A 144179-nucleotide genomic window follows, 5' to 3' on the forward strand; every position below is an offset into this window, starting at 1 on the left:
TTAATCTATTTTGCTCTACTCAAACTCAGACTCTTAATTTTTGATTTCAACCCATGTCTTCAAAATAACTCAGAATTATTTTGTCAAAATAAATCAAAACTATAACCATGGGGAAACAGGGTAATGTAGTGGTTAGCACAATGCTTTACAGCGCCAGCTGTAAGAATAGGGTCCGATACCTGCCCCTGTGGGTAAGGAGTTTGTACGTTCTCCCTGTGACTGTGTGGGTTTCTCCTGGGTGCTCTGGTTTCCTCCAACATCTCAAAGTTGTACGATTAGGGTTGGTGAGTTGTAAGCATACTCTGTTGGTACCAGAAGCTCCAACATAGCATGCCCATTCAAACCAAGACTGTCATAAAATGCTCCTTAATATGAAAGAATAAACGTGGTAATTATTAGGAAGATTAAACACATCACCAGTTGATAAAGATTAGTCTACAATCTGCCTTTTATTACAGCTTTAATTGTTGGTGCGATGTATTCCAATTTCATTTGTAGATCATAGCAACAATTGCTAGGATTCTTGCTGATTTTATTTGATACAGACAGTGCATTTTACTCTATGTTTCAACATACATGTACAAATAAAATTAATACAACTAATCAATTATCCAACGTGCTGCTCTTGTGACTTTGTGATTGAAGATTAGGAGCAAATAGGAAGTTGCTCTTTAAGTGAAAATTAAAATTAAAATTGCAGATGCTGCAAATGTAAAACAAAATGAAGAAAATCTGCATTTGCGGATTGATAAATGTCCATCAATGTACAATGTTAAATCTGTTTCTTTTCCCACAGGTGGAGCATACTGAGTATTCCTAGGACTTTCTATTGTTGTTTAAGCTTCCATTTATTATCTGTAAATATCCCCAACCATTGAATCAAATTATATCCTTAATATGGGGCAGAGTTCCATCATGAGCACAGGACACCAGTCCCCAACCCCATAATGTGTGTTTCTTAAAGCATTCAGAAGAATTTCAGTGGCAAAATGTTAAAGAAATATTTAAGAATAAAGTATCTTAAAAGTTACTCTAAAAATTTTCATGACCCGTTGCATGTGGTGAAAGAATATGGATAACCAACTGGAAACATGCTCATCTACTCTAATTGACATTGCTGTCTTTGTAAAGTTAATTAGCAATACTTAAAATTGGAAGCATAGTTCTTCCCATGAATGTTAACTAGATTTTTGTTCAAAATTACTCCAGCCTTGAGCATGTCTGTTCTTTGTGAAGAGTTCACTCTTCGCTTAAAACTTCATTTTCCTTTGGCAGATAAATCCTCTTCCAATGGAAAACATCTGCATTCAGGGATTAAGTAATTTGACTTCACCTGTAATTGAATCATATGGTTCATTTCCAAAATAAATTGTAAACATAGATCAGTTTAACAGTTTCCAAAGCAAAAGATGTTTCTCATATCTCATTGTGAATTAGAAGAAAGCTCTTTGCACCATTTGGTCTTTCCAGCTTACAGAGCACTGTCATCCATCTTGTGCCCACACATTTCCCTGTAACCTGTTCTTTCACACGTGTACATTAATACCCACTGGTTCATCCACCAGCTGCCCTTCAAGTCTAACCTACCAATTGAACTCCCCCCATAATTTTCATGCCTGGCTTGCGCTGATGTGGAAGAAGGACCGCAAAGTACTATAGGGCCTCTTCACAGTGATTCAAAATAGGATCTATCTGAGAAGGTCCCAATCTACCTCTCTTAAGCCTCCTTTAATGTAACGTATTTAAGTGTAACTCCACTTCCTATTAGTAAACATCCTTCCTACACTTTTTACCATACCTGGCTATTTACCCCACCCCACTGCAGCGACAAAGCCGACCTGCATGAGCACCATCCCCACCCTTTCCCACTCTGGCTACTTATCAACCCACCGACTACCATTCAGCCTTCACATACCCCTCCACACACTTAGCTACTAATCCACCCAACCTTCCAATCTCTCTTTCCCCTACACCTTTTGCTTTCTCAGCTGTGCCTATAATCCACTCAACTGATCAGCAGTCTACTGCCCTGAAACCTTTCTGTGAACCATACCGCCCTCACTCCTGACTACAGATAATGCGGCAGCCTGACAATTCAGGTCTCTACGTGTTGGAATTCATATTCCATAGTAATATGGAGAAAGTGGCTGAAGGCATTTTACATGAAGCTGCAGGCAACCAGGCTAGATATGGTATAGAATAGGTAAATGATGCAAAATTGGAACATCTGGAACAACCAGTGGATATGTATGCCTTTGAATACAATATTTATTTGGTTGCCTAAATTTCAAAATCTTCACCTTCATATCATCCACTATTCCCAATTCCTTTAAACTGCCCACAATTATTTCTCTTATCTCTGGTTATCACTGAAGTATCAACCCTCCCACTCCTTAATTTTCCATTTTGACTGACCCACCAGTCATCAACTTCCCCTCCCCAACTCTCCAACCAACACCTGGCAGCCGTGAAAAAAGCTGGCATCAGACAAGATTACCTGCAGTAAATATTTAGCTAATTTTTGACCCTTGACAACGCTCACAAAGGATCATTAATATGCTTTTTAAATGCTAATTTATCTCAGTCGGTCGCAGTCTTCTTGCTAAGTCTCATATTGCTCTGTGATTTGAGCACCTAATCCATTCTGACACATCAATGTAGCATCAAGGGATTTGCCCAGATGAAATGAATTGCAGCCTGTTTGTTAAAAGTCAACATAAAAAGACCATGATGCTACATGAACATATGTAAGGAGTTTTCGTTGGTATCCTAGGCCAATATTTATTGCTGAACAATGATCTCTAGAAAGAGATTAGTTGACCATTCATTGCATTTTCTGCTTGAAAGGCTTTGACAGTTCTGGCTACTTTACAACAATAAATTTATGTTGGGGGAGTAATTTACTAGCTTTAAAGCACTTGAGGTAGCCTAGGGTTCTGAAATGCACTATCTAAGTACAATCTCTCTCTTTTATTTTATGTTATTACTGAAGCCTATTTGGGAGATATATTAAAGCCAAACTCGTGATTTGAGGAACTGGTCTGCAGAGAGTAAAAGGACCATTTAATGGAGATTTATTACTCAGATTAGTCAAGAACTCTGTTCCCATTATGCCATACAACTATTGGGATGGAAGTAAATAGAGTCAGTGGCCAACAGTTCTGGGAAAATGCCGAATTTTAGCTTCTTGTACCAGACCAGACCCCTCACTGTCTTCAAAGCCAAGCAATTCTACATTCCTGCATGTTGTCCCTGGCAGTACATGTGGATGAGAGTGGGAAACCACCTTTACAGGCTCATAAAATTTAAACAGAAAGGGGCTAAATCTGATCTTTTTAATTTCAAAAATAAACATTATTTTTAATAAAAATACAGTGGATTCCAGTTAATTGGGCCACTGGTTAATCAAGGTAGGCACTTATTTGGGACAACTTTTAAACAACAAAAGCAAATTGAGAAAAAAATCAGGGATTCTTGCCGAACATTGTAACTTGCGTCAATTGCGTATACTTGTGGGACTTAGACATGATACCATGCTTAGATTGATCAGTTTTTAAATAGCATGAAGTGAGTGTGTTTGTATTCAAAAAGTAGTGAGTTTTGTCGCTGCTAGTTGGCAAAAAATAAGCAGTAAGAATTTTGCTCACTGAAGTTTCAAGCCTTTAGACTTGGAGATGCCAGAAATGGCAGAGATTGAAAATGAAACGATTTTCACTCCTTAGCAAAATAGGAATGACTAAGAATTTGAAGGCATCAACAATAATCATGAATGTTATGATGAAAATGAAGACATCTTCTGGTCAAGAAGGTGCTTGCATACAATGCTCCTTTGGTTGATGTCTTTTGGATAGATCATGAAACCATCTTTTTCACTTCTTTTATGTCTTTTACATTTGTTTCTCATCTTGAAAGTGATTCTGGAACTGTTGGAGCCTGTGCTTTACTGATTGGAGATTGTTTGTGCGCTTAGCACTCTGTAGTCTCCAAGAGGATTCCGGGAGGCAGAGGCAGCATGTGGGAACCCCGTGATGAGAAGGCTGCAGGATGGTGAGCGAGCTGATGTTTGACCCCATTTTGCCAATTAAAGCTGATTAAAGTAATGAGGGTAATTGAAACATCAAGGTGAGTGCGGAAGTTTGGAGATCGTTTGGGTGCTTCATTGCTCTGCAGTCTCCAAGAGGATTACAAGAGGCGGAGGCAGTGTGTATGAGCCTCAAGGTGGGTAGGCTGCAGGACAGAGCGCAAGCCAATGTTCAAAGGTTCAAATCCTCAAAGGTATAAGTTAATGTCAGAGAAACATATACAATATACATGCTTTCTCTTCGCAAACATCCATGAAAACAGAGGAGTGCTCCAAAGAATAAACAACAGTTAAATATTAGAACCCCAAAGCACCCCACTTCTCCCACCGGCAAAAAAAAGCAAGTATTGGTACCACCACCGAGCACTCAGTGTGAGCAAAGCAATGGAAAAGACACAGACTTGCAGTTACCCCAAAGGCTTTGCGTTTCACCCGGTATTCAACATTCTGCAGGTTCTCTCTCTCCCTAGTAAGGGAGAAAGCGGTGTCCCCATTTTCCCAGCGAGTGGGGAGACATAACAAAATGGCTGCAGGTTTACGATGTTAAAAGTCTGTTATGTCGCTTTTTCCGAGCTCTGTACCTGAAGATCGCAAAGATACCGGGTCTCCAGGCATATAGCAGATATTCCATCTCCCTCGACGACAAACAAGTCTCCTGCCGTGACACTGCCCCTTGATCCGCCTGTTTCCAGAGCCCCGAGATCCTATGCTTCCGAATTTGAGCCAGACTCCAGGTCAGGGTCTTCAAAAGAACCCTGAAAGGGAAAAATAGAGATATTAAAGATGGAAATAAGCTGTTTCCGAAGATGCAAGCAAAGGGGTCACCGTTAGGCACCATTAACCCTCCTACGCTCTGTTTGGCTCCATTTCGCCGATTAAAGCGACGAGGGAGATTGAAGCATTGAAGCGAGTACAGAACGTAAGTGCAGATGACTGCATGTCTTTTGATTGGTTGCTTTGTGCCGGGGAGGGCAGAGCCTGCTGCTGTGGAGAGTGTTGTCCAAGTTTTTATCTGCATTTTGGATTTGGACTTTGGCCTCTTGACTCTTTTTTTCAGTCTTATAACTTTTATATTCTGTGTTTTTTTCACTTGATCTTCTCAGTTTTTTTTTGTGCATGAAGAGGGATTGAAGGTCGATGTGCCTGATCCAGTTTGTTTCTTTTTTGTGTGGGAGGAGGTTATTTGGGGGTTGATGTGCCTGATCTGTTTTGTTCATGTTTTGTGCGAGAGAATGAAAATTCAAGTGTAAGAGGCAGAAGTGAGTGTAATCACTAATATGAAGAAAAACGTCTTGGGAAGCTGAAATCTAGATATCTACTTTCAGACTACACCCCAAAAATCTGAAAGCGGTATCTGAAGAGTTTGTGGAGGCATTAGTAGTGATTTTTCAAGAATCATTACATTCTGGAATGGTCCCAGAACCCTGGAAACTTGCAAATGTCAGTCTAGACTTTAAGAAGCGAGGGAGGCAGAAGAAAGGAAATTAAAGGCCAATTAGCCCGACTTTACTGGTTGGGAAGATGTTGGTCTCTATTATTAAGGATGAGTTCTCAGGGTACTTGGAAGCACGTGATAAATACGTCAAATTCAGCAGCGTTTCCTTAAGGGAAATCTTGCCTCACAAAATCTGTTGGAATTCTTTGAGGAAATAAAAAAGCAGAATAGACAAAGGAGAATCAGTGGATGTTGTTTACTTGGATTTTCAGTAGGTTTTGATAAGGTGCCATACATGAGACTCCTAAGCAAGTTAAGAGCCCATGGTATTACAGGAAGGATTCTAGTATGGATAAAGCAGTAGCTGATTGGCAGGAGGCAAAGACTGAGAATAAAAGGGTCTTGAAGTGTGTGCAGTTACAATAACTAAAGAGAAAGTTCTTGGAAAACTGAAAGGTCTGAAGGTAGGTAAGTCACCTGGACCAGATGATCTACAGGGTACTGAAAGAGATGGCTGAAGAGTTTCTGGAGGCATCAGAAATGAATTTTCAAGAGTCATTAGATACTAGAATGGTTCTAGAAGACTGGACAATTGCAAATGTCACGCCACTCTTCAAGAAGGGAGAGAGGCCGAGGAAAGGAAATTCTAGGCCAGTTAGTCTGACCTCAGTGTTTGAGAAGATGTTGGAGTCAATTGTTAAGGATGTGGTTTCGGGTACTTGGAGACACATGATAAAATAAGCTTTAGGCAGCATGTTTTCCTCAAGGGTAAATCTTGCCTGGCATATCTGTTGGAATTCTTTGAAGAAATAACAAATGGGATAGGCAAAGGAGAATTGGTGGATGTTGTGTACTTGGATTTTTAGAAGGCCTTTAACAAGGTGCCACACATGAGGCTGCTTAAAAAGTTAAGATCCCATGGTATTATAGGAAAGATATTAGCAATGGATAGAAAACTGACTGACTGGCAAGAGGCAGACTGGGAATAAAGGGGGTTATACTGGTTGGCGGCCAGTGAGTAGTGGTGTTCCACACGGTTGAGTATTGAGACCACATTTTCACATTATATCTCAACAATTCTGATGGAACTGATGGCTTTGTGGCCAAGTTTGCGGAAGATACAAAGATACAAAAATAGGTGCAGGGGTAGGTAGTGTAGAGGGAGCAGAGAGTCTGCAGAAGGACTTAGGCAGATTGGGAGAATGGCCAAAGAAGAGGCAGATGGAATACAGAGTAGGGAAGTGGACTGTCATGCACTTTGGTAGAAGGAATAAAGACATAGACTATTTTCTAAACAAGGAGAAAATTCGAAAAAACAGAGCTGCAAAGAGACCTGGGAATCATTGTGTAGGATTTTCTGAAGGTTAACTTGCAGGTTCATTCACTGGTAAGGAAGGCAAATGCAATTAATTTTGAGAAGACTAGAATATAAGAGCAAAGTTGTAATGTTGAGGCTTTATAAAGCATTGGTAGACTGTACTTTAATTATTGTGAGCAGGGCCCCTTATCTCAGAAAGATGTGCTGACATTGGAGAGGGTCCAGAGACGTTCATGAGAATGACTCTGGGAATGTAAAGGTTAAGGTTTGAGGAGTGTTTGATGGCTCTGGGCCTGTACTCACCATTGTTCAGAATAATGAGGAGACATCTCATTGAACCTGTTGGATATTGAAAGCCCTACATGAAGTGGATGTGGAGAGGATGTGTCCTATAGTGGGTTAACCTAAGACAATAGGGCACAGCCTCAGAATAGGTGGAAGTCCATTTAGAACAGGGATGAGGATGAATTTCTTTAGCTAGATAGAGATGAATCTGTGAAATTCATTGCCACAGATGGTTGTGGAGGCCAAGTCATTCAGTATATTTAAAGCGGAAATTAAAAGTTTCTTGATTAGTCAGGATGTTGAAGGTTATGGGCAGAAAGCAGGAGAATTGGATTGAGAGGGATAATAAATCAGCTATGATTTATTATGGGCTAAATGGCCTAATTCTTCTCCTGTGCTTTATGGTCTTTTAGTCTTATGGTCTTATAAACCAAATTCCAGCAATGAGCTGAGAGTGATGGCCCTTAACATCAAGGCATCAGTTGGCAAATTGTGGCACTCACACTGGAGTTCATCATCCCAGCCTCAATATATCACTTCTGAAGCTCCTCGTGCTCACCCATCTTCGAGTGTCCTTTCTTACATCACAAGGTCAGAGCTGGGCATGTTCATTGATGAATGCACAAAGTTCAATTCCATTCACACCTCCTCAGCACATGAAGCAACACACGCTTGTGGGCAGCGAGAGCTGGACAATATTCAGGAATGAGCTGACAAATGGCAGATACCCAGATCTTGAGGGCACAGAAACTTGATAAGAGCAAAGAGATTTAAAAGAGGCTTGAAGGATAACTTCTTTATTCAGTGAGTTCCTGAAGTGTGCTTCCAAATGAAGTAGTGAAAGCAGGTACATTTAGTGGTCATTTAGATAAGTACACCCTATCCTCGTTATATGCGTCTTCAGACAGTGTGGATTCACAGTTATGCGAGGAACCTATTTCTACCAAAGTCTCCCTATATGCGTCCAAAACTCACAGTTATGCGAGGAGCACTGCTTTCCCGCCAATACAAGTTACGTGCGCACGCCTCACAGAATCACTGTTGGGACAAGAAGCACCGCCTTCCTGCCAATACAAGTCAGGTGCGCGTGCCTCACAATCTCAATCCCGCCAGTCTCGCATTGGTTTTGGCAAGGTGTGGATGTGTGATCTTCTACTCTTATACTCTTGTTGGTTTTACCTACGATGCAGTAATTTTGTGCTTGAAATATTTAACTATGCCTCCTAAGCATCCGATGTCATGTCCTGGGCCATCAGCTGAGTGGCAGGGAACCACTTTAACACTTGAAAAAAAGTTGGAAATTATAAACAGCACAGCTCTGGGACACTACTGCCGGGAAAAGAATCTTGCCTTTAAAGTTTTTTTGTTGCTCGACAATGCGCCAGCCCATCCTAAACATTTGGACAGCATTCATCCTAACATAACAGTGCGATTCCTGCCGCCTAACACAACATCGCTGATTCAGCCACTCGACTGAACGTGTTATCCACATTCAAGGCGTATTTTTTTAACAGCAAACTATCTCTCAGATGCTGCAAGCAACGGACGATTTTGAAAATCCCAGAAGTTTATCAACGGTGTAGGAATGGTGGAAATCGGAACACTTGGCACAAATGGCGATGGACATAGACCCAAGTTTAGAACAGAGTCAGCATTTCAGTTGTTCCCTACCATCAACCCTTCTTCCCTACAAGCAAATTTATGCTGAAAAACAAAATGCTGCCAAGCAAACAACCCTCACCACTTTCTTCAAAGCGGTGTCATCTCCTGCTGCCGGGAGTCCTAAGAGTTCTGTGAGTCTTCCTTCATGCCTTCCTGTGCTTGATATGATCCTGATGACCCACAACCGTCCACATTATCCATGTAAAGCTGCCCAACACAAACAACCACTCATCTCCCGGAGCGAACACACCAGCCACTGTTGGTGAGTACTGTACACCCTAGTATGTTAACTTTCTATGATTTATTATATTGAATATTACCTTAAATTGATGAAATATGATACAAATGTTGCCTTGTGGTACTGTTTTTGTGTCGTATTGGTGTGAAAATGTGAATAAATTACTGATAAAACATATTTAGGAAGCCCTCTGGAACTCATCCCTATTTTCTCCATTTAAATATTTATTCACATTATATGATTTCACATTATGCGTCGACAGCAAGGAACATATCCCCCGCATATAACGACGATAGGGTGTACATGAATGGGAAGGGCTTGAAGGGTTATAGACTGAAGGTGGGCAAATGGGACTATCAGGGAAGATGCTGTAATCAGCATTAACCAATTGGGCTGAAGGGCCTTTTTCTGTGCTATATTACCCAATGATAATTCAAAGGTTCGACGGTATAATTTAATATCAGAGAAATGTATACAATATAAATCCTGAAATGCTTTTTCTTCGCAACCATCCATGAAAACAGAGGAGTGCCCCAAAGAATAAATGACAGTTAAATTTTAGAACCCCAAAGTCCCCCCCTCCTATGCGTAAGCGGCAGCGAGCAACAAACCCCTCTCTCCCCACTGGCAAAAAAAAGTATCGGCGCTGCCACCATCAAAGCAATAGCAAACACACAGACTTGCAGTACTCCAAAGACTTCGCATTTCATCCGGTATTCGACATACCTCAGGTTCACAATGAAAATGACAGGCAACGGCCATCTAAAATGAAAGATTCTAATAACATTTCCTTGATAATCAATGGAATAGTCATTGCTGATTCCTCCACCAGACTTAGATAAGGAATCAAAGAGACTAAGTACTTAATGACTTACAAGAGCAGGTCAGAGACTGGGTATAAAACCATAAAACCACTAGATCTGGGGAGCACAATCAGGCCATTCAGCCCATCGATCCTGTTCCACAATTTCATCAAGGCCGATCCATTTCCCTCTCAACCCAATTCTCCGGCCTTCTTCCTGTAACCTTTTAAACACTAATAATCAAGAACTTATCAACCTATGCCTTAATTACTCCCAATTACCTGGCCTCCATAGCCATCCATGGCAATGAATTTCACAGAACCACCACACGCTGTCTATTGAAATTCCTTCTCATCTCCATTCTAAATGTATGTCCCTCTATTCTGAGGTTGTGCCCTCTAGTCCTAGACTCCCCCAATATAGGGAACATCTTCTTGACGTCCATTCTATCTAGGACTTCAACATTTGTATTTCGTCATGAGTCACAAATTTTTGGACACCCCAAGACCTATCCGTCTACAAGGCACAATCAGGGGTATGATGGAATATCTTCCATGAGCCTCAATGTGTGCAACTCTATCAGTTGTGAAGAAACTGACAGGACAAGTGAGTCCCTTGAGGTGCTCCACCGATCACTCTGAACATTCCCTGAGTCCATCACAGGCACAGAGCTCCTGCAGTGCATAAACTCTAAACACTACACTGCAGTATCACCCGGTTATTCCAGCAGCACCCTCTGGTCAGGAAGGACAAGGACTTTAGTTGTTTGGAAACACTGCCACCTGCTGGTCACCCTCCAAGTTGCATACCATCCACACTTTATTGCCAGTCCTTTATTTTACAGGCATAGATCCTGGAATTCCCTCCCCAACGTCACAAGAAGGTGACTCACCATTACTTTTTCAAGGGCAATAGGAATAAGTTATGGACGCTGGCTTCATCCGTGATGAGTGGATGCTAAAAAGTCACTGAGTTAAAAAGGGGAGTCTTGAAAAATGTGACACTCCAATATACAGAAGTGCGATAGATGGACTGGTTGAAGAGTGTCACAGCAACAACTTTGCATTCACCATCAGCAAGACCAATGAACTGACTGCGGGCTTAAAGAATGTGAAATCAGAAGGACACACAGTAGTCGTCATTGAACTTTTCACTGATGAGCAGCTTACCAAAGGCTCTTACAAATTTCTAAATATGTGCAGTGGATAACATTTTAACTGATTGCATCCCAGCCTGGTATGAAAGCTTCAACGTATAAGAGTCTTGGAAATAAACTCAGCCAGCTCCATCACTAGCACAGCCTTCCCTACCATCGATGACATCTTCAAGAAGCAGTGACTCAAGAAGACAGCATGCACCACTAAGGACCCTCACCACCAAGATGTGCTCTCTTCTCATTACTACCATCAGAGAGAAGCTACAGGAATCTGAAGACCCGCACTCAATGATTTGGGAACAGCTTCTTCCTCTCAGCCATCAGATTTCTGAATAGTCCATGAACCCATGACACTACCTCATTATTCCTTCCCCTCCCCCACCATTTATTTAGTTTTCTAATTTATATTATGTTTATATCTTTGCATTGCATTTCTACTGCCAACCAAAAAACTTTATGCCATCTTAAGTCAGTGATAATATATGAGATTCTGATTATGGTTCTACACTACAGTGTCAGCTGGTTAATATGTTTAGAATCAAACTTATAAATTGTTGACCCAGTGAAGCAAGTTCTGACAGCTGACTTTAGACCAACACAGCCATCTGTGCATCGTAGGGCTGCCACCTAGAAGGTCATGGAAAGGAAATTTAAACTGCAAGAACAAAAGGTAAAGAAAATGTAAATAAACTTTGGAAGGAATTTTGTCTGCAGGAGATGGGAGCAGTCTCTTTCCTGATGATAAATGAAGAGCGAGGTGGCCATCAGCCCAACAGGCAGACATAAAGAAAGCAGCTGAAGCTGTCACATTCATCTTGTTACAGCTCACCTCACTTTCTGCCAATTAACCAATGACACAGTCATTATTTTTCTAACTAATTGGAGTGGCTCATAGAAGCAAGATTTTACACCCTTGGCAAGGCCAGAGGGAGAAGCATATTTGAAGAACGTAAGCTTTCCACCTCACTACCCCACTACTATCTGCCACTGTAAAATAGCCATATGAATCTAAGCCAAACAGAGCTGTGAACAGGTTGGTAAATACCTTCCTCATCAGAACCCTGATATACAATGTCATAGGCCAGCTTTAAGCAGGAGAATTCATTGATGAAACTTACACTATGAACGCATTGACCACTTTGTACTAATATGGACTTTATTTGTTGCAATTATATTTTCTTGCAAAACCTGGGTAGGATTTATGTTTAATTTACTTATCTGATTCTATGTGTCTGCGATGCTGCTGGGAATAGGTTTTCCATTACATCAGAGCATACATGTGCTTGAACTTGTAACAATACACTTGACTTTGACTGAAGCTTCCCCTGATAATGATTTCTTTAAAGGAAATGTGTGAGTAGATTCAACAGCTGTTTCCAATATTAGATTTTGCATTTCCTGGGCAATTCTATTTCATTTATAGTGTATATCTATATTGTAACAAACAACAGCCTTCAGTGTTTTTTTTCCAAATAATTTTGAGAGCAACCTGGACACCCAGCAGGAGCTGTGAGGGAAGTCTTTTATCCAAAGCCAACAAAGCTGGTGAAGCAGCAGCTCATGCTGGCATGGGTCAGCACAGCCTTTGAGGATCATTTCTCTTTATGCTGCTTCTCCAATACTGCTGTTGGAAGAGTCCATAAATCCACACTGGGAAGATGGCCAGTTACCAGCAGAAGCTGCCAAATTTCTACTGAGGTGACCTGTTTTACAATGTGAATTAGTGCGCAAATTGAAAAGCAAATGTCAGTTATAGATTTGCATGTTCACACTGAGTCTCAGAGGTTTGTGAATCCACCTGCCACCTACACCATGCCAGCATCCAATCTAGGTCAAGGTGCCAGTGAAATCTCAGTTGTATTCTTTCTGAAATTAGATTTCTCAAAGGGGCGACGGAAGTGAGTGAGCCTTGCATCATTCTAGCTAATGTTCGTTACTCAGTCAACATCCGAAGATCAATGGATCGCACGTCGAAATTCCATTTGTGCAAAATCCTGCAGTCTTCTTTCCCACAATACAGCAGCAAAAATGTAAGATGGGATGATCTTTGGGAAGTGCTGCTGTATTGAAGGCTGTTGTGCACGTGTGGGTTGCTTTTTGCTTTCGGCGATCAATAATAACAAGGCAGCAAAAGATAACTTTGAGACCCAGAGACATGGGTGGAGTATGTAAATAGATAAGAGATAGAATTTTAAAACAACAGGATGTTTTTGCAGAGCTCTTCAGAGGTCACATATTTTGAAGAGACTTTGCAGTGGAGTAGCAAAATGCAGATGTCAGAGACAGCAGATGTTGTAATCTGGAGCAAATGCACAAGATACTGGAGGAACTCAGCATTTGTAGAGGGAACCTCTACTGTGCATTTCCCTGTGTACATACAACTTGACCCATTGCATTCTTTCACCATCTCAGCTAGCTTTTTTATTTTTCATCTATTCTCCAAAGGTAAAGCTATTGGCAGGTTCTCTATCCAAAAATGGCCATGTACCTGATGCCATTACACTAACAGAAATCACACGAGTGTGCATTAGACTTAAGATTTTCTCAAAAGAAACTGAAGTAATCGGTGAAGAGAACTATTCATGCATTAGAAATTCCAGTAATATATGAATGAAATATCATTTTCACTTCAGTGTAATGAGCATACAGAATAGTCTTCCTTCAGAAGTAATTAAGAAAAATGTTGCATCTTTGAGAATGACGGATGAACAGTGAGGATTATTAATTCTGATTTAAAATTTTACTGTAATCTGTAACTGATTAAACTTAATTTTGTTATTATTTAAGATAAGTTTACATAGACCAGCATTCATTAATTCAGTCCCTGGTAACGGCTCCTAGTCTAATATACCTAAAAGTGATGGTTTAATTGATAGATTGCTTGCTACTGTTTGGTGCGGAAACTCAGATAGAAACGTGGATGCTTGCTCAGGGAAATGAGATTGACGAAATGTGATAAATATGGATGAGCACTCATGGAAAACTCCCCTGTTACACCAGAACAGCTAATGAATATTTACTCTTATGCTTACAGTTAGAATCCCATGATAGTTCTCTCTATTTCCTAGCTGAGAAGGATAATAAATCAGTCATGATCGAATGGCAGAACAAATTCAATGGGTTGAATGGCCTAATTCTGCTCAGATGTCTTTGGGTCTGAAAGAAGTACTTTTGAATGTTGTAGAAATGCAGTAGCAATGTGTGCACAGCAAGACCTTACCAAGCCAGCAAAGCAGAGTTTATATGCACAACTTGTCAGGTGATGTCCAGAAGGCTCAACCAAGACGCAGAGCAGTGGAGTCAATATACAGTGAGTGATCACTTTAATAATAAACTGCAAAATAACAAGCCACAAAGGGGCCACAAAACTATAGAGAACGGATACTTAGCACAGCAAGGGAACAATGTAATTGAGATCTAGGAGCAACTGGTTAAGGCTGGTTGGTTCAATGCGTGATCAAGGACTATGAGAGCAGGGTTTAAATAGGCTTCAAGTGAAGAGTTGTGAACAAGTGGCAGGTGATTCCTGTTAGCTGCACAGAGATTGGGAGGTGCCTGCCTGTGCAGCCTTGACAGGCCCCTTCCCCACCCCACAGCTGGCACCTAACGGCCCAGGACAATCCGGATGGGTGCAGTGCAACTTCTTGATGATCCAAGAGAAAGCTTGATGGCTCCAGGCTGTTACCTTGCCAGCCCATCAGGTACCACATAACCAATGCACGATGTCAGGAATCCACCAACAGCCAAACCGCGTACACTGGACCACCCTTCGGGCTTGAGGCAGGACACGTGTGTGAAGCTGAGCAATGGTAGCAGCAGGAGATAGTAAGCAACTGGATTGATGCAATGGCTAATCTTGAAGGAACCAGTGAACCCGGGCGAGAGCTTGCAGGTGTAGGTGCGCAGGGGCAGATCTCAACTGAACGGCCAGACGCTGTTCCCAAGTGGCAGTAATCTAGCTGGGTGCTGCTGGTGGGCGGCCTGACAGCAGTAGGCATGGTTAGCAGCCAGGATTGCCCTCCGTGCCCTCTTCCAAGCATTCCGGCTCTAATGATCCAAGGTGCTGGTGGACGGTTCCTCCACCATTGGCTCCTCTGTGGTGAACAACGGGGGTTGGTAACCATGAAGTACTTCAAGGGGCGACATACCCACAGCTGAGAAGGTGTGTAGATTGTGGGACAGCTCGGCCGAGAGTAGATACCTCTTCCACGAGGAAAGATTAAATGTGGCGAAGCATCACAAAAACTTCACTTGCTGTTTGACTGAACATTGTTCTGCAGATGATAGGCAGATGACAAACTAACTGAGGTGGGGAGGAGGGAGCAGAAGGATTGCCAGAAGCGGGAGACAAATTGTGGACCCCAAGTCTGATAAGGTCCTGACAGAAACTGTGGAGGTGAAGTAGCTGTTGGAGAATCAGATCTATTGTCTCAGTAGCTGACAGAAGTTTTTGGAAGGCAATGAAGTGTGCCACTTTGGAGAATGGGTCCATCACTGTCATAATCACTATGGAGTAATAAGAAGGTGGCAAACCCACGATGAGGTCATGGTGATGTGGGACCATGGGCTTTGAGGGACCAGTCGGGAACCCAGAAGGCTGCAGGTGAAGGAATTGGACTGGTCACATTGAGGGCAGCAAGTGATATATTGACATACATCCGCAATCATGGTGGGCCACCAGAACAAGAGTAGCAGAAAATCCTGGGTCCATTATGGCCAGAGAAGGGTGAGGAGGAAGTCCACTGGAATGCCTCAAAGTACACAGCCGCTGGCACATACATGAGATTGCCAGGTGCGTCAAACGGAGAAGGCTTGTGTTGTAGGGCCTGGTGGATCTGGCTTTCAAGATCCCAGACAATTGGGGTGAGGATCTGAGAGGGTGGAATGGTGGGTTTGGGGCTCAGTCTCTGTTTTGGCTGAGGCAAACTGTTGTGCCAGGGCATCCACCTTCGTGTTTTTGGAGCTGGGTCAGGAGGAGATGGTGAAGTTGAATTGCTCAAAGATGGGGGCTCAGAGAAACTGAAGTGGACTAAGTTGATGGGTCTGCTAAATGGATGTGAAGTTCTGGTGGACAGACAAGATCAGGAAGGGCTTGGTGACCCCCATCAGCAAATATCTCCATTCCTCCAAGGCCCATTTAACAGCGAGTAGCTCTGTCTCCTACTCCATAACAGCACTGTGTAGAGTTGAATTTGTGCCAGATGAAGGCTCAAGGGTGTGTCTTCCCATTCAGTTCTTGCTGCAAACGCATGGCCCATTGCACACTTCAAATACGTCCACCTCAATCACAAACGGTCCAGAGGGATTCAAAGGGTGGAGGATGAGAAAAATGATGAAGCATCTCTTGAGCTCTTCATGAGGTAGGTGATTTGGTGAGACAGGTGAGAGGAACAGTGACTTGGCTGTACTTCCTGCTGACTGAACTGGCGGTAGAATTTGGAGAAGCCCAAGAAGCAGTGTAGTTGTTTAAGGGAGTGCGGCCGGGACCATTCAGCACACACTTTCTCTGGGTCCATGGTTAACCTTTGGGGTGAAAGGATGTAACCCAGTAGGGAAATGACTGGGGTGTGGAACTACCATTTCCCTAACTTGCAATATAGTTGGTTTTCGAGGAGATGTTGAGGGACTAAACAGATGTGACAGATGTAGTCTTGGCGGTCCTTGGAGAAGATAAGGATGTCTTCTGCAAGGTGGATGAGCACATACCTATGTAACATGTGACTGAGGATCTCGTTGATGAAGGCTTGGAAAATGCCTGGACAGTTGGGAAGTCTGAAAGGTGTCACTAAGCATTCGTAGTGCTCAGAAGGTGTTATGAATGCTGTCTTCCACTCATCCCCTTGGAAAGTACAGATTAGGTTGTACCTATTCCATAGATCCAGTTTGGTGAAGATCCAGGCCGTGCGGTGTGCTTCAAATGCACTCTGCATCAAGGGAAAAGAGTAGCAGTTCTGAATGACGATTTTGCTGAGTACATGGTAAACAATTCAAGGTTGGAGAGCCCACCTTTCTGTTGGACAACAATCCTGCACCAGCTGGGGATGAATGAAGGTATGCTGAAGAGCTTTGGCAATGTTCTCATTCATGATTTGGGTCTCAGGAGGGTAGAGGCAAACCTATGACCTCGGGGAATAGTGGAGCCAGGGAGGAGGTCAATCACACAGCCATATGTTCCATGAGGTGTGAGGATCTGGCTTCCCTTTTATTGAAGGCAATTGCTAAGTCATGGTATTCCTGCAGGAGTTTGGAGAGGTTGAAGTTATCCTCCTTCTCCATGGATTTACAGGCTGAAGTTAGCTAAGGTTGTAGAGATGTAATCCAGCAGGTGGGACCCCAACACAACAGTAAACTGGATGGCCAGGCAACGTGAAGGTTGTGAGTAGAGCGCCAGGAGTAACCCAAGAAGAGAGGAGCGTTGGGTGAGTCGATAAGGAGGAATCGGATGGACTTGTGCTGCTCATGTGCACATTCTGATCATCCTAGAACCAAAAGGATGTCCATCAATGGCCGTGATGCTATAGTGTTGAGATATAGGCTCAGTAGGGAGTTCAAGCACATAGAGTCAGTCCAAAAAGTAGCCTGTTGCACCAGAACCCACCAGAAGCTCCTGTGCACGTGGAGCCATCGGGGTGTGGAGGAGAACAGAGAGTGAGTCAGGCTATGGTGCTGGAACAAGGGGCCACGGGGACCTGACCTGATAGAAGGACACTTGTCTTTACTTGGTGGTGTGCTGTCTTCCCGGACACAGTGGGCATTTAATACTTGGGTGATCAGCTGTTTCACAGTAAGTGCATGAGTCATTTCCCCACTGACACTCACACTCCTAGGGATTAAGGGAGTTATCCCTAACTACAAGGGTTCTGGATGCATTGCTGATGAGGGTCCTGCAGCCTGAAGTTGTTTTTGGAACAGTACTGGGCTTCTGGGTGGCGATCTGGAGGGTTGTCCCATAAGACCGCTGTCAATTCAAAGGGCCAGAGTGATATAGCTTTCAAGATTGATGGGCATCTCCAGAAAAGATAGCACATTTTCAAGCCCTCCATGATAGTATTAGGGCAGCAGCACTTCTGCATTCCATCTGCACTCGACCAGGACTGTCCTGAATTCCATGGTGTAATCTTGCACCAAGTGTAAGACTTGACAGACAAAGTATCCAATCTGCTGCCTCCATTCCTTTCCGGGCTGGTCGAAATCCCAGCACATCTTAGCAGTACAGAGCTCACCCTGTCAGGAGAGAGATGATGAAGGCAATCTTGGCTCAGTCGTAGAATACAGGTTGAAGTGAAGATGCCCTGGGACAGGAAGTTGTGGCATTGATTTGGTGTCCAGAGGCAAGGTTGGTTGAAAGGGGTGAGCAGATGATCAGTGGTTTTCTGCAGCTTCTTGATCATGTGCTCATGTCAGTGGATGACTTCCTGTAGGTGAGCACACTCTTCTGTGTCAATCGCTGGTTCACACATCCTGTCAAGAAATGTAGAGGAGGCTCGACACAAATACAGAACAGATGATTTAGCAGTGATCATCAGTTTAATAATAAACTGCAAAATTACAAGCCACAAGGGGCCACAAAACAAGAGAAAACAGATTCTTAACAAAGCAAGGTAACTGAAGGCCAGGAGCAGCTAGTTGATGCTGGCTGGTTTGATGGGTGAACAAGGACTGTGGATGAGAGCTGGGTTTAAATAGGCTGCCAGTGATGAGTTGGAAGTGAGTGGCAGGTGACTCCTGTTAGCTGGGTGGAGACTGGGAGGTGCCTGTCTGTGCAGGCCTGACACAGCTACATCTTGCAAAGATGCAAAATGAAACACCAAATGCAATGTGATAAGGACCAGGTAATCTTACTTTGGCCAGAGGTTTGAGATTGATAACTGTGAATTCTTCCACAGTTCACAGTTGTTTAATTGAACTCTAGAGAATAAAAATTCAATGTGTGAGGGGTAATTTGAAAGCAGATGTGCAGGACAAGTTTTATTAAACAGAGAGTACTGGGTGCCTGGAATGGACTGCCAAAGATGGTAATGGAAGCAGATATGATGATATCATTTAAAATGCTTTTAGGTGGACACATGAATATGCAGGGAATGGAGGGATATGGATCACATGTAGGCAGAAGAGATTTATTTTAATTTAGCATTGTGTGTGGCACAGATGTCGTGGGCCAAAGGGCTTGTTACTGTGCTGTATTGTTCTATGTTCTTATTTATGGCTGGTTATCACAGAGGACATTAAATAAATGTTCACAGCTGTTTTTATGGTTTTTGAAATTAATCTGTTTACAGGAGGCAATCAGCAAATAAATCTTGAAATATGTATCAACTGAACTCCAGGGAATCCTGTAATTATGTATCCATAGCTGGGATGGCATTGGGTTTGCTGAGCATAAAGTTCAAAACTCAAATGAAAACTTTAAGCCATATCAGATATAGATAGCCATGAGTACTCTTGTTACAGGAAGATTATAGTGTAATTACCCAGCCTTCAAAGTTCACTTCCCTGTTTATTCTCCATGGTGAGTTTAGCTGGCAATACTCACTATTTGAGCAGTAGGTCCCCTCTCCCTACCAAGAAGATACTTCCAGCTAACAAAGTAGTTTAAAACAGTCATTTATTTTCAGTGATACACGTTTAAATCTAAACAACATTTTAAAGCACAGTTTAAACTTACAGAGGATTTCTATCTTCAACATTTCCAAATTACAAACCATTTCCAAAATACAAAGCACAATGCATGAAGGATTTCCAAAACACAGGTACAATTCCTATAAACTAAAAATACATGCCAACGATGTAGACAAATGAATATCCATCACAGAAATAAAAGCAAAGGGAATAGATTCTAGTTCACCCCATCTTTATTCCATAATTCTTGATGTTTGGTACCACCACATTCCCAATAAGCCTGAACTGCTCTCTACGTTTATAATTATTTTCCTGCACTTGTGCGAATTCAGATACCTTTTTTACACAAACAGTCTAAAATCATCTTGGAGACACAGTTCCACTAATAATGCTGTGAAGCTAACTTCCTTCAGTATATAAAATTTCCAACAATAATAGACTATTTATTGATATGCTAAATGTTATTATTCATCTGTCCTGCAAACTTCCTTGAACTAAGCAACTTAGTCAGCTTTTCTGTCTCAAATAAGCCAAACTGGATAATCCATTGTCTTATATTATGCCCTTAAGCAGTAATAAAGCAGGTGTTATGAACTACTTCTTACTTCTCCCAGAGTGCTATAAATATAGCTTGCTTTCAAAGCTGCTCTATAGAGAGCACTTACTTTAACTTCAAACTGATTACTGCTTGCCATTTATGTTTTAAGAGCTGAAGACTGGCACTCAATATGACCAGAAACTAAATAAAGAGTGTTAGTTGGAGGTTTACTTACTATGGTTTGTGATCTTACAAGTGGTAGTTGCTGTGTCTAGAAAGCAAGCTTTGCAAAAAAATGAAGAAGTGAATATTCATCATATGACACAACTTGCACATGATGGTGTGTAAGTATCTCCAGCTCTACAACTACACAGCTGAGAATTCACTACTCTCAGAAATAGCCAGGAAAACTAAATTATAATACTATTTCAGATAGCAACCTTTGATGCTTTAAAATGAAGAGATGTTACAGCGATGATGGCAGTACAGGGTTGAAGAGAGTGGTGAGACAGCTCTGGGTGACAGTGAAGATAATTAAGTTCACTGTCATAGGCACAAACACATATATGCACAGGTGCACTGTATATGTATGTTCAACAACATAGAGGTGGTTGTGGGAGGCTGAGGAGCGTCTACGGGATTGCTTCCAGTTGGTAGACTGGACAGTGTTCAAGGACTCATTAGAGGATCTGAACGAATACACCACAGTTGTCATGGATTATATAAATCAGTTGTGTCCCCAAAAAAGTCATTCAGAGTCATCTCTAACCAGAAGCCATGTATGAACCATGAGATCCACCATCTGCTGAGGGCCACATCGGTGGCATTCAGGTCTGGTAAACTATCTCATGTGCAAAGTGACAATTCCAGAACAAGCTTGAATCACTGATCACAAAGAAGAGAAAATCTGTAGATACTGTAAACCAAAGCAACACACACACAAATGCTGGAGGAATCAGCAGGCCAGGAAGCATCAATGGAGGAGAGTATACAATCAGCATTTCAGCCCTAGACTCTTCATCATTAGTCCTTCCTGCCTAGCCTGCCGAGGTCCTCCAGTATTTTGTGTGTGTTGCTTGAATCACTGATGGATGCTCAAGAGCTATGATGGGCCCTACAAAGTGAAATCAAGTGCCACAGGTGAAAACAATGCTTCACTCCCAGATGACATCAATGCCACTTCTGCTCACTTTGACTATCAAAATATGGAGGTACTTTCACAAGTACCCTCAGGCCTTGATGACACTGTGATTTCCGTATTTGAGAGCATCTTTCAGGAGGGAAAAGCCACGGAAAGCATTCGGCCCACATGGCGTACCTGGTCAAATGCATTGAGAGGTTGGTGATGAAGCATATCAACTCCTACCTGAGAATCAACTTGAAACCACTCCGATTTGCCTTCTGTCTCCACAGGTCAACAGCAGATGGCATTTCATTGGCTCTTGACTCAATCCTGGAACATCTGAACAGTGAAGATGTATACATCAAGATGCTTTTTATTGACAACAGCTCAGCATTCAATGCTATAATCCCTTCAAAACAAATTAATAATATATAATTTAACTATGTGTTCAATGACATCTTTACATTTGCCAGTGACACCGCTGTCATTGGCCAAATCAAAGGTGGTGATGAATCAGCATTTAAGAGAGAGATTGAAAATCTTGCTGAATGGTACCACATCGACCTCTCACTCAATGTCAGCAAGACCAAGGAGATGATTATTGACTTCAGGAGGAGGTAACCGAAGATCCAAGAGTCAGTCCTCATTGGGGGAATCAGAGGTGGAGAGGGCTGGCAATTTTAAATTCCTTGGTATTATCATTTCAGAAGATATGTCGTGGGTCCAGTACAAAAGAACAGGAGCTCCTCTTTGTTCTTAGAATTTTCCAAAGACTTGGCATGTCATCTAAAACTTTGACAAACTTCTATAGATATGTGGTGGAGAGTATATTAACTGTTTGCATCCATGGCCTAGTATGGGAACACCGATGCCATTGAACAGAAAAGCCTACAAACATTAGTGAATACAATGGCATGACAAGCTGGATTGCATATGGGTTCATCTGCAGATAGATGAGAACTGCTTGTTCTTGCCATTAACACCCCTGGACCATCAATTTAGAATACATGAAGCTCCAAGATTTGGACTATATTGTTACGAATGCAGCAGCAATGAATAATGACACTGAGACAGGGTTTAAAACAAATCCTGAGATTTATTAACCTCTGCTCAAAACTTAGAAAAGTAAACAAATGACTAACTTAACCAGAAGTTAACAGTTGTTCTGGAATTGTCACTTTGCACATGAGATAGTTTACCAGACCTGAATGCTTAATCCTAACTTAAATCCTTCTCCAAAGACAGTGTTTCTCTTCTTCCACCATTGACTCTGCCCACAGCCACATCTCCTCCATTTTGCGGACACCCACAATCATGATCCTGCTGCTTGAACAGGGATAGAGTTCCACCACCTACCATCCCATGAGCCTCTGCATCCAGCGCATCATTCTGCACAAATTCTTTCATATCCAATGGGACCCTACCATCAAACCCATCTTTACCTTCCACTTCTCCTCCACTTGCTGCAGGGATCACTCCCTCTGTAATTCTCTTGTCCATTTGACCCTCTCGAATAATCTCTTTCCTGGCACTTATCCTTGCAAGTAGCAGAAGTGCTACACCTGCCTACTTACTTCCTCCATCACCTCCATTTAGAGCCTCAAACAGTCATTCCATATGAGGCAACAGTTTACCTGTGAATCTGTTGGGATCATCTATTGCATCCAATACACCTGATGCAGCCTCTTCTACATTGGTGAGACCCAATGTAGACTGGGGGATCACTTTGTTGAGCAACACTGCTCCATCTGCAAAAGCAGAATTTCCTGGTTGCTATTTCAATTCCTATCTCCATTCCTGTTCTGACATGGTGGTCCAGCGTCTTCCCTCTACAAAAATGAGGCCACTCTTAGACTGGAGGAGCAACACCTCATATTCCATATAGGTAGCTACCAACCTAATGGTATGAACAATGATTTCTCCAACTTCCAGTACTTTTTTATGCCTCCCCCTTCCCTCTTTTTCATTTCCTCACTCTGGCCTCTGACCTCTACTCATCACCTGCCTATGAACTCCCCCTGGTGTCCCTCCACCATCCTTCTTTTCCCATGGTCCACTCTCCTGTCCTATCTGATTCCTTCTTCCCCAGCCCTTTGCCATTCCACCTAACACCTCCCAGCTACTTACTTTATCACACCTCCCTCAATTGCCCGGCTTCACTCATCACCTTGTAGCTTGAACTTCACCCATCACCTCATCTTCCTATTCTGGCACCTTTTCCCTTCCTCTCCAGTCCTGATGAAGGGTCTCAGTCCGAAACATCGTCTGTTTATTCACTTTCACGGATGTTGCCTGACCTACTCAGTTCCTCCTCCATTTTGTATGTGTCATGAAATTTGTTGTTTTGTGGCAGCAGTATATTAAAAATATATACAGTTACTGTAGTTTTGATGAAAGGTGTCAGCGTGAAATATCAACTGTTTATTCATCATAGACGCTGCCTGATATGCAGACTGCCTCTAAAATTTTGTGTGTGTTGCTCAAAATTTCCAGATCTGCAGAATCTCTTGTATTTATAAAAAACTATGGTAAGTTACAATAAAAAGTAAACAAGTAAATAATGGAAAAAAGGAGTAGTGAAGTAATGTTCATGGTTCAGGATCCATAAACAGAATAGACCCACAAGAAGGAAGACAGTAGGTCTGGCTGTCTTCAATATTTATTCACAAAGTAATAGATTAAAAATGGACAAAGAAACAACTTCTTGATTGCCACTTTGATTCCCACTGAATATTGAACAACACCGTAACCTGTTCCTCCATCTTTCTAACAGCTCCCCATACATTCTCCCACTCACCTACAAAAAAGGGGCAATTGATAGAAGTTAATTAGCCCAGAAATTTGCCTGTCTTTCAGAAGTGTGAGGAAGCCTACACCATTGCAAGGAGAACATGCAAGTTCTACAGAGACAGCACACAAGACCAGGCTGGAACCCTGATCACGGGAGCTAAGAAACAGCAGTTCAAAGCCTGAACATGTACTAAAAGCTTAGCCAAGAACAGCCACGTGGCTGATTTGCCTCCTCGGATCTGCACTGTTACATGATAGAGAAGATCATTTTCAACCAATTTAAATCACCCTGCATGTTAAGTAGAGATAGCTGAAGCACTGGATGCAGCAAAAGCAATGGATTAGACAAATGAAGTACAATAGGCCTATGGTCCAGAACTAGCCAGTGCTGTTCTGGTATAGTTACGTTGCTGTCTACCAACAATAAGGAAAATTGCCAGGAAAATTGTCAAAAAAGCAGGATCTATCCAGTATTGCTAACACTGATCAAATATTCTGCTCAGAGTCATCAGAAATTGATACAAGATGTTGCCCACATTGCTATTGAACCAACTTTACTCCCCAGTAACCTGCTGACTGATGCCCAGTCTGGTTTCCACCAGGACTATTTAATTCAATGCATCATCACAACCTTGGTTCAAACATCGAACAAAGCCTTGAATTCCAGAGTGAACCCACATTTGCATGTAGCAAGACATAAAGTACAAAGAGAAATATAACACTTGTGCTACAAACTTGCTGGTCTCTGTCCATCTCCAACAAGATGGCGTCTAGCTACCTACCCTTGATATTCAATAGCATTTTTATTACTGAATGTCATACTAGTAACACCTTAGAGGCCAGCACTGACTAGAAAATCATTTGGACAGCCACATAATACCATTACTGCATGAGTAGTCAGGGGGTGAGTATCCTCAGTTTAACTACTGATACCCATGACTTTTCCACCACTTTAAGGCATTGCAAGAGTATGAACACTTAGAGCCAACAGTGCTTGCCTGGATGAACACAGCACCAAACCATACTCAAGTATCTCATCCTGCCACTTGAATGTTGCCCTCTCTGCTAGCCTAAACATTCAGTCTGTCCAGCAGTGGTGTACTTTATCTGCAGTTCCTGCCATCTAGAAAATACACTGCAGCTACACACCAAGCCTCCATTGCCTAGGTGTTAAGGACTGAGTCGTGGGTTAATCAAGAATTATGTGGAGACCAAACAGTGAAGCAAATGAGAACCAGCATTCAAAAAATCTGTTCATTTGTTGCTCTTTTTTTCTTAATAAAGACAAACTTGGCATGGGTAAATGCTAGAACATTGTATTACTCGACACTGTTCAGCACTAAGTGCATGCAACTCAGTCACCATCGAATCTTCCAGTTCTGGGTGAACTGTTCACGTTGCCAACTGAAACAGAAGTTCTTTGTTATGCACAAAAATAATAATACATCTTCCCCCTTTAAAGAAAAAAAACCTCCATACTATGTCCTCATGAACCTTCAAAGAACAATAATCCTTTCCAACAAAGATATCTACATTAACCTCAACTGTAATAAGCAAATACAGCCTCTAATATACTCATCAACTTTCAGTCAGTCTCTGAAATGGTTTAATGATGCTTTTTGCATTAGTATTTGTTTCCACAGGTGAATTGTTTGTATTTCGTACTTAATATTTATGACTTTCTGAGAACTCTGATTAATATGTTCACTTTTTCCATCTGTTGGCACTGTTGGTGTCACAGCCATGGGTTGGAGCTTGTGGTCATAGATCCACACAGTTCTTTCTCAGATGTGTTCCTTGCTCCATCTGGATCTGGTAAAAATATGGAACTACTTCCTCTTGCTCATATCCTGCATAATACATGTATCAGAATCATGATCCCAAATTTGCACTTGATCCCCAGGCTTCAGGGCTGATGGGCTTTCTACAGACTTGTGATTCTGTTTCCATTTTCCTTTCCTTTTCACTTTAGCCAATTTGATCATGTGTACTCCTTTAGGTGTCAACAGATTTTCGTGCATTAGATGATAACGATAAACATAATACTTCCTTCAAAGTGCATCTACTAAATGTTTAACAATACCAAGAAAGCTTAAGACTCACAGATATTGCTGCTTCAAGGGTAAATAAAAAGTGGATGGAGGTGGATGTCTTTTCACTATGTTTGCTCCATGTCGAGATCCAAATTGACCCACTCAGGAAATTATGTAAAAAAATTGCTTATGTGCACAAAGTGATGTTTGCACAAGATGAATAGTGCCTCTAGCTGCCGGACAGTCCCCATGCTGTCAAACTTTAACTACTGAAACTAAAAGTCAAATGATCATTTCATTAAGTCTTTGGCAAAAGAATGGACTGTCTCAGAGACTGGTCTTCAAAACAGTCTTACTGCACAGCCTTTAACCATTCTCACCTCAAAAATGTCATACTGGATGACATACTTGTTCCTGGTAATGACTGACGAGCAGACCAGTAACACAGTGCTCACCTGGAATGATGACTCTGGAGTGAGTTGTGCTCTTTTAATACATCCTCCAACTTGCTGTAGCCCTTCAGATTCAAGAAAGGGATAGAGTTCACTAAGGCAACTTTGGATTGAGAGAGAGTCCTGCTTTGTAATGCACTGCACATCCTCCTGCATATACTGTACCTGTCTTTGAACAACAAGAAGTATTCAAAAATTCGCCCAATTGATTTGCTCTGCACTGAGAGATTGCTTCCAAATGTGTCCTCTGTCTTTGACTACTCCTACAGATACTACTCTCACAGGGTCTGAAATGACTTGGGTGCCCATTCTACAGGACATTAGCCTTAAATGTGTTGTAACTGGGCTGATGAGCACCATCAAGACAGACTTCACCCACTATGACCCAACCCAGGTCCAGTCATTGGACATAAGGTGCATCGTGCTGACCATTGCACTGTTCATGCACCTCATGGATATGGATGGTGTCTCTGCCAAGCAACAAGAGAATTTCAACAGTAGAGTCCTCTGGGTGCATTTTGTCAGCTATGTCCTTAAGATGTAAATGATCATGTGCAGTTTCAGGAGTTGGGATTTCATTGCTGTGGTTGCGAATATAGTTGCAGTTATTAAACATTGGTAGGGCTAAGCAGACCTCCTGTCCTATTGATTCCGCAAGAAATCTACCAGCGCTGCTTTCAGTAACTTCTGATTTTCCAGAGCATGTTTTTAGAAGGTGCTCGGAAATAGTTACATCTGATGGAATCTCAGCTGGCTCGCTGCCGTGCTCTGCTGTGGGTGTGCTAGAACCGGTAGCAGCCCAAGATTTTGGCCTGAATTTGCAGCTGTATCTAGGTCTAACTCCTCTACAGTGTCAATAGGTTCTTGGCTCAGTTTCCTGGAGTCCACTAGTGTTTGCTGCATTGCGTGTCCATTCCTGTTCAGCAATATATTGTTACTGCTTCGCCAGTTCACCTTTCTACCCTCTCCAGATTCACCACTGCTCTCCAGAAGACAGTTGTGTCCACATTCAAAATAACTCTGCCTTGGGGCTTCTCTGGCCAGAGTCAGCATCATACTCAAACTGTTTTCCAATGGTGGCTTAGCACCAAGGCTGGGTGCAATGAGTGAGGGCTGTATAGTTGGTTCTGAAGTAGCTTCTGTTTAAAGGTGAGCCACTGATACACTTGTTGCACTGCTTATTTCTTCTCTGCTCTGAACACGCATGTGTTTCCAAGTAGGCTGTCCTTGGGCACTTAACAATTTCTACCTTAAATGAGGGTTCATCATTCTTTGGTTTTGAATCTGAAGCAGGTTCAGAAGGAGGACTGGGTAAACATTTGGTGTGAAGCATGAGAGGAAGCTGGTTCCTATCTTGGTCTGCTGCTTAGGTTTCATCCTCTGTAATGAGAGGACTTGCACCAATGGTTGGTTCTTCAGAGAGACAACCACCAGAGAGAACACAAAGATGTTGATCAGTCTCCAGAAATCTCTTCTCTTGTCTCTTTCAATAACTTGGATTATATCTCATCAGACTCCGGGGGACTTACTCACCTTAATGCTCTTTAAGTGACTCAACTCTACCTCCTCCTTTACCCCGAAATGCTCTAGTATATCAACATGCTCAGCACTGATCTCCCTATCCTCCACATCCTTGTTCTTGGTAAATAGTGAGGTAAAGTACTCATTGAGTGTTCTTACCCTCTACCTACTTATCCTCTTGCCTTGGGATTCACCGAAGATTTTTCCTAGCATCTCCTGACTTTCCTAATTCCCTTCTTGAGTTCTTTTTTGACTTCTTTATAATCCCCAAGGTCTCTGTTTGATTCTGGCTTCCTGAGTTTTACATACTTTTCCTTTTTTTTCTTGACTAAATTCATTACCTCACTTGTCATCCAAGGTTCTCTTGTCTTCCTACCCTTGTCCTTCCTTCTGACTGGAATATAACTCTCCTGTACTCTGTGCAGTTGGTCTTTAAACATCTTCCACCTTTCAGATGTGGACTTATGCAAAATGCAGCAGTTTCCAATTAATTCTCGTTAGCTCCTGCCTAATGCTCTTGTAATTTGCATGCTCCAATTTAATAATCTCCTGCAAGGTCTATGCTTATCCTTATCTATAACTATCTTACAACTTAAGGAGTTGTGGTCACTCTTCCCTATTTGCTCACCTAGTGAAAGCTCATGACACAACACCAAATTCAGTACCGCCCTTCCTCTCGTTGATTATTTACATATTGACATAAGAAGCCCTCCGGGATGCACCTAAAAAGTTCTGCCCCATCTAAACTCTTGAACTCAGAAGATCCAGAAATCCCTATTTATATTAGGGAAGTTGAAGTCACCATGGCAATAACCGTGTTGTTTTTACATATCTGTTCTTCAATGTCCTAATGATTACTGAGGGGAAGGAGGATGTCTGTAGAACAATCCTATCAGAGTGATTGCATCCTTCCTATTTCTAATTTCTGTACCTTCTTTATATTTTCTAAAACATTGAAACCCTAGCATATTAAGCACCCATTCCTGTCCCCTTCTCAACCAAGTCTCTGTTATGGCCACAACATCATAATTCCATGAGCTGATCCATGCTCTAAGTTCATTACCTTTACCCACAGCATTCCTAGTATTAAAATATACACACTTCAAACTATCCATCCATTGTATCAATTACTTTGCTCTTGCCTATTTTTTACTGGCCCTGATATCTACCTTCCTCTGTATCCCTCCACTTTCTGACCTGGTTCTCTGGTTCCCATTCTCTTGCCAATGAGTTTAAACCCTCCTGAGGAGCACTAGCAAACCTCCCAGCCAGGTTATGGGTTCCCCTGCAGTTTAGGTGCAACCCATCCCCTTGTGTTTTTCACCCCTGCCCCAGGAGAGATTCCACTTAGCCAAGAACTTGATACCCTGGCCCTGCACCAGTTCCTCAGTCGCTCAGTCATCTGTGCTGTCATCCTCTTCCTGCCCTGACTGACACATTGCACTGGGAGTAATCCGGGGATCACTATTTTAGGGGTCCTGCCCTTCAGCCTCTTTCAAAGATCCCTATACTCACTATGCAGAAACTCTTCTCCCTTTCTACTAACGTCAATGGTGCCAACATGCAGATCGACCTCTGGCTGCTCACCCTTCCTCTTGAGAGTATTCTGCACCTGGTCTGACACATCCTAGACCCCAACACCTAGGACACAACACCCCATCCTGGCTTAGCTTTCGCGATCACGGAATCTTCTGTCAGACCCCCTAACTACCAAGTTTACTATCACTATTGCTCTGCCTAACGTCAGCCTTCCCTGCTGAGCCTCGGTGTTTTGCTGATTTAAATGTAAGCTAGATTAAAAAGGCTTCGAGGCCTAGGGTGATAGATGAACTGGTGTTCAGCTTACTGTTGCAAGAGGCTATACTTGGCTTCGCGCTGAGCTGACTCTGCAGCCGTTGGGCTCGTGGGCCAGCTGCACTTGCTTCAGTACTGAGATGGCTCTGTGGCTGAGGGTTCACTTTCTGGGACTCTGCAATTCATGTTCTGTGTATTATTTGGTTGCTATTTTTAAATTGTTTGCATGACTTGTTCTTCTTTTGCACGTTGAACGTTTGATGGTGTTTGTTGTGTGGGTTTCTCTGTGGATTCTATAGTGTTTCTTTGCTCTGTTGCTGTCTGCCAGAAGATGAATCTTAATGCTGTATTTGGTATACATACTTTGATATAAAGGTGTTTGAACTTTGCATTTTGAAGTGTTCTTGCCTCAAGCACAGTGAATTTCTGAGAGGTAACAAAGTTTAAAGTAAATTTCTTATCAAAGTACTTAAGTATACTGTATGTTAGCAGATACTATCTTGAGATTCATATCCAAGCAGGCACTTACAGGCAAAAAAGAAATACAACACAATTTCATGAAAAGTATATATATATATATATATAAACAAGACTGACAAACTACCAATGTGCAAAAGAAGACAAAACGTGTAAATAAAAAAAATCCGAACAAGAATTGTAAAGATTCCTTGAACATGAGTCTGCAGATAGTAGAATCAGTTCAGACAGCAGTGATTAAAGTTATCCACACTGGTTCAGGAGCCTGATGCTATAACTGTCCCTGAACCTGGTGGTGTGGTACCTAAGGCTTCCATACCTCCTGTCCAATGGTAGTAGTAAGAAGGTGGCCTGGATGGTGGGGATCTTTGATGAAGGCTGTCTCTATCTTGTGGCAGTGCTCCATGTGAAAGTTTTCAATGGTGGAGAGAGCTTTGCCTGTGATGGGTACTTTCTGTAGCTTTTTCCATTCTGTGTATTGGTGTTTCCATACCACGCTGTGGTGCAACCAGTCCAGATACTCTCCACTGTGCCTCTACAGAAGTTTGTCAAACATACTGACGTTGCCTACTTGCTCCACCTCACACCTTTCCTTACTCAATATTATGGCAATCTGCAATCATAAAATGATCCTTTCTCAAAAATGCACAGCATAAAAGAGAAAGTAAGCTCATATTTTGTTGTGAGATTTTAAACAAAGCCCATACAGTCTGATGACGGATCATGAATCTGAAACATTTATTGTTTCTCTTTCCATGGATGCTGCCCGACCTGTCATCTTTTAACAGCATTTTCTGCTTTTATTTCACATTTTCAATATTGTCAGTGTCAGTGTTTTTGATTTTCAAAACTTGTACTGTTCAGTCTAGATGATCCTCTATGTTTTGGTCAAGTGTCAGCAATCGATATACAGTAAATCAGATAGGCAAAGAAATGACATATGGAGTTTAATCTGGACATGTGAGATGGGGTACTTTAAGAGCTGAAATGTAAACGGGAGAGTGAACAGTTAGTGACAGGATCTTTAAGAGCACTGATTTACAGAGAATCTTGGGCCCAAGTCCACAGCTCCCTGAAAGTTGCTGCAAAGATCATTAGGACAAGAAAGAAGGCATATGCATGTTTGCCTTTATGAATCAAGACTGTAGGCTATATCTGGAATATTGCATTCACATCTGGTTACTCCATTATGGGAAGGAAGTGGCGTCTTTGAAGAGACTGCAGTAAAGTTTTACCAGAGTGCTGCCTGAGTTCAAGGGCATATGATATCAGGGGAAGCTGGTCAATCTTGGCTGAACTTTTCTGGCATCTGAGGGGAGACTAAGTGGAAGTTGTAAGATTAGGAGAGACCTTCTTCAGCATTTGACTGTCACCAAGTTACATTGGGATTACTCCAGTGAGGAAAGGAAGATGCAATAGTATTTCCAATAGAATTAGGAATGGATTTCTTTCCAAGATAGCACTCTAAAATATATGCTGTGTTAGAGCAATTTACAAACAGAAGAAGCTAAATTTTCCTTATATGTACAAACCTCCCTTTGGCACCAAATGTGTTCAAAGGTGCTGAGGATCTCTTTCCCTAACGGACGACCACTGCTTCACATGGGAAACACTCAGTCTTGTGGCAAATGATTGGCTCAAACCTGTACATCATCTTCACCATATCCCACCCTGTGTATTCACAGTTCAATGCACCATTCATCAATTCTGACCTATCTCTTCTGAATTGAGTATCCAGGACCAGGATTGGGACTGACATGTGATTTAGGAAGATCTTCCACTTTATTGTCTGCCTACACTGCACTTTCTCTGTAGCTGTTACATTTCATTCTGCATTCTGTTATTGTTTTACTTTGTACCAGCACCACACACTGTGTAATGATTTGAGAAATATGAACAATATGCAAGATAAGCTTTTCACTGTATCTTGGTACACACCATAGTAATAAACCAATCCCAATTCCCGTTCCAATTCCAATTGTGCTCTTTCTGTTTATCACTGAATTATTTAATTCAATATTATGACTAATAATTTTAACCTTGGAACTGGAGTCGTATGACTCCTACTGGATTATTCATGGGCTGGAGGCTGTCATAGCAGGGGCTCCAATTCCCTTCATCTGCACCGTTCAAAAAAATCAAAGTACGGGTATTTCAAAGTTCAGAACTAAAAAAGAAACCAAAGCTGTGAAACAATTCCTCCACGGTTTGGTCTGAGATTCTGAAGGGACTCATGTACTATTCAGCTAGTGAAGAAATGATGAACATTAGTATTTGCATCCATCCATTACGCCAGGCAGACTGCCATTTCCAAGTGCTTGCTTTCATTACACCCTCACCATTCTAGGAAGTGATGGGTTGTATAATCCAAATGGTTTAATGGCCATGGGGATTTAAAATGCTTCTCAGCTTCGTCATCTGCTGAAGTTAATTGATTTCTTTTTGCATCCATTTATTTGCCTTTGTCACACAACTGCAGCCATTGGATTTATGCTCCATGTCACATTACAAGTCGTAAGTTACAGCCGCTTCTTAAATCTTCAAATTAGATTCTTGTTCTGCAGTGAGTTATATGAATTACATGAGTTCCTGCAGCAGTTTGTCTACATGGGGTTAGGAGCATTGGTAGAACGGGAGAAATGGAGTCCAGATCCAAGATTTCAATGCTCTCTGATTGAAAGGAGAACGTGAATTGAAATTGCTGTGTCTATCAGTGATTGAAAGGAAGCATATAGGACAGAGGAAACATACAGACTCCACACAGACAGCACCAGGAGTCAGAATCAAACTAACATCACTGGAACTGAGGAAGCATCTCCACCATTGTGCCTCTGTGCCATCCAGTATTTTTGAGTATCTGTGATATTTTGTATCTGTTTCTCCAACAAGTCATGAAATCTCTACAAATACAGCTTTCCTTTCATTCCAACAGCTTCTGAGTTTCACTTCCTCTCGTTAATCTGGTGATGTCCTGCACTTTGATCTTTTATCCTTCCCTGAGGCTTCTGATTTAAAAATTGCATTAAAATTGTCAGTGCAATAGCTCCCGCATAATTGTTGCTGGAGTGAATGAAAAATGCCTGTAGCATTAACAGGAAAAGTAACTCATTTCTTTCGAAAGAAAGCAAAATACTCTAGTTTAAGTGGTTGCATCTGAGATTGCTGGAGGTTATGCTGATGGGTGATAATGCAGCTTGTGTGTTGACCCCCTTCAACCATACAGTTTCAGGGGAAGGCGGAGGGGTAGTAAACTGATCACATGGAACACAGAACAGTACATCACAGTAACAAGCACTTCTGTCTACTGTACGCCATCTGCCAAACACAGCACCAATCAAACTAGATCACTGCTGCCTACACACAATCCATTCCCTTCATTCCCTTCATATTCCTGCATCTATTTAAAAATCTCTTAACCACTTGTATCTGCTTCCAATAAATCTAGGCAGCCCAACCCTAGCACTCCCGGTGAACAAAGTTTGCACATTTATGTGAAGAAAATGCATTTCAGGAAGTATATTGTATACATTCCTCTGACATTAAATTAAACCTTTGAACCTTAAATTGAACCTTTGAATATATAAATTTGCCAGTGACATGACTGTTCTTGGACGAATCACAAATGGTGATGAATCAGTGTACAGGAGCGATGTGGTTGAGTGGTACCACAATGACAACCTCTCACTCAGTGCCAGTAAAGCTAAAGGATTGATTGTTGAGTTCAGGAGGGTGAAGAAGGGTGAACATGTCTTGTTCCATGTTGGGTGACCGGCAGTAGAGTGAGTCAGAGCAGTTATAAACTCCTGGGTGTTAACACATCAGATAACATGTCCTGGGTCCAGCACTATCCCAAAGTGGCACCAGAAGGCATGTCACTGAACACTCAGGTTCAGATTTAATTATCACATGTACATCATAACAAACAGTGAAAGGAGTCATTTGTGTTAACAACCAAGACAGCTAGGGGAGTCCTGAAGTGTTTCCACGCATTCTGACGTCAGGAAAACGTGCTAACAATGCTCGGCAGAACGACACAGAATGTAACAAGCCACTAAGTAACAACAAAATAAGCCCCATTCCTCTCTCCCTCCCACCCACACACATGGACAGTCCTCCAACACCAGGACAGGCCTCCAGAGTCCAGTGTCCATGCTTCAGTCATTAGGCTTCGACTTCCAGAGTTCCAATCAACCTTCAGTACTGAGCCCCTGTGAGCTCATGACAGCACCTCTAACTCCCGGCTCAAACTCTTGGGCATGCTGACTGATTGGCCCTCATGCCTCTTGCTCATGTTCAATTCCGGAACCCCCTGATGCGGGACAGTCCAACATCCACGGATGGCCTTCATCTCCTGTCCACATTGTTAGCCTCTGAGCATGTAGTAAAAGTGTAGACTCTGAATGTCCTTCATCCCACATTCACATTGCTAGCCCTCAAGGACAGAGCAGAGGCTTTTCGTCACTCGTCCACACCTCTGACCATTGAACATGGAGTGCAGAGTGGAGGCTAACCTTTAACCAATATCAAAGTGGATAATAAATGCTTTTGCAAGTATGTAAAAAAATAAAAGAGAGATGAGAATGGATATAGGATCACGAGAAAATGAGGCTCGAGAAATAATAATGGGTGACAAAGAGATGGCAGATGAACTAATTGAGTATTTTACACCAGCCTTCACTGTGCAAGGCACTAGCAGTATGCCAGATGTTGATGGGTGTGAGGGAAGAAAAGTGAGTTCATTTACCAATAAAAGGGAGAAGCTGCTCAAAAAGCTGAAAGACCTCAGAGTACATAAGTCACCTGGACCAGATGAACTGAACCGTAGGGTTCTGAAAGAGGTAGCAGCAGGGATTGTGGAGTCATTAGTAATTATCTTTTAAGAATTGTTGGACTCTGGCATGGTGCCAAAGGACTGGAAAATTGCAAATGTCACTCCACTCTTTTAGAAAGGAGGAATGCAGCAGAAAAGAAATTATAGACCAGTTAGCTTGACCTCAGTGGTTGGAAAGATGTTGGAGTCAATTGTTAAGGATGAGGCTATAGAGTACTTGGTGACACATGACAGGATAGGACAAAGTCAGCATGGTTTCCTTATGAAAAAGCCTTGCCTAACAAACCTTTTGGAATTCTTTGAGGAAATTGCAAGTAGGAGAGATGAAGGGGATGCAGTGGATGTTGTATGTTTGGACTTTCAGAAGACCTTTGACAAGGTGCTACACGTAAGGCTGTTTACCAAGTTAAGAGCCCATGGTATTACAGGAAAGTTACTGGCATGGTTAGAGCATTGGCTGTTTGGTAGGAGGCAGCAACTTCTGCCAGTGACAAGTGGTGTTCCGTATGGGTCAGTGTTGGGACCACTTCCTTTTATGATGTAGCAATCTTCTACAGATGGACAAACACAAGAATATCTGCAGATGCTAGAAATCCAAGCAAAACACACAAAATGCTGGAGAAATGCAGCAAGCCAGGCAACATCTACAGGAAAGGGGTCAGTCGACATTTTGGGCTGAGACCCTTCATCAGGACTGGAAAGGAAGGGAGAAGTCAGAGCAAGAAGGTGGGGATGGGGAGAATGAAGTACAAGGTGGCAGGTGATAGGTGAAACTGGGAGGACAGGGGTATGTGTGAAGTAAAGAACTGGGATTTTCATTGGTGAAAGAGATAAAAGGCTGGACAAGGGGGAATCAGATAGAAGAGGATAGAAGATCATGGAAGAAAGGAAAGGAAGAGGAGCTCCAGAGGGAGGCGATAGGCAGGTAAGGAGATGAGGTGACAGGGGGAAACGAGAAGAGGGAATGGTGAAGGAAAGGGGAATAGTGGCGCAATTATGGGAATTTCAATAAATCTAACTTCCCAATCCCATTTTGAAATGTCAGTCTATCTTCCTATTCCCATTCTGACATGTCAGTCTCTCACCCATTTCAACTCTACTTCCCATTCCCATTCTGATAATATGTGTTCTAATTAACTCTCTGCAGTTTCACAGATAAGGGATCTCATTAAAACTCCTGACAAAGGCATCTGTCTCTGGTGATTTTTGAAAAGTTGTTTGGCTTGCTGTATACTCTCTCAAATTGAGGGCAGTAGAGTGAAAAGATAGCAAGAAGGATAATAACAGTTCACATGAACAACTCAGCTTTGTTCAGCTCAGCACAGTGTTGTGGCAGAGGCTGGGCAAATGCTATGGCTTTCTAGAGGCAATTGAGGAAGCTGTCTAGGTAATTTCCCCATACTCCCACACAAAGAATCGCAGAAGTTACAGGAGCATGCAGATTGGTGGTTGGAACTGATGACAAAAATGGAGGGTTATCTACTCGGACTCTGTTTCTTGAACACCACACAGGAATGAACCCCGTAGAGGAGAAACTACTGAATAATATCCAAGAACAGCGGATAACTGAAAGGTTCAAGTATAAAACAAAGCATCATACCATATCCACCATTTTCATTCTTCATGGACTTTTCCTGTCACCACTCAGAAATGCAAGTAACCCCAATTTTATGTTCACAACCTCCGGTAACTTCCCATTCAAAGACAGGTCTCCGGCAAAAGCATGGAACACCGAAGCCCTATCACAGTCAGCAAAAGTGAAGTAGAAAACTCTGTTATGAACCCTGACAAACAATGCCCTGTCCATGAGAAAACTCACTCATTAAGGATTTTTTTTGGTGGCCCATTTGAATCAGGAATGAGAGAGGAAGCAACTCAGAGATCTGTGAGTGAGATTTAAAAGGAGCGTTCATGGGGGCTTTTGGCATTTTCCAGTGCCCCTATTGAATCAGGAGTGAGAGAGGAGACAATACACAAGTTTGTGGATGAGATTTAAAAAGGAATGTTCACAGGCTTTCGGTATTTTCTGATGGCCCAATTAAACAACTCATTCTTCATTATTCATTTGTTAGTAAATAAATGGAACACTAAGAATAGCTCCAGGGGATGTGTTGAGTCCGTGAGAGATGTCGGCATGCTGAGAGGCCTCCATCCTCCCAGATAACCACATCAGCACCAGGTGCACTGAGCTACAGAGAACGTGTTAAAGAAATGGAGCTTCTTGATGACCTGCACCTCATATGGAAACTGATGAGATGATAGATCAGAGTTACAGGGAACTAGTTACCCCTAAGTTGTAGGAGGCATGGTGGGAGAGAAGAGGACTAGAGGGCACAGCCTCAGGATAGAGGGGCATCCTTTCAATAAAGAGATGTGGAGTAATTTCTTTAGCTAAAGGGTGGTGAATTTGTGAAATCTGTTGTCACATGCAGCTGTGGAGGCCAGGTCGTTGGGTGTGTTTAAGGCAGAGATTGATAGGTTCTTGATTGGAAATGGCATCAAAGGTTATGGGAAGAATGCCGGGAACTGGGATTGAGGAGGAGAGAGGAAAAAGAAGATCAGCCATGATTAAATAGTGGAGCAGACTCGGTGGGCCAAAGAGCCTAATTCTGCTCCTATGTCATTTCATCTTATGGTCTTATGGTACCTGGTGACTGTTAGGAGAGGGAAAGGAATTAGACAGCCAGTACAGAGTACCCCTCAAAAATAAGAATACTGCTTTGGATACTTTTGGGAAGTGGGGGGAAGCAATCTGGCACTGAGGCTGATGCTGTGGCTCAGAAAGGGGGGTAGGGGAGAGAAGAGGATTGCAGTAGAGATAGGGGATTCCATAGATGGAGGAGTAGATACAAGGTTATATGGATGTGATAGAGACATTCGGATAGTGGTTGCCTCCCTGGTGCCAGGGGCAGGGACGTCTCAGATCAGGTCCATAGCATTCAAAAGGGGGAGGGTGAGCACCCAGAAGTTTGATTTGCTCCAATGACATAGGTGGAGAAAGTGAGGAGATCCTGGAGAGGGAAGCTAGGAAGCAAGCTGAAAAGCAGGACCTACAGAGTAGTAATCTCTAGATTGCTGCCTGTGCTGTGTGCCAGCGAGTGAGTGAAGGGATAGGATGATTTGGCAGAAGAATGCATTGCTGAGAACCTGTTGCAGGGGTCAGAGTTTTAGATTTCTTGATAATTAGGATCTCTTCTGGGGAATGTATGAGCAATACAAAAGGGGTGGTTTACATATGAACCAAGGGGAACTAATATCCTTCTGAGTGGATTTGAGAATTGTTGGAAAGGGTTTACACTCATTTGGCGGGAGGATGGGAAACTGAGTGATAGGCCTGAGGATGGGGCAGTTAGTATACAAGCAGAGGCAGTGTGTAGTGAGGCTTTCAGGAAGGGCAGACATATGATAGGGCATGATTGCAGTCAGTGGGATGAGTTTCAGTGTATCAGGGGGACAAAATTGAAAATGGTGGTGAATACAGGACAGAAGGTGTTGTATTTAAGTTTATGGAATAAGGTAAATGATCTTGTAGCACAGTTAGAGATTGGCAGGTATGAAGTTGTGGGCAGCTCCTCTCTCATGCCTCTGTAATTCCCTCCACTTCACTATAATACTGATGCATTTACCTTTAGCTTCTCTCTCTCTAATTGCAGGTTGATTTCTATCATATTATGATCACTACTTCCTAAGGGTTCCTTTACCTTAAGCTCCCTCATTAAATATGGTTCATTACACAATACCCAAGCCAGAACAGCTGATTGCCTAGTGAGCTCAACCACAAGCTGTTCTAAAATGCCAACTCATAGGCATTGTACAAATTCTCTCTCTTGTGATCCAAAATCAATACCAGCCTGATTTTCCCAGTGTACCTGCACATTGAAATCCCCCATAACTACCATAGCATTCCTCTTTTGATATGTATTTTCTATCCCTCATTGTAATGTGTAGCCCACATCCCAGATACTGTTTGGAACCCTGTACATAACTCCCATCAGGGTCTTCTTAGCTTCCTGAACTCTACACATAATGATTCTATATCTTCCATTCCTCTTTTTAAGAGTTTGACTTTATATTTTACCAACAGAGCCACCCCATCCCCTCTGCCTACCTGCCTGGACTTCTGATACAATTTTAAGCTCTCAACGACATCCTTGGATGCTAAGCTCTCAACTACAACAGCCTACCTGCTAATCTCTAAATGCACTACAAGATCATCCAGAGAAAGCAGTCTGGATGGGAACACTAGCAGAGCAGGAATAGCTGAAGTTCTGGGAACAATTCAGAAAGTGCTGTCTAGATACATTCCAAAAAAGAAGTATTCTAAAGGCAAGATCACACAACCATGGCTAAAAAGAGAAGTCAAAGCCAACAAAAAAGCCAAAAAAGACAGCATATAATAGAACAAAAATTAGTGTAAAGTTAGAGGAATGGGAAGCTTTTAAAAGCCAACAGAAGGCAACTAAAAAAACTGTAAAGAGGGAAAAGATGAAATATGAAGTTGAGCTAACCAATAATATCAAAGAGGATATCAGAAGTTTTTCCAGTTATATAAGGAGTAAAAGAGAGGCACGAATGGTTATTGGACCACTGGGAAATTATGTTGGAGAGGTAGTAATGGGGAAAAGGAAATGGCGGATGAGCTGAATAAGTATTTTCTAGTGCAGATGAAGCAGTAAGCATGCTGAAAGCAGTGCAAGTCATGTTGGTACAGTTTAATCTCAGACTACATGAGACTGCATCCAACAGTGCTGAGGCCATGCAATGCTTCTCATCTGAAGACCTGGCCAAAGGAATACAGAGTCTTCAAGTTTGGCAAGACCTCCCTCCTATGTAGTACAGACTGGGTTTTGGATCAGGCTTCATTACCAACACCCCTACATTCATGGTTGCTGATACTAAAAGATCCTTTATGCATTGCAGAATATTAGAGACTATCAATAGCCTATTTGACCCTCTTGGATTTGCTGCTACTGTCGGTATCCAGGGACGTTTATGTTAAGAGAACTGACCTGTGACCTTGTGAATGGGATGTCCCACTCCCTAAAGATATACAGTTATAGCACTAGTGATTTTCCCTTCAGGATCTTATAGGCATGAAAATTCCAAGAATCTACAGAACAATTCCACTATCTACAACCCAAAAGAACGAGGTTTGCATCTTCTGTGATGAGTCAACTAAAGCAACTGTTTTTATTGCATGCCTGAAGGTCACAAACGCTGCTGGACATAGTGAAATTGGGTTAATTCTGGGCAAGGCAAAACTTGCTCCCAAACCAAATCTCAGCATAACAAGACTTGAACTCGCTGCTGCTGTTCTTGTAGTTGAGATGATAACCAAAGAGCTGGTCAAAGAGCGAGATGATATCAACTTCTTTACTGACAACAAGGTTGTACTCAGTTATACCATATTTAATGAAACAAGGAGATTCTATGTTTATGTCCATAATAGGATCCAACATATCAGGCGATCAATTATGAACTAATGGAACTATGTACCTACTGATCTCCATCTGGCTGATCATGCCAAAAGAAGGCTCCAAGGTAAACATCTCACCCTCTCTTCATGGTTAGCCAGGCCAGCAGATCTTGCTGATCCTCAACAGGAACACGGCAGGAATCTCTCCCAAAACAAAGTCCCCTTAGGAAGCTCTGTCCCTTTCTTGACTCTGAGGGGCTACTGTGAGTTGGTCTACATATATAGAAGGCTCAACTCACTTTGGAGGTAACTTACCCAGTCATCATTCTGGGTGAGTACAAGTCACCTCTCTGCTCATTAGACACATTGTCAAAGAGAAAATGGTTAACAACTGTGCAGTAAGTGTTTTCAAGACCAGTCTCTAAGATTATCCTTCTTCTGCCAAAGGCATCATGAAGTAATTACTTGACTTTTAGTTTCAGTGTTTGACATCTTATGGATGGCAGGCAGGGAGTGTTCTGGCCACTAGAGGTATAGTTCATTTTGTATGAACATCACTTCCCATACATAAACTGATTTTTATATCATTTGCTGGGTGGGTTAGTTTTTAATCTATTTGACATGCATGGTTTAAAAGGTATACATCTCCATCTACTCTTTATTTGCCCTTGAAACAGCAATATCTGAGAATGTTAATGTTTTGGTAATATTGGTAAACATTTAGTAGATATATTTTGAAGGAAGTATTATGCTTACGTTTACCTTTCCACAATGAGCTTACTCTTGTTTGCGCTGTATAGATAAGGAGTGTTGCATTTGTGTACAGCCTTGGTTAACATCCATTGTGAGAATAGTCAACAGTATTTGTATATTTAGGAGCAATTCTGTACTGAATTTATTGTGTTTTACATAACTCTCTGCAGTTTCACAAATAAGAGATCTCATTAAAAGCCCTGAAATAAACTTCTATCTTGAGTGATTTTTGAGAAGTTGCTTAGTTCAGTGCACAGAGGGCAGCAGACCCATAGTGTCCATTGTCTCCACTGCCTGTAGTATATCCTATTCTGTCTGATGCCTGATGGACAGGTGGTCAAATGTGTTCTCTTGAAAGGACTTTTCCACAAAGGGCAGGGACATTGCAATGCAACAGAACCAGCTCATCCTTCACTATACCAGGCATTTAATACAATCATCACTCGTGGATAAACTGCCCTCATTGGGTCTCAACACCTCTTTCTGTAATTGGGCCTTGGACTTCTTGACAGAGAGATCACAGTCAGTCCATGTTGGCAGCAACACTAGCTCCATCACACTGAGCATCACCACCCCCCACCCCTGCACTGCCTGCTCAGCCTACTGCTGTTCTCGCTGCTGATGTACAACTGCACTGCTAAATCCAGTTCAAACTGAATCATCAAGTTTACTGATGACACAACGAAGATGAGACGGCATACAGAGAGGAGGTAGAGCAGCTGGCAGTATGGTTTGAGCACAATGACCTGAGTCTCAATATGGATGAGACCAGAGAGATGATTGTGGACCTTAGGAAGTTGACGGCTGACCAGTCCTCATTGCACATGCACTGCAACTCCATGGAGAGAGTTAGTAGCAACAAATTTCTGGGAATGCACATAATGGATGATTTCACCAGGTCTCTCAACATCACCTCTCTGGTCAAGAAAGCACAACAGTATCTCCACTTCCTGAGGAGATTGAGGCAATCAATGCTCGCCTCCACACCCCATTCTAACTAATTTTTACAGGAGCACCTCTGAGAGTGACCTGACCAACTGCATCACTGTCTAGTAAGGGAATTGCAAGGTATCTGACTGCAAGTCCTTACAAAAGATTGCGAGGACTACTGGGAGGATCATGGGGTCTTTCTCCCACCTATCAGAAATATTTGTCAAGAGCACTGCATCCTTTGAATACGTTGAACCTCTACCGACCTTGACCTTTGCCATCAGGTAGGACGTACTGTAGCATTAGGGGATGACAACTTCTTCCCCCAGATCATGAGACCACTGAACTCCCTGTCACAGTCCAGACTTCATCATGTGCGAAGCTTCATTAGTGACATAAGATTTACCTTTTAACATGTCATAAACTTTATTATTTCTTAATTTATTTATGGTAATATCACTTCATGCGATGTGTGTGAGTTTTATGTAATGGTGGTGCACTTTGGATGGGAGGAACATTATTTTGTTTGGCGGTATACAGGAGCGTGATTGAATGATAATAAACTTGAACTTGAAGTTGAGAGGTTAGAACCTCAGCACGGCGTGACACTTGGTGCTTGTACACAGTGGTTCCACCTACAGCCTGATACAAAGGTGGCCACCCGGACAGAGCGATGTTAGGTACTCATTTCCACCTTCCGCCACTTAAACTATTGATAACAATATGCAGTCTAAGTCCACAACGGAGTTTTGAAAAATACTCATCGAGACCAAGGACATCCCAGTAAGGCTCTTCACATTTCATAAAACTTGCACTGTTCAAACTTGTTTTCCAGTGGGTAAACTTTAGATTAATTACCCATTTCAAATTAAAATAAATAACATTTTTCCCAGGCAGTGCAATGTCAATTTTTATGGCCCAGTAATTTATTTTATTAAAATGTATGTAAATGAGATTTAAATGCCTCTACTGTGATTTATTGGAGAAGTAAAATGCCATGTATTTGCTCCTCTTAATGACAGAATGGCAGTTAGATTTATTCAGTGAATAACAAGCTTCAGCTCTTTGATTGATTAATAAACAGAAGAGGCAAACTCCTGTTAAAACAATGTAACTATAATACCTTGTCTTCTGTACATATTGGTTTCCACTAATTGGCAATGTCTTGGTGTGACTCTTGCTCAAGAGGAGCTTCAAATGTGGAAATATTCCACTTTATATTCCAGTGGAATTTAGTGGAATGGTCCTCCCACATATTGGGAACATTCCCATCAAACCCTCTTGCATCTCTGTGGTTACTCTGGCCTGAAAATTTGGAGTTGGACAAAAGCAGTTCTGAACCTTACATCAAGTTTCCTTAAAATCCATCACAACCAGTGAGAAAAGTTTACTAAGTAAACAGAAAGGTAAGTGAAAAGGGCATAGTTTTATCAGCCTTTCACCAAACAAGAATGGAATCTTTTTCAAGTTACAGGACTTCAGCTACTTCCCTGCAAACATTTGGTTTCATGAACCAACCTGCAGAAGTCCAATCATAATGTCAATATGGTAGCACTGTGACCACTTTGGCTACATAGTATCACAAAGGACTTTTTTTGCACTAATTGTGCTCTTTCTTGTAAACATTATGTATAATTTATGATATTTTCTTGTGATGCCTGCTTGTCTACCTCTGATGCTGCTGCATATGTATTTCATTGCATTTACACATTCATGTACTTGTACCTCTGACAATAAACTGGCATTTTGACGTTGACATCTCTACTGTCAAAGGTCCTGCTTAGGTATTAGGTCTGCTCAGCACAGCATTCAATTAGTACTGCAACAGAACATTAGCCTGGATTACATGCTTATGCCAGTGTCAGGTAGGGGGTACTTAACCACCCAACCTGCAAATTTAGATTGCTTCTTAATAATCTGGTTGGTAGAAGTGGGCAGATTTTGTAAACCAAGCCTGTATTTTGAATAATGAGAGGAGATCTGATTAAAAATTTCAAAACTGAGTGAACTGAATGCAAGAAAGATGGTTCCCTGGCTGAGGAATCTAAAACCAGGAGTGACAGTCACAGAGCAAGGTGAGACCATTTCAGACTTACACAAGGAGAAACTTCTTAATTCAGATGGTGGCGAAACTTTGGTGTTCCCTACTGTGGCAGGCTGCAGTGCTCTAGTCATTGAGTTCATTCAAAACTGATACTGATGGATCACAGAATACTACAGAAATCAAGGCATGTGAGGGTAGTGCCAGAAAGTGGAACTGAATTAAGTCCAGCCAAGATCATGAAAATTTGCAGAGCAGGCTTGGTGGGCTGAAATACCTTGTTGTGCTCTAGTTTGTAGCACCTTCACTTAGCTTACTTTTTTAGTGTTGTTGTTTGAAATAATTGCAGAAGCAAAAGTGTAAGATACAATGCTGCTAAACCCAAACTTTTGAATTGTGTTTTAGACCAACTCATCTTGTCAAGCAAAAGGGTTTGTACATATTGGGAGGTGAGATATGGACTGTGAACCCAGGGACTTCTTGAATTAGAAGCCAGACAAAAGATTCTCGGCAAACTTCCCTCTACTTTCTTTTACAGGTGTACATTGTGCAGAGCAGGAAATTTTTACACAGCCTGAAAACTACATAGCACTTCAAGTATTTTTGTCATGTGCATATTGTAAATATTTGAAAAGAAAATTGAAAAATCAGATATCCTTTATTTTATTAATTGGTAAAATAAAATAGAGTACAATAAAAAAACTTTTATGTTTCGTGAACTTTTTCTTGTCTGTCTTTAAAACAAATCCATTGTCTATAAATACTGTCCTCCAGGTTAATTTCACATCCAGATGAAAGGTACATCTTAATCCCCATTAGATCATCTAAATGTTCCGCTTCTAGTCTGTTTATGGATTTATATTTGATTGAATTCATAAGACTGAATCCACATTCAATGATAGCACTAGAAGATTGAAGTGTTCCAAAGATGTCAACAAAAATTGACACTTCTTTAAATTCTTCATTTTGAAGCACATAGTTCAACATATTACAGGGCAATAGAGGTGTGGTGCAGTTAAAACAGAAAGCAACGAATACCAGACTGAGAGTGTTATCTTTGAATGCACACAGCAAAAGAAATAAAATGGATGACCTTGAAGTTCAGCTACAGCTTGGCAAGTATAATGTTGTGGCCATCTCTGAAAGTTGTCTAAAGGATGGCTGCTATTGGGAGCTGAACGTCCAAGGATATATGGGGAATGGAAAAGATAGGTTAGTAAGCAGAGGGGGTGGTGTGGCTCTGTGTACAAAAAGTAATATTAAATCATTAGGAAGGATGACATAGGATAAGAAGGTGTAGCGTCTCTGTGGCTTGAGTTAAGAAATGGCAAGGGTAAAGGGACCTTAATGACAGTTGTATACAGGCCTCCAAACAGCAGCCAGGGTGTGGATTTCAAATTACAGCAGGAGATAATGTCAATGTCATGATAATCATTGGGGCTGTTAACATGAAAGTGGATTGGGAAAACCAGGCTAGTACTGGACCTCGAGAGAGAATTTGTAGAATGCCTAAGGGATGGCTTGTTAGAACAGCTTGTTGTTGAGCCCACTAGGGGATTGGCTGTGCTGGATTGGGTGTTGTGCAATGATCCAGAGGTGATAAGAAAGCTTAAGATTAGGGAACTCTTAGGGAGCAGTGATCACAATATGATCAAGTTCACTTTGAAATTTGAAAAGGAGAAACTAAATTCCAATGTGTTGGTATTTCAGTGGAATAAAGGAAATTACAATGACATGAGAGGGGAACTGGCCAACGTTGACTAGAAAGGGACACTAGCAGGAAGGACAGTAGAGCAGCAATGGATGGAGCTTCTACAAAAAATGAGGGAAATGCAAGACAGATATATTCCAAATAAGAAGAAATTTTTGAATGGAAGAAGGACACTACTGTGGCTGACAAGTGATGTCAGAGCCAAAGTAAAAGCAAAAGAGAGGGCATACAAGGAAGCCAAAGCTAGTGGAAGGTAGAGGATTGGGAAGCTTTTAAAAACTTGCAGAAGAAAAATAAAAAGGTCATTAGGAAGGAAAAGATGAATTATGAAAGGAAGCTGGTGACAATTATCAAAGAAAATATTAAAAGCTTTTTTTAAAGTATATAAAGGGTAAAAGAGAGTTGAGGGTAGATATAGGACCAATAGAAAATGATGCTGGAGATATTGTAATGAGAGACACAGAGATGGCAGAGGAACTGAATATGTATCTTGCATCAGTCTTAACAGTGGAAGACATCTGCAATATACTGGACATTCAAGAGCGTCAGGGAAGTGAAGTTTGTGCAGTGAAAATTATGACTGAGAAGGTGCTCAGGAAGCACCTGAGGGTGGATCAATCTCCTGGACCTGATGGAATTCACCCTTGGATTCTGAAGGAAGTAGCTGGAGAGATTGCAGAGGCATTAATAATGACCTTTCAAGAATCGATAGATTCTGGCATTGTATCAGATGACTGGAAAATTGCAAACGTTACTGCGCTATTTAAGAAGGGTGGGAGGCAACAGAAAGGAAACTATAGACCTGTTCACCTGACAGGAGTGGTTGGGAAGTTGTTGGAATCGATTGTTAGGAATGAGACTACGGAATACATGAAGACACATGACAAGATAGTCCAAAGCCAGCATGTTTCCTGAAAGGAAAATTTTGCCTGATTAACCTTGCTGCAATTTTTTGAGGAAATTACAAGCAGGGTAGACAAAGGAGATGCAGTGGATGTGGTGTACTTGGATTTTCAGAAGGCCTTTGACAAGGTGCTGCACATGAGGTTTCTTAGCAAGATAAGAGCCCATGGAATTACAGGGAAGTTACTAGCATGGGTAGAGCATCAGATGATCAGCAGAAAACAGAGAGTGGGAATACAGTAAAGGGATCCTATTCTGGCTGGCTGCCATTTATTCAGATTCAGATTCAGATTCAGTTTATTGTCATTTAGAAACCACAAATGCAATGCGGTTAAAAAATGAGACAACATTCCTCCAGAATGATATCACAAAAGCATATGACAAAACAGACTACACCTGAAAATCCACATAACGTTTGGCAATACCCAATCCAGAGCCCGGAGAGGCTGCTGCGTATTAATACCACGCTACCATCTTAGCGCGTTCCTCGGAAAGGAGCTCCAAATCCACCGGACAAACAAGACCAAAAACTAAAGCTACAAGACCTGCACAAAACCACATAGTTACAACATACAGTTACAACAGTGCAAACAATAGCATAATTGATTAAAAAAAAACAGACTACGGGCACAGTAAAAATAGTCCAAAGATGTTAAAGGACTATAAGTTCAAAAGAAATTACCACATAGTTTCCACAAGTCCCCAGGGTCCTGACAGACTCGCCATCCCACGCCGGCGGCAGAAGGGAATACCCCCACTATGGACTTCCAAGGCGCCGCCCGACTCAGCCTCGCAGACGCAGCACACAATGAAAGCTCCGTCGAACCCAGCCTCGCAGACGCAGCACACACCGAAAGCGACCTGACCACAGCGGACTCCAAGTCTGTCGAACCTCCGAGCCGATGACCATCCCCTCCAGCACAGCTTCTCCGAGCACCATCCTCTGCTGAGTGTATTAAGATGCCCCCGCCAACGGCCATCGGCAACGCGACCCCAAGGACTGGGGGCCTGTTCTTCCCAGCAGAGACCCGGACCTCATAGCAGCAGCAGCAATGAAGAAGGTCTTCCTGGAGATTTCCCGATGTTCCTCCATACTCCCACGTTCGTTTTCAATCGATGGTGATTGTGCACGGCACCCCGCTTCACAAATAACAGATAATCAGCTCCGGAGTGGCCGCTGCAAGCTGCGTCTTGCCGCCATCTTGGAAATAATTATCAGTGGAGTTCCACAGGGATCGATGTTGGGACCATAGCTTTGTACAATGTATGTCAATGATTTGGACTGTGGGATTAATGGATTTCTGCCTAAATTTACCGATGATACAAAGATAGGTGGAGGACTGGGTAGTGTTGAGGAAACACAGAGCCTGCAGAGAGACTTAGATAGTTTAGGGGAATGGGTAAAGAAGTTGCAGATGAAATGCAATGTTGGAAAGTATATGGTCATCCATTTTGGTGGTTGAAATAAACCTGCAGACTATTATTTAGATGGGGAGAGAATTCAAAATGCAGAGATACAAAGGGACTTGAGAGTCCTTGTGTAGGATACCCTAAAGATTAACCTTCAGGTTGAGTCGGTTGTGAAGAAGATGAATGCAATGTTGGCATTCATTTCTAGGATATAGAATATAAGAGCAGGGATGTGATGTTGAGGCTCTATAAGGTATTCGTGAGACCACAGTTGGAGTATTGTGTGCAGTTTTGGGCTCCGTATTTTAGAAAGGATATACTGACATTGGAGAGGATTCAGAGAAGATTCACGAGAATGATTCCAGGAATGAAAGGGTTACTGTATGAGGAACATCTGGCAGCTCTTGGGCTGTATTCCCTAGAGTTCAGGAAAATGGGGGGGGGGGGGATCTCCTAGAAACATTTTGAATGTTAAAAGGCCTAAACAGATTAGATATGGCAAAGTTATTTCCCATGGTGGGGGGGGGGGGTCTAGGACAAGAGAGCATGACTTCAGGATTGAAAGATGTCCATTTAGGATGAATATGCAGAGAAATTACTTTAGTCAGAGGGTGGTAAATCTCTGGAATTTGTTGCTACGAGTGGCTGTGGAGGCCAAGTCATTGGGTGCATTTAAGGTAGAGATAGATAGGTTCTTGATTAGCTAAGGCATCAAAGGGTATGTGGAGAAGACAGAGGAGTGGGGATGACTGGAAGAATTGGATCAGCCCGTGATTGAATGGTGGAGCAGACTCGATGGGCTGAATGGCCTACTTCTGCTCCTAGATCTTATGGTCTTATATCAGTAAATATCTTAATTGAACATTCTCAGAAATGAAAAATTTGCAGTTACCATATTGCTGCAGTATTTTTGAGACAATGCTTTTGCCATAGTTCATAATAGTAGCTGAGTATTTTTACGTCAGTCATGCAAAATTTATTTCAAATTCAAAATTGGTTGGTTTTGCAATAGTAACAGCGTCAAAAGCTTGTCATTCTCTTAACTCATCATTAGGGAATCTATTATCCAAATGAATCAAATAATAGGCACTGTATCAATTTGAGAACTTATAGATGCAAGCAGATCTTTTACTTTGTTTCTCCAATAAGCAATATCACCTAGTTATTGTTACCATAACTTGTTAATTTTTGCTTTTGTATACTGCAGAGATTCAGTTGTATTCAAACAGTTTCTCTGAAGGAATTTGCAAAGAAATGCCAGATCTTCTAAAACATCATTAAGGACAGTTAATGCTACTCCATACTGGAGATTGGTCAAAATCCTCAGGCTGTAGTTGCTGATTGGATTGCTACATTCATTAACTTGTTCTATGCAGTACTCTCTTTGCAGATTAAACCTTCATAATTCCTCATTAAAGCAGTGACGACAAAATGTCTTGACAGCCATCTTACTTCATTTACTGATTGAAGTGACACAGCATCACATTCTGTGACAATAGTTAATTCTAGCTGCATGACAACAAAGGCTATGTGTGCGACAGCATTTCATTTACTGCGGGGCTGTGCACTGTACAGCTCAAAAGAAATGCTGCCTAAGAGCTTATCTTCTGATTACTCTCCTACTCATCCTGCTGGACTCAATGGTGATACTGTATTCTCACAGTAAACATATTAATGAACTCTTCCATCTCTGACATTAATGAACGTCCTGTCAATTATCCATGGGTCTGCAGATCCCTCTTGTTTGCCAGATCCAGCCAAAGACTGGGATTCATCCCAAATGTCCTTGGATGGGAATCTGTGATTTAGTTAATTTAAATATCTTCAACAGGGGAACAAGTAGAGGAAAGGAAAATTAAAATTCCAAATGCAAATAAAATCAAAATCAAAGTTGAGTCATATGCACAAACACATACATGCAACGCTGTAAAGAGAAGCTCACTTGCAGCAGCATTATAGGCACATAGTATCATATAAGCAGCATTCACTAGAAGCATAAATTAAACATAAATTATACACAGTTCTTTGCAAGAATGAACACAGTTAGAACAAATAAGGCAGATGAGCTCAGAATGTGGATTGACTCTGAGGACTGGGATGTTACAGACATAACAGAAACATAATTGAGAGAAGAAAGAACTGGCAGCTTAGGTTTCTAGGGTGCTGATGCCACAGGCATGACAGGTGATGCACCATCAATAACTCTCTGAGATGTGAGGCGAGATATCGGCTTTTATTGACTGGAAGAAAGAACAAGCAGTAGTTGACCACCATACTACATCCTGGAGACTGAGGGCAGGGCTCAGGCCTCAATCGCCTTTATACCAGGGTCTGTGAGAGGAGCCACGGTCAGTGGGAGGAGCCACAGGAGCAGTCAGCGGGGGGGCGTGTCCAGACAGGTATATGTAGTTCACCACAACAGGTAAGTGAAAAAGGGGGAGGATGTAACACAAGTGCTTGGAGATGACTTTCTTGGGTGTTTGTCTTTTGAGACAATATTGGTATAACTTAGAAGCAAGCATTTTCCAGAAGAGCTCTCATGGCAGAATTGTATAGAGAGTTACATACCTTAGAATCAAGAGAAACCTAGTTAAAGGAATTCAAAACTGGCTCAGAAGTAGGAAACAGAGGTGGTGGTTGAAGCTTACTTCTTGGAATGGAGGCTGGTGGTGTGGTATGCCGCTGGGTTGGTGTTAGGACCCCTGATATTCAATATTAAAGAAATTATTTGGATGCAAATGCATAGGTTTGATCAGTAAGTTTGCAGAAAACACAAAATTGGGAGGTATTGTGATTAGTGTAGAATATTATTATAGATTAAAATCTCCGAGAATTACTGGAGAATCTTGATCAGTTAGGGAAATGGGCTCAGCAGTGGCAAATGGATTTCAATACAGATAAGTGTAAGGTGATGCATATTGGAAAGTTAAACCAACGTAGGATATACTACAAATAACAGGGCATTGGAGAGCGTAGTGGAACTCAGCAGTGCAAGTTCATTGAAAGAAGTGTCACAGGTAGTCAGGATGGTGAAAAAGGCTTAAGAAAATGGTCTTCATCCGTTAGGGCATGGAGTGCAGGAGTTGGGAAATTAGGTTGCAGTTGAATCTGTTGTTGAGGTCACACTTGGAGTACTGTGTACAGTCGTGATCACTCTGTTATGAGAAAGATGTGGTTAAACTGGAAAGAGCGCAGAAACTATTTATGAGAATGGTGGCAGGACTAGAGGGCCTCAGTTATAGGGAGAGGTTTGTCAGGCTAGTCTTCATTCCTTGGAATGTAGGAGAATAATGGGTGAACTTATAGATAATGTGTATGATACCAGTCATTTCCCTGGAGTGAAAAGATTTTAAAAGGGAACAGAGGGTGGTGAGTATATGAAATAAGCAGCCAGAGGAAGTACAATAGTACTGAGGTTAGTGCAATAGTATATTTTACGAATCACTTTGATAGGTATATGGAGGGGTGAAGCTGGAAGGGATTTGGGCTGAACAAAACAAATTGGGACTAGCTGGGTGGACACTATGGTTGGCCTGAAGGATCTGTATCTGTGCTATATTACTCTGTGTATCTATAACAAATGAAACAAAGTCCATTGTAATGCAAAATGATCAAAGTTTGCCAGGATTAGAGTTATGCATTTTGCTTCATGAATTATATGATTGAAGGGGAGTAGCTGTTCTTGAACCTGGTAGTGGAGACAAGGGTTCTGTGCCTGTGATGGCAGCTGTGAGAAAATGGTCTGGCCCAGATGTTAGGGATCTTTGATGATAGATATTGCCTTTTTGAGACAGTGCCATATATATATATATATATATATATCTATCTGCTGTTGAAGTGCCATACCAGACAATGCTGAAATCAATTAGGATACTTCCAACAGTACAACAGGATCAGATTGATGGAGTGTTCAGTGGCATGGAGACATCTAGTCATAGAGTTGTACAGCACAGAAAAATGCCCTTCAGCCTAAATTAGTCCATGTTGAACAAGATGTATATTCAATCTAATCCCATGCCCAAACTCCTTAACCTTCTAAAAAAAAGTGTAATTTCAAGATTAATCTTTCTTTCAGCTTTTTCCAATCTCTCCATTCCTGGGATTCTAATTATGTGCAGTAAATGCTAACTGTACAGGAATTGCTCAGAGCTCCTGAAAAATCAATAGTTCAAAATACAAAAGCAGTTATTTATATCCAATCTTGAAAACATAAGCATCTACAAAAAACAATAAAATTGTCATTTCAATGAAAATGTCAGCTTGCCTGAGTCAGCATTTTTATTCGATGAGCAACGTGGTTGAGAATTGATGCAAATTGCACATAACAACATGGCATTTTCAATGCTGAGTATGGAATTCTTATTTGAGAAAAGGATATGGCACACTTCCAGTTGAAAAATACTACAGTATATATTCTGTGAATTAAGACCAAAGTTTACAAGCCATACAAGCAAAAGAAAACATGGCATAAAACTTCCTTTGCATGCAAGTGAAAAGGTATTGAGCTGATTCAAGCAATAATATACCTGGGCATAGAAAATTTGACTCTAGGATTTTTATGGCAAGTTTTTTTCTGTGCTTTGGAAGCTACAGTATTTTCAGTGTAAAACTGTACCAAAATTATACAAAACTATGAGGACCATAATCAGGGTAGATAGTTGGAAGTGTTTCTCCACAGCAGAGGTGTGTAAAATCAAATGATATAGGGCTTGAATAAAGGGTTAGAAATTTAGAGTGCATCTGAGGAAGATTTTTTTTTTCATCCGAAGAATACTCTCTGAGGGTGTAGTGGAGGTAGGGACTTCCAGAACATTTAAGAAGTATCTAGATGGGCCATAAATCAACAAGGTAGAGAAGGCTACAAGCACTATTAAATGAGTTTGGAATTGGTAAACAAAATGTTTCATTATTTGCATATGTACCAAGGTACAGTGAAAAATTTATCTTGCATACTGTTCATACACAGTGCCTTGAGGTTGTAAAATAGATGGCATGCAAGCATGGTAGTTAACAGTGCCAATAACATGGGTTCAGTTCCACTGCTGAGGAGTTTGTACATTCTCCCCAAGATTTTGTGCATTTCTTCTGGGTGCTTCAATTTCCTCCACATTCTAAAGACGTATGGGTTAGTAGGTTAATTGGTCACATGGGCAGCAAGGGCTTGTTGGGCTGGAACAACCAGTTACCGTGCTGTATCTCTAAATAAAGTTAAAAGTTTAACAAAATGTAAAATAAAGTGTTATAGTATAGAGAAAGTGTAGTGCAGGTAGACATTAAGGTTCAAGATTGTGAGATTGATCATAAGGTTAAGAGTCTATCTAAATGCACTTGGGGGACTATTCAATTGTCTTATAACAGCCATACAGAAACTGTCCCTGAGTCTGGTGGTACATCCTTTCAAGCTTTTGTATCTTCTGCTGATGGATGGGGGAAAAGAGAGATTGTTTGGGGTCTGTGGGATGTTTGATTATGCCGTCTGTTTTTCCTGAGACAGCAAGAAGTGTAGACAGAGTTGGTTTTCAAGATCTGAAGGGAAGGTTGGTTTTCAAGATCTGCAGAGCTGTGTCCAAAACTCTTTGCAGTCACAGGCAGAGTTGTTGCCATACCAAGCCGTGATACACCCAGATAGGATGCTTTGCCTGGTGCATCAGTAAAAATTAGTGAGGATTTACAGGATTAGTATAGTTGGGAACTTGATAGTTATCATGCCAGGTCAAAGGAACTTTGTCTGCAGTATAACACTATAATTCTGACTCCAGAAAGAATTTTTGACCTCACACCCATCTTGAGATCCTCGCTTCAAGCTACTTTCCCTTTTCATTCCCACATTACCCTTGGCCTTCTCCACTGCCACAGTGAGGCCAAGTGCAAACCAGAAAAAGAGCACCTCACATTCTGCTTGGGCTGTCTTCCACCCAGCTGAATACATGAGCATTGATTTGCCTAGTTTCAGGTAACCCGCTCCTTAGGTGTTCGTTTCTCTCTCCTTCTGATCCACTCAGGATTTCTCAACCTACTTCTGTCCAAACCACATCCCCAACACCATTCCCTCACCCCCTTCCCCACCCTGGCAGATACCCAGTCCCTTACTCTTCCACCACCAGGTACATCAGCACATCTTTCACACACTTAACCCACCGCCTCCTATCCACTCCTCCACTTAGTTCTATCTATTCCTCATCCCTCCCCTGTCTGGTTCTATTTATCAATTCCCTTATTTATCAGACTCCAGTTTACACAGCCCTTTGTAAACCCTTCCTATTTCTGTCTCTGCATCCTCTCTTCACTCACCCAATGTAATTTCATCTGCTAATCATCCTCCTTTTCATCTGTATCTACCTATTGCCTTCCACTCCTGCCTCACTCCTGCCCCTCACTTCTGATTGCTCTACATTCTTAGCCCAAATACAGGATCCCCACCTGAAATGTCGACCATTGCTCTGTCTCCACTCCCCCAGCAATTTTTATTTTGCTCCAGGTTCCATCATCTCTAGAATCTTCAATTCTCCAGGAATTTCAACTTCATTGATTAATGAAACGTCCATCGTTGTTATTCAGTCAGAGAGCAACCAAGTTTGTTCTAAAATTGTGCTATTTTTGGGCCAACACGCAAACATTTTTGTTCATGAAATCGGGCCAATCAATACTCAAGCTGTATTCCTTGACCTCACTAAGAGCATAGACCTTCTGTGAGCACAAACAGAGCCTCCCTCGGGTACCTGGAGTGGCCTCTCAGTAGTGTGTGAGATCATACTCATTCTCCTTCCAAGCCTCATGAATTTCCGGACTGCCACAGTCCTGATGCAGGATCTCAACATAAAATATCAACAAATCCTTTCCTCACACAGATGCTGGGGAATGATGAAGGAGAGGAGGGGGAAGCAATTAACTGAAGTTCAACAAATCGATGCTCATGCCATCAGGTTGGAGGCTGCTCAGATAGAATGTAAGGTGGTTGCTTTTCCAACCTGAGCTTCAAAACCTAGGCCTCCTTGGGCAACTGGATCCTCAATTTCCTCACTTGTAAACCCCAATCAGTTTGAATTGAAAACACCACACGGGCAGAAAATTCAGAAATTAGAGGTGCACAGGGAATTTGAGTCCTTGTGCAGAATTTCCTGAAGGTTGACTTTCAGAGTATGGAAGGCAAATGTTAGTATTCATTCTGAGAGGATTAGAATATAAAAGCAAGGACGTAATGTTGAGGTTTTAAAAGGCATCAGTCAGACTGCACTTGGAGTATTGTGAGCAGTTTTGGGCCCCTTATCAAAGAAAAGTTGTACTGGCATTGGAGCAGGTCCAGAGGAGGTTGATGAGAATGATGCCAAGAATAAAGGGGTTAACATATTTTGAGTGTTTATGGCTCTGGGCAGAGAGTCACTGGAGTTAATAAAAATATGGTGGAAATCTCATCAAAACCTATCAAATATTGAAAGACCTAGATATAGTGGAACTGGAGAGGGATGTCCATTTCAAACCGAGCATAAGGGTAGTGAAGCTGTGGAACTTATTATCATAGATGCCTGTGGGTATATTTAAAGTGGAGTTTAATAGATTCTTGATTAGTCAATGCATCAAAGGTTACAGGAAATGGGATTGAGAGGGGTAATAAATCAGCCATGATTGGATGGTGGAGCGGACTCAATGGTTCGAATAGCCTAATTCCATTCCTATTGTATTCGATAGGACAACAAATCATGGAAATGCTGATGGGTTGTCCTGTTTACACTTGGAATAGGAAATGTATGAAAAAATTACAGAAGAGGACACTTTTATTGAGATTTTCTCCATAATGCAAATCAAAAGTCTCCCTATTATTGCAGAGATGACCCAAAGGGCAACTAGAAAAGACCTCACAATGTCTCAGGTTTACCTACCAACTCAAAATGGCTGGAATGTGCAGCAGAAGTTCCAGTTTCCTCATTTTTACCAGCTCTGGGAGGGATTTGCCATTGACAAGGGTTGCCTTATGTGGGGTTTGAGAGTTGTTGTACCATCCAAGCTGAGAGCTAAAGTGTTGAAGGAGCTACTTCTAGGGGTGGACAAATTGAAAGCTTTGGCTCAGAGCTTTGTCTGATGCCTTGGAAAAGCTCAATAGATCGAGTATTTTGCCACAAACAGTTCTAGATGCCAACGTGTCCAGAAGAAAGGTGCCCAGAGCTGTCAGAACTACTTCGTGCAGTCCCAGAATCAACTCCAACAACCACCACAGAGGATGCCCCAGAACCTGAGATAGTTTCACAGCCACAAGACTCACCTATCAAGAAGAGTGACCACCACCCCCTTCAGGAAAGATGTTATCCCACAAGAGTAAGAAATACTCCACAGCGATTAAGTACTCAGGCTTGAATGGGACAATTTAAAAAGTACTATACTGTGGATGTCTCTATAGTAGTCGTATACTGTCTGTATATATAATAACTAGAGAGCAATATCTTACATATCTGAGTCGAAATGCAGTCTATATTGAGTTGGAGTTTATAGCTTAGCAGGAAGGAATGTTGTGTATTTAGTATTTCAGTAGTACATTGTTTGATTAAGCCTTCTTTGTTTCTTTACCTAATTCATTATGGGTTTTATGTACGAAGTTCAAGAATTGCGTACAGTATGTGATTGCGCCACCGCATCATATGTGCTCGCCTCACTGAAGAAAAGGAAAGTAAAACTAAGTGGACCTGTTTCCCAGCTCCCTTGTTTCTCTTTTGATTAGTTTCTATTGTTACAAAGCAGTCTTGTGGTCTTGTGCAAAGGGTGAAAGTGGATAAGTTCAAAGGACACGTTTTCCACACAGAGATTGATGAGTGCCTGGAATGTGTAGTCGGGGTAGTGGTGCTGCTAATGCAATCATTATCATCATCATTATGTGTCATGTCAGTCAATACAATGGAAGTGTTTAAATGGCTCTTTGACGAGCAAATGAACATACAGAATGAAGGGATATTGTAACACTTGAAAGGATTAGTTTAGTTAGATGTTTAATTAGTTTGACACATCAAGAGCTGAAGGACCTGTTCTTGTGCTGTACTGTTCTAAAGGAAAATTATTGCACTTCAGGTTCCTGATGCCACCAAACACCTGGCCAACCTCTGGAATTTACTACTGTTTCTCTAATGGAAAAAAGTTGTCTCCTGATTTTATATAATCTGACAAGATGAATAGATAACGTGCTCATGCGTGCAGTTGCATGCTGAGTGTTATTACAGAATGTAAACACTGTAGATGCTTGCTAATAAGCAGCTTCCTTTAAGGAGGACATTTATTAATAGTCTTGATTCATTGCTGTGTTCTAATGAGGGAAGCTGTTCTGTAACAACGTCCTGAGCTCCTGCTGTTTGTAAGAATCATTTGTAGATGGTGCAGCAGTCAATCACAGTCACAGAATGTTGCCAATGTAAGCACAAAAAGAGTGGCAGGCTTGGTTTCATTAGGTATTGTTAAGTAAGCACCCTGACTTTCTGTGAAGACTGTGTTTCAGAAACAGACAATCCATTTCTGCAAAGTAGATGTAGATATTTTGATCAAGTTTAACTCATATGGTTCACATATTATCATATGCTTGTCCTCGATACTTTCATTTTAAAGGTGTCACTGGTCAGTGTCAACTCCCCATTGTCATTAACTAAGAGACGGGAATTGGTAATCTTGTTCAATGATTTGAACGTCAGAAAAACCTACAAAATTTTTGGGATAGGAGATTGGGATTTGGTTCATAATCCTGCTTAATTTGACAGTTACCACTCAGCAATTCAGATCCCTGAAGTCACAATGTACAGAACACCTCCGTAAAAAAATGAAGATTTTAAGGAAAGTATTACTTGTGATATTAGTAAACAATTACTAGTGCCGAGCAGTAGCTGCAAACAACAGTCTCAAAAGTAAACACAATCCTGAAGCACCAAGGATGGGCAAGAACCTAACCTACAATTCAGGAAATTGAGTCACGAATCTGGAGGAATTTATGGTATAGGAGGCCACTCAGTGCCATAGGAGACCACTTACTTATAACAGGGCTGCTCAAAAGCAGAGATAGGTCATTTAGTCCTTCACCACTCAATGCGATCGCAGTTGATCCTCTCTCAGTACCATATCCCTGTTTCTCCCACATGCTTATCTACAATATTCTGTAAAAGGATTGTGTTTAGAATGGAGGGAAGGATATTCCTTTGAACCTTCTCCAAGTCAATCCCTTTTTCCAGATTGAAATCATATTGATCACAGCAAGGCTAACAGAAAATCTCAGACCAATAAGGGTGCTTCCACATTGTTTATTCCTTAACAAATCTTTCTTGCCAGCTGAAATTCTTTTGAGTCCAGATGAAAAGATGTACTTTTCTGAAATAATGCTGAATTAACCCATTTCAACTGCTACACTCAGACAGCTCACAGCACAAGGGAGATCGTAAGGGGATTTCACCCGTAGTGCATCTTTCACTACAAACAGAATCTTTATTTTCACAGCCTCAGAATTCCATTAGAGGCTTTTTATTGAACACAGTAAATGCCAGATAATATGGCTGCATAAATAGTTTATTACAACCAAACGGCAAGTACTTGGCCAGTTTCCAAATCATGAAATTCCTCAAACCATTATACAGCAAATTTTCCCACTTTACTTTCAGTTTCAGAAACTTACTATATCTTCTTTGCTCGCAAATCTCATCAAGAACAAATGGAGCAGTTTAATTTCTGTCTCACTCCACATCCGTTTGGAAATAGGTCACTGCTCCATCATTGTTGCTGGCTCAGAACCCTGTGGCGACACCTGTGGTCTGCCCCCAGCACATTGTTATTTTGTGCTGGTTAATGCAAATGACACATTTCACTGTATGCTTTGATGCACCATGTGATAAATAAATTAATTGAATCTGTAACTGTTGACTTGATAGCATTCAGCAAGAGTCATTGAAACCTACCTCTGCTTCACCATTTAGCATGTTTATGGCTGATCCTCTATCTCAATCCCACATCTCTTGATGCCCCATGTGTCTAGAAACCTACTTCCTTCTTCAATGTATTCAGTAACTTGGGCTCCATAGCTGGGAAGTGCCACAGGTTCAGCACCATCTGAGTAATGAATGCTCGTCTCACTCCACATCTAGAGACCACTTGTCCTGGATCCAACAGTGAAAGGAAGCTTCTGTCCTGCTTCCAATCTGTCCAGCCCTGTCAGAATTTTGTATGCTTAAGTGCCATCACTTCCCTTTGAGGACAAGCATAGTCACACCTCGTACGGTACTACCATACCAGGAATCAGACTGATAAGATGACCAGAACTGGCTGGATGGTAAATTAGTTCATTATTGTCACATAACAAGGTTCAGTGCATGCCATCCATACAGATCAATTCAACGCATCAGTGCATTGAGTTAGTACAAGGGAAACACAATAATCGATTGCAGAATACACTGCTCTACTCTCTCTATACTCATAACTATGTGGCTCAACACAGTTTAAACACCATCTATAAATTTGCTGATGACACCATTGCTGTTGATGGAATCACAGTTAACAATGAAGAGGTGAAGAATACGGTAGATCGGCTGGTTGAGTGATGTTGCAACAAATACTTCGCACTTAATATCAGCAGGACCACGGAACTGATTGTGGGTTTCAGACAGACAGACAGACAGACAGACAGACATACCCTATTGATCCCGAGGGGAAATTTGGTTTTGTTACAGCCGCACCAACCAAGAATAGTGAAGAAATATAGCAATATAAAACCATAAATAATTAAATAATAATGTTAATCATGCCAAGTGGAAATAAATCCAGGACCAGCCTATTGGCTCAGGGTGTCTGACACTCCGAGGGAGGAGTTGTAAAGTTTGATGGCCACAGGTAGGAATGACTTCCTATGATGCTCAGTGTTACATCTCGGTGGAATGAGTCTCTGGCTGAATGTACTCCTGTGCCTAACCAGTACATTATGGAGTGGATGAAAGTCATTGTCCAAGATGGCATGCAACTTGGACAGCATCCTCTTTTCAGACACCACCGTCAGAGAGTCCAGTTCCACCCCCACAACATCACTGGCCTTACGAATGAGTTTGTTGATTCTGTTGGTGTCTGCTGCCCCAGCACACAACAGCAAACATGATAGCACTGGCCACCACAGCCTCGTAGAACATCCTCAGCATCGTCTGGCAGATGTTAAAGGACCTCAGTCTCCTCAGGAAATAGAGATGGCTCTGACCCTTCTTGTAGACAGCCTCAGTGTTCTTTGACCAGTCCAGTTTATTGTCAATTGGTATACCCAGGTATTTGTAATCCTCCACCACGTCCACACTGACCCCTTGGATGGAAACAGGGGTCACCGGTGCCTTAGCCCTCCTCAGGTCCACCACCAGCTCCTTAGTCTTTTTCACATTAAGCTGCAGATGATTCTGCTCGCACCATGTGATGAAGTTTCCCACTGTAGCCCTGTACTCAGCCTCATCTCCCTTGCTGATGCATCCAACTATGGCAGAGTCATCAGAAAACTTCTGAAAATGGCAAGACTCTGTGTTGTAGTTGAACTCCGAGGTGTAGATGGTGAAGAGAAAGGGAGACAGGACAGTCCCCTGTGGAGCCCCAGTGCTGCTGACCACTCTGTCTGACACACAGTGTTGCAAGCGCATGTACTGTGGTCTGCCAGTCAGGTAATCAATAATCCATGACACCAGGGAAGCATCCACCTGCATCACTGTCAGCTTCTCACCCAGCAGAGTAGGGCGGATGGTGTTGAACACACTGGAGAAATCAAAAAACATGACCCTCACAGTGCTTGCCGGCTTGTCCAGGTGGGCGTAGACACGGTTCAGCAGGTAGACAATGGTATTCTCAACTCCTAGTCAGGTCTGATAGGCGAACTGGAGGGGGTCTAAGTGTGGCCTAACCATAGGCCGGAGCTGCTCTAGAACAAGTCTCTCCAGGGTCTTCATGATGTGGGAAGTCAATGCCACCGGTCTGTAGTCATTGGAGCCACTGGGGCGCAGCGTCTTCGGTACAGGAACGAGGCAGGACATCTTCCACAGCACAGGAACCAGGAAAGTTGGGAAAACACACACGTCTTTATTGAGGTTTTGGTGACGGAAAAGGTGAACAACTTCAAGTTCCTGCGTGTCAACATCTCTGAGCATCTCTAAGGCATGCTAGAGACTCCACTTCATTAGGAGCCTCAGGAGATTCAGTAAATCACCAAAGACTCCTAAAATTTTATAGCTGCATGGTGAAGAGTATACTGACTGGTTTCATTGCCATCTAATATGAAGGGTCCAAAGCAAAGGATTGCAAGAGGCTGCAGAGGTTTGTAGACTCAGCCAGCTCCATTACAAGCACAACCATCTCCACCATCAAAGACATCTTCAGGAGACAATGCCCCAAGAAGGTGCCATCCATCATTACGGACTCTCACCATCCCTAGCGTGCCTTTTTCTCATTATGACCATCAGATAGGAGGTTGAGGCCTGAAGACCCACACTCAATGTTTTGGGAACAGCTTCTTCCCCTACACAATCAAATTTCTGACTCCATGAACCCATAAACATGACCTTTCTGCTTCTTTGTGCTATATCTTTGTTATTTACAGTAGTTTTGTATATTTGCACTAAACTGCAGCTGGAAAACCAACAAATTTCACATCATCAAATTAAGTAATAATAAATTTGATTCCGATTTTGATTTGGTTATGATAGTGTTACATTATGCATGATAGTCCAGGTGTTCTGTAACTCATACGTTAGAGAATTTCAAAATAGCAACTCAGGAACACCTGAAGGATGGTCAAGAGTAGACAAGTGCAGACTTCAAACGATATGTTTTTAAACATGTGCAAGTAATAACAACCATTGCATTTTAAACTTTACTCATTTCTTGTTTTCCATTACTTATTTTATTCTATGATATAATTACAGTTCTTATTCCTTTTCCCCTCAAGGGCAGTTTAAAAGGAACAGCAAAGGAATGATTCCAAGTACAAAGAGAATGAGCTATATAGATGGATTAAAAACTCAATTTCTAAGCCCTAAAGAGATTTCAACAAAGTACATAAATATTAAATGGTTTAGAAGAGATAAAGCCTGAATATAACTTTTAAATAAGGCAGATAGTCATATTGGAGATTATAAATATTAACTGGTGAAAAGCAAAACTGGAATAAATACCCAAAAGATTTTTTCAAATTAAATGTGGTAAAGATATGATAATCTGCTCGACAAATTGTTACAAGTATTCAAAGTACTGAAAGATTGAATCTTGCAAGCTTGCCCATTTGAATCCCTTAAAAAATTAATTATTCCCTTTCTCTTACATTTGATTTTCTCATCGTCCATCCCACCCACCCCCCACACAATCTTTCTTCCTTTCAAGCACACATGCAGTTCTCTTTCAAAAGCTACATCAAATTTCCACATTTTAAGGCAGATCGTAGCAACTCAATCTAAACAAAACTTCTCCTCATCTTCTTTCACGTTCTATCTTAAATGTCTTTCATGGTGTCTCACAGCAAAGAAACAAACCCTTCAGATCATCATATACATCCTGACTATTAAGTACCCATCTAATGTTAATTCCAGTCTTTGGCTTCCATGTCTTGCCCTTTGATATCTTCTTCTGCCAATAGACAAACAATTCTCAACATCTCTGAAGTCACAGGAGACTGCAGCTGCTGAAATTTTGAGCTGCTGGAGAAACTCAGGCATTATCTGTCGGGGGGAAGAGACAGCTGATATTTTGGGTCAAGATATCTAGGCTCAAGGAGCTTATTCATCAGTTTTGCGGAGATGACAGTATTGAATGCTGAGCTGTAGTCGAAAAAAAGCATCCTGACGAATGCATCTTTGCTATCCTGATTTTTGAGGGTCGAGCGAAGAGCCAATAAGATGACATCAGCTGTGGACCTGTTCTCGTGGGCAACTTGCAACTGATCTAAGCTGTTTTTCAGGCAGGAGTTGATTTGTTTCATCTCCAATTTCTCAAAACACTTCATCACTGTGGACTTAAGTGCAACTGGGTGATCGTCATTCAGGCAGGTTACCACGCTGTTATTGGGCACAAATATAATTTAACTTTAGCAAAGCGAGAGGTTTAAGATCTCAGTGAACACACCAGTCAGTTGATCAGCATAGGTCTGGACTGTCTTACGCACAGAGGTTAGAGAGACTGGGCTTGTACACGCTGGAATTAAGGAGATTGAGAGGGGATCTGATTGAAACATATAAGATTATTAAGGGATTGGACAAGATAGAGGCTGAAAAAATGTTCCAGATGCTGGGAGAGTCCAGTACCAGAGGGCATGGTTTGAGAATAAGGGGTAGGTCATTTAGGACAGAGTTAAGGAAAAACTTCTTCTCCCAGAGAGTTGTGGGGGTCTGGAATGCACTGCCTCGGAAGGTAGTGGAAGCCAATTCTCTGGATGCTTTCAAGAAGGAGCTAGATAGATATCTTATGGATAGGGGAATCAAGGGATATGGGGACAAGGCAGGAACCGGGTATTGATAGGAATTGATCAGCCATGATCTCAAAATGGTGGTGCAGGCTCGAAGGGCTGAATGGTCTACTTCTGCACCTATTGTCTATTGTCTATTGTCTTTGGTATGTGGCTGGGTTCCTCCTCCTGAAGGCAGTTCCCAGACTGGCTCCAGAGAGTGAAATCATAGGATCATCGGGGAATATGGGAGTTTGTGATGGTTCCTCCAAAACAAGCATAGAAGGCATTCAGCTTATTTGGAAGTGAAGTCCTTCTGTCTCCGATGTCACTTCATTTAACTTGATAAGAGGTGATAGTACTCAAGCCCTGTTAGAACTTTCGAGCATCCTTTGTTGATTTAAATCTGGCTCAGAATTTCCACTTCACCCCTGAAATGGCTTCCAAAGATCACACCTGGACCTTTTGTAACTTTCTTGGTCACCAGACTTGAATGTCTCTGATCTGGCTCTCAGCAGATTTCGGATCTCATGGTTCATCCAGGCCTTCTGATTGGGGAAGTCACTGAATGATTTTGTAGGGATATACTCGTCTACAGCTCTTTCAGTAAAGTACAAAACAACCATAGCAAATTCATTCAGAACCCCAGATGAGTGCTTGAGCACAGCCCTGTCCACTGATTCAAAGCAACCCTGTAGCAGCTCTTCTGTGTGCCACAACCACCTCTTCGTTGTCCTAATCTCTGGACCTTTGGTCTTTAGCCTCTCCATGTGTGTAGGTAGAAGAACAGCCACGTGATCAGATTTCCCTGACTAGCTGACTAGATAGTGGTCTAGTATGTTAAAAACTCTGGTGCTACAGGTGATATGCTGATGGTAACTGGGTAGGATTTTCTTCAAACAAGCCTGGTTGACTATAATTTGAAATGCATCGGGATGAACTGTTGCTTGTTTGGAGGAACAAGTTATCATGCAGTATCACGAGCACTTGGCTATAGTCGGTCGCTGTTGGTATATAAACTGTGGTCAGAATCATGGATAAGAACTCCGTAGGTAAATAGAATGGACAGCATTTGACTGTTAGATGTTCCAAATCAGGGGTACACAAAACGACCACATCAGAGCACCAACAAAATTTTATCAGAAGACACACACCACCTCCTTTTGCCTTTTCTCTGGGATACTCTCCATAAGCATGCCTTCAACTACTTAGATGATATCCTAATCTTCTAGGAGTTCATGGAGGAGCATGCTGCTCACATCAGGGACATTTTAAAGAGGCTACTAAACCATGGACTTTACCTCAAGTGAAGAAGTCCAAGTTTTCTGTGTTGTTTGGTTCATTTTTGGGTTTTGTCTTCTCTAATGATAATTTCCAGCTGGTCCTTATCAAAACCCAGGTAGTCAGAGACTGGCTACCATCATCCAATATCAAACTGGGGTTTTGAGAACTTCCTGGGATTTGCTAACTTCTACTGGAAGTTCATCGGGAACTTCAGCTCAGTGGCAACTCCACTGACATCCCTAACCAAGAAATCCACAGGCCCTTTTGACCGGACTACTGAAGTGGAGGCTGCTTTTGCAGAGCTTAAACAATGGTTTACCATCGAAGGAGTAGGCACCGTCTTGCCTCAACGATCACCTTTAGACAGTTAACTGCACCCGTGTGCATTCTTCTGCAGGTGGCAATCCCCGGCAGAGAAGAACTATGACGTCGAGAATCAGGAGCTTCTTGTGGTAAAGTTAGCTTTGGAGCAATGGCATCACTGGCTGGAGGGGGCCAAGAACTAATATAAGAGCTTGTTTGGACTATTATAAGAGCTTGGCCTATACTCAGGAGACCAAGAAGCTGAATTCAAGACAGGCCAGGTGCTCTTTGTTTTTTAACCTGTTTAATTTCACCCTGACCTATCGACCAGGGTCTAAGAACCAGAAGCCAGGTGCCCTGTCCCATCAGTTTGATGAATTGGAACGAGAGGAGCAGCCAACCACCATTTTGCCCCAAGCCAGCGTGGTAGCACAAATCCATTGGAGAATCAGTGCTCTTGTTCACAAGAACCAAGTGCAAGGGGAGATATCTGAGAAGGTCCTCCAGGTTAGCTGTTCGTCCCAAGTTCCATCCAGTCCCAGGTACTGCAGTAGGGACATTCGTAAAGAATGATTGCACACTCAGGGATTTCCAGGACCCTCGAGGTTATCAAGAGGAGTTATTGTGGCATGGAATGATAAGAGAAGTTGGGCAATACATGCAGAAATGTGAGGTCTGCTCTGGATCAAGGTGCCCTGTACCTGAGCTCAAGGGCTCCTCCACCTCCCTACTCGGTCGGAAAAGACCTTAGGCACACATCTCCATGGACTTTGGTTCTCCCACCATTCAAGGGGAAGTCGGTCATCATGTTGGTTGTTGATTGGTTTTCAAAAGCCTGCAAGTTCATTGTCTTGGAGTGGCTACCTTCCGTGGTGAAGATGGCCGAGATTGTCCTGGACCAGGTCTTCAAGGTCCACAGATTCCTGTTGGGCATTGTCTCCGATTGTGGTCCACAATTCTCATCACATTTCTGGAAGCCTCTCTGTATACTGATAGGAGCAACAGCGAGTCTTTCCTTTGGGTTTCACCCACAGTCCAACAGCCAGACGGAGCAGACCAACCAAGATTTAGAATGTACCCTGAGATGCCTGGCTTCGGAAAGTCCTAATGAGTGGTGTGACATTTGATGTGGGCAAAGATCACCCACAATACCTTACAGCGCTCGGCACATGGGATGTCACTGCTCAAGTGCCGGTTTGGCTATCCTGTGTCTTTCCTTCCAGTACAAGAAGCCGAGGTTGGGATCCCTGCGGCAGAAGATCTTATCCAACACTACAAGGAGAAATGGATGAGGGCAAAAGAGGATTTGCTGGCCTCTACCTGGAGAATGGAGACCATGGCAAATCAAAGGAGAAGTTTGGGAACCACGTTGCAGCTTGAGCAACAGATCTTGCTGTCCATTCATGATTTGTTTCTCCAAGTGGAATCTAGAAAGTTAGCCCCAAGTACATTGGTCCCTTTAAGTTTCTGAAAAAAATAAACTCGGTGACTTACACCTTGCAACTCTCCAAGACTCTAAAGATCAACCCCACCATCCACATCTCTAAATTAAAACCTGTCTAACGCCAGCAGCTCAGCCCCGCTGCCACTGAGATTTATCGAGGGGGAACAGGTGTTCATGGTGAAAAGACTTCTGGACTCGTGTACTTTCAAGGTGTTCTGCGATACCTAGTGAACAGGAGGGATTCGGACCCAAGAAAGAAGGTGGGTGCTGGAAAGAGACATTCTGGATCTGACTCTCATTCATGACTACCATCACCACCTCTCCAAGCAACCAGGGCCCTCAGGAGTCAGCTTTAGGGGACACTTCGAACCACGCCAGTGCCCAAGATTTAAATGCTCGAACTCTCCTGAGTACAGATAGCTGGCAGGGCCTCTTTTAGGGCTTAGGACATTCCTGTTAATTGATAATGATGTTTTGGGTGCTAAGAACTGAGTATTTAAGGATCACCTGAACATCGGTTTAGTGCTCAATTGTCACCCTACCAGGGATTTTGTCTACCGTTTGTTTTGTTCTCAGTTATCAATCCCATTTGAGACTGAGTCTTGATCCCAGCCTCAGATACTCCAGTATTTGTGTCCAAGCCATCCTCACCAACTATCAAGCCACACATCATTCAGGCAAGTCATTCTTCTTCTTTCAGCTAATCCTCAAAAGAGCCTGGCATCTAGAGATTAAGCCTTATCTCATTGTGTCACAGCCAGGGCTGGGGATTGGGAACAAGTTCCTTACTTAACTACACATTAGTTGACTTAAAGAAGATCAGACTGATACCTCTTGGGTAATATACACCCAGGGAACTTAAGTTTTGCAGAACTTCCCATTTGAGGACAAACTTCCCTGCTGGGTGTTTAAGGATGTAGAATAGAAACTGCAAACATCTTAGTTGCCATTAAAATGCTAATAATGTACTCCCACTTGGACTAAATAAACAGCACTTTGAGTCATTTAAATCCCAGAAGTGACCCAGAAGTGTTCTCATATTTTATGACTTTGTCCATCTTATAACCATATAACAATTACAGCATGGAAACAGGCCATCCCGGCCCTTCTAGATACTTATTCTCTCCTAGTTCCACCGACCTGCATTCAGCCCATAACCCTCCATTCCTTTCCTATCCAATTTTTTTTTTAATGACAATATCGAACCTGCCTCTACCACTTCTACTGGAAGCTCGTTCCACACAGCTACCACTCTCTGAGTAAAGAATTTCCTCCTTGTGTTACCCCTAAACTTTTGACCCCAACTCTCAACTCATGTCCTCTTGTTTGAATCTCCCCTACTCTCAATGGAAAAAGCCTATCCATGTCAACTCAATCTATCCCCTCATTATTTTAAATACCTCTAGCAAGCCCCCCCTCAACCTTCTACGCTCCAAAGAATAAAGACCTAACCTGTTCAACTTTCTCTGTAACTTAGGTGCTGAAACCCAGGTAACATTCTAGTAAATCTCCTCTGTACTCTCTCTATTTTGTTGACATCTTTCCTATAATTTCGTGACCAGAACTATACACAATACTCCAAATTTGGCCTCACCAATGCCTTGTACAATTTTAACATTACATCCCAACTCCTATACTCAATACTCTGATTTAAAAAGACCAGTACACCAAAAGTTTTCTTCACCACCCTATCCACATGAGTTTCCACCTTCAGGGAACAATGCATCATTATTCCTAGATCACTCTGTTCTACTGCAATCCTCAATGCCCTACCATTTACCATGTATGTCCTATGTTGATTAGTCCTACCAAAATGTAGCACCTCACACTTATCAGCATCAAACTCCATCTGCCATCGTTCAGCCCACTCTTCTAACCGGCCTAAATCTCTCTGCAAGCTTTGAAAACCTACTTCATTATCCACAACGCCAACTATCTTAGTATCATTTGCATACTTACTAATCCAATTTAACACCCCATCATCCAGATCATTAATGTATATGACAAACAACATTGGACCCAGTACAGATCGCTGAGGCACACCACTAGTCATGGGCCACCAACCAGACAAACAGTTATCCACCACTACTGTCTGGCATCTCCCATCCAGCCACTGTTGAGTCCATTTTACTACTTCAATATTAATACCTAACGATTGAATCTTCCTAACTAACCTTCCATGTGGAACCTTGTCAAAGGCCTTACTGAAATCCATAGAGACAACATCCACTGCTTTACCCTCGTCAACTTTTCTAGTAACCTCTTCAAAAAATTCAATAAGATTTGTCAAACATGACCTTCCACGTACAAATGCATGTTGTCTGTTCCTAATCAGACCCTGTTTATCCAGATAATTATATATACCATCTCTAAGAATACTTTCCATTAACTTACCCACCACTGATGTCAAACTTAGAGGCCAATAATTGCTCGGTTTACTCTTAGAACCCTTTTTAAACAATGAAACAACATGAGCAATATGCCAATCCACTGGCACCATCCCCGTTTCTAATGACATTTGAAATATTTCTGTCAGAGTCCCTACTATTTCTACACTAACTTCCCTCAAGGTCCTAGGGAATACCTTATCAGGACCTGGAGACTTATCCACTTTTATACTCTTTAAAAGCGCCATTTTAAAAATCTTTTTAAATGTTCACATATAGTAATTGTAAGATTGTTGGCAAATAATCTACAGTTTTGTGACATGTTCTTCACTGTAATCCCACACTGTTTTCCCATATTCTTAATGTCTCACTCATATTTTGCCATGTTCAATTCAATTTCCCCAAATTGTCCTTGAAATGCAGCAAATCCACAGAATGTTCTCCCAGTTTTTCTAGTAATGTTTAACCTTAAACTACAGTAAGTTTAATTTTGAGGTATTTTGCTTTGGAAGGCTAATGTCGGGGTAACTTCCTTGGAATTTTTTTTGCAACATTACTTCAGAAACACAACTTCATCACTATAAAAATATAAGAAGTGAAAGGAGAGAAAGGAAAGAGGAAAGTCACGTGATTCCAAACAAAATTACTTACATTTTGTTCTTCCTTCAGATACTTTTATGTTATTTCAGATAACAATAAAAAACTGAAAATTACCAAAGGGAACGATTTATCATCCATTCATTTTAATTTCAAGTCTATGAAACAAAAATAATTTCTTGCTTTTACCTAATTATACTTTCCAAAGCTCACTTTATTAAAAATCAGACTTCAGAATTTATCTCTAATACTTTCTTTACAGCTATGGTGAGTTCGCCTGATAAAAGGAAACATACCATGTCTCTAATTTAAAAATTCAATATTGTCTTTAATTTAACTTTTTTCTCAAGGCTGTGTATATAAATATAAATATTTAATAACTTTAACACCAACACACTTTATTATTTTCAAAAGGGGGAACTAAACTCTCGGAATATTCTTACAGTTATATTGCTTCAAAACTAATACATAACTGAAGGTTCTCAAGACTGACAAGTACACATTAAGAGTTTAATTGTTCCAATGATAATGTTACAAAAAGTTGAACAACACTGTAGGATTCACTTGGCTCTGAACACAAGCAGCAGAAAAAATATTAAGGGCCTTACTTAGAGTGGTGTACCTGTGCTGATGGTGATTGGGGAGGAAATGTTGTTGGCAAACTAAACTTACTAGTGAGGAAATCAATGATACATTTGCACAGGGTGCTATCAAGGCCTAGGTCTTGGAGCTGATTAATTAGTTTCCATGGGGATGATAGTGTTGAATGCTGAGCTGTAGTCAATGAAGAGCAACCTGATGTATGCTTATGCATGAAGTTGGTGGGTATTTCAGACTGCCAAAGCAAAAGATTCAAGATGTCAGTGAACACTCCAACCAGTTAATTGGCATAGGTCTACAGTACTCAGCCAGGTACACTCTCTGGGCCAGATGCTTTCTGTGGGTTCATGTTCCTAAAAGACGCTCTCAAATCAGCCTCAGGTACTGAAATCACAGGGTTGTTGGGGTTTGTGGGAGGTTGTGAAGGTACTTCCATGTTTTCTCAGCCAAAACGAGCATAAAAGGCACTGAACAAACACAATGCCGGAGGAACTCAGCAGACCAGGCAGCATGTATGGAAAAGAGTATAGTCGACGTTTTGGGCCAAGACCCTTCCGCAGGAAGATCCTCAGTGGAGTGACTACCAAGGTTCACTGTGGGTTTTCTGCTGCGGAGGTGGCTGGTTGCAGCATCCTGCCACTACCGACAGTTCCCTGGCGCAGGAGGTCTCCTTTTGCTTCAATGGCAAAGGCCTAAAGGATGGTGAGGTGCTAATTACTGACCTTCCCCTTAAAATGATCTTCTGCCATCTTTGTCCCAGTGCTTCTCTTGGGTTAATTAAATCACCAGATCCTACCAAAATGCATTACTGCAGGCACTGGGAATCATCCAGTATTCTGGACAAGGTAGATATCTCTCTTTGATTGTTCTGGGCTGATGTCATTTGATGTCTGGAGCACCTCATTCCAATATCTTAGTGAACACATGCTTTGCCTGTTTCCATCTGAAATGGAGATGGACCACAAAGGAGAAAGGTTCCTGACACCATATTGGTTCTTAATGGTTATCATGAGGGATGGTTGCTAACAGCTTACTGTGGAGATGATTAATTTTTACAAGTATGCTCCTTACCATGAGAAGAATAACCAATGTTTGTTTCTTCTTGAGGGTATCTTTTTATCTGATACATCTGGGATATTTAACAGACTCTTAGATGAGCACATGAAAGAAAATTAGGGCTACGTGGGAGGTATGAATTAGATTGATTTTAAGAGTATGGATTAGATTAAAAACCAGCATAATATTGTGGGCCGAAGGGCCTGCACTGTGCAGTATTGTTCTATGTTCTTTTTCTAAAGCACAGGACACTGTGGGAAGCAAGGAAAGATATTACAGGGGAATGATTTTATAAATTCCTTCAAAATGGATGAGATACTGGAAAATTGTTGGGTGGCTAATGTTGTTCCTTTGTTTAAGAAGGAATGCAACAACAACGCAGAGAACTACAGGGTGGTAACCCTAACATTTGTGGAGAATAGTTTACTGGAGTGAATGCGGAAAGACTGGATCCATCATCACTTGGAATGGCAGGAACTAGTTAGGCAAAGTTAGTGTTGTTTTGTGTGTGAAAAATTATGTCTCACAAATTTGATTCAGTATTTTTGAAGAGGAAATCAAGAAGATTGATGAGGGCAGAGCAGTTGATATTGTCTACGTAGACTTTTTTTTATGCCTTTTGACAAGTTGCCTTGTCTGGAAAGTTAACCCACATGGGTTCTAAGGAGAATTGCCCAGATGGCTTCAATTAGCCTGGTGGTAGGAGACAGAGGGTGGTAGTTAAGGGTTATTTTTCAGACTGACCAGTGGTTATCTGCAGGAATCAGTTCTGAGTTCACTGTTGTTTGTCATATACAGTAATAATTTGGATGATAATGCAGACATGATTGGTGCGTTTGCGAATGCCACAAAGTTGGTGGTGTGGTGGACAGCAATGAGGAAGTCTAAATGTAAAACAGGACCTAGGTCAAATGGAAAAGTGGATCAAGGAATAGCAGGTGGAATTTGAGTTGGACGAGTGCAAAGTGATGCATATTGGGAAATTAAACTGGGGCAGGATTACACAATGAATTACAGAGCTTGGAACAGAGGTGTTGTAGAACAGAGAGATTGAGGGGTGCTGCAGATACATAGTTCCCTAAAAGTGGTAACATGAGAAGACAGTGTGGTGACGAAGTTATACAGCATCCTTGCCTTCACTGGATAAAACATTATTGCAGCTCGATAAGATATTGGTGAGCTTGTGTACGGCTCTCACCTCCACACCACAGAAAGGATGTGATGAAGTAGATGGGCTGCTGAAATGATTGACGAGTGTATTTGCTGGGACTGAAAGGCTTGCGTTATAAGGGGAAACAGGATAGGCTGCAAACAAGAGAAAATCTTCAGGTGCTGGAAATCCAAGTCACACACATACAAAATGCTGTAGGAACTCAGCAGGCCAGGCAGCATCAATGGAGACAAGTACTGTCGAGTTCTCAGGCCAAAACCCTTTGGCAGGACTGCCACCATTTTCTCTGGAGTGAAGGAGGCTGAAGGGTGACCTTATAGAGGTTTATAAATTCACAATGAGCATTGATAGTCAAGATAGTCACAATCTTTTTTCCAGTGTAGGAAATTCTAAAACCAGAAATACTAAAACCAGAGGACATATAGTAAGCTTAAGGTAAGAGGGGGAATATTTAGAGGGAATCTGAGAGGCAAGTTTTTCATATGGAGGCTGTTGCATATGTGGAGTGAGATGGCGAGGAAGTGGTAGAGGTAGGTAAAATTTGAAAGTTTAAAAGGCATTTAGACAGGTAGATGGATGTTTGGAGGGATATGGGACGAATGCAGGCAAATTGGACTAGCTCATTTGGGCACCCGTCTTTGTGAAGTGCCCATTATTATCCAGGAATATTGCTGAAACATTTTGCAGTGCCTAAGTGCAGTATATCAAAGCAAGTTGTTGTTAATTCTCTAATCAATAGTTAGTTAAGCACAATGATTGACCGCTGGTATGATCACCCAAGCTGAAATAGATTAAACAGCCATGAGCTACTGCAACTGTTTGGCTGCATTCCCCCTCTTGGAATCCATTATTGGTTAATCCATTAGTTACAGGTCAATCTGATTGTCAGCTTTTCTGACAATCTAAAGATTAAATGCCTCCGGAAGTCTGACTTGCATTCTGCATGCTGTGAAGGCAGAATTTTAACCATGTTCTAAACTCATAATGTGGTGCTAAGTCCAACTTGATTTTTCAAATAATGCCAAGGTTCCACACACTAATTTTGCAGTCTTGCTATTTGTGTTCAATTCACTATATGTATAATTTTATCACAATAGTCTCATGAACACAAATTGAAAGACAGACTAGTGACGTTAGAGTACCCAAAAGAATGGATCAAACTTCAATAGATTATGAAGCAAATTGGTAATGCCTTGTGGTATGTTCCACAGCTGTTCTGTTGAATGGGTTGATATTTTAATACCCTTGATACACAAAAACATATTGATCTTGGTTATTAAGTAATTTATTGAGTTAGCTGTTCCTTTTACTTCTGTCAGAAAGTTTCGAAAATGTTTGCAGAAGAAAGGTTATTCAAAGATATTTTTCCTCCTGAATGGTTGCCTTAGTTTTTTTTAAAATAGTGTTAGTTTTTAAAAATCTATTTATTTATTTAGAGATACAGTCCAGAATAGGTCCTTGTGACTTTTCAAACCACACCCCCGGCAGCCCCCAACAGCCCCAGTGTAACTCTAACCTAATCATGGGACAATTTATAATGAGCAATTAACCTACCTGGTATGCCTTTGGACTGTGGAAGGAAACTGGAGGATCAGGAGAAAACCCATGCATTCCATGGGGAGTATGTACAGAGACTCCTTACAGAGGATGCCAGGACTGAACTCCGAATTCCGACACACCTAGCTGTAATAGTGCCATGCTAACCTTTACCATAGCATCCGATTTTAGTTCTCAACAGTTATCAATAAACTTGGAAATGCGCCATTTCATTACATTATCTAAAGCTGGTAACTGAAATGGTGTAAATCAGCAGATCTCCTCTTCTATTATGAACACATTGTTGGTATTGATTCCCTCTCCCCTAAATGTGTAAGCAAATATAGTTGAATTCCATGAACTTTTAGTTAGCTGAACGTCTCTAATATGTAACTTTATTGAACACGTTCCAGAAATCACATGCATAAACATTTCTTTGTTTACTTCTTCATGAAACAAATTTAAGTTCATTATGCTTGAAGTGTGTTGGCTTTTTTCTGATCAGTTCAAAAACTGTTCTTAATAATAGATTAAGCACCCAATTCAAAACCATTCTTGTGCCTGATATGAGGCTCACAGATCTATAAAATCTGTTTCACCATCTCAGCAATGAATTTACCATTCAATTTTCCAATCTAAAAGGAAAATCTAAATGGGAAGAGTCTTTCAATATTAAATCATTTACAACATCACCACCCTTCTTCTTTGGATATCAGGGTAGTTTGAGGATATATTCATCCCAATGCTAATATATTCTAATTTCTCAATGTAAGTGGCAGTGCTTGCCATATTTGTTTCTCTGGAATCTTCATCATTGTGTTCTGTTCCAGAACAAATCATGCAAAGCTGAAACATTGGTTCTTCTGAAAGACCCTGACATTGTCTGCAAATGATAGAGCAAACTGTGCCTGACACCAGTTATATATAGTCCTTCATCTGGATGTTTGCTGGTCATTTACTCATTCTCAAACTCCTGCCTTAATTCCCACTCAAAGCGACAATATTTATGAAGCCAACTCACACTATTTTTTCAAGTGGACAATTCCTAATAATTTTCCAAGTGAAAGCCATTTTCTTCTCACTTCCATGAGCTTCTGTCTTCTTACTGAGATGGCACAATGTGTGCACACCGAAAAATGCTTTCCAGAATCCAAGAATGCATTTACTAATTGATCTATCTTCTTTGCTATATCATCAAAAAATTGAGTTAAGTTCATTAAACACAGTTTGACTTTAACAAATCCATGCTGGGTCTCTTTAAGAATCTTTCCTTACAAATGAAGGTTTATTGTATCCTTAATAATGACTTGTAATAATTTTCCTGCCACTGATGCCAGTCAGGGGTGGGGGAGAGAAGGTCTGTAATCTCTAACGCTTCCTCTCTCTTTCCTGAGTAGTATTTTAAAGATGAACTTCCAGCTCTCTGGCTCTGCTCCTGAATCCAATGATGAATGAAAAATTGTTACCAGTTCTGGTTTCTCCATCATCCTGTTCTGACTTTGAACTTTCCGTAACACTTATCCTTTTATTACATCAACCCATTCTGTCCAAAGCTTACCATTTGTCTCTTTATTGTCATTTTCGCACCATTTGCTTCCTTTACAAAGACAAATGCAAATTTTCATTAGATTAGAACTTGAATTTCATCTTCTTTGCAGAGCTGAAACATTAGTGCTAAGACATTGATTCTCCTGAAAGACCCTGACATTGTTTGCAAATGATAGGAATAGTGTTGTCTTTATCCAAAAAGTCATGTTAACTCTTAGCTTGTTAACGTCCCTACGGGCATGCCCTGCTTATCGTAGTCACCACGGCTTTTATGCATAATCACAGAAAGTTATCAGTCCATCTTAGGGCATCTGAACAGTGACAGGAACACACATGTTGGCTACCATGCAGGAGAGAAGGGCAGAGAAGGGTTGGAGAGTATGGCTAAGTTTTCTGAGTGAGAGTGATTGGTGAGTGGGAAATACCCTGGAGGAGGAACTCATGTAAAATGCCAGGAAACTTATCACGACATCAGTAAGTATGTCAAGACCTTTAGAATGTTATAATTACTGCCCTGTAATGCTGACATAAATCCATCAACATACTCCTATCAATGCAGACTGCTCCAACTGGCACCTGCACCCTTCATCCCTATGTCTCTTAATCCCACATGGAAATAATGTACCACACGCAAGGATCAAACTCATAAATGAGCAATAAAAAGATCATTTGGATCATTTTTACCACTGAAGCAAAAACTGTCAGATCTAGGAGGAATGTGACCCACAACTGGAAGTAGCCATCTTGATCTAACATCTCCGCAGCCTGGGAAAGGGAAAGCTCTTCCTTATGGGATTGTGACTTCATAAATGATTTCCTTGGTAATTTTTTCCCCCAAAATCTCTATTTTTTCATTTGTTAAAAGAGGAAATTAGAGATGGCAATATGGTATTCATAGAACATTTCAATTTACATATAATAAGACCATAAGATATAGGAGCTGAAGTAGGCCATTCGGCCTATCGAGTCTACTCCGCCATTCAATCATGGGCTGATCCAATTCTTCCTGTCAACCCCACTCCCCTGCTTTCTCCCCATGCTCTTTCATGCTCTGGCTATATGGACTGGACTTCAATTTACTTATGGACTTGGCAAGTCAACGTGGATGGGATTGACATAATTTGGCCTTATGATTGCCATGCTATGTTGGTGTCAGAATACATGGGGACATAAGCCCCAAGAACATCCTTGGGTGTAATGGTCATTAACACAAACTACACATTTCACTATATGTGCTTTAGATTTAGACCTGGGGAAAGACCTCAGCCACCCACTTTATCAATGCCCCTCCATATATCATGCTATATATTCACTCTTCATTCCAAACATTCAAGTCCTTGGCTGTCCAGCTTCCTCCTAAAGCTCAAGCTCTTGACCCCGGGGAAGGGTCAGGCCTGCACACAATGCAGCCAGAATGCAGTGCAATGCTCTGTGATCCTTTCAGTGGACCTTTCCCAAAGTCCCCTGGTCCATGAGTGCTTGCATTTACAGAGTGGGCAAAACCATCTCAAGCAACCTGGGAGCATCTTGCTGCCTTTATCTGAGGAGATAAAGCCCTTTTCCTCAATACTTTAGGGGCCACAGAGTCACACAGCACAGGAACAGGCCCTTTGGCCCGCCATGCAAATGCTGATCATCTCCCATTTACAGGACACAGCTCTGTTGATTCAAGTGCTGATCCAGATACTGTTTACAGGTTGTGAGAGTAGCCACTTCCTCCTATTTGAACTTCTGTGCAGTTGCCGAAGGAGATACCTGTAGATTTGTCACTCAGGAAGGGATTTTGTAGTGACACATTGTCTGCTGTGGAAGGCACACATAAATTTATTTTTAGTTATAGATATAGGCCCTTACAGCCAAAGGAGCCGCAACACCCAGCAACCCACATATTTAACCCGAGCCTAATCACAGGACAATCTGCAATGACTAATTAACCTACTAACCAGTATGTTTTTGGAGGAAACTGGAGCACCGCAAGGAAACTCAAGTGTGAAAGGGAAGAATGTGCAATCTTTCTTATAGAGGACGTTGGACATGAACTCTGAACTGTAATAGTGTTGCAGTTCACTACGCTAACCACTACGCTACCTTGGCGCCCAGGGCTGCACACCACAGATCCTTTGGCCCACTGTGCTTTCGCTGATCACCAACCATCCCCTTACACTTATCCTACACCAAAGCCACTTTATCATCCCCATAATCTCATCAACTCCCTATAACTGAGGGTGCTAACCATACAGAGGCTCAGGACCCAAGGGAGTGGGTGGATAAGATCTCTTGATGTCCTTGGTATGCAGCAAGGAAGGGGGCAGAGGAGTTCACCTCACCTTCTCCATCCTCATGTAGTCACAGGTGCTGCTTAACTACACCACAGGCTAGAAACCTGCCCTGAAAACAGAAAGTGCTGGGAACTCAGCAGGTCAGGGGGCATCTGTGGAGAGCCGAATGAAGTCAACATTTCAACATTGCTCATCTGTTTTCCTTATTATCACCAAAAGGCATCCAATAAGTTAATTGTACATTGCCTCTCGTAGTACAGTCTGAGGAGAGCTGATGGGATGGGGGGGGGGGGGGGAATTAGTTTTACACAGTAACCTGGCATGAATTCAATGGGCTGAGTGGTCTCCTCCTGTGTCATAAGAAAACATAGTCATATGGAAGAAAATCTTTAACCTTGCAGCATTCAGGGCAAAATTTCTCCCTTAAACACCCAGCTCCCACTTCACTTCTGCCCTGGGTGAGTCCATTTCCCCTCCCCCACCAGCAAGTAAGAGCTCCTTTTCAGTGTCAACCCCTTTCACTGGGATCACCAGTCCCTATCTGTGATTCCTCTGCTGCAGTTGCTATGGTCAGACCGTATGCCTCCTGCCAGGCATAGGTTTATAGCCAGCTCCCATTTAAAAAGTGCAGGCATAGTGTTAGTTAAAAGTGCTCACATTCAGCAAGTGTGGGAGTCCTGGCAGAGTCCTGACTGTTAGGGCACATGAGCAGGGAAACCCATCACTTGCACATCCAACGTTCTTGAAGACTTACAAGGTATGCACATGGAATCACACATTAGTAACAAGCTATGACACATCATGAGTTTTGGGGATGAGCAATGGTCTGAAATGGTTAGTGTTCAAGGGGCTTACACAATATGGCCTTGCATGCAAAAAAAAACTGTAAACATTTTGAACATCTGAGGCTCAATATCTCAAGCAAGACAAAATCTGCAGATGCTGGAAATCCAAGCAACACACATAAAATGCTGGAGGAACTCAGCAGGCCGGGCATCGTCTATGGAAGAAAGTAGAGTTGATATTTTGGGCCTGCTGAGTTTCTCCAGCATTTTGTGTGTGTTGTGAGGCTCAATATCTGACTTCTTTGCTGCATTGCCATCTAAATGTACTCATTACATTGACAGGTGACCCCAGGAGCAAAGCTGCAGGAAATCTTTTGGTCAATTTTGAGCAGCGACAAATCAGAGGGATCAGAAGCTTAAGAAGACGTAATTCACTTGGGTTTGCTGATGCAGTCGACAAGGTAGTGACTCGCAACAGTTTTGGAACTTTGAGCAGCAGCAAATCAGAATTCAGGACTGATTAGCAAAATCAGGCAGGGGCAAATCGAGTGCTCATCGTTGCAGTGGCTATCATTGAAGTGGACAATTAGAGTGGAGGTTTTGCGGCTTTAGCTCTTTGAGGCTTCAGTAACAAAAAGCTTCAATCAGAGAAGGCAAAACAATAACTGTAGGTAGAGTTTTTTTTCCCCGTCCCTTCTTTACATTTGCTCAGTTAGGACAGTAGAGGTGCCAGGCAGTATAGTTGAATGCTCCTCTTGCAGAAGATGGGAAAGCAGGGAGACTTCCAGTGTCCCTGACAACTACACTTGCGAGAAATGCATCCAGCTGTAGCTTCTAACAATCCGCATCATTGGAGCTGGAACTGGATGCACTCTAGATCATTCTGGAGGCTGAGGGTGTGATAGATAGGATATATAGAGAGGTAGTTACACCCAAGGTACAGGACCACAGGAAACTGGTGACAGTCAGGAAGGGGAAAGGGGTTATGAAGCCAGTGCAGAGTACCCCTGTGGCCATCCCCCTAACAACAGGTATATCACTTTGGATACTGTTGTGGGCAATCTCTTAGTCACAGTGGTCAGGTCTTTGGCACTGAGCTTGACTCTGCAACTCAAAAGGGAAGTGAGGAGAAGAGACGAGCTGTGGTGGTAAGCAATTTGTTAGGGGAACAGAAGGAAGTTTCTGTGGGTGCAAACAAGATTCCCGGATGGTATGTTGCCTCCTGGGTAAAAGGGTCGAGATCTTAAGCATTCTTAAGTGGGAGGATGAGCAGTCCAGATGTCTACATCGGTAGGAAAGGTTATGAGGTTCTGCAAAGGGAGTTGAGGGAGTTAGAAGCTAAGTTAAAGGGCAGGACATCAAGGTTTGTGCTCTCAGGGTGGCTACCGTGCTATGTGCTAGAAAGACCAGAAACAGGTAGATAATTTAGTTTAACATGTGGCTAAGGAGTTGGTTTAGGAGGAAAGATATAAGATTTTTGGATTTTTGGAAAGTGGGACATGTACAGAAGGGACAGTTTGCACCTGAACTGGAAGGGTGCTAATATCCTAGCAGGAAGGATTGGTAATGCTGCATGATGGGGCAACTAGAGTTGTGGGGGATGGGAACCAGATTGCAAGAAGAGTTAGTGGAGAGGTTGTGAAGACAGATGTTGGTAAGACCTTAGCAATCAAGATGTTGAGCATGGTGTGACTAGTGTCCTGAGCTGTGTATATTTCAATGCAAGATGTATTGTAGGAAAGGCAGATGAGCTCAGGGCATGGATCACCACCTGGGATTATGATATTGTAAGCATTAGTGAGACTTAGTTGCAGGAGGGACAGGACTGGCAGCTCAATATTCCAGGGTTCCATTGATTTAGACACAGTAGAGCGAGAAAGATTAAAGGAAGAGGGGTGGTGTTACTAGTCAGGGAAAATGTCATGGCAGTGCTCAGTCAGGACAGATTGGAGATCTCATCTATTGAAGCTTTATTGGTGGAACTGAGAAATAAGAATGGTATGACCAATTAATGGGGCTATACTGCAGACCACTGATCAGTGCAAGGGATTTAGAGGAACAAATTTGTACAGAAATTATGGGCTGTTGCAAGAAACATAAGATTGTTGTAGTAGGTGATTTTAACTTTCCAGGTATTGACTCCCATACTGTAAAATGACTCGATGGGATAGAATTTGTCAAATGTGTTCAGGAAAGTTTCCTTAATCAGTGCATAGAAGCCCCAATGTGAGAGTGTGCAATACTGGATCTGCTGTTGGGGAATGAGACAGGGCAGGTGACGGTACCTGGTAAGTGGGAGGCCTTTAGAAGTGAAACGTTGAGAGTACAAAGCTTGTACGTGTCTGTCAGGTTAAAGGATAAAGCTAACAAGTGTAGAGAACCTTGGTTTTCAAGAGACATTGAGGCCTGGTTAAAAAAAAAAGGAGGTGCATAACAGTTATGAGCAGGTAGAGACAAATGAGGAGCTTATGGAGTATAAGAAATGCAAGAGGGCAAAGAAATCAGGAGGGCTAAAAGAAGGCATGAAGTTGTCCTAGTAGACAAGGTGATGGAAAATCCTAAGGGATTCTACAGATATGTTAAGAGCAAATGGATTGCAAGGGACAAAATTAGTCCTCTGGAAGATCATGTGTGGAGCCAAAAGACAGGGTTCAACATGGGAGGTTGGTCAAGAAGGTTCAGTCACTTGGCATTCAGAATGGGGCAGTAAATTGGATTAGACATTGGCTTTGTGGAACGAGCCTGAAGGTAGTAGTAGATGGATTCCTCTCTGACAGGAGGCCACTTACTAGTGGAGTGCCATAGGGATTGGTGCTGGGTCCATTGTTGTTTGACATCTATATCAACGATCCAGATGATAATGTGGTTAACTGGATCAGCAAGTTTACAGGTGACACCAAAATTAAGGGTGTAGTGGACAGCGAGGAAGGCTATCATGGCTTGCAGACGGATTTAATTCAGCTGGAAAAATGGACTGAGAAATGGCAGATGGAATTTAATTCAGACAAATGTGAGGTGCTGCACTTCAGTAGGACCAACTGGGTAGGTCTTACAGAGTCAACACACACAAAATGCTGGAGGCAGTCAGCAGACCAGGCAACATCAATGGTAAAAACTACAGTCAATGTTTCAGGCCAAGACCCTTCAGCAGGTCTTAGACAGTAATCCGTAGGATAATGAGGAGTGTGATAGCACAAAAGGATCTGGGAATGTAGCTACATAATTCATTGTAAGCGGCGTCACAGGTAGATATGGTCGTAAAGAAAGCTTTTGGCACATTGGCCATCATAGATCAAAGAACTGAATACAAGGGAGATGGGATGTTACGTTGTAGTTGCATAAGACATTAGTGAGGCCTAATTTGGAGTATTGTGTGCAGCTTTGGTCACCTACCTACAGAACAGATGTAAATAAGTTTGAAAGAGTGCAGAGAAAATTGATAAGGATGTTACTGGGTCTGGAGAACCTGAGTTATAGGGAAAGGTTGAATACGTTAAGACTTTATTCCTCAGAACGCAGAAAATTGAGATGAGGTTTGATAGAATTATAGATAGGCTTTTTCCATTGAGGTTGGTTGGAACTACAATCAGAGGTCATGGGTTAAGGGTGAAAGGGGAAAAGTTTAAGGGGAATATGAAGGAAAAGTTCTTCACTCAGAAGGTTGAGAGAGTGTGGAACAAGCTGCCAGCACAAGTGGTGCAAGCACGCTCAATATCACCATTTAAGTGAAGTCTGGATAGGTACGTGGATAGAGGGATATGGAGGGCTATGGTCACAGTGCAGGTCAATGGGAGTAGGCAACTTAAATAGTTTTTGCATGGATTAGGTGGGCCAAAGGGCCTGTTTCTGTGCTATTCTATGACTCTGGTATCGAAAGACAATGATAAGGATAAAAATTGTGTGCAGTACTACATTATGCAGTACTGAACTACATTCAAGAGGATTCTATAAGACCATAAGACATAGGAGTAGAATTAGGCCAGTTGGCCCATTGAGTTTGCTCCATCATTTGATTATGGCTGATTTATTATCCCTGTAAATATCATTTTCCTTCCTTATCCTGTAATCTTTGACGCCCTTGCTAATCAAGAACCTATCAATATCCACTTTAAATATACTCAGTGACTTGGCCTGCATAGCCTCTGCGGCAATGGAGTCTAGAGATTCGCCACCCTCTGAGTGAAGAAATTCCTCATCATTTCTGTTCTAAAGAGATATCCTGTACCCTCTGGTCCTAGATTCTTCCACCTTTGAAAACATCCTCTCCATGTCTACTCTGCCTAGGCTTTTCAATGTTTAATAGGTTTCAATGAGATACCGATCTCCCCATTATTCTAAACTCCAGTGAATACAGGCCCAGAGCCATCAAATGTTCCTCCACACTAGTCTTCCTTTCTCCCTTGACTTATTAAACATCTTGTTCTTGGAGTTTTCCATCCTCCTGTTTTGTTGACGCCCTACTTACAACCCAATTTAGGTAATTCATCAGGACATTGGTCCCAACACATTTTGGGTATAACCCATCCCAATGGATCAGCTCTCTCCTGTCCAGTGGCAGTGCCAATGAATCAAAACCTCTTTCTCCCACACCACACTTTGAATCACATATTTTCCTTTCTACTCTGTTTTATCCTTTGCCTTTTTGCACATAGCTCAGGAAATAAACTGGAGATTATTTCCAGTGGTTCTGCTTTTAAATTTTTCCCCAAGATACTCCCACCTATTAGTGCCCGCATAGATCAATAGGATACTCCACTACCAACCCCACACACCACCCCCGACCACTCTATGTTTTTTCCCACCCAGATAAAATGCTCTTAACCCTGGAATCAGTCAGATAAAACAACCCAGGAGTTTTGTATTTTCTAAAGCAAACATTGTCTGATCCTCTAACCTTACTGTCTTCTATTACTACCATGTTCTTCTATGCACTACTGAGGACATCTTCAAAAGGTGATGCCTTAAGAAGGGGGTATCTGTCATTAAGGACCCTCACCATCCAGAATACGCCCTCTTTTCAATGCTTCCATCAAATAAGAAGTACAGAAGCTTGAAGACACACAGTTAATGTTTTAAGAACAGCTTCTTCCCATCTGCCATCAGGTTTCTCAGCAGTCCATAAACCCATGAACACCGTCTCACTATTTTTGCTCTCTCTTTGCATTGCTTATTTAATTTTTTAAATATTCATTCTTATACGTATATAATTTTTAATGTATTGCACTGTACTACCTGCTGCAAAACCACAAATTTCACAACACATGTCAGTGATATAAAACCTGCTTCTGATATTCTCCCCTTCGGTGAATGGCTCCTTGTACCCTGCTGCTTTTGGGATGTTTGCACACACTCCCTGCAGCCCCTCTCCCATCCACACAGGGAGTAAAAACCTGGTACTTGTTGGACAAGGGCCAGTTCTCCATCAGATCTACCTTGCCAAAACTTTTCCCTATCTCATCTGCAGCGGCACTATGCCATCCCTGACCATTCACCACTTCAGAGACAGTCAGTCTAAGGGGCATGACTGCCTCCTGTAAGTCCGCATCTGGGCAATTCTCCCCCTCCCTAATATGCTGCAGTGTGCAGAGCCAAAGCTCCAAAGAAACCAACACTTGCTTGCAAATGTGGTCACTGTTAGACATGATGGGTCCACCAGTTCCCTCATGTTGCAACTGCAGTGTATCATCTGCCCAGCATCTAGTCCAATCAATGACCAGCATTTATTCATTGAATTAGATTCTGCAGATGCTGGATCATGTTAAGAAACACAAGCAGACTGCTGGAGGAACTCAGCAAGTCAAACATCGTCAGTGGAGGGGAATAAACAGCTGCACTGGGCAGAGAAACCAGGATTCAGGCCTGAAATGTCAACTGTTTATTAACTTTGAAAAAGGGACCATGTTGTCATCCCAATTTTTTAACCTTTTTCCATGATCAATCTAACACTTCCCTCCCACTCCCACATAGCCTTCCAGTTTTCTTTTGTCCAACCTTATGAGAATAGGTTGAGCGAACTTGGCCTTTTCTCCTTGGAGCGATGGAGGGAAGAAGTGTATAAGATGATGAGAGGCATTGATTCTGTGGATAGTCAGAGGCTTTTTCCCAGGATTGAAATGGCTAACATGAGAGGGCACAGTTTCAAGGTGCTTGCAAGTAGGTACAGAGGGCGTGCGAGGGGTAAGTTTTTTTATGCAAAGAGTGGTAAATGGGTTGGAATAGGTTGCCGGCGACATTGGTGAAGGCAGTAACAATAGGGTCTTTTAAGAGACTCCCGAATAGGTACATGGAGCTTAGACAAATAGAGGGCTATGGCTAACCATAGGTAATTTCTAAAGTAAGTACATGTTTGGCACAGCATTGTGGGCCGAAGGGCTGTACTGTGCTTTAGGTTTTCTATGTTCTGTATTCTATTGCCTATCTAAGAGTATCTTAAATCTCCGGAGTGTATCCGCCTCTAACGCCACCCTGGCTGTGCATTCCACTCACTTATCACTATGTGTAAAAAAGTTATATTCCCCCTCCCTCACCCTCTACTTTCCTCCAATCACCTTAAAATGATGCCCTCTCATATTGGCTATTTCTGCCCTGGAAAAAAAAAAGGCTAATTCGGTCTCCCATCCAATGAGGAAACTTTCTGTTCACTTTTTATCACCCACACCCCCCCCCATGGGTTTTAGTTGCCTCTGCCCCGGTGCTGCATTGATCTATGGCCAAGCACTGATGTATGTGGTACCCTGTGGGAAAGGCTACAGTAGACATGCTTTGTTCTACCCTTCATTTACTATCTGTTAACCAATTCTCAATCCATCCAAATTTTTACCCCAGTGCAATATGTTGTGAGTTTGTTTGTCAAAGTCCTGTGTGGGACCTTATCAAAATCCTTCTGAATAGTCAAATGCATCGCCCTTCACCTGTAACATAGTAGTTTGAAGATTGCGTACAGCACACAATCGCTGGTCACAGATCCATTTAGTACAGAGGTGGGGCAATGAGGCAACCACTCTACTAATGATGAGGTAAACAGGTTTCATGCAATGAGTCAACTGGTGCTGTTCAAGCATATTCTCTAAGATTTTTGCACTCACTGATTTGTGCAAAGTTACTGGTGTACTTTTATTGAATGTGTGGATATTGTCAGAGTGCTGTCAGTTTCTACATTCAATGATGTGCTCTCAGCTTGAGTCTCATCCGAAACATTACCTGTTACTGATTTTTGAAGACTATGAGATATGCTTTCTGAACTTTGATTCACTTCAATATCATGGTCTGTTTGTTATTCTCCTGACAGTCTTTCATTTCAAGCCAATTGTCTACATGGGCTTCTCTTATACCCACACCAATTTTCATAAGGTACACTAGATCTCAAAACTGTTTACCTAGCTGTTTCACTGATAATGTATCTTCTCATCTCCAACCTTCTGGGCGGTGTCAGTCCACAAACTCCATCGAAGAAAATGAACCCCTCCCCTTTGGTAGGATTGATCTACGTCTCTACCAAAGGCAGTTTAAGGCACTCCTTCCCTCCATTAGCCTGCAGATCGCTTTTGGGCAAGTTGTAGCACCTGCATAGCCCCCGATCAGGGTCATGTGAAGTCACCGAATTATAGGAAAGATGTCAACAAAATAGAGAGAGTACAGAGAAGATTTACTAGAATGTTACCTGGGTTTCAGCACCTAAGTTACAGAGAAAGGTTGAACAAGGTAGGTCTTTATTCTTTGGAGCGTAGAAAGTTGAGGGGGGACTTGATAGAAGTATTTAAAATTATGAGGGGGATAGATAGAGTTGACATGGATAGGCTTTTTCCATTGAGAGTAGGGGAGATTCAATCAAAAGGACATGAGTTGAGAGTTAGGGGGCAAAAGTTTAGGGGTAACACGAGGGGGAATTTCTTTACTCAGAGAGTGGTAGCTGTGTGGAACGAGCTTCCAGTAGAAGTGGTAGAGACAGGTTCGATATTGTCATTTAAAGTAAAATTGGATAGGTATATGGACAGGGAAGGAATGGAGGGTTATGGGCTGAGTGCAGGTCGGTGGGACTAGGTGAAAGTAAGCATTCGGCACCGACTAGAAGGGCCAAGATGGCCTGTTTCCGTGCTGTAATTGTTATATGGTTATATGGTGGGTGATCATATGACTAGATGGTGGATATCACAATTCCTGGTTATGTGACCACAGACGCCAGGCAGACAATCTCTGAAGAGTATTGATACTGGCTGGGGTCACCCATCTTGTAAAGACACTGCACAGAAGAAGGCAATGGCAAACCAATTCTGTAAAAAAAGATTGTCATGAATGATCATGGTCATGGAAAGACCATGATCACCCACATCATATGACATGGCACATTACGAATGAACCCCTTTGTAACTTGTCCAGTTATTCTAACTGGATAGTCTCTTTGCTTTTTGTTCCAAATGACACTAAGTCAGTCTCAGTTCACCAACTCCCTAAACCTCCTAGGTGTTAGCATTCCTCTTGAAGATTGCCCTTCTGACATTGCCCTTAAAGTTGGAAGAATTGCTGCATCTGTGTCTCTCAGTGATGTTCGATCAAACTTCTGTGAGTCATTTGTTTAATGTAGCCTTAGCTGAATGAACTGACTTTTCCATTTCTCCACTGGGTCTGTGGAGAAGCAAAACAGTCTGTTATTGATCGCTCTTCATAAATCTCTCCATCAATTCGATGCTAACCGTTCAATACGATTGATGGGGATTCCAACATATATTACCAGTGGAATTGTAGTCTTCTTTAGATACCAATAAAAAAGGCAGAGCACTTTATGTTTTTGGCTAAACCATTGTAACTATTCTTTTCAGAATCAAACTCAGAATCTGAATCAGAATCAGGTTTTTAATCACCAACGTGTATTGTGATATTTGTTAGCTGTATATATATATATATAAATATATATATATATATAATAGTAGATTTAAAATAGTTTGCAAACAGATATAATATATTTTTAAAAAGTGAGGCAGTGTTCATGGGTTCAATGTCTATTTAGGAATCATATGGCAGAGAGAAAGATGCTGTTCCTGAATCACTGAGTGTGTGCCTTGAGACTTCTGTACCTCCTTCCTGACAGTAACAATGAGAAGGGGGCATGTCCTGGGTGGTGGGGGTTGTTAGTAATGGATGTCGACTTTCTGAGGCAGTGCTCCTTGAAGGTGTCTTGGATACTACAGAGGCTAGTACCCAAGATGGAGCTGACTAATTTTACAACTTTATGTAGCTTCTTTCAGTCTTGTACAGTAGCCCAATCCCATACCAGACAGCGATGCAGCCTGTCAGAAGCCTCTCCACAGTGCACCTATAGAAATTTTCAATTGTCTTAGGTGACAAACCAAATCTCCTCAAACTCCTAATGTAATATAGCTGCTGTTTTGTCTTCTTTGTAGCTGAATCGATATGTTGGGACCAGGTTAGATTGTCAGAGATCTTGACAGCCAGGAACTTGAAACTGCTCAATCTCTCCACTTCTGATCCCTTTATAAGAATTGGTTTAGGTTTCCTTGTCTTACCCTTCCTGAGGTCCACAATCAGCTCTTTCATCTTACTGACGTTGAGTGCCAGGTTGTTGCTGTGACATTACTCAACTAGTTGGTATATCTCGTTGCAGTATGCCCTCTCCTCGCCATCTGAGATCCTACCAACAATGGTTGCAACATCAGCAAATTTATAGATGGTATTTGAGCTATGGGTATAGTCATATATATGGGGATAGAGGAAGTAGAGCAATAGACTGAGCACACATACCTGAGGTGTGTCAGTGCTGATCCTCAGTGAGGAGAATTATCACTAATTGCTGATTATTACCAATCTGCTCAGATTGTGGTCTTTCAATTAGGAAGTTCAGGATATAATTGCACTCAGAGGTACAGGGGCCCAGGTTCTATGGCATATTGATCAGGACTGTGGGAGTGATGGTGTTAGATGCTGAGCTACAGTCAATGAACAGCATCCTTACAGGTGTTTGTGTTGTCCAGGTGATCGAAGTTTGTGTGAAGAGCTATTGAGATCGCATCTGCTGAGGACCCATTGTGGCGATAGACAAATTGCAGTGGGTCCGGGTCCTTGCTGAAGTAAGAGTTTATTTTAGCCATGACCACCCTCTCAAAGCATTTCATTACCACAGATGTGAGTGCTACTGGGTGATAGTCATTAAGGCAACTCACACTACTTCTCTGAGGCACGGGTATAATTGTTGCCTTTTGAAGCAGGTCAGAACTTCTGACCATAGCACTGAGAGGTTACACCTCATAGACCTGATTTTATGCTCACAAATCAATGAATATGTTGTATAAAAAAAGATCACTCCCTACTTGTACATAGTTTTCTCCTTTTGCTTGTTCTTTCTTTTCTATGAGTGTATACCTCAGATAAATATTATGTGGAGATTTGTGGCAAATATGAATATATGATATATGTACAGTATCTGAAATATATCTTATGGAAATGTTTGATGATGAACTTCAATAAAAAATAAATTACAAAAAAAAAAGAAAATGTCCTTGAACATTCCTGCCAGTTGGTTGCCACGAATTTTCGAAGCCTTTGGGGTATTCCATTGGGTCCCGCCGCCTTGTGAGGGTTCACCCTCCTTAAAGAGAGCCTGACATCAGCCTCTGAGACTGAGATCAAAGGGTTACCAGGTGCAGCAGGGATCCTAACAGCTGTAGTTATATTCTCCCTTTCAAAGTGGGCATAGAAGGCACAGAGCTTATCGGGTAGTAAAGCATTGCTGCCACTCATGCTATTGGGTTTTGCTTTGTAGAAAGTAATGTCCTGCAAACCCTGCTAGAATTGACGTGCATTTGATGTCACCTTCAACTTCACTTGTAATTGTTTCTTTGCTCTTAAAATAGCCATCCTCAAGTCATAGCAGGTTTTCTTGTACAGACCTGGGTCACCAGGCTTAAAGGCCACAGATCTAGCCCTCTGCAGATGACAAACCTCCTGTTTTATCTATGGCTTTTGGTTTGGGAATGTACAGCAAGATTTTGTAGGCACACTCTCATCCACATAAGTTTTAATGAAGTCAGGAACAACTGCAGCATACTCATCCAGATTCTAAGATGAATCCCTGAATACAGTCCAGTCCACTGATTCAAAGCAATCCTGTAAGCACACCTGTGCCTCCCTTGTCCAAACCTTCTTGGTCCTCACTACTGGCGCTGCAGTCTTCTGTCTCCGCCTATACTCAGAGAGTAGAAGTACAGCCAGATGCTCAGACTTTCCGGAGACAGGGTGTGGAATAGTATGGTAGGCATTCTTGATGGTGGTGTAACAGTGGAGCAGTGCGTTATTTCCTCTGGTACTACAAGTGATTTGCTTATGGTAATTATTTAGTGACTTTTTCAAGTTGGCTTGGTTAAAATTCCCCAAAATGATGGTGAAGGCATCAGAATGTGCTGTTTCGTTCATGTTGATCCCATTGCTCATATCATCTAGAGCAGGGGTGGCCAACCTTTTACATTCCATGTGTCAATTTTTTCACGCACGAGTTCAGATGTACCATACAACTCTTGTACCCCCATTCAATTCTTGTAAAAATATGTTAATATAGACATATTTAGCATTTTTACATGATATATTTATTTAATATAAAAAGATAAACATTGCTTAACTTAATGAGACTTCTAACAAATATATTTTGTTTTCTTTTGATTTCTTCCTTTTTATTAATCACATATTCTTTCCGTAACTCAGACCCAAGCACTAGCTTCAGTTTCCCTTCTACTTCAGTCTGATGCTGTGTTTTATAGCGTTTATTAAGATCCTGTCTTCTATTATGTGAGAAAGTGTTTTCACAAACAATGCACAACTGTTTTCCTGACAGACCCGCTATAAATAAGAACTCATTTTCCCACTGTTCATTGAATTCACACTTACTATCACTTTCTACTTTTCTTTTGCTCATTTTCTTTTGCACTGTAATGGGAAACTGAATGTAAAAACAAGGCTTAATTTTCGAAAAGTACAAAACCACAAATGTTCACACAGGACAAGCAAAGCACAACTCTGTAGCGCATGAGTGTCAATTGTAAACTGACTGGCAAACTCCTGCGACGCACCGCTGGTGCAGACACCTGGCGCCTCAGGATCAAACAAGTGTCAAATGTGTATTGAACAGTTATGGAATGACTGCAGAACAAAAGTCCTTCTTTCCTAGTTTGACTTATTGAACATCTTTTATCAATTGAAAACAGATTAATGTGTAAGAAAATAACATTCGCCAAAGGATATGCACAAAATAATAAAATTGCTAAAAATAATTGCTAAGTTTTAGATTTATTCTCAGTAAAACCCATTAATAGCTCTAAGCTACTTGAATTCCTGTTATAGATTTTTTTTCTACAAATCTTTTTGTTTTTGTACAATTTCTTTTCTTTGGTATTCACTAAGCAGAAGGATATTGAATTGTGTAAGGTAAGGGAAACAAGTAGGGAAGTTATGGAAACTATGACGATTAAAGAGGAGGAAGTACTGGCACTTTTAAGGAATATAAAAGTGGATAAATCTCCGGATCCAGACAGGATATTCCCTAGGACCTTGAGGAAAGTTAGTGTAAAAATAGCAGGGGCTCTGACAGAAATATTTCAAATGTCATTAGAAACGGGGATGGTGTCAAAGGATTGGCATATTGCTCATGTTGTTCCATTGTTTAAAAAGGATTCTAAGCGTAAACCTAGCAATTATTGGCCTGTAAGTTTGATGTCAGTGGTGGGTAAATTAATGGAAAGTACTCTTAGAGATGGTATATATAATTATCTGGATAGACAGGGTCTGATTAGGAGCAGTCAACATGAATTTGTGTGTGGAAGGTCATGTTTGACAAAACTTACTGAATTTTTTGAAAAGGTTACTAGGAAAGTGGACAAGGGTAAAGCAGTGAATGTTGTCTATATGGACTTCAGTAAGGCCTTTGACAAGGTTCCACATGGAAGGTTAGTTACGAAGGTTCAATCGTTAGGTATTAATATTGAAGTAGTAAAATTGATTCAACAATGGCTGGATGGGAGATGTCAGAGAGTAGTGGTGGATAACTGTTTGTCAGGTTGGAGGCCGATGACTAGTGGTGTGCCTCAGCGATCTGTACTGGGTCCAATGTTGTTTGTCATATACATTAATGATCTGGATGATGGGGTGGTGAATTGGATTAGTAAATATGCAGATGATACTAAGATAGGTGGTGTTGTGGATAATGAAGTAGGTTTTCAAAGCTTGCAGAGAGATTTAGGCCGGTTAGAAGAGTGGACTGAAAGATGGCAGATGGAGTTTAATGCTGATAAGTATGAGATGCTACATTTTGGTAGGACTAATCAACATAGGACATACATGGTAAATGGTAGGGCATTGAGGAATGCAGTAGAACAGAGTGATCTAGGAATAATGGTGCATAGTTCCCTGAAGGTGGAACATCATGTGGATAGGGTGGTGAAGAAAGCTTTTGGTATGCTGGCCTTTATAAATCAGAGCATTCAGTATAGGAGTTGGGATGTAATGTTAAAATTGAACAAGGCATTGGTGAGGCCAAATTTGGAGTATTGTGTACAGTTCTGGTCACCGAATTATAGGAAAGATATCAACAAAATAGAGAGAGTACAGAGAAGATTTACTAGAATGTTACCTGGGTTTCAGCACCTAAGTTACAGGGGAAGATTGGACAAGTTAGGTCTTTATTCTTTGGAGCGTAGAAGGTTGAGGGGGGACTTGATAGAGGTATTTAAAATTTTGAGGGGATAGATAGAGTTGACATGGATAGGCTTTTTCCATTGAGAGTAAGGGAGCTTCAAACAAGAGGACAGGAGTTGAGAGTTAGAGGGCAAAAGTTTAGGGGTAACACGAGGGGGAATTTCTTTACTCAGAGAATGGTAGCTGTGTGGAACGAGCTTCCAATAGAAGTGGTAGGGGCAGGTTCAATATTGTCATTTAAAGTAAAATTGGATAGGTATATGGACAGGAAAGGAATGGAGGATTTTGGGCTGAGTGCAGGTAGGTGGGACTAGGTGAGAGTAAGCGTTCGACATAGACTAGAAGGGCCGAGATGGCCTGTTTCCGTGCTGTAATTGTTATATGTTTATATGGTTAAATCAGTTTTGGTTAATATTTTTGCATGACTAGGCTTACTTTTTTATTATTATCATTGGGGTGCAATGCACCACTTATAATCATCCAATGCACCTCTTTTGGCGCATGTGCCATAGGTTGGCCATCCCTGAGCCTGTTTGACATTGGCCTGAGGTGAAATGATCTCAGAAATCTCCCACGGCAGGTAAAATGGACAACACTTAATTGCGAGATATTCCAGGTCTGGTGAGTAGAATTGGGACAGCACTGATACATCTATTCACAAAGACAAGCTGGTCATGAGACATACACCTCCACCTCTGCTTTTGAGAAAGTACAGAAGTGATTTACCAGGATTCCATGAAATAAACGACACATGGTCCTAATGTCCCTCTGATACAGCACCCCAGCTCTGAGATCTTTGATTTTATTTAGTAGAGTCTGTACATTTGACAGCAAGATATTTGATATTGGGAGTGGAAACCCCTTTTTTTTAAATGCACCTATATCTCTGACCGGAAGTCACATTCCCTACAAGGAGTCCAGCGAGACATACGGCCACAATCAGCACTGTTTCTGTTGATGTTTTTAGCAGCGATAGATTACTCAATTGCATTAAGACATGTTTATTAACTGAGCAGACATTGAAAGCAATTGTGATTCTCAGCTGTATCAGGCTGAAACGGGAATATTTAGTCATATCCATTGAGCTATGCTGCACAAGATCACCTTCAAGGTTCCCCAGATCAAGGATTGCTTGCTATGATAGTATAAAATTAGATCTATTTACATTATTAGTAGATACTTGGCAGTAATTATGTCATACATCTACTACCTAAGTCTTTGCAGAGTATTGGGATCTTTCTGAATTCTGGAAGTGGAATATTACATATCTCATTTGTGCTAGGAGAATCAGTGGTGTTTGGCTGTTTCTCACATGAAGTCAGTACTCAAACTCTGGAACACCTGGTTCAGACAAAGTTAAAACAAATAATAATAAGGCTCTTCTTCCTAGAGACTCCTTTGAGTCTGATGATGGGACGATGAGCAAAGAGGTCAGTGTGGAAAATGCAGATGTTTCACAGAGGAAGGAAGTATCTGGTGGGATGGATGAGTAGCTAGTGGGTGAGAAGGTGCACGTTTATGCTGGCCTTCACTACATCAGATTCAAGACTCAATTTTCTAATTCTTCCAGACCTAATGAATTGTGCAGGGACTTTGTGGGCACCATTTTCTGGAAACTGCTAATGCTGATTATTTGTCTTGCTAGGGGCTTTCCTGTAGCATCTCCTGGGCTCTGGGTTTCAATCTCCATTGAACTGCCTCCTGTTCTTCAATTACCATTTCTGCAGGATTGTCTAGTGTTTCATACCCCTGACTATCATCATTTCTTTTTTTTATTTTAAATTTTTTTATTTATTAATTACATTTTTAAGAGAATTACATAAAATGAATAGAATATTAGAATAGTGAAAAATTAATATTGGCCCTCCCCCCTCCCCTTAACCTTCCCCCCCCCCTTAGACCCCTATCTGAAAAAAAGAAAAAAGATAGAAAGATTGCCTGGATATCGGAGGATCCCAACATGCTCCATGGAGTATAACTTCATATAACTTCAGTTTTTATTTTCCCCAAATAACTTATAATTTTATCTTCAAAGGACCTATATATTTAATCCTATCTTTTGTAGATAGGGGTGCCAAATTTTCAAAAATATATCATATTCATTTCTTAAATTATAAGTAATTTTTTCAAGTGGAATGCAGCTATATATTTCATTATTCCAACCATCCATAGTTAAATATGAATCTGATTTCCAGGTAACTGCAATAGCTTTTTTGGCTACTGCCAATGCAATTTTTATAATTTTTTTCTGATATTTATTCAATTTAGGTTTCGGTATTATCCCTTCAATATCACCTAATAAAAATAATATTGGGCTATGTGTGAGTTGTATTCCAATAATTTGTTCCAGTAAAAGTCTTAAATTTATCCAAAAAGGTTAAATTTTAGAACAAGACCAAGTAGAATGTAAAAAGGTACCAATTTCTTGATTACATCGAAAACATTGGTTAGATAAATTTGAATTTAATCTATTTATTTTCTGTGGTGTTATATATAATCGATGTAAAAAATTATATTGTACTAATCTAAGTCAGACATTTATTGTATTTATCATACTATCAAGACATAGTCTTGACCAATTTTTTTCATCAATTTTAATATTCATATCAGTTTTCCATTTTTGTCTTGATTTATGAATTCCTGGTTTAATTGTCTGTTTTTGAATCAAATCATACATACGAGATGTAAATTTTTTAATTTTTCCTTTTTGAATTAAGATTTCTATTTCATTAGGTTTTGGCATTAACATTGTTTGACCCAGTTTATCTCGTAAATAGGCCTTTAATTGAAAATAACAGAAAAGAGTGTTATTTGATATTTTATATTTATTTTTTAATTGATCAAACGACATCAATATACCTCCTTCAAAACAGTCACCTATATATCTGATCCCTTTTTGAAACCAGTTATGTAAAAGTTGATTATCCATTGTGAAAGGAATAAGCCTATTTTGAATTAAGGTTCTTTTTGCTAATAAGGATTTCTTTATTTCATCATCCGTATTTACCTTATTCCATAAATCAATCAAATGTCTTAATATAAGAGATTCTTTCTTTTCCCGTATCGATTTGGATGCCCATTTATATATAAAATCTTCTGGTATATTTTCTCCTATCTTATCTAGTTCTATTCTAATTCATGCCAGTTTTCTTCATCTTCATTTCTGACCTGACATCGTGTAGTCCATATAAACTGTCCTGTAGCTGTCCTTGGTCCTTACCATGCATTTTATGGACCCAACCTTTCCGAAAAGAATTTCTATTTTCCACCATTACACATGTTACAGATGTGTAAGCACCCTTGTCTCAGTCTTCTAGCTGGAATGATCTTCCAATAATCTTCACACTTCACACTGGCTTGCTCTCTCTTCTCTTTTACTACCCTTTCTGAATTCAAATTTGTGCCAGATTTATTCTATGGTTGTGGTCCATAACCAGTTCATCTGGGGAGAACTTAGTGTGAGTCAGATGTTGTCTGGGTCATGATAGGAGACGAAGTGATTGGACCAGGCACCAAGTGAATGGCTCCATTTTCCAGCAATTGACTGGGCAAGCAGCAGATTCCCGACCTTCTGGCAGACTAACTGACCTTAATTCCTCTGCTTACCTGCTGATAGTGCAGGATCCCATCAGTGGTACATCAAGGCTTCTGGAATTTATTTATATATTTTTTATTTATTGAGCTACAGCGTGGAATAGGCCCTTTTGGGCCTTTGAGCCATGGCAGCCATCAATCCCCTAGCTTAATCCAAGCTTAATCACAGGACAGTTTACAATGAACAATTAACCTACCAACTGGTACTTCTTTGGACTGTGGAGGAAACTGAAATATCTGGAGGAAACCCATGTGGTAACGGGGAGAACATACAAGCTCCTTACATGCATTGACTAATCAAGATTCTATCATCCTCTGCCTTAATTATACACAATGACTTCACCTCTGCAACTACATGTGGCAATGAATTCCACAGATTTACCACTCTCTCGCTGAAGAAATTTCTCCTGATCTCCATTCTAAAATGATGCCTCTCTATTCTGAGGCTGTGTCCTTTGGTCTTAGTCTACCCCACCACTGGAAACATGCTTTACACATCCACACCACTGAGGCCTTTCAACATTTGGTATGTTTCAAATAGATCATCCCTCATTCTTCTGAATTCCAGTGAGTAGAGGCCCAGAGCCATCAAACACTCTTCATTTGACAAGCCTTTTGATCCCAGAATCATTTTTGTGAACCGCCTTTGAACCCTCTCCAATGTCAGCAGATCTTTTCTTACAAACATAAGGAGCCCAAAACTGCTCACAATACTCCAAGTGAGGCCTTACCAGGGCTTTATAAAGCCTCAACATTACATCCTTGCTTTTATAGTCTAGCCCTCTTAGAATGAATGCTAACATTGCATTTGCCTTCCTCACCACAGACTCAACCTGCAAATTAACCTTTAAGAAATCTAGCATAAGCTCTCCCAAGTCATTTTAAACTTGGATATTTGAATTTTCTCCCTGTTTAGAAAATAGACCACGCTTTTATTCCTTCTATCAGGACAACTTCAAGGAGCGGTGCCTCAGAAAGTTGATGTCCATTATTAAGGACCCCCATTATCCAGGGCATACACTGTTCTCACTGTTACCATCAGGATGGAGGCACAGAAGCCTGAAGGCACACACTCAGGGTTCAGGAATAGCTTCTTCCCCTCTGCCATCCAATTTCTAATTGGACATTGAACCCATGAAAACTGTAATCGATTAATTGATTTTTCTTTCTATATTATCATGTATTGCATGGAACTGTTGCTGCTATGTTAACAAATGTCACAACACATGCCAGTGATAATAAACCTTGTTCTGATTCCATCATCCAAACCGTTGACATACAACGTAAAGAGAAGCTGTCCCAACACAGACCCCTGTGGGACACCACTAGTCACCGCCAGCTGACTAGAAAAGGCTCCTTTTATTCCCTTTATTCTTTGCCCCCTGTCAGTCAGCCACTGCTTTATCCAAGTTAGTCTCTTTCCTGTAATACCATGGGGTCTTAATCTGTTAAGCAGCATCATGTGTGGCACCTTGTCAAAGATGTTCTGAAAATCCAAGTACACACTATCCACTGATTCTCCTATGTCTATCCTGCTTGTTATTTCATCAAATAATTCCAACAGATTTGTCAGGCAAGCTTTTCCCTTGAGGAAACCATGCTGACTACGGCCTATTTTATCATGTTCTGTAACCCTGACACACAGAGGTAGCATCAACTAGGTCAGCTATGCCTTGCTTAGTGTCTGGCCAAATCACAACACTCCCAACCACAGCCTTACTGAGACCATTCCCATGTGTTGGATATGAATAATGGGTGAGGAGTTGTTGTGCAGTCTCTTCAGAGTGTCTACTTGATGACCCCATTTCATGCATTTGTCCTCAAATCCACAGCCATCCATTTGATGTAAAAATGGGAAGGTTCCCCAATTTGTCATAGCCTCCCATATCTCCAGTCTAGTCCATCTGGCACTGGGCTGACCTTTTTACTGTACTGCACCTGCCTTTTTGTTCACACCAAATTTTGCCATGTTTTTGTTCTCCCTGTGCTAGGATCTGTACTTTGGACTTGCTTAAGAGACTCATCAGCCATGTCATCCTCCAATGTCATCAATGCCATCGCCACTTTTAGTGGCTTTGAAGCTCTGGCATCCTCACCACCAGTGTAAAGCAATGTACTGAGTGGGATTCTTCCCAACAACAAACTCCAGTGCACAGTGTGCAGACTGAGACATGAGCAGCTGAAAAAGGTCTGTGTAGTTTATTCATGGAAAATAGATTTGTGGAATTACTTAGCATGGAAGTAGGTCCTTTGGCTGAACCTATCTGTGCTGACCAAGCTACCTACATGAACTAGCCCCATTTGTATTATGTCCCACTAGGCTTTTCATATCCATGTACAGTACCTGTTCAAAGGTCTTTTAAACATTGCAATTGTACCTACCTCTACCAATTCCTCTGCAGCTCATTCCATCTATCCATCACCCTCGTCTTAAACCTAGGACCTTCAGTATTGGGCTCTCATTGCTAGGGAAGGGCTGTGCCAATTCACCTTATGATTTTATGATTCTATGTCCTTCATGTTTTGATAAACCTTTATAAGCTCACTCCTCAGCCTCCAACACTCCAGCGAAAAAACAAGACACAGCCTATGCAGTCTCCCTATAACTCAAGTCTTCCAATCGCAGTAACATGCTCATGAACCTTTCTTGCAACCTGTCTATTTCAATGACATCCCTTCTATATCTGGGGGACCAGAACTCTTCGCAGTCCTCTAAGTGTAGTTTTACCAATGACTTATACAGCTGTAACAAGACATTCCATCTCCTGTGTTCCCCACCTGTCTTCCACCCTGGGAAAATGGATACCCAGCTTATACCTCAAAACCCTACCTTTCCACGTTCCTATCCAAGTTCCAGTTAAGTACACCAGCCTCTGCCACTTCCTCTGAAAGCTTGTTCCATATAACCAGCATTCTCTGTGAAAACCTTGCTCCGCAGGTCCACTTTAAACCTTTTATCTCAAACCTGAGCCCTCTAGTTTAGACTCCCCTGAGAAAAAAGGCAATCTCTGGAACTTTCTGCTGACACTGTAGCAGTCCAGAAATCTGTTTGGTCATATGACACAGTTTTTATTGTTCACAGCTAATTTCATATGTGTTACAAAGTCGAGTAGGCTAATACATCACTGGACAATCAGGACTTTAACAGGCACACTAAGTTACTTCCAGTGATGTGGATATGCTTGCCTAGTGTGAGATAATAGTGCCCATATGAAGCTGAATGTCTGCCTCTGAATCACCTCAGGATCCCTTAAACTAACCAGTTTCAATAAATTATTGTATCCTCACTGGAGCAGTGAAGCCAAATACTGTTGAATCCAAACTAGTTAAGTAGGGGAGGCTGAAAGGCTTGCAGAGACCTGTGCCCTCCATGGACAGGATGTTCCTATTGGTAGGAGAGTCTAGAATTTGGGGGCACGGGCTCAGAGTAAAGGGATATCCCTATAAAACTGAGATGAGGAGGAATTTCTTCAGCCAGAGGGTGGTGAAGCAGAAGTAGAGGAAAGAGGAGAGGTGAAGGAAGAAGAAGACTTGTCAAGAAACAGCCTGCAGGAGTTATACTGCAATCACGGATCATATTTTCCAGTCTATATCAAACAGCAGAGTCACTCAGCAGGAGCGTGCTGAGCCCATGACCCAGAGGTCACTGTATCAAAACCACCCACTGCTATTTGTCAGGGGGCAGCGGTTAGTGTAACACTATTACAGTTCTAGTGACCTGTAAGGTCCCACACTGTCTGTAAGGAGTTTGTACATTCTTCCCTTGACCATGTCGGTTTTCTCTGGGTGCCCTGGTCTCCTCTCACATTCCAAAGACATAGTAAGTTAATTGGTTACATGTGTAATAAAGTGGTACAGGCTCTTTGATCCAGAAGGAACTGTTACTGTGCTCTGTCTCTATTTGAACTAAATTAAAATCTCAGTCTCCTTAACTACATTTCCTCTACGTGTTTGTTCTGCTGGCAAGGCAGACTGAAAAGAGGTGCCAGGGTATGGTGTGCTCTCGGAGTTCTCTTCATTGACTCAAGATTCCACAAAGTCTCACAGTATTAGGGCCAAGCAGAGCCAAATGCTCTACATATTCTGTGGAGGCCAAGTCTTTGGATATATTTAAAGCGGAGGTTGATAGGTTCATGATTAATAAGGGCATCAAATGTTACAGGGAGAAGGCATGAGAATGGGTTTGAGAGGGCAAATAAATCAGTTATGATCAAATGGTGGGCCACACTCCATGGGGCAAATGGCCTAGTTCTTCTCCCATTTCTTCTGGTCTTATGGTTATCATCCACTGCTGCTGGTTCTGTGCACTTCCACATTGAGTATCACTTAGAAGAAGCACTGAGGAGATGTTTATTGCATTAGGGACTTCAATGCCTAACCCTGGCTCAGTCAAGATCCAGCCAAGTCCTGGACAACATGATTACTGAGTATTCATTGCTGGATACTAATTACAACACCCAAGGAGGCCATTTGGCCCATTCCATCATGTTGGCTTCCACCAGAGGAATCCCATCAACCTGATACCCCTTCCCCTTACTTCCCGAGAAAGAACTGCCCTCAGAGGTCAGGGATGCTCTAATAGTGACCATTTTTGGGAAGTGAAACAAGGCTAATTGTGGCAATAACAGAGGCATCTCCCTTCTGTCACCAACAGGCAAAGTGCTTGCATGCACCCTTCTCAACCACCTCCTTCCACTGTCTGAAGAGGTATTCCTTGAACTGCAATGTGGTTTCTGCCCAGCTGTTAGTACCCCCGACATGATCTTCACAGCATGGCAATTACAGGAAAAATGCTGTGAACAAAGGTGATCCTTGTACTTGGCTTTCACAGATTTGACAAAGGCATTTGGTACAGTAGGCCGCCAAGCTCTCTGGGGTATACTATCAAGAAATGGCTGCCCCACCAAGTACTGCACTTACAGATACTGAGGCTGCTGCATGATGGCATGTTAGTCACAATACTCAGCAATAGTGACGCTGAATCAGAACCCTTCACTGTTAAGATAGGAATCAAACAAGGCTGTATCATTGCACCCACCCTACCTGCCATCTTCATTGCTGCCACCCTTCACCTTGCTGTTATCCCAGTCTGCCACAGGGAATCCCAATCAAGTAAAGAATGGACATCAGGCTTTTCAACCTCTAACTGTTCAAGGCCAAGAATAGCAGCATCACTATCATGGAGCTTCAGTATGTAAATAGCAACACCATCACAGCATGCTCTGAGGAAGATCTCCATGTATCCTGAATGCCTTTGGCAAGGCATATAGGGCCCTGGGTCCTGTCGTGAATATAAAACAGTCACAGGTCCTATATCAGCCACCACCCAACCAGCCATTCTGTCACAACCATGGATTTGGCAGCGTAGCAGATATGGCAATTGCACTCATGAATATGCACATGTCAGCTAATTATTATTTCATTGTGATGGTATTTAACACCATTCTTTTCTTCGTAGTGCTTGTCAAGACTTGAGCAAGACACAGCAATGTTTCACTGCCTCCTTCCCTGAGAAATTGGACTGTCCAGTCAACTGATGCTGAAAACTAGTGGTATATGTTTTATATTCAGTTATTCCTTTCAGCCGCAGTGTTGGCTTCATTTTCCAAAGATGGAAAGTTTTAGTTAATGGCCTGTTTGCTCTTATGTTTTATTGTTTTCCTTTCCCTCCAGCTCTGTTTGCATTAAAGTCTGTGAACTATTGACCCACTTCAGTGTCTCTTACTCCGCACTTGGGCCATATCTGAACGTAGCGACACATTCGTCCAGCTCTCCATGGAAGTTGACAATATCGCCCTTGGAAATGCAGAGCATTTTCCCTACCTTGGCAGCATTCCCTCCTCAAATGCAGATATCAACTCAGACATCAGTCACCGCTTGAGTAGCACTGGTGGAACCTATGTAAGATTAAGGAAAAGAGTCTTTGAAGACCACAATCTAGAGGTTCAAATGAAACTTTTTACTTATTATTGATTTAGAGCTACAGTGTGGAAATGCCCTTACAGCCCGTTGAGCCATACTGCCAGCAACTCATGAATTAACCCCAGCTGAATCATGGGACAATTTACAATGACCAATTAACCTATGAATGGGCATGTCTTCAGACTGTGAGATGAAACTGGAGCACTCAGAGGAAACAAATGTGCATATGGGAAGGACGTTCAAACTTCTTACAGATGATGCTGGATTTGTACTCCAAAGTTTGTAATAGCATTGCTCTAACTGTCACTGTTCGGGAAAAATTTGCTAAGTAGCTTCTATTGAAGTTGGTCACAAAGAAATTGGACATGAACTTCGACGAGGCTAGAGAATACATTTATTCATGAATAAGGGGACAATACTGCTCAGCTAACAGTGTGATCGCCAGTCTTCCAAAGAGCAATGGTCACAGCCTCTCTGATACATTAATCTTGTGTAACTTATTACATTCCACAAAATGTGAGGGACATCAGCTAGAGACAGCTTTTGGTATTTTCACGATTCAGAGACAGTTTGTTGATCTTGTTTACGCAGCTGTGTCATGCCCTATGGCTTTGAGATTAACAAACATTAGGCAGATGAAGGTACAGGGCATTAGCAACTCAGGCTACGTCTACACTAGACCGGATAATTTTGAAAACGCCAGTTTCACGTAAAAATGATAGGTGTCCGCACTATGCATTTTAAAAAATATCTCTGTCCACATTAAAACGGATATTTCGGCGAATCTCTTCCTACTGTGCATGCACAGGACCCATCTACCGAAAACAAGCGACATGTTTGCTGTTGAATCTTGCCGTGAAAGTGCACGTTTCTGTTGTTACAGACTAGAAAAACTTAATGATGGACAGCTGTTGGCTTTCGCACAGGAGGACTTAAAAGTTAAAAAAAACAAATACTGAAGCGTATGGAGGTAACCGACAGGGAGTTCATGGACAGTATGACCCAGCTGACGATGAACATTGAAAAACTGACAAACTCTGTTGCATTAATAAAGCACCTTGTTGAATGTATAAAACATGTCTGCATCAGTGTTATCTTGTATTTCCATACAATGTTACATTAGGCTGTTACACATCTATTGTCAGAGAAGTACTTGCATAAATAAGTAAACCACCTTCATACAAGCAAGGACAGAAAACAGGGCAAAGTGAGTATACTTATTTATTCAGTAAGTTATGGGTCAAAGTATTTGGTGAGTACATTTCTAACTCTTCTGGTTTCAGTCTCGTTGCCGTCTGTTCTGAAATTGTTAGGTTGCGTTCAAGAAAACAATGAAATGGCACGCTGCTGTCTGACAGTGTTTTCAGATTTCTCCGGTTACCCTGTCCACACTGATCTGCCCGAGCAGTGTTTTCAAAATTACACACTCTGGAGAGCATTTTTGAAAATCTCCAGTTTCGGGGGACGAAAACGCCGTTTTAGTGTAGATGGAGGGTAAAAACGAAGAGGAAAAGCTTCAGTTATGGATTTATCCGGTGTAGCATGGACGTAGCCTCAGATATTTTAACCCTTATTTAGAATTTTCTTCCACCATTCCCTCCTTTTTGATTGTAGGATCAACTCTATAGAACATTGTCAGCAATAGGGACCTCATACCCTGGGGGCAGTAGTCACATCTTTAAACATTCATCTTCATTGTATTTGAGGTCATACGTGTTGGCATTAACATGAGGGAACAGCGAAGTGGGGCGATTCGTTGAACAGGGTAGAATTGCACATATGATTCGGGTTGCAAGAACTCCTACTATTATTATAGCAATAATAATTCTATATGTACCAGTATTCCCCAACAACCAACAAAGATGTTTCCAAAAGGCCACCAGTCATGGAATTCTTCTCCGATCTTACGTATCTCTTTCACACTTTTCTGTATACAGTTATCCTTCAGGGTTATGCCTTCAGATTCATCAGGGAGATAGGTACAGCATTACTGACATCCTTTCTCAGCTAAAATAAAACCTAAGGCCATCCTATTCTGCAGGGCCACAATTCGAATGGCTATTAGCTCAGCAGTTAAGCCTTTAATTTGCTTTTGCGTATCATCTTAGACTGAGGCAGTCATTAGCTAATTTCTCAAAGGCTGAGACCATTTTAATGATCTCCTCTGTTACTTTCCCTCTCCCATAATAAGGGAAAGCTTTAATCCAGAACCTTTCTGTGTTTGTAATTGCCCTTTCCTTTCACAAGAGCGTGAGGTTAGTTCATGAGCATAGCACACCATAGGCGCCACAAATCCGGGGTGACAACATCCAGTCCAGTTAAAGGTAGCCAAGTGTAAGCTTGATTCCCACATATCCAGAATGTGTCATTTAGAAACTGTGGAGATATTTCAGAAGTGCTATGGGTCACCCCACCATTACTAGTTTTCTCTCTACACCTACTCATTCCCATAAATCGCGCTGTCTTATCTGCCTGACACCAGCACTTTTCAGCTGTCTGGGTAGCTACATGCAATCTCGGCACATTAGAGTTTATTAAACTATAGTTAAGCACTTGGAGGCCAAGTCATTGGGTGTATTTAAGGCAGAGACAGAAAGGTTCTTGATTAGCCAGCGCATCAAAGGGAATGGGGTGAAAGCAGGAGAGTGAGGATGACTGGAAGAATTGGATCAGCCCGTGATTGAATGGCGGAGCAGACTCGATGGGCTGAATGGGCGATTTCTGCTCCTATATCTTATGATGCTATGTGCTGTCCCCTGAAACAATTACTCCCAGAAATTGATAGCCAATCAGGCTTATTAGCTTGTATTTTGTCTGCTCGCTGTGTTATCCATTCTTTCCCTTCACCTGGCCAGTTTGCTGCTAAGGCATTGATTTCAGCTTGGAAGCATTCTTGTTCCTCTTCATTGAAGGGTATTGGCCGTAGGTGCACACCCCACTCCCACGTGCACGTGCAGGAATCCCCAAACACACCCAGCAACTTGACATGTTGGTCCAAGTAGCATACACATAACCTACGCCTAAGTAAGTACTATAAGCACAGGCAAGACTAGACGGTAAAGTATTAAGGCAAATCAGTCCATGTATCATTAGCCACTTCACTTTTCGTCAGCCTTCCTTCCTTTCCGGTACATTATCACACTCAGTAAGAGAGGGCTAATGCAGATATATTTGGCTCCATGCATCCGTTTGGCTTTGCCTTGTACCTTGGCCACTGTGTGGGTGGTTAGCAGCACTTGATAGGGTACCTTCCACCTAGAAGAGAAAGAGAGATTTTTTCAGTGATTTAATATATATATATAAACACCTGGTTTAAATGGATGTGTATTTTTCTCTCCAGGTTTGTGCAGGGCCATGGTCATTTTTCCTTGATTCATTCTAATTCAATGATGAAATGCTTTGAGAGGTTGGTTATGACTAGACTGCACTCCTGTCTCAGCAAGGACCTGGACCTATTTCAATTTGCCTATTGTCACAATAGGTCAATGGCAGATGCAATCTCCATGGTTTTTCACATGGCTTTATATCACCTGGACAACACAAACACCTATGTCAGTATGCTGTTCAAGTCAAGTCAAGTCACTTTTATTGTCATTTTGACCATAACTGCTGGTACAGTACATAGTGAAAATGAGACAACGTTTTTCAGGACCATGGTGTTACATGACGCAGTACAAAAACTAGACTGAACTACATAAAAAAAACAACACAGAGAAAGCTACACTAGACTACAGACCTACCCAGGACTGCATAAAGTGCACAAAAACAGTGCAGGCATTACAATAAATAATAAACAGGACAATAGGGCAAGGTGTCAGTCCAGGCTTCGGGTATTGAGGAGTCTGATGTCTTGGGGGAAGAAACTGTTACATAGTCTGATCATGAAAGCCCGAATGCTTTGCAGCCTTTTCCCAGACGGCAAGAGGGAGAATAGATTGTATGAGGGGTGCATGGGGTTCATTGACTATAACTCAGCATTTAATACCATCATTCCCACAATCCTAATTGAGAAGTTGCAGAACCTGGGCCTCTGTACCTCCCCTTGTAACTGGATCCTCGACTTTCTAACTGGAAGACGCAGTCTGTGCAGATTGATGATAACATATCCTCCTCATTGACGATCAACACTGGTGCACCTCAGGGCTGTCTGCTTAGCCCACTGCTCTACTCTCTGTATACTCACGACTGTGTGGCTTGGCATAGCACAAACACCATCTACAAATATGCTGACAATACAATTATTAGTAGAATCTCAGGTGGTGATGAGAGGGCGTACAGGAGTGAGCTATGCCAAATAGTGGAACGGTGCTGCATCAACAACCTGGCACTCAACATCAGTAAGACTGAAGAATTGGTTGTGGACTTCAGGAAAAGGTAAGACGAAGGAACACGTACCAATCCTCATAGAGGGATCAGAAGTAGAAAGAGTGAGCAGCTTCAAGTTCCTGGGTATCAAGATCTCTGAGGATCTAACTTGGTCCCAGCATATTGATGTAGTTATAAAGAAGGCAAGACAGCAGCTATACTTTATTAGAGAGTTTGAAGCGATTCGGCATGTCAACAAATACGCTCAAAAACTTGCATAGTTGCATCATGGAGAGCATTCTGACAGGCTGCATCACTGTCTGGTATGGGGGGGGGGGGGGGTGAGAGAGGGAGGCTACTGCACAGGACCGAAAGGAGCAGCAAAAGGTTGTAAATCTAGTCAGCTCCATCTTGGGTTCTAGCCTACAAAGTATCCAGGACATCTTTAGGAAGCGGTGTCTCAGAAAGGCAACATCCATTATTAAAGACCTCCATCACCGAGGGCATGCCCTTTTCTCACTGTTACCATCAGGTAGGAGGTACAGAAGCCTGAAGGCACACACTCAGCGATTCAGGAACAGCTTCTTCCCCTCTGTCATCCGATTCCTAAATGGACTTCGAAGTTTGGACTCTACCTCACTTTTTGTAATATACAGGGATTTTTGTTTTTCCACATTTTTAACAATCTATTCAATATACATAATTGATTGACTTGTTCATTTATTATGTTTAATTTTATTTATTATTTTCTTTTCATCTCTCTCTCTCTGCTAGGTTATGTATTGCATTGAACTGCTGCTGCTGCTAAGTTAACAAATTTCATGTCACATGCCAGTAAATATAAACCTGATTCTGATTCTGATGGCTTCACCTAGAGCTTTCAATATTTCTAGGGTTTTCATATCAGTCCATATCAACTCCATCTGGGCACTTGTCAAAGGGACTCTAGAATCCGTGGGCATAGGTCTTCCCATCAATATTTCAAAAGGGGTCGGTTTGGTGGTCCTGTTATCAGGATTTCTCAAGGTATATAGTGCACTCGGCAGTTCCTCAGGCCACTTCAATCCTCACTCTTGGCATACTTTGGCCAGAGTGTCTTTCAATACTCTAATCATCCTTTCCACTAATGCCGATGATTGTGGTTGGTAAGGCACATTTCACTCCCAGGAAAAGCTTGCCCCAAAGCTTTAGTTAATTTCCCCATAAAGTACATTCCTCTATCACTATTAAACTTGCAAGGAATCCCAAATGGGAAATAATCTCCTTCATCAATAATTTAACTACCGTCCTTGTGTCATCTTTTTGTGTGGGAAAGGGCTTTATCCATTTAGAAAACATGGCCACTATTATTAAGAGATGTTTATATCCCCCACTTGCTGGCATACGTAAAGTCAATCTGCAAATTCATAAGTGAAGCCTCTGGGGTGGGCAGATGATTAAATTTGGCAAGGAATTTCCCCCCGATTATTTCTTTGGCAAATCTCACAAATTCTGACCAGCTGTTCTCCTGCTACAGTTAGCCCTGGCACAAACCACTGCTCTCTATTTGATGTGTCACTCCTCCTGTTCCTACACGGTGCCGGCGGTAATTTGTCATTCTGAGAAGTGCAAGCATCTGCTTTCTGTTTTCTGGTCTAGGAGTTGTGGACATTCAGGAGCAAGTCTTTTAGCGCCTTTGCTGCAGAACACAGCCAAAACTCTACCTTCGATAATGAGTCTCGGTGTCCAGGGGCTGCCAGGTGGTTTAACAAAGATACAGTCTTCCTGGTTATCTGCAAGAGTCATGGAGGCCTCCAGCAGATCATTAGCATATTGTAAAATGACACTAGTGTCTGGCAACAGTAATGTGTTCAAGCTGTCTCGTACAGCAGCTGCATATACCACTGGGCTTTCAACATAGTCTTGAGGCAACCTTGTCCCGGTATGTTGTTATCCATTATACGTAAAGGTGACAGGTATTGACTGTCGTCGTGCAGAGGGACGGAGAAGGCGGCAGACCAGAGGTCATTCATCATCGAGACTCAAATGATCTAGAGCATATATGTCAAACTCAAGGCCCGCGGGCCAAATCTGGCCCGCGGTGGAATTATCTTTGGCCTGCGAGATAATATCTAATTACTGGCCCCAGTAATCGAAGCGCCTATGGCGTATGATATGGCTAATGCTGAGTTTATTCAGGTACCAGGTTTTCAGGGTTTTTAGTGTTTATTCGGCAGTCTTCTTCATAAGAAACGGAATTTGTAAAGTGAAACACTTTGTAGTTATAGCAGAGACTGAGACACATGAGAGCAGGCTGAAAAAACGGAGGCAACGAAAGCTGCGTTCGCACGCGTCCGACTGATCCGGCCCACATGAAGCTGCATTTTGCTCAATCCGGCCCGTGACCTAAAATGAGTTTGACACCCCTGATCTAGAGGATCTTTGGTGGTATAATTCCAGGGCTTTCAGGTGCCCACTGTAGGTGGTCTATGATTCATCTTCATACAGTAATGTTGGAAGGATGACAACTAAATAGACCAAAAAAGGGGCACCACGGTAGCATGGCTGTGGAAGAAAATTCTGAATAAAGGGTTAAAATATCTGAGTTGCTAATGCCCCATACCTTCTTTTAATTAACAGACCATCCACATAGTGTTTGGTAATCTCAAAGCCGTAGGGCATAGCACAGCTGCGTAAACAAGGTCAGCAAACTACGTCTGAACCGTGGAAATACCAAAAACTGTAAGTGAAAACTCAGCTGCAATGCTGACAGAGCTCAGTCCAGGTTGGAGGATCTACAACAAGCTTCAGACTGCATTGCAAGGTGGATCCTTCGTCTCAAGCTACTTCCAAGTTCAGAATCAATATCGGAATCAGAATCAGAATCAAGTTCATTATCACTGATACATCATGAAACTTGTTGTTTTGCCACAACAGCACAGTACAAACCCAAAGAAAACATGGAAGTTAAAATAAGAGAGATATATATATATATTTAAATCGGATCACTCCTCCATCTTGCTTCTGCCCATGTACAGGCAGAAGCTGAAATAAGAGGCAGTCATAATTAAAACCATCCACTCTTGGTCTGACCAAGCGGTCTCCATGCTACAGGACTGCTTTGATGACTCAACTGGAATGTCTTCATGATGAGGATGTTTCCGAGTTTACGGAAGAGGTCACAAGCTTCATCTAGAAGTGCGTCAAAAAACGTTATCCCCCAAAAATCGGTTAGGGTCTATCCAAACCAGAAACCCTGGATCAATAGTTCCATGCATGCTGCACTTATTGCGTGAGACGGAGCTTTCACTGCCGGTAACCAACAGGAACTCAAAAAATGTAGCTATGATCTGTGCAAAGACATCAAGGCAGCAAAACGACAATACAGGGACAAGATCCAAACACAACTCTCCACCAACAACACATTCAAGGTTTATGGCAAGGTCTGCACACCATCGCAGACTTCAAAGCTAAACGCAGTGGTGCTGCCAACATTGCTGCCTCTCTCCCAGATATGCAAAATCTTTTTTTACTCTCAGTTTGCTGTCACCAACACTGAGCCTCTGAGGACAGCAGCTGAAGTGACCTGCACCATGGTCATTTCTGAGGCTGAAGTACGCAGGTGTTTCCAGCAAGTAGATAGTCACGAGGCTGCGGGATTGGACAGCGTCCCAGGGCGGGAACTCAGGCTGTGCGCGGCATGACTGGCAGGCGTGCTTACAGACATTTCCAATCTCCCAGTGTAGAGTGGCCTCCTGCTTTAAAACATCCACCATTGTCCCTGTACCTAAAAAGACCAAAGTAACATGTCTGAATGACTGGCGTCCTGTTGCACTCTCACCTCAATAAGTAAATGCTTTGAGAGGCTGGTCAAGGACTACATCTGCAGCATGTTACCACCCACACTGGACCCCTACAATTCATCTACTGCCCCAACTGATTGACAGATGACACAATAGCCACAGCTCTACACACCGTCCTTACACACCTGGAGAAGAAGGATGCTAATGTGAGAATGCTGATCTTGGACTACAATTCAACACCATCATTCCCTCCAGGCTTCACAAGAAGCTCAGAGACCTCGGGCTTACCCTGACTTGTGCAGCTAGATCCGGAACTTCCTGTCAGATCACCAGCAGGTAGTAAGAGTGGGTTCACTCACCTCTGCCCCTCTGACCCTCAACACAGGAGCCCCTCAGGGCTGAGTACTAAGTACCCTCCTTTACTCTCTGTATACCCACGATTGTGTTGCCACCCACAGCTCCAATCTGCTGATTAAATTTGCAGACAACACTACATTGATTGGCCCAATCTCAAATAATAACAAGGCAACCTGCAGAGAAGAAGTCATCACCCTGACACAGTGGTGTCAAGAAAACAACCTCTCCCTCAATGTTGCAAAAACAAAGGAGCTGGTTGTGGATTACAGGAGGAATGGAGACAGGCTAACCCCTATTGACATCAATGGATCTGGTGTTGAGAGGATGAACAGCTTTAAGTTCCTCAGCATACACATCACTGAGGATCTCACGAGGTTTGTACATACTAGCTGTATGGTGAAAAAAAGCACAAAAGTGACTCTTTCACCTCAAATGGTTGATGGAGTTTGGTACGGACCCCCAAATCCTAAGAACTTTCTATAGGGACACAATTGAGAGCATCCTGACTGGCTGCATCACTGCCTCGTATGGGAACTGCACTCATTCTGCAGAGAGTGGTGTGGACAGCCCAGCGCATCTGTAGATGTAAACTTCCCACTATTCAGGGCATTTACAAAGACAGGTGTGTAAAAAGGGCCCGAAGGATCATTGGGAACCAACCACAAACCATTCCAGCTGCTACCATCCAGGAAACAGTACCAGAGCATTAAAGCCAGGACCAATTGGCTTTGGGACAACTTCTTCCAGCAGGCCATCAGATTGATTAATTCACGCTGATACAATTATATTCCTCTGCTATCTTGACTGTCTTGTTGTACCTACTTTTTATTACAAATTACTGTAAATTGCACATTGCACATTTAAACAGAGAAATTATGTAAAGATTTTTACTCCTCGTACGTGAAGGATGTAAGTAATAAAGTCAACTCAATTCAATTCATAATACATTTATATGGAAGTGAAGAAGGTGTTCCTAAAATGTTAAGTGTGCGTCTTCAGGCATTGCCTTTTGAAGATGTCCTTGATGTTGAGTAGGCTAGTATCCATGATGGAGCTGCTAAGTTTACATCCCTCGGTGTCTTTTCTTGAACCTGTGGATTGCAGCCAGGCAACAAAGCAACCAGACAGAACACTCTCCATGGTATATCTGTAGAGTTTTGTTGGTGTCCTTGGAGACATAACAGATCTCCTCAAACTCCTAATGAAGTAAAGCCACTGGCACGTCTTCTTCATGTTTGCATCAATGTGTAGAGCCCAGGATCCTTAATAGTACAGAGACTAGACTTGATGAAGTATTAAGATATGGTTGGGCACACTCAATAGGAATGAAGTGATGGGTGTCAACATTGCAGCTGTGACTCTGCTCCAGAACAAGTCGCAGAGTCAGAAAGAAAGCTGGTGAGAGACAAGAAATTAAATTTACTGTTCAAATCCTCTCTCATTTCTATCCCTGTTCCGGCTGTCGACCAAAGGAAGAACATTTATATATTTTAATTTGATTCATGCAACAAATGAATTAGTTCAGGCCTGCTTAGTATTTATTTATGCATGCACTGCCCTCCTGTATTCACCTCTGGCACTGGAACCCCACTCCAGGTTGTATTGAGAGGTTGGAATTAATCTAAAATGTACATTAAAATGAAATGGAAATCATTAGAGAAAAATTATTTCAGTTTTATGATATCTCTGGTATAAATCATCCAAGAATAATTGATCAGACTGTGCATGCCTGTTTGTCAAGTTGCTTGTATATAATTAAATCAAACACATGGCAGAGGACTAAGATTCTTGGTACAAATTGGACAATAGTTGTCTTCTGCCCAAGTACCTTCAGATCTTTTGTCCAGCTTTCCTGGCAGATTCCCATATTCCTTTTCATATCACCTGGTTATCCCTTTGTGACTTTTAGCTTTGCTATTCTGTGCAGTAATGAACCTTACATTCTTGCCTGTCTCTGTGTAAAGGAATCTTCGGCATTCACAACTTGTGTTGTAATTCATTTCACTGCTGAGGATTATAATGTCACTGAGATGTTGGGAGATGCACAAATTTGCCAGTTGTAAAATTGACTCCTATCTCTTTGGGAAGTCAAATGAGGGTAGGATGTTCACAGTGAACGTGAGGGCTCCAGGGAGAACAGAGGGACCGAGGAGTTTCTGGTTCCTTGAAAGTGTAAGTGGACAGTGTGGTGATTAAGGTTTTTGGCACACTGGCCTTCATCAGGCTGATCAATGAGTCTAGATTTAAAATGTTATATTGCAATTGCACAAGACTCTGGTGAAGCTGCATTTGCAAGATTGTGTCCAGTTTTGGTTGCCCTGTTATGGGAAAAATGGCATTAAGCCACAAAAAATACAGAAGGAATTTACAAGGATGTTGGCAGGACTTGAAGGACTGGATTATGGAGAGGGGTTGAGCACATTGGTAGTTTTTTCATTGAAGTGTAGGAGACTGTGGTGTGATCTTACAGAAGAGTATAAAACCACGACACACTTCAATAGGATGAATGTGCACAGTCTTTTCCCCTAGGCTGTGGAATCCAGAACTAGGGAGCATTGACTTAAAGTGACAGAGGAGAGAAATGAGGGGTAACTTCTTCACCCAGAGGGAGGTGGGGTCAGTATATAGAATGAGCTGTCAGAGGAAGTGCTTGAGGCAAGTACGTAAGCAACATTAAAAAAGAAACTTGGACAGGTACACGAATAGGACAGGTTTAGAGGGATATGGGGCAAATGCTGGCAAGTGGGTCTAGCTTAGATGGGAATCTTGGCTGGCATGGACCAATTGGGCCAAGGGGCCTGTTTCCATGTTGTATGAGTCTATGACTCCATGATCCTCTGGCTCCATAAGAGATGTATCAGTCTCCTTTGAGATGGCAGGAGATACGAGTTAATATATATATGAACTACATTTGTAACATTTTGGACTTAATAACTGCAAATAAAGTACATGTATATACTGCATAAGACAAATATTGAAGCTAGTTTTGCACTGACGTAATCTCACATGTAGCAGTGTAATAAGTAACTTGTTAATCTATTTTTGTTCAGTGCTGTTACCTGAATGATAATTGTTTTATAGCATCCAAAGTACATTTATTATCAAAGTATGTATAAATTATACAACCTTGAGATTTGTCTGCTTACAGGTAACCATAAACAAGAAATCCAAAAGAAACCAATTAGAAATAGAAAGTCCAAAACCCAATGCACAGAGAGAGAAAAAATCATAAATCATGCAAACAATAAAAAGAAGCAACAGCATTCCAAACCAAATTGAGTTCATAGCCCTGAATCCCAGAGCAGCCGGACTAGACCCAAAGCCTTGGTCTCAGTTCATCATATAGCAGGGTAAATCATCCTGAAGCTCACAGACACCAAGTGCATAGCAGCTGGAGCAGTCTCACAGCTTCAGTGCTGCAGAGGGAGGAGTGAACATTGTGGGAGAGTGAGCAAAATTGGCCCAACCCTTGCCTCCAGTCCTGGACAACCAGCCTTTATAGTCTATCTGGGCTGGCATTTAAATCATCCAACAAGCAGGTCATCCCCGCACTAGGACCCAGCACCTAGAGTGATCCAACCTTACACCCGGTTTAGCTGGATGGGCATCAAAACTCCTCCAGCTGAACTCGTCTCTAAATGGCTCACTCCAACTCCGTCTCCAACAGCGACATCTTTGTCTTGTTGGAAAGAATTTTAAAATGTTAAATCTGCCCTTCCTTCCCTATTGGTCATATGTTTGGGTCTCCTAATTGCTTCTCTGACTATTATCTACCCAACAAATACCTTCTCATTAGCTATGCCATCTGGACCAGCCGCAGATTTCCCCTTCTGAGGGATGCTGTCAAGGCAGCATCAGTGACTAAGATCACTGGGTTGTCAGGGCATGTGGGGATTCACGAAAATGCCTCCAACTTCTATCGGTGAAAATGAGCATAAAAGGCATTGAGTTCATCTGGGAGTGAATACACTTTTGTCAGCAGCGGGGACAGGAATGGACCCAAGTGCAGGATGCAGGCACTGAAGTACTAGGGGTAGGAAAGGAGGGGGATGCCATGGCATACAAGGGGTGATGCTGGGGTTCAGGCAGACAGAGCAAGATCCCAAAGTTCAGGCAGGCAGAGCAAGATCCCAAAGTTCAGGCAGGCAGAGCAGGATTCCAGAGTCAGACGAGGCCGGAGGATCCCAGAGATTGGGCAGAAGGATCCCGGAGGTCAGGCAGAAGGCGGGGTCTAGAGGTACATGACTTGGCTGGAGGAGAGCCCCCCCGAGCGGGCCGCATATGTTCCAGGTAGGGCCACCTCCCAGGCAGAAACACAGAGGCCTGGGCAAGATGCAAACTCCTAGACAGGTTTGGGGCACAACCCGTCAGAAGTGGTGGGAGGGGGGGGAAGGGGCAGAACACCCCGCCGGGCAGCGGCAGGCCAGCCGGACCTGCCCGACGGAGGCAACGGATAATAAAGGGCAGAACGCCCTGCCGGGCAGCAGCAGTCCAGTTAGACCTGACTAACAGAGACAAAGGGGTAGAACGGGGACTAGGTCCAGGGTGACCAGCACGACAGCCATGATCCCCAGGTAACTCGGGAGAGGCAGGCAGACAGCGCGACAGAGCGAGCAAGGCAAAACAGGCAGAGCAGCAGGATCAGCGCATGCGAGAAACAGCAGGGGAGAAGACCAACCTGGACAGAACAAATACAGAGCAGGTCAGAACCTGGGCAGGGTAAACAGGATACAGAGCAGGATACGGAACAAACGACCACCAGCCTGGTCTCAGTCCCAAGGCCCCTTATAAACACCTGCAGCTCAATTGGCCACAGGTGTGCCTCCTAAAGCCAGGAGGATCCTAACTGGCTCAAGGGTGACGGGAGGGACAGCTGCAAGACCTGGAGTCCAGAGTCCGCGGACCAGATCAAGACCCAGAACGCAGGTTCCGGACCGGACCGGACCCCGACAATTTTGACATTTATCTTGCTTGGCTTTGCTTTGTAGAAGGTATTCAAGCCCAGCCACAGCTGTTGAGCATCTTTCTCTGATTCATGTTTGGTCTGGAATTGACACTTCACATGTGAAATGGCTTTCCAGTGGGCTTACCTGGACCTCTTGTACTTTCCTGGGTCCACAGACCTAAACACCACTGATCTAGCCCTCAGCAGATTTCAAAACTCTTTGTTCATCCATGGTTTTTGGTTGGGAAGACTCCGAATGATTTTGTGGGGACACATTCATCCATGAAGTCCATGCCAACTGTATCTATTCAGTCCTTGAACATGGTCCAGTCCACTGACTTGGAACTCTCAGGAACTTGACACTCCCAACTCTCTCAATCTCAGTACTGTTGATGTAGACAGGAGCATATACACCACCTACCTTTCAGAAAAGAATAATCAGCTTTGTTTTGTTTATATTGAAGGAAAGATTGTTTTTATGACCCATGTCACAAAACTGGATTAAGGTGGACTCAGATGGATTTGCATGCAGAGTAGAAAATGAAGAATTTGAGTCCATCTGTTATGCTAACACCCAGGAATGAAAATCTGCTGATACTTTCCACTGCTGATCCTCCAATGGAATCTGGTGCATGTTCATTCTCCTTCCCCTTCCTGAAGTCAAATATCAGCTCTCTCATTTGCTGATACTGAGTGAGAGGTTGATTTTGCAGGACCACTCAACCAGGTGACCCGTTTTGCTCTGGTAAGCTCTGTCGACAGCACTTATGATTCATCCAACAGAAGTGCTGTTGGCAAATTTGAAGATAGCATTGGAATTGTGCTTAGTCCTGTTGCATATACAGCATAGAACAGGAGGATATGCACAGAGCCTTGAGGTGCATTTGTGGTGATGGTCAGTTAGAAGCAAATATCAGGCTTAAATCTGCATGTATTGGTAGCTATTATTCCTTTAGAGGCAAAGACAGATGAAGTTTAAGTTCAGGCTTCATTCCAGAAATGGATGGATAGTCAGTACCTGTTTCCCAGGGCACCAATAGCAAACACTAGAGGGCATATGTACAAAATTAAGGGAGGGAAGTTTAGGGGAGACATCAGGGGTAAGTTTTTTAGACAGAGGGTTGTGGGTGCCTGGAATGACTTGCCAGGGATGGTGGTGGAGGCTAAAACATTGGAGCTTTTTAAGAGCCTCTTGGACAGGCACATGGATGAAAGAAAAATAGAGGGTTACGGGGTAGTGTGGGTTTAGTACTTTTTTTTAAGGATTATATGGGTCAGCACAACATGGAGGGCTGAAGGGCCTGTACTGTGCTGTAATGTTCTATGATTCCATGGGTCTGTGGTCACAGAAAATGAACCCAAACCCTTCTGAAACTGTGATGTCTGACAATCCTATCATCACAATTCAATTGAACTGGCTGGTCTTTTATTTCAGTTACGTTTATGTTGAATTAAATGCCTCTGACGTCATCAGCTTTCATCGTCTATGAAACAGTAAATCATATAGGTGCTAACAGGAGAGAAAGCAAATTTGTGAATAGTCTTATTATTGGGTGTTGTTTGTAATTGTTTAGGTGATGAAAACATAACTGATGGTTTCAGAGCAGCAACAATTTTCATACCATTGTCTCCTGCCTCCCCTTTTATAAATATAATCACCATGGTGGATGAGTTGTTGAAGCTGCAGAATGAATACTACATTTCCCTTCCAATGTTGCCACAAACTGGCTCTTACCATTATGTTGATCTGACAGCCTAGATCAGATCAGGAACTTAAAAATTAGGCAATTGGGAACATTTTTAAGATAATTATAGAGAGGATATGACATGTCCTCAGGTTGAGATTCTAAACTGGAGAAAGGCCAATTTAAATGCGTCAGAAAAGATCTGGCATCTATGGATTAGGACAGGTTGTATTCTGGCAAAGACATGGTTGTTAAGTGTGTAGTCTTCAGAAATTAAATATTGAGAATACCAAGTTTATATGCGAAGTTAGAATAAAAAGCAAGGTTAACAGGTTTAAGGAACTTTGGTTTTCAAAGAATATTCAGTCTTAGGCCATAGTTCCATAAGATACAGGAGCAAAATTAGGCCATTTGGCCCATTGAGACTGCTCTACCATTTCATCATGGCTGATTCATTTTTCCTCTCAGGCCCAGACTCCTGCCTCCCCCACCCCCCACCACCATAACCCTTTATGCCCTGACCAATCAAGAATCTGTCAACCTCTGCTTTAAATATACATAAAAACTTGGCCTTCACTTAGCCTATGGCAATGAATTCCACAGATTCACTTCTCTCTGGCTGAAGAAATTGCTCCTCATCTCCATTCTAAAAGGACATCCCTCTATTCTGAGACTGTATCCTCTGGTCTTCAACTCTCCCACCACAGGAAACATCCTCTCTGCATCCACTCTATCAAGGCTTTTCACCTTTTGATAAGTTTCAATTAGGTCACCCCTCATTCTTCTGAATTCCAGTGAATACAGGCCCACAGTCATCAAATGCTCTTCATATAACAAGCCATTTAATCCTGGAATCATTTTTGTGAACCTCCTTTGAACCGTTTCCAGTTTTTGCACATCCTTTCTAAGAGAAGGGACCCAAAGTGCTCACAATACTCCAAGTGAGGCCTCATCAATGCTTTATAAAGACTCAACATTACATCCCTGCTTTTATATTCTAGCCCAGGGGTGGGCAAACTTTTTGACTTGTGGGCCACAAAGGGTTCTAAAATTTGACAGGGGGGCCAGACCAGGAGCAGATGGACGGAGTGTTTTGGTAATACACCTCATAAGAGAAAATAAAATATCATGGGATATGTAGAAAACATGTGCTTTAATTTCAATTGAAAATGAACAAATGCATTACAACAAAATATCTGTCTTTGAAGTCCCATGGTATTTAGCTATTTATTGAAATGACTTTTAAAACACTGAAAATTAAATGAATAAAATACAACTTTTTTAAATAGTAACAGTTATTATTTTAAAGCACTGAAAATTCTGTTATCCTTCAAGATATTATCATCATCACTCTCCTCCTGACTGTCTTTATTTCAAAAACGGTAGGAGATGCAGGTCTACTTGTCCTGCTCCTTCTTATTCAATTGTCCCCTGTGCCAAAACTCAACAACGACCAGCACAAGGACAGAACAGTGACAGCGCGCCAGTATGCGGAGCGCGTTATTTGATCTGGAGCGCATTTTTTATTTTGAGAACGTACGTGCACCTGCGCACTACTCATGTCCATCACTTAACAGAAATGACATGTAACATGTAAGGCTTATTGAAAAAAATATTTTCAAATGCATTTTTTACATAACACAACGAAGAAACTTATTTTTAATTTCAGTGGGAACAGCGTTGTTGGTCTCCCTTTTTAGCCAGCGCATCAAAGTCTGGATTTAGTTTTGTTGTGGCGAAAACGCCAGAATTGCGGGGGAAAAAACATTAACAAGGTTTATTAATATAATTTCATCAAGTTCTGCGGGCCGGATTAAAAAGCTTAACGGGCCGCATATGGCCCCCGGGCCGTAGTTTGCCCATGCCTGTTCTAGCCCTTTTAAAATGAATGCTAACATTGCATTTGCCTTCCTCACCACAGGTGCAACCAACAAATTAACCTTTAGAGAATCCTGCCCAAGGACTCCCAAATCCCTTCACACATTAGATTTTTGTATTTTCTCTCCTTTCAGAAAATAGTCAATCCTTTCAATTGTTCTTCCAAAGTGCATGGCAATACACTTTCCGGCACTGAATTCTGTCCTTCTGTGGCCTCTCTATTTTCTCAGAACTACCTGCCCCTCCATCTAACAGTGTATCATCTGCAGACTTTGCAAACAAAAACCATCAATTCCATCATCCAGACTAATGACATAAAATCTAAAAACAATTAATCCCAACACAGATCTTTGTGGAACACCACTAGTCACCTGCAGCAACAAGAAAAGGCTCCCTTTAGTCCTACTTTTTTGCCTCCTGCCAATCAGCCATTGCTTTATCCATACTACAATTTTCCCCAACCAGAAGCCCTGGCTGAACCATGAGATCCACAATCTGCTAAGGACCAGATCAGTGGCATTCATGTCTGATGACCAAATAAGATACGAGAGGTCCAGGTACAATCTCTGGGAAGCCTTCCCATGGGCAAAGTGGCAATTCTGGACTAAACTTGAATCATTGCAGAATGTTTGGCAGCCATGGCAGGGTTTGAGTGCTATTACCTCTTACAATGTAAATCAAGTGACATAGGTGACAACAGGGCTTTGCATCCAGATGAGCTTGATGTCTTCGATGCTTGCTTTGACCATCAAAATGTGGAGAAACCACAAACTCCCACAGCTCCCAATAACCCTGTAATTTCGGTTTCAGAGGACAATGTGAGAGTATCCTTCAGGAGGGTGAACCCACAGAAAGCATCTGCCCAGATGAGATACCTGACCTGTGCTGATCAACTGGCTGAAGTGTTTACTGATATCTTCATGCTGTTGTTTTGGCATTCTGAGATACCAACCTGCTTCCAGTAGGCCTCAATCGTACTGGTGCCTAAGAAGAACATGGTAACCTGCCTCAATGACTATCGTTCAGTAGCACTTACATCCACAGTGATGAAGTGGTTTGAGAGGTTGGTGATGAAACACCTCAATTCCTGCCTGAGAAGCTACTTGCATCCACTCTAATTTGCCTACGTGAACAACAGGTTCAGAGCAGATGCCATTTCATTGGCTCTTCACTCAACCCTGGAATATGTGGACAGCAAAGATGCATACATCAGAATGCTGTTTATTGACTACAGCTCAGCAATCAATCAATGCTATCATCCTTTTTTCTTCACTGCATTCAGTGGATTATCTTCACAGTAACTGCCACCTTCAACGTGATTCCAGCATCAATCATATCTGTCTTCCTTGACATTGAATATCAACTACTGCTCCACTTTCATTATTATGATCCCCTCAAAGCTAGTCAATAAGCTTCAAGACATTAGCCTCAATACCTTCTTGTGCAATTGGATCCTCGATATCCTCACTTTCAGACTTCAGTTTGTTCAGTTGACAAGAACATTTCCTCCACAATCTCCATCGGCATAAGTGCACCACAAGGCTGTGTGCTTAGCCCCTGCTCTACTCACTTTACACTTATGACTGTGTGGCTAAGCACAGCTTCAATGCCATGTTTAAGTTTGCTGATGACGCTGTTGTTGGCCGTATCAAAGGTGGTGATCAGTCAGCATATAGGAGGGAGTTTAAAAATTTTGCTGAGCAATGTCACAAAAAAAACTCTGACTCAATGAAACTGAGACCAAGAAGCTGATTTTTGACTTCAGGAGGAGGAAACCTGGCGTCCTTGAGCCAGTTCTTGTCAGGGTATCAAAAATGGAGAGTTTCGGCAACTTTATATTTTTCAGTGTTATTCTTTCAGAGTCCTGGGCTGAGAACATAAGTGCAATTACAAAGAAAGCACCTCTGCTTCCTTAGAAGTTTACAAAGATTCATCATGACATCTAATACCTTGACAAACTTCTATAGATCTGTGGTGGAGAGTATATTGACTGGTTGCATCACAGCTTGGCATGGAAGCACCAATGCCTTTGAACGGAAAATCCTACAATAAGTTGTTGTTTCTGTCCAGTCAATCATAGGTAATGTCCTCTCCTCCTGTGAGCACATCTACATAGAATGCTGTCACAGGAGAGCAGCATTCATCATCAGGGACCCCACCATCCAGGCCATGTTCTCTTATTGCTGCTGCCACCAGGAAGAAGGTGCAAAATCCTCAGGGCTCACACCACCAGGTTCAGGAAGAGTTGCGTGCGTTATCCCTCAACCATCAGGCTCTTGAACCATTGGGGATCACTTTTCTCAACTTAACTTGCCACCTCGCTGAACTGTTCCCAAAACATATGAACTCACTTTCAGCGATTCTTCATCTCCTGTTCTTGATACCTGTTGTTTATCTAGGTTTTTTTTCTTTTGTATTTGACCACTTGGCTGTCTTTTGCACATTGGTTGTTTGTCCACCCTGTTGGCTGTGGTCTTTCATTAATTCTATTATGGTTCTTGGATTTACTGAGTATTCCCACAAGAAAACAAATCTCAGAGCTGTATATGGTGTACAGTACTTTGATAATAAATTTACTTTGAACTTTAAACTAATGCCCAACTGGTTTGCTCCCTAACATTCTGTTATTGTGAAGCAGGATAATGAACCTGTTGACTAACCAGAATATTCAGTCTTCGTCAAATTATCACAAATACACCTGGGCATTTAGTGCAGACAATGCCAGTCCAGAGCTTTGGTGACAGGCCCAACGTGCCTAATCCTCTCACCTAAGCCACATTTACCAGACACCATGCCTTAGTTTATTCATGCACCTGGCCCTGACACACCTAGAAAACAAGGACACTTATGTCAGAATTGAAAACATGAGAAAATTTGCAGATGCTGGAAATTCAAACAATGCACACAAAATGCTGGAGGATGCTGCCTGGCCAGCTGAGTTCCTCCAGCATTTTGTGTGTGTCACTTGCGCCAGAATGCTGTTCATGTTTTCAGTTCATCATTCAAAACTATTGTCCCACAGACCTTGGTGAACAAACTCCTACTTCTCGGTCTAAATCCTCTACTGTGCAACTGGGTTTTGGACTTTCTAATGAACAGACCTCAGACAGTCAGGATGCACAACCGTTCCTCCTTCCTCTTCATCCTCAACACGAGTGCCCCGCAGGGCTGTGTGCTGAGCCCACTGCTGTATACTCAGCTCACACAGGACTGCACTGTCAAGCACAAGAGTAAGCGCAATGTCAAGTTTACTGATGACACGACAGTGGTGGGGTCCATCACAAACAACGATGAGATGGCCTACAGAGACGAGGTAGAAGAGCTTGAGGCCTGGTGTCAGGCAAAAAAATTCCTTCCTCTATGTCAACAAACAAAGGAGATGGTTACCATCTTCAGGAGAACATGCACCACTCAACCCCTCTTTACATCGGTGGCACAGCAGTGACAACTGCGAGCAGTTTCAAACTACTGGGACAGCATATCTTGCACAACCTCTCATGGTCCAGGATGCATTGTACGCATCAGGAAAACTCATCAATGTCTCAACTTTCTGAGGAGGCTACAGAGAGCTAGACTTTGTGCATCCACACTCACATCATCTACAGATGCACAGTGAAGAGCGTCCTACCAAACTGCATCACTGCATGGTAGGGAAACTGCACTGTGTTGGACAGGAAGACTCTACAGCACATAGACAAAACTGCCTAACACATCACTGGCACCAGCCTACCCACCATCAAGGATCTATATACAGAAAGGCGTCAGAAAAGGACCAATAATATCATGAAGAATCTCACTCATCCTGCTCATGGACTTTTTGTCCCACCTCCATCAGGGAGGAGGCTATGTAGCATGCGCATCAGGACCACCAGAATCATATACATTTACTTTTTCCAAGCAGTAAGGCTGATCAACACCTCCAGTCAGTGATCCACCCCGCCGCACCCCCAACCACCACTAATTTATCATTTCCGGTCAGTCACCATATGTGCAGAAACTCCTGTGTCTAATGCCACTTTATGGACATACAATTAATCTACGTATGTGTCTGTTTATAAGCTATCTTATGTATTATATCTATTGTGTTTTGTTTTATTATTACTGAGCTTTTTATCTTTTTTTTCTGCTGCATTGGATCTAGAGTAACAATTATTTTGTTCTCCTTTACACTTGTGTAGAGGAAATGACATTAAACATGCCCGAGTCTTGAAAAATACTGGAAGGAAGTATTCCAAACTTTTTCTGAACTTTTTAAAGTAAATTTTAAGCCTAACTCTTTGACTGCTTTGTTTGGTATTGTTGGAGACATCTGATTTGCATATATTGGCTTTTATTTCTCTTATAGCTAGGAGGGCGGTGTTGCTTAAATGGAAGGATGTTGCTCCACCTACTCATGTTCAATGGTTACATGATGTTATGTCATACATAAATTTGAAGAAGATCCGTTGTTCAATTTCTGATTCTAACCAAGGCTTACAAACATTGTGGGGACCATTTTTGAACCACTTTCAAAACCTTTGATTTGGTGTTAAGGTACAGAAATTGGCTAATAACCTAAATCACTATGTGATAAGGTTTTTTTTTCCATCTTGCTTTCTTTACCAAACAGCTTCGATCTTGGTAGTGGGTTTAGATTCTTTTTTTTATAATAAAATTATTACAATTCAAATTACAATTTAATTAATGTACATGTTTGATTCTGAATATAGGGTACTGTGATTGCAAGTGTGATTTAAATACAATGTATTTGGTACTATTCATTTTTTAAATTCATAATATATATCCTTATGTACTCTGTATTCTATGTGAAAAGTAATAAAATTATCAAAAAAGAAAGAAACCAATCTTGAAACTTAAATCTTGGTGGAAAGGATATGTGCAGCCAGGAAGGAGGGACTTAGCCATCTTCTGACTTGCTCTTGTTACCAGGGGAATTAAGCAGTTTGCTTGAGTAGAGCACAAGAGAATGCAAATGTTGGAATCTAGAGCAACCAACAATCTTTTCTATGAATTCCACTGGTCCAGATGCATTGTTGCTGTTTCAGTTCAGCATCCTGCATCAAGATCTAATGCAGCATCGTGATCTGATATTATGACAATTCTTTTCCTCTGCAGACGCTGCTTGACCTGCTGAGTTTCTCCAGAGGTCTGTTTGATGTCTGATGGAATTTTTGGATGGGTCTCAGTCTTTGTCAACCATCCTATGGGATAACGTGGCTGACGATGCAGCAGCAATGTACAACATGCACCTCTTTCTGACTGGTGCATTGGAGGCTTAAAATCCTGATGAGCTCCTGGAGCAGAGGTGTGAATCTCTAAGCAAAAAGGTAGGATTAGGCACAGTTTAGTTTTATGTCCTGTCAGTAATACACTTAGGTGACCTTGAGGTGACCAGAGACTGATGTAAGTTTCAGTGACACAGATGACTGTAGAAAATGAGCTATGGGCAAATATTTTGAAAATAAGAAATCAGAGTTGAATCTTACTGTGAGCTTTGCTTAAATAGACTGTGATGGAGTGAGCACATCAGTCTGCAGAGGTAAATTGATTTAACTGAAAGGATGGATTTATGAGCTCCGACTCCCATAGTAAGAAACAGCTAAAATTATGAAATAAAGCTGGTGGTATTTCAGAATAAACAATGTACTTTCACTACATAAAGGTGAAAGAGAGGGAACAATGGCTAGGTAGATCCCATTGATCACTCTTCGACTACTTGCCCTCTCTTTCCTCTTTTCTATCTCTTTCTGCTAACCCCCTGTCCATCTCTGTCTGAGACTTTTGGCTTCTGTTCCTATTTTCCTCTACATAACTGCTTTAGTTGATCTATAAATCTATGTCCTGACACTCATCTTTCATCCCTTCCTCTTTCTTTACCATGTTTACTTCTCTCTCTCTCTCTCTCTCTCTCTCTCTCTCTCTCTCTCTCTCTCTCTCTCTCTCTCTCTCTCTCTCTCTCTCTCTCTCCCTCTCTCTCTCTCTCTCTCTTTCTCTCTCTATCTATCTCTTTCTCCTAACTGTATATTTTTCAATGGCTTTCTAAACTTTGTCATCTCTGTCCTACCCTTTTCCTCCTTATTTTCCCTCTCTGGATCTCTTTCTCCTCACACATGACTGCACTCTCTCTCTCTCTTTGTTTTTCCTATTTTCCTCCTCTCTCCTTTTGTCTTTATCTTGCCATCTCTATTTCTCCCTGGTCAACCTCTCTCTTTTACTCTGACTCTGTTTCTCCCTCTCTTTTTGTTCCAATTGTACTATTGTCTATTTCCCTCCCATCCATATTCTCCTCTTTGGTGCTCACTCTCACTCTTTCTCTCTGTTCCCTATTTTCTCTATCCTGTCCCTCTCCTTGCTTTCTTAATCCATCTTCCCTGTTTCTCTTTTTCATTTTTCAACATCCTTCTCTCTCTCAATCTTTGTTTTCCTCTGCCTATTTTTAAGTGTCACCATATCTTGTTAAAATATTGCAGTTACTAGTCCCCCCAACTCATAACACTGTAGACTGAAGAACGCAAATTGGGATTATTACTCCATGAATAGAGAGCTTCTGACTTTCCCTTTGCCATTTTGAGTGATCACTACAGCAGATAATCCACCTAATTAAGTGAGGAATTAAAGTATCTACAAGCAAGTGGCATTTGGAGAAGGGATAGGGCAAGTCAATAAATTGACAAACTTTTCTTGATTAAATGTTTCAGTGATCATTCTATTTTACCTTCTTTTGTAAATGACATTTTTTGACTTTCCAGAACAAAGTAGTTCACAAATGGAGATCAATTAGGTTTCCAAGGGGCAATTATAAAGTGGCCCTGCTTTCCTTTCTGGGTCTGCTGATTGTGGTGAACTACATATACCTGTCTGGACACGCCCCCCCCCCCCCCACTGACTGCTCCTGTGGCTCCTCCCACAGACCCCTGCTGACTGCTCCTGTGGCTCCTCCCACAGACCCCTGCTGACTGCTCCTGTGACTCCTCCCACAGACCCCTGCTGACAGCTCCTGTGGCTCCTCCCACAGACCCCTGCTGACTCCTCCCACAGACCCCCCGCTGACTGCTCCTGTGGCTCCTCCCACAGACCCCTGCTGACTGCTCCTGTGGCTCCTCCCACAGACCCCTGCTGACTGCTCCTGTGGCTCCTCCCACAGACCCCTGCTGACTGCTCCTGTGGCTCCTCCCACAGACCCCTGCTGACTGCTCCTGTGGCTCCTCCCACAGACCCCCGCTGACTGCTCCTGTGGCTCCTCCCACTGACTGTGACTCCTCTCACGGACCCCGGTATAAAGGCAATTAGAGACATAGCCCCGGCCTCAGTCTCCAGGATGTAGTGTGGTGGTCATTTGCTGCTTGTTCTTTCTTCCAGCCAATAAAAGCCTATATCTCACCTCACATCTCCGAGTTATTGATGGTGCATCACTGATCAATCCTTGTTAAACATTTATATTTCAAAATGTTTAATGATTTTAAGGTACTACCCCATTTGTGCCTTCTCAATGAGGGTTTCCTTCTGGAAAAGTACATGGGATTTATTTTGTTTTGACTTGTCACCTCACATGATGAATGGATACAAAGAAATAAAAACATTAGATGGGAGGCTTTGACAAACTATTACCGGAATCAGACTATAAAAAAGGTCACTGACAAAGAAAAAAAAACTTGAAATCATTTAATTTCAAATACCATGTAGTTGGAGTCCAATTACATGCTAGTTTTAAAAATCTCAATCCTGACCATAACTTGGTCATGGCTGGCTTAATGTGGACAGGAGCAGATGTAAATAGACATTTCACTGTTGAGAATTTGAATATTTTCCTCTATCTTGTTATTCTCCTCCTGCCTTTGTGCAATCTCTCTTCACTCTCCCTACCTTTTACTCTCTTTCTCGTCCTCACTCTTGCTCTTTCTCTCTTACTTTCTCGACTTCTCTCTTCTCTAACTCTTGATCCACCTCCAGCAGCCTATCTGCTTCAATGGTCTCACAGATGTCGAGATTTCCAGGGCGTCACGGAACCTGTCAGCTGTTTCTGAGTGTCACCTCTCGTTGCCCAGTCAAACCACCTGTGCAGTACGAGCACGATATCAGTTGCCTCACATTTCCCTGGAGTCTCCAGAATTTTAATAAACGACAGTGAACCACTGGGAACTTCAGAAAATCCTCATCATCCAGAAAGTGATCTGAATGTGGAACTTGCTGCGGCATGATGTGGTTGACAGGTTACATTTAAAGAAAGCCAGATAAGCACATGAAGGGAAAAAAGGAATGTTGATGGATAAAAGAAATGGCAGGAGACTTGAGTGGAGCATTATCACCAGTGTAGACAGTTCAACCTTGTGGTTTAATTCTGTGCCATAAATATTATGTCATTGTATGTAATGAAAGATTCATCCGCAGTGTACTTGCAGGAGCAAACTGGGAGAAAAAAATCACCCTTGGCACCAGCAAAGAAATGCATCACACTCTGCCTCAGGAACCTGGTTCCACTACAGTCACAGAATCAAATTCTGGAAGCAGACAGCAAGCTGCTGCTGTGAACACCGTGTGCGTCTCGTGCTTGCAACCAAGGATGCATTTCTTTCCCCATCAGTATTTAACATATAAAGCAGCTGTTTGCTTATTAATTATAAAATTAATGGAGACGAGAAAATAGACTTGACAGTCATGATTCATCCACATGGATGACAAAGGGTCAGTGGCGACACAGCAGGCTGCAGACACTGGTATTGGGAGCAACAAACAGCTTGCTGGATGAACTCAGCGGGTCAAGTAGCATCTAAGGGAGGGAAGGTGTGTTGAAACCCTGCGTCAGGCCTAAGAGTGCAGAGGTGAGATGTCTAGCATAGAGAGGAGAATGGAGTGGTGAGGAAAGAGTCGGTGACCAGTGTTCCCTCTAATTTGTAATGATCAGTGTGTGCAAAACTCTTGTGCTGTGCAATTGCAGTACCAACAAACTGTGCACATTGAATAATCAATAAACACAGTATGAATAAGCCTGTTCTAAAATCTGCAGACAAATCATCACAAGCTCCACATTGTCAACACCGTCCGCATCAGAAACCGGAAAAGGAAATGTGATGTGTACGGTCGTGAAATATCTTTAACATGACAACAAGGTAGAGGGTGGCATGCTTTTGTGCACAGTTTAAATTCCATTGTGTGCTAGTAGAAATAGATGAGTGCACATGCACACACGCACACCTTAGACGCAACATTTTTGGTGACCTGGATAATGTTTATGAACACTATGAAATAGGCTTCAATCAGAAAAGAAGTTGCTGAATTAACTCCAGATCCTCTGAGCCTTTGGTGCATAATTAATTGGTGTTCTCTTCTGGTTTGGAGGTTCTGATATCGACATTCATTGAATTCCTTTTCCCTTCGTATGTGTGAAAATAGTTCGTTTCTACACATTCTGAAACAACAATAGTGTGCTCATCAGTGTAACGCCATCCTGTTTCAGGAACAGTAGACCAAGTTTCACGACCTCAAGAAACAGACTTTAAAGGGTTAAAATAAAGCAGGTGCTTGCTCAGCTAATGCATTGAGTTGGCAAAGACTAGGTGCATGCTATAATGATAGGAGATGGTTGGCAGAGTCCTACACAGTCCATAAGATCATAAGATATATGTGCAGAATAAAGCTATCCAACCCCTTGAGCTGTCCTGCCAGTTAATCATGGCAGGTTTTCTTTCTAACTTCCTTCTACTGTCTTCTGCTTATACCTTCGAATCCCCTTACCAATCAAGAACCTATCAACAATCTTTGCCTTAACTACACCCGATAACTTGGCCTCTCTGTCATTGCCACTCAAACCTCATGAAAATAGAAGATCATTTGCCTGAGAGGTAATTGTACTTTGAGTGTTCATGGTGGAATTTTGCAGTTCAAAAGATTAGGATACCGGAAGGTAACAATGGAGTTATTGTGAGTTAATAGTTGCCCTTATTTTAATTGCCCCCCCCCCCCCAGCCTGGTTTGCACTCAGTGTTAAAATCAGGCCTTGTTAGTTTTTTTTCAGTTCCTTTTCTACTTCTTTGCAGAACAAATCCACTTTGGCTCTTGATAGCACTGTGTCATTGACATATCTTAAAATGACGTTTACACATTGCTAAGAAAGTTGACTCTACCACTGGAAGGTATCAACCCTAATGATTTCTTGATCAAATTGTCTTCACGTTCATGCCAGCAGCTGGCCGGCTGGTGTTGCCGTGGCATCAACGTCAGACTCTGGAGTAAAGGCTCCCGAGTTCGAATCCAAGTCAGGCCACCCCCAGGCATGCTTTTCATCCGTGCCAGGTTGAGCATCGAGCTAGCCACTTGGCCTCGTTAAAAAAACAAGGGTCGAGTCAGGAACATGCATATCATGGCCTGGTTAATCCGAAAGGAGACCAATCCTGACATCATGTGCCAGACAAGAATGGCTGACTGTCTGGCGTGACATGCTAAAAAAATGTTCATTGCATTTCTTGCAGGTAACTAGTTTATCATGTGAGTGAAACTCTCAGTGGAGATATTAGTTTGCTTGGCAGCATTATTAGCATGCAGCTCAGTGTCATTATTTATAACAAGCTCAACATGTTTCGCCTGCAAATATGTAAATTCAAGTCAAACTATCTTAAACCTCTAGGGTGAGAGTACAATGTATGGAATCTAAAACATAGCTGGAAGTGGGAAAAAAATCACTCTTATTGATGAAGATTCAGGGTAGAGCATGGAGAAATGGAGGATAATTGTTTAATGAGGTATTGGGCTGTGGGGTACAGAACAGCTATTGAAAGCAGATTGTATAATGGAAACACACCAAAACCAATTGGCTGAGTATTAAGAGCAACACACAAAATACTGCAGGAAATCAACAGGTCAGGCAGCATCTATGGAGGGACATGGGCAGTCAATATTTGGGGTAGAGACTGTTCATCTGGATTGAAAGGAATGTCAGTATAAAAAAAAGTGAAGGGATCAGGGGCTGACAGGTGATAGATGTGTCCAGGTGCGTGAGTGATAGGTAGATGTGGGTTGGAATGATTTCAGAAACTGGGAGGTGATGGGTGATGTGACATCAATTGTCACTACAAGGCAGGAAGCCCTCATGGATTTGAGGAGAGAATCTTATGGTCTGCATTGTTATAAATTGCCATCACTTCCACATTCGGTTGAAGTGGACCTCACTGAAGTGTGTTCCCATCTCTATCCTAGACATGGTTCAAAGGTCAAATTTAATGTCAGAGAAATGTATACAATACACATCCTGAAATGCTCTTTCTTCGCAAAACATCCACGAAAACAGAGAAGTGCCCCAAAGAATGAAGGACTATTAAACGTGAAAACCCGAAAGTCCCCCCCAGCTCCCCCCTCCCGCGCGTGAGTGGCAGCGAGCAACAATCCCTCCTCCCCTCACCAGCAAAAAAAAACATGCATCGGTACTATCACCAAGCCCAAGCGTGTGCTAAGCAATAGTAAAGACACAGACCAAGGTTACCCCAAAGGCTTCGCATTTCATCCAAAATTCGACAACCCACAGGTTCTCTCTCTCCCTGGCAAGGCAGAGGGAGGTGTCCCCCATTTTCACAGCTAGCGAGAGACATAACAACAACCCGCTAGTTTATGAGGATAAAAGTCCATATCGTCGCTTTTGTCGAGCTCTGTGTCTGAAGATCACAAAGACCTCAAGTCTTTTGGCCCACAGCGAGAGATTTCCCAGCCTCCCCAATGACACACAAGTCTCCAGCCATGACACCAACCCTCGATCCGCCTGTGACTAAGCACAAGCGAATCTACAGGTGTTGGAAATCCAAAGGAATAAACTCAAAATGCTGGAGAAACTGAGCAAGTCATGCACCATCTCTGGAGGGGAATAAATTGTTAATATTTCTTCCTGTGACCTTGTCTTGATGATAGGTTTCAGCCCAAAACACCAACTGATTATTTCCCTCATAGATGCCGAATTCCTCCAGCATTTTGTGTGTGTTCATTGGACATGTTGCTATTTCTGCAATGGAAATAATCAGACACCACACTGTGAGCTTTCTTTTGTGGTTGGAGAGATAAACAATGTGTGTTCCAGGGACAGGGTGGTAAAGAAGGTGCTTAGCACACTGGCCTTTATCACTGAGTATAGGAGTTGGGACGTTACGTTGCTGATATACAAGATGTAGGAGTATTGTGTAAAGTTTTGGTCATTAAGCTGGATAGAGTGAAAAGAAGATTTATGAGATTTTTGCCCAGGCCTGAGGGACTGAGTTATAGGGAGACGTCTTCATTTTATTCCTTGGAGTGAAGAAGACTAGCAGGTCCTTATGTAGGTTTATAAAATCCCAAGGGGAATAGTTGTGATGAATGTCCACAGTCACTTTCCCAGATAAAGGGACAAAAGAACTAGAGAGGATAGGTTTAAAGTAAGAGGGAGGTAGATTTAAAAGGGTTCCAAGAGACAATCATGCATGGGTGGTGCATACACTCAGTGGCCATTTTATTAGCTACACCCGTTCATTAATAAGACCACAAGTCTGTTCATTAATGTGGATACCTAATCAGCTAATCATGTGGTAGTAACTCAAAGCATAAAAGCATGATCAAAAGGTTCAGTTGTTGTTCAAACCAAACATCAGAATGAGGAAGAAATGTGATCTAAATGACTTTGACTGTAGAATGATCGTTGGTGCCAGACAGGATGGTTTAAGCATCTCAGAAACTCTGAATCTCCTGGGATTTTCAGACACATCAGTCTCTAGAGTTTTCAGAGAATGGTGTGAAAAATAAAAAAAATCCAGTGAGCAGCAGTTCTGTGGGCAAAAACACCTTGTTAACGAGAGAGGTCAGAGTAGAATGGCCAGACTGGTTCAAGCTGATGAGAAGGTGACAGTAACTCAGATAACCATATGTTACAACAGTGGTGTGCAGAAGAGTAGGCTACAAAGGCATAACAGCAAAAATATACACTCAATAGCCAATTTATTAGGTTCAAGAAGTACTATTGCACAGTACTGTAGTCATTTTATGTATTGCACTGTACTGCTGCTACATAAAAAAATCATGACGTATGTGAGTGATGATAGAGCTGATTCTGATATGGGTCTCTATTGTAGAATGAGAGTGGGAACAGGCAGAGAGAGGGGAATCATTGTTGGGAAAAGGGGAGAGGAGAGGGATGAAGTGGGAAGCACCAGAGACATTCTGTAATGATCAATAAAATATTGTTTGGAATGAATTGACTTTGCCTGGTGTTTCAGGGTTGGGTGTGTCATCTCTCATGCCACCTCCTGCTCCTGGCATTCCTCCTCTGCCACCTCTCTCTTGCCCCTCCCGTGGCACTCCAATGTCGCTATTCCCAACATCCTTTGTTCCTGCCATTTGTACAAACTCACTGTCTGCTCTATGTTGACAACTACAATACTGTGCTAAAGGGTTAGCTATATATACAATCATATGTGTCTAAGACTTTTGCACAGTACGGTACATATGACAAATAAAGCTCATTGTCAATCTTTAATCTCTAGTCATCCGTCTGATGAGCATGGCCAAATCATCAGTACAGTGTCCTCGGATTCGCAAACAATGAAGCTCTTAGGTTTTGCAAGTTTTTGATCCTGTTCCTCTGGGAGATGCTGATAGTACCGATAGTAGAGTAATTTTTGGGGTCAGCACATTTATATTTAGCAAATGAATTTGGCAACCAGTCTTTACATCTGAATATGTATTGTGGATTTAATTTGGAGTGCAGCTCCGAGCAATGGGTTCCTAAACACCATGAATTCCAGACCAGACAATGCTGATTAAAATTCATTTGGATGTCTGTGGTGAGGGTATGAATCGGGAGGTGTGAAGTTTGTGTGTAGTTTGAGAGAAAGCATTGTAATTAAATATGGAATTGTCCTTTGATGTTTAGCACATAAAATATTGAGCCTCAGGTTGGCCAACAGACCTTTTGACTGTAAGCATTTCCATATGATGCCTGGTGTACCTTTTTTTGTCAATAAAGAAGCTGCTTTGTATCTACCAGCAACACGCACAAAATGCTGGTGGAACGCAGCAGGCCAGGCAGCATCTATAGGAAGAAGTACAATCGACGTTTCAGGCCGAGACCCTTCGTCAGGACTAACTGAAAGAAAAGATAGTAAGAGATTTGAAAGTAGGAGGGGGAGGAGGAAATCTGAAATGATTGGAGAACACCAGGGGAGAGGGGTGAAGCTAAGAGCTGGAAAGGTGATTGGCAAAAGGGATATGCAGCTGGAGAAGGGAAAGGATCATGGGACGGGAGGCCTAGGGAGAAAGAAAGGGGGAGGGGATCACCAGAGGGAGATGGAGAACAGGCAAGGAGTGATTGTGAGAGGGGCAGAGAGTGAAAAAAAAGGAGAGGAAAAAAAAGAGGGGAATAAATAAATAAGGGATGGGGTAAGAAGGGGAGGAGGGGCATTAACAGAAGTTAGAGAAATCAATGTTCATGCCATCAGGTTGGAGGCTACCGAGATGGAATATAAGGTGTTGTTCCTCCAACCTGAGTGTAGCTTCATCTTGACAGTAGAGGAGGCCATGGATAGACATATCAGAATAGGAATGGGACGTAGAATTAAAATGTGTGGCCACTGGGAGATCCTGCTTTCTCTGGCGGACAGACCGTAGGCGTTCAGTGAAATGGTCTCCCAGTCTGCATCGGGTCTCACCAATATATAAAAGGCCACACCGCGAGCACCAAACGCAGTATACCACACCAGCCAACTCACAGGTGAAGTGTCGCCTCACCTGGAAGGACTGTCTGGGGCCCTGAATGGTGGTGAGGGAGGAAGAGTAAGGGCAGGTGTAGCACTTGTTCTGCTTACAAAGATAAGTGCCAGGAGGGAGATCGGGGGGAAGGGATGGGGGGACGAGTGGACATGGGAGTCGCGTAGGGAGCGATCCCTGCGGAAAGCAGAAAGAGGAGGGAGCGAACGATGTGCTTGGTAGTGGAATCCCGTTGGAGGTGGTGGAAGTTACGGAGAATTATATGTTGGACCCAGAGGCTGGTGGACTGGTAGGTGAGGACAAGGGGAACCCTATACCGAGTGGGGTGGCGGGCGGATGGGGTGAGAGCAGATGTGCGTGAAATCAGAGAGATGCGTTTGAGAGCAGAGTTGGTGATAGATGATGGCCCCTTTGTTTAAAAAAGGAAGACATCTCCTTCATCTTGGCATGAAAAGCCTCATCCTGAGAGCAGATGCAGCGCAGACGGAGGAATTGCGAGAAGGGGATGGCATTTTTGCAAGAGACAGTGTGGGAAGAGGAATAGTCCAGGTAGCTGTGAGAGTCAGTAGGCTTATAGTAGATATCAGTAGATAAGCCGTCTTCAGAGATGGAGACAGAAAGATCAAGAAAGGGGAGGGAGGCATCAGAAATGGACCAGGTAAATTTGAGGGCAGGGTAAAAGTTGGAGGCAAAGTTAATGAAGTCAATGAGCTCAGCATGTGTGCAGGAGGCAGTGCCAATGTAGTCGTCGATGTAGCGAAGGAAAAGAGGGAGACAGATACCCGTATAGGCTTAGAACATGGACTGTTCCACAAAGCCAACAAAAAGGCAGGCATAGCTGGGACCCATACAGGTGCCCATGGCTACACCCTTGGTTTGGAGGAAGTGAGAGAAGCCAAAGGAGAAATTATTGAGACTAATTCCGCCAGACGGAGGAGAGCGGTGGTAGAGGAGAACTGGTTAGATCAGGAATCCAAAAAGAAGCGGAGAGCTTTGAGACCTTCCTGGTGGGGGATGGAGGTATATAGGGACTGGACATCCATGATGAAAATAAGGCGGTGGGGGCCAGGGAACTTGAAATCACTCAAAAAATTCAAAGCATGAGAAGTGTCATGAATATAGGTGGGAAGGGATTGAACAAGGGGGGTAAGCAGAAATGAGTTCAGTGGGGCACCAGCATTTTGTGTGTGTTGCTTGAATTTCCAGCATCTGCAGATTTCCTCGTGTCTGTATCTATCAGTACTTTTCTTCAGCGACTTCACTCAGGCAACAAGATTTGGTGTCAGAAGTGAGATACCTTCTTGTGACCCATCGTGTGGCCTGCAATCTTAGCAGTCTAAGTGGGTGAGTAGTTTTAAAATTGGCACTCACACTTGGATCTGTTTAGATCAGTGGTACACGGGATCACGAGGTATCACGAGCATGGAGAGCTGAAATGGTAGATACTAGTGTGTGCGCGTGCATGTGTGTTTGTGTAAGAGATGAAACATTGCGTGTTAATTTGATGAGACAGAGCCACCAGTTACAAAGGGTGGTTATTGAAGGTTTCGGACACCAGTGATGGTGGGGGGTGGGGGGGGTGCGTGTGTATACTCATTCTGGAGGGTTTGCATTTTAGCAGATGCATTTTTAGAGAGAGAGAGAGAGAGAGAGAGAGAGAGAGAGAGAGAGAGAGAGAGAGAGAGTGTGTGTGTGTGTGTGTGTGTGTGTGTGTGTGTGTGTGTGTGTGTGTGTGTGTGTGTGTGTGTGTGCGTGTGTGTGTGTGTGCGCGTGCGCACCTTGGCTGAATGTTAGATTCAAGTGACTACAGCAGGCAGCAGGAGTTCAGGTGCTCAAAAGTGGCAGATTGCCAAGTACATGCTCTATGGTTTTAAGTATGTTCTGTTTCACTGGTTCCCATCATTTATATTTTGCATAGTGTGGGAATTAGTGTGGAGATATTTCAGGGAGAGGTCTTCCCCAGATATACCTGTCAGCATGGCACCCATTGAGGTCAAGTAACGTCAGTTTGAGAACCCTAATGATTCAAGCCAGCCCATGACTCTGATTCATAAGCCCTTCACCCCAGGAGAAACAGAACTTTTTGTCAGAGCTGCGCTCACTTAAAATTGCATGTGGGAATTCAGAATTCTGGTGCAAGCAGGAGGAAATGGTTGAAATTCACCAGTGTTGGTAAAAGCAAAGTGCTCGAGGAATATGTGGGACACTATGTCCCAGGGGTGTGGGATGTACATGGACAACTACAGGGAACGCCAGCAGTGAAGAAAGATATTGCTCTTTTAAGGGGGAAGTGAGGCAGCGACTGGGAGGAGGCGAGACTGACTGCGGAACAATAATGGTAGTGATTCAAAGAGCTGATGAGACGGCCATGGATTATGCAAGACGTAAATATCGAGTGTGTGAGGAGTACTCAAGGTTGGATAATCCAGGGAGGAACAACCAAGTCTTCCTGAAAATGCTGAAGGAAGGCCTGAGCTCAGCCCACCAGGAAGTTTTAGATAGCAGTGGGGTTGCCCTGCTCTGTGATAGTTTCATGGGCCTGTGAAACAGGCCAAAGAAAGTGCGAGAGAAATCGTAAAGCCGATGTAGCTTCTGTGACGTCAAAGAGGGTTTGTTTTGTTTGCCAGCGACCAGGGCATGAAGCAAGGAACTGCTGGAATAGATGTGGCGGAGTAAAGTAGTTGATAGGCTACAGCTGTGGCCTATCGGGACATGGTTGGAGACGGTGTCCAACAAAGAGGAAAGAAAAACAGGTGAACGTCACAGCAGACACGCTACCTCATCAGTGCCCAGTCTGACCATCCTGACTGTCGATCTGGTGAAAATGGCTTCTAGTACAGAAAAAGATGTGGCGGCGGCCCCCACTGCCACTGCTGCCGACCCGCGGATGTACATTGTCAGTGGGTCGGCAATGCAATATTCTGGTGGACTCAGGGGCGTCAGTATTGATAACTGACCTGCCCTTGCCAACAACCAGGCAGGCTATACAGTATATATTACGGGTGTCGGAGGAAAAATGGTGAAAGCCGAAAGAAGCGAGTCGCAGATATTCAAAATTGGTGGAGTGCAGCTTCCAGTGTATTACTGGGTCTGTCCAAATAATGAAGACGCTACCCTTGGAATAGACATCCTAAGGGAAGCAGGGGCCATTTTATCTTATATTCGGGAAAGGGAGAAATAATATGGACAAGTCAGGCAATGAATACGTACAACCAATAAAATACATAACCATAGTCAAAGACTGGAGCCAGGATGGTGTCTATGGGTTACTTTGTCAGCAGTTCCCAATAATTTGGGCTAGACACAAGCAAGATTGTGGTTGAATAAAGATAAACCCAGTTAAAATAGAGAGGGGCCTGCATAAACCCCATAAGCAGCATGCTATAACAACTGTCGCACTTACTTCTGTTCAGGGTAAAGTGAAGGAACTAAAACCCCAGGGGATACTCAGAGAACTGTGTTAGCTACTAACTCGCCTATATGGCCGGTAAAGAAGCCCAATATATCATATTGATTAAGAATAGACGATCCCGCCCTTAAGATCAGGCCGATATTGCATCCCATTGCGAGAAGCCCTGCAACCATTCTGAATGGCCTTTCTCCAGAACATAATGGTATTTTTCAGACCTGGATATCGCAAATGGATTATGGAGGCTCCCCTTAGCAGCCGAATCCCAACATGGACTTCCCTTCACCCCAGGTGGGCAGCAGTACACATTGGCCAGAGTCTCCCCAGGCCATTCCTCATAAGGTCATGGCGCAGACTATGGGAAAACTCAATCTAACACCTTACCGGTCGACCCGCTTACAATATGTAGATGTTCTACTGATTGATTCAGAAGATAAAGCAGGTCATTTAGGGGCGACAGCCGGTGTTTTCGAGATATTGTGAGATGAGGAGTTTAAAATCAGTAACTCCAAAACTCAGATAGAAAACAGACTGTAGAGTACCTAGACTACACCATTTCCCAGTGAAGGAAGGACATGTTAGATGACAGACATTCTCCAATCAGCTTTACGCCCTGCCCAGTAAACGTAAGGAGAGTGAAGGAGTTAATGGGTCTATTCAATTACTGCCACAATTTCATATCAAGGTTCTGAGCACTAGTGGCCCCGATACAGGCTTTGATTAAAGGAGGGAAGCCCCTCTGGAGAAAGTAGGATGGGGGCCAGATGAGGAAAAGGTCTTTACAGATATCAAGAATGTCCTGGTCTCTGCATTCCCACTACGGTTACCAGGTGCATCTCACCCTTTCACCCATACTGCTGCAAAGGGGGAGCTTACCGCAACGCAGTAGCGCAGCAGGACCATGGGGACACAAGGAGGCCAGAGGGATATTATTCAACGAAACAGGCACCCGCTGTGTAGCAGCTTTAGACTGCACCGCTTGGGCAGTGCGAGTAAGTGAACTGGCAATGATGGGACAACTCATATTACACACACCCCATGCCACTGCAGGGCTCCTGAACACAGGGAGGCTGAGAGCCGTCACCGACAGCAGAAGGGCAGGAATTCAGCACGGACACCTAACACAACAACTGCTGGAAGCAGTGAGTCTGCCAGCAGAGGTGGCAGCCATTAAAGTAAAAGATCACCAGAAAGGGGAGAGTAGGGAGCAGAAAGGAAATGATTGGGAGAGATCACTGCGAAGAGGGCGGCAGAGGAACGATGGCGATTGAAATTGCAGGTGTGCAGGAAGAAGCAACGGAGTCAGTTCAGTAAGATTATTTGAGGAGGTAGAGGCAGAAAAGGAGAAATGGAGGAGAAAAGGAGCAAAGGAGAGACCAGATGGGAGCTGGACACAGGGGAGGAAGTACTCGTGGTGGCACCACCATGCATTAGGCAGATACTACTGAACTGATATCATGGCTGATGTGTCAGGAAAGGACCGAGCAAACAGCACATTGCTGATCAGAGAGAGCCGGAGGGAAAGGAGATTGTCCTCCCACAGCCGGGTGACCTAGTCATGGTGAGGGTCTGCCTGAGAGGGCAAATAGATAGGACCATAGATGATACTTCTAACAAGTGACACTTGTGTCTGTGCGCAGACTGGGCGAGGCAGTCAGTGGAAGCACTGGACTTAGGTTAAACCGTACGACTCACCTTCTTGTTGCTCGTATGGACAGTGCAGGGGATCAAATGTACAGAGTAACCTTGTAGTTACATAGGACCTAGGAGATGAACACCAGCTCGCCACACCAGACCTGACCACAATTGTCGAAAATACACCCACAGGAAACATAAAGGTATGAGACTGGGAGCATGACAGAAACCCTGAATAGTATACTATTCAGTGACGGTACACCGAAATGAAGGCTGGTTGCTGAAGGTAGGTGATTAGTTGAATGGCATAGAATAAAAAAGATATTGGGGAAAATAGAGAGGGAGAGATTTAAGTTAAAATGGAGACAGACTGCTCTACAGCTTCGACAGAATGGCAGACTGAGGAAGATCACATACGGCATCTGAAGGTCGTCACCCCCAGTGGGGAATGGGGAGTGAATAGAATGAGTTGGCCCCTTTCAGCCATCCACCCAGCAATTGACTGGACGGTTCGGAAGGGGGTGCCACCAGGGAGAGATCCTTGCAGTCATTCAAAGAGAGACCACCCCAACCCCTTCCTGTACATCGATGAGAGGGCCTGTGAGCCTGATGAACTTACCTTGCTAGTGCCCCTGGAAAGAGAGGGTTTTAGCGATCAGAGAATGAAGGATTGAAGACAAGGAATGTGATTAAGCTGCAATCGGTCAGCAAGGAAAGAACCAACAGCCATAGAAAGAAGCCGCATTTCTAAAGACTGTTGTTCAAGTTTCTGGAACAATCTTTCTGCTCAGAATTTTGTAGGTGGTGATTAGGGGTGATAGGGTAGATGTAGGTGGACAGAAAGTAATTGAGGGGGGATTCCGAGGCAGGGCATTTCTGCTGCCCTGTTTGAGTGGCTCCTCCTTTAGGTTCACCTTTCCTGGTACAAAGTTATTTGTGTTCAGGATGATCAAGAGGAGGATATGTTAGAACAATTTTCATAGTTAGTACATTTACATTTAGTGAATTATTTTACATCTGAATATGAATTGTGGATTTAATTTGGAAGGCAGCTTGTACAGGTATGCTCATGTACGTAACACAAAATACACAGAATAGTAAGTAATGCATTCAGCTGAAAAGAGTCTACTATTGAATTTTCCTCAAAAGCATTACATGCTAACATGATGTAATCCTCTCTAATTTACTTTCCATATGATTTACAGTAGTCTTTATGTGAGTGCTACTGCAGTTGGTGAAATTACTCTAAGCAATATCACCTAATGGATTCCTAAGCACCGTGAATCCCAGACCAGACACTGCTGATTAAAGTTCAGTTGGATGTTTGTGGTGTGGGTGCGAATCAGGTGTGAAGTTTCAAAGAAAGCATTGTCCATACATTGTAAATATAGAATTGTCCTTTGATGTTCAGCACATAAAATATCGAGCTCCACGTTGGGCCAGCAAGACATTTCAACTGAAAGCATCTCCATATGGTGCCTGTTGTATCTTGATTTGTTGAACAAAGAAGCTGCCAGTACTTTTCTCTGTGATTTCATTCACGCAATAGCACTGATCAGAGAGAGAAAACTGAAACTATTAAGCTTGCTCTTAAGCCTGTCACAAGCTGTTCAGACCTCTCTATTATAGTGGAATGCAGCAAGGACATTAGACCTGTTAAAACCAGCATTTGAAGTGCTCAGTCAGGTCTCTGTCCACATTCTTGCTCAGCTTGGATGTAACAGCTGGAGCACTTGCAATGAACATGTTGATTTTAGTATCAAGCGACAGTGTGTTATCAATTATGGAGCATTTCTCTGTGAATCTGTCAGAAGTCACCCGTAAGATATTATCACTACTAATTGATGGTGTTACAACCGGCTGCATTACTGGACCATGATATTTGCTTCCAGATATTGATGGTTAATCACATCTCTTCACTGGCATGTCAGAGTCCGCCCATTAGCTGTTCTAGGCTTTCTTTAGGTTGAGCTACCATGGCATAATTAGAGCAGAGTAACTCAACAACGAGGATCTGGTGCATTTTAGTCCCAACTGTCATGTGCAAGACTGTACAGCTTTCCAGAATTCCTGGTGTGTAAATAGCCACCCTCCACGGGTGCGCTCAATGCCATAGCAACAGCAGTGAGAAGGACGTGTCCAAGAGGATGCTGTTTGAATGCAGTTTCACCCTATTGCAAATGTTTTACTGAAGCCTTCCTTTCCTCCCACAGATGTTGCACACCAACTAAATTCTTCCAGCAGATAGTTTGAAATCCTGAAAAACAGCGTTTGCAGTCTCTTGCGTCTGTATCTCTCTCTCTCTCTTTGACATCAAGAATGCAGCTGGACTACTGATCAGGACAGGCCAACTCCATCAACATAAGGCATTTTCTGTGTACAAATATATGGTACTTTCCACTTTATATAAATCAATTCTCCATGAGACTTGTGAAGATTTTGTTTTCTGGCCTAACTCACTCTTCCATCCAAGGTGAAGATCTTGTTTTTGTTTTTTTTTAAAGTATCTAATAAAGGGTGTTATACTTTTTAGCTGTTTCAGTGAAACTAAAATATTCTTGTCTCACCTGTTCTCTACAAGCTGGCATGTTTAACTTAAAGGCTTAAATATACAGGGTGAACTGTTTTGAAGGTGTTCTTGCATTTTGAGGACATAAATCTGACAGATTAGTACTGAAAGAATGCTTCAGATTGGACATTGTATCCTCAGTTGGGGTGGAGATGAAGAGATGGAAAGCTTCTGTTGCATGGATTTGAAGAAGAGCTGTGAAATTATTTCTAACACCAGAGAATATTTGCTTCTTATCCAATATTAGTGTGAAGCTGAGTATCTGATCTTTACATCTCTATTGTTCGTGAGTCCAATGTGCAAACTGGTACATTGTTGTATTTGATTTATTAAAACAGCAACCAAACCTCAAGACAAATTAAAAATCAAAGACTGCAAGTACTAACAATCTGAGATAAAAATTGAAAATGCTGGTAACAAGCAGTAGGTCAGGTAGCATCGACCATAAATAAACTTTGGCTACAAAGTGCTTCAGGACATCTCGACTAGGATCTATAAAGAGCCATTCAAATGTCAGACTTTCTCTTCTACAAGGGCTTTCTATTTCACTAGAATATTTTTTATATATATACAAAATAAACAAATCATATTTTAGAAGTTTGTTGCTGAAGATACATGTATAGGGTTCAAATACATCCAACACCAAGGCAAAAGATTCTCTCAGCTCATTCTGCTGTGTGCACATGAATGGGGAAGGTTGTCACTGCAGACAGTGCTGAGATATCTAGATGTTGGACCAATGTTGAAAAATGTTTGAAGATCCAAGCTGTACTAATTTGGGTGACCAATGAAACTCCAATGTAGGTTTTAACAGTCTGTTGATTGGTGTTATTAGTCCCCTTAGCCAGTGAAACTCAAGGAAAGGAAATAGAAGTCGAATAGGGACCAAGCCAGGGCCTGTTGCTGCTCAGTTATGAAACACTTTCTGCACAAAAATGGATCAATATTAGTGAGAAAGATATAAACACTGATATTGACAAGCTGATAGTCGATGTATTGACACAATATTTTTATGATGTCAGTTATAAAGCAGCACGCTCACATATCAATAGATTAATTACTATTTAATATGGTTAACCAAGGAAAGTTCCATATGAGGAAAACAGAAAAACCTGGAAATACACTGCAGATCAGGCAGCATCCATGGAAAGAGAAACAGAGTTAATCTTTCAGGTCAGAGATTCAGGAAAGGATGAGAGTCTTGGACTCAGACCAAAACATCAAGAGCACATGAGATACTACCTCAAGACAGGAAATACATGCCATTTTCTTGCAGTTCCCATTGGTAAGGATGAGCAGAAGCCTGAAATCCCACACCTCCATGATCAAGAACAGCTACTTCCTGTAAACCATTTGGTTCTTGAACTAACAGGAAGAACCCTAATCACTACCTCTGAAGTTTAATTACACAACAAACACACAAAGTACAAACATTTAAATATTTAGACGAGAGTGAATAAATTCAAATCAAAATATGGTGACTACTGTCAAAACAGTCAATTCCCTGGGGACCACTGCTCCTGGAAATCCCCCACTGTACCCATTGTGACCGCAGGCTCCCTCTCCAAGGACAGCAGGGCATAAAGGTATCCTTGGAAAAGGGGCAGGTAGTTGGCCCTGGCAGAGACCTGGACTTACTGCCACCTAGACCTATGGATGGCCATCTTGGACAGGCCCACAAGCAAGCCCACCAGTAGATCCTCTTCACAACCCACCCCCTTCCATTCTGGGTGCCCGTATACGAGGAGCGCGGGCCTAAAGTGCAGACGGAACCTGAGCAACTGCCTCTTCAGAATCTTAACCACGGGCTGCGACTTCTCACACGCATTATAAACGTGGTACACTGACTCCCCCCCAGCCACAGAAATTGACAGGTGGACAGGGTGTCAGTGAACCTGCTTAAAGACCTGTTACATGGTACTGCCCTATGCAAGAACCCTCCACCCAGGTCCCCAATGTACAGGGAGAGGATCCCTGCATAGAGATCTCCACTGGGGACCTCCTCTGCTGCCAGATGATAAAACAGATCGTCAAGATGAGTCTGGTCGGCAGACAAAGTCAAGGAAGTGAAAGATGTGCAGAAGCAGCCCGTACAAGAAATGCTTTGGAGCATCACAGAACGGCACGGTAGGCATCCCTGCCAGAAGGCTCCCACATGATATCTGACACCTGGGTCCAACGAACAGTTCCAGCCCATCAGATAGTGGTGCCGCTGGAACCCCTCCACTTCCCTGAGCCACCCCATTCTCCCCCACCCCCCGACACTCACACTGATAGAATGGGGACCAGTCCTCCTCGCAGCTACACACTGGGAGCACCCTCTCTGGATGAAACCAGACCCTCAACAGCTCTGGGTAAAAGTGAAGTCGTTCCCTCAAAGCGGCATGGCTGATGCTGTCCGCAGGAAGCTGCGTTCCCTCCTACAGGTAGTGTCCCCGGCAGAGAAAGCACGTTGCTAGCCCATGGTATCTCGGAGGGTGGTCACTGTACAGGTATCTCTGCAGGGTCCCGAGGCGGAGAGCCACAGCACACATACCAATGACTGACCGCCCTCCGCCACCAGAAGACTCAGGACTGCAGCAGAGACCCAATACCTCCTGTTGTCCCAGAAGAAGTCCACCAGTCTCTTCTGGGTCCTGGAGACAAGAGCAGCAGACAGGACTAAAGTAAGCAACCGGTACCACATCTTTACAATGAAAGCTCCTTATCAATCAGGTTTTACATGGACTGGAGATCCAAGTTGTCCTATTCCGTTGTGCCTCGTCTGTGGCAAACAACTTACAGATGCAGCAATGGCTCCAGCAAAATTGAAAAGACTCTTAACTACAAATCACAGCCATACGACACGTAAAAGTGCCAATTATTTTAATGACTTTTGGAATCTCAAAACAAACAGATTAAAGCTTTTGAAAATAAAGGCACAGTCAGTAAAGGGACAGGAAGTAAGTTTTTTAGTAGCTTTAAGGGCAGTTCAC

The sequence above is a fragment of the Hemitrygon akajei genome, chromosome 11 (assembly GCF_048418815.1).
Source record: "Hemitrygon akajei chromosome 11, sHemAka1.3, whole genome shotgun sequence".
NCBI lineage: Eukaryota > Metazoa > Chordata > Chondrichthyes > Myliobatiformes > Dasyatidae > Hemitrygon > Hemitrygon akajei.